The sequence below is a fragment of the Pezoporus occidentalis genome, unplaced genomic scaffold (assembly GCF_034315485.1).
Source record: "Pezoporus occidentalis ecotype Australia unplaced genomic scaffold, CSIRO_AGI_Poc_V1 ctg143, whole genome shotgun sequence".
NCBI classification, from domain to species: Eukaryota; Metazoa; Chordata; class Aves; order Psittaciformes; family Psittacidae; genus Pezoporus; species Pezoporus occidentalis.
In genome coordinates this window covers 1237160-1381338 of record NW_026913241.1, presented here as the reverse complement: position 1 = coordinate 1381338, position 144179 = coordinate 1237160, and the positions used below count along the sequence as shown (strand labels likewise).

The 144179-nt window shown below is 39.4% G+C and overlaps 4 protein-coding genes across 12 annotated transcripts; 2 read left to right on the top strand and 2 right to left on the bottom strand.

Annotated features, from left to right (window-relative positions):
• Window positions 1–1032: 1032 nt before the first annotated feature.
• MSTN (myostatin) lies at window positions 1033–8038 on the bottom strand. The gene is made up of 3 exons (XM_062610042.1): window positions 7534–8038; window positions 5023–5396; window positions 1033–2769 (listed from the first exon to the last, which is right to left on the bottom strand). The coding sequence occupies exons 1-3, from the start codon at window positions 7904–7906 to the stop codon at window positions 2389–2391; spliced, it is 1128 nt and encodes a 375-aa protein (XP_062466026.1). The 5' UTR covers window positions 7907–8038; the 3' UTR covers window positions 1033–2388.
• Window positions 8039–30055: 22017 nt separating this feature from the next.
• CUNH2orf88 (chromosome unknown C2orf88 homolog) lies at window positions 30056–45415 on the top strand. 3 transcript variants are annotated; one of them, XR_009963097.1, is made up of 6 exons: window positions 30056–30208; window positions 34806–34983; window positions 40091–40171; window positions 40784–40853; window positions 43056–43140; window positions 44326–44483. XR_009963097.1 is itself a non-coding variant. In XM_062610048.1 (5 exons), the coding sequence occupies exon 5, from the start codon at window positions 44489–44491 to the stop codon at window positions 44750–44752; it is 264 nt and encodes an 87-aa protein (XP_062466032.1). In that variant the 5' UTR covers window positions 34688–34983; window positions 40091–40171; window positions 40784–40853; window positions 43056–43140; window positions 44326–44488; the 3' UTR covers window positions 44753–45415. The 3 variants fall into 3 exon arrangements, 2 of the variants coding, with proteins under 2 accessions (XP_062466032.1, XP_062466033.1); XM_062610048.1 differs by lacking the exon at window positions 30056–30208 and having other exon boundaries at window positions 34688–34983; window positions 44326–45415; XM_062610049.1 differs by lacking the exons at window positions 30056–30208; window positions 43056–43140 and having other exon boundaries at window positions 34688–34983; window positions 44326–45415.
• Window positions 45416–51337: 5922 nt separating this feature from the next.
• Window positions 51338–94039, bottom strand: HIBCH (3-hydroxyisobutyryl-CoA hydrolase). Of its 2 annotated transcripts, none has more exons than XM_062610041.1 (14): window positions 93915–94039; window positions 92941–92983; window positions 92064–92204; window positions 90535–90619; window positions 89570–89650; window positions 88811–88863; window positions 73257–73335; window positions 68283–68428; window positions 67281–67367; window positions 65247–65305; window positions 64412–64493; window positions 58340–58459; window positions 57148–57181; window positions 51338–52492 (listed from the first exon to the last, which is right to left on the bottom strand). In XM_062610041.1, exons 1-14 carry the CDS (start codon window positions 93944–93946, stop codon window positions 52377–52379), a joined length of 1158 nt encoding a protein of 385 aa, XP_062466025.1. In that variant the 5' UTR covers window positions 93947–94039; the 3' UTR covers window positions 51338–52376. The 2 variants fall into 2 exon arrangements, 1 of the variants encoding a protein (XP_062466025.1); XR_009963096.1 differs by lacking the exon at window positions 51338–52492 and adding an exon at window positions 60182–60302 and having other exon boundaries at window positions 57153–57181.
• Window positions 93870–143796, top strand: MFSD6 (major facilitator superfamily domain containing 6). Of its 6 annotated transcripts, XM_062610024.1 has the most exons (9): window positions 94289–94305; window positions 113841–113890; window positions 113981–114078; window positions 122676–124270; window positions 129574–129671; window positions 135990–136151; window positions 136722–136820; window positions 138963–139243; window positions 141627–143796. In XM_062610024.1, the coding sequence occupies exons 4-9, from the start codon at window positions 122730–122732 to the stop codon at window positions 141807–141809; spliced, it is 2364 nt and encodes a 787-aa protein (XP_062466008.1). In that variant the 5' UTR covers window positions 94289–94305; window positions 113841–113890; window positions 113981–114078; window positions 122676–122729; the 3' UTR covers window positions 141810–143796. The 6 variants fall into 6 exon arrangements, with proteins under 6 accessions (XP_062466012.1, XP_062466010.1, XP_062466008.1 ...); XM_062610028.1 differs by lacking the exons at window positions 94289–94305; window positions 113841–113890; window positions 113981–114078 and adding an exon at window positions 93870–94008; XM_062610026.1 differs by lacking the exons at window positions 113841–113890; window positions 113981–114078 and having other exon boundaries at window positions 94155–94305.
• Window positions 143797–144179: the final 383 nt, after the last annotated feature.

The following is a 144179-nucleotide window of genomic DNA, read 5'->3' as shown; positions in this document are numbered from 1 at the left end:
AGGTGTTGTAACAGGATTTTGGTGCAGGCTGGGGACATACTTTGTTTATGATCATCTCCAAAATCCACAGTGCCGCATCTCTGTGGCTGTTGCTTTACGAACTGACCCCATTCAAGCTCGTGAAGGTATACAATGGAAGTTAATTTTAAATCTCTGAACAGTATAAGAGGGTTTTGGTATGCCCTGTGCAAAGAGATACTATTCATAGCTTATATGAGCAGGATGGGATTATTTGGTGCCTGAATGTCACGAATTAAAAGTCAAAGGTCAAAATGTTGTTCTCCCTTAAAGCCAGCGGAAGCTTTGTCGTTAACTTCAACAAAGCTAGGATTGCTCCCTTGATTTTGTAACTTTTTTTGAGAGGCAGGAATTGTGGTGTTCTTTTACCTCTTGCGGCTTCACCAAGACTCTGTATTCTAAAAGCTTTGAAACTATCTTTTATTTATTCTGATTGTGTTTTGTGAGAAACTAAATTGAAAATGTGTTTAAGGGCCCCAGAGACCTGCTCTGATGAACTGCATCAGGAGAATCTGAACATCTGCTCGAACACAGCTTTAGCAGAACTCCTAATTGTTCAAAAGAAACTGTAGAAAATCTGTTAGCTTTTAAGTTTCAAACCTCATCACTTATATTTTAAATTTTAATGTCCTTACATACAAATAAAATAAAAAAAGTAGAAAACTCAATACAAAATATTTACCACCTAAGCAGAAAATATAGAAAAGAAAGAAAAGGAAAGAAAATTGAGCATTTTTTGCAGTTTTAGGGTGATTTTACACAAAGAATTCAAAACTGAATTCTAGAATATAACAGAAATGTGTATCACACTAACATTTAACAGTGATTGTGCTGTCTTAACAAACACCTGTTTTATCAGTTATATTTCACACGTGAAATAAACTGGACTTTATAGTAAATAGATTTTGTTTTAATTTCAAGTAATAATTTTTTTACCATAAGAAAATGTACAGAATTAGTGTGGAAATCTGTGTAGTATGTTTGCTCAAATAAAGATAATGCTTTGCTGCAAACTTTTAAATATAATAAAATGCATTTAATAGCAATCTTTTGTGGTATCATCGTTTATGGACATAACATTCAAAGTATGGAAATTCAGTTGTGGATCAAAATGACCATAAAAACAGTAACCCAAAGAACCTTATAAACATGTCAACACCCATCATTTATCACAGATGGCTCATACCAATGTAAAAAACATATAAAATGTAGTATAATTCTCAACATATGGTTTACTTTGTTGCATTGTTCCTACATATTATTTGTGTTAAAAGCCAGGAAATTATATTATGAAGAGAATATTGGCTTTTGTTTATTAAACTAAAGTACGGATTAAAGTTATTCTTTTCCTGTGATGAACATATACCAACAGTGATTAAAAAATAAACATTTATTTACAAAATATTGATGCATACATATTACATAAGTCAGTTATATCAAAGTGGTTTTTTTAAACAATATCTGTAGCAACCAACTATTTGCATTGGTTTATCTTAGTGCAAATGGTAATGTTGCAAAGGCAGGTTATAATGTGGGATTGCGATTTGAATGTTAGACTTCTCTGCTGCCTTTTGTTTTACTATGTCTAGAAAACTATTCCTTTTCATTTAAAAAATATCTATTTCTTGCGAATGTTGAATAGTGTACCTGAGGATAGGGCAAATTCATTATTAATCTAAATTCTTTCACTTAGATAACTATCTATTTACTCAACCTGCTTACGTAGCACCATTGCCATCGATTACTAACATACTAGTGAGAAGAAGGAATGGAAACACGCTAAATACACTATGCCATCCCTAATTTCAGGATTTGTCCATGTATGTGGAATTTTGTTTGATACATTTCACAATTCTGCACTATATATTCAAGTGTTTAAGGATGACTCTGGTGGTATTGTGTAGTGGTGTATATGTAACCAGTATATATTTTCCTGTAAATACAATATTAAGTGAAGCTGTGAAGAAATGGACTTAAAAGCCCTCTCCTTCTGCCCTCAGGTGAGAAGGAGCTTGCTTTTGATTACCAAAGTGTACTGAAAGCTGCATATAAATTTGCGTCTGAATGACTGAATACTGATTCCCTCACAATGTAAGAACTTTGTGTGTTAAATCCGGTGATTTCGATTGTAGATTTTCTGTTTCGCTGGTTCAAAGCCAGCCAGGTCAGGTATCTGTATCGTCCTTTAGTTCACATTCTGTAGCTGGTGCTGCACTAAATCTGTACGATTGTCTGTCATACAGTATGTAGGATGTCGGCAATGCCTTGTGTACGTAACTTCACAGTTTCAAAGACTGGTTGGTGAGGGGGGTATAACTTTTTCTTTTGGTAGCTTCCACAATATACGAAGTGGTGGATCTAACGGCAACCTCATGAGCACCCACAGCGATCTACAACCATGGCCGGGATCTTGCCGTATATTATTTGTTCCTTCCCATTGAAGTACAGCATGTTGATAGGGGACATCTTGGTGGGTGTGCAGCAAGGGCCTGCCGAACCCCTGGGGTTGGCTTGGTGAACGAGGTGAGTGTGCGGGTACTTCTGTAAAAACACAAACTCGCATTCTCCGGAGCAGTAATTTGCTTTGTATCTTTTAGGGGCAATAATCCAGTCCCAGCCGAAAGCTTCAAAATCCACCGTCAGTGGGTAGCGACAACATCGGGATTCTGTCGAGTGCTCGTCACAGTCAAGGCCAAAATCTCTGCGGGACCGTTTTGGTGTGTCTGTAACTCTGACCTCTAGAAACGGGTTCTGTGAGGAGAGGAGAATGAATCAGAAGCATTAATCAGGTATGCCTAAGTTCACTAAAAACATGCAAGTAAGCATTTCAGACATAGATGTATCAAATTAACACTTTCAAATAATTTTTTTCTAAACAAAACCGAGTCCTCCTGCAAATCTCTCCTACAGCTGATCTCCGCTCAAGGATTACTCCTATTTTTCATGCTGAGGACCAGCTTTCCCTTCTGTTCCTCTATAAAGAGCTTTAATTCCTGGGTATCTGTTCCTGAAATCATCATTACCTCAGTGCTAGCACCATTTTTGTTACCTGCTACAGGAATGTTTCAGAAATTTTGGAGGATGCTGGATTTTTATTTTGATGTGGGGTTTGTTTTAAACTCCAAAATGAGAACAGAACTCCCAAAACTTTTAAAGGACAGAACTAACTGTTGCTGGTCTCCCTTTTCTGAATCCCTCTGAAATTCCCTCCATTTAAAATGAGTTCAGGCTTTCTGGATATGGGGAAGGCTTCTTGTCCAGACCAAAAAGGAAGAAGTTGCTGTCATGTTTGAATTACTGCACTGGCAGTAGAAATAAGTGTTCCTCCTGCTAGTTCAGGTTACTTGTACTTCACAACTTTCCCCTCTGCCAAAGGGCTGGATTTGCTGTCCTGAATTTGGAGGGGCACCTAATATTTTGACTCTAGAAAGAACCCTGTGGCCAGGAACGTACTTTGGCAGATCTCCGAGCCACGTGTCTCCTGCTGAAGGTGTGTTTCCACTGTCACCAACTGAGAATAGAAAGAAATCACAGCCTTCACAATCACGAGTTTGAAAAAGCTCCCGGAGTTTCCTCCCTTCCACACACTGATTTCAGTCCTGTGGGTCACTGTGGCACTGACTGAACTGCCCCACGAAGGAAGACCATTCCTTATGAGTAAATAGCAGTCCAGCTAACTTTGTTACGTGGGTTTGTCCCTTCCAAGATACCCACCTCTACAGCTACAAGTTGTCCAGCTGCTGGGTACACTCCTCCCGAAGGTAAATGATATGGGGAGGGGCTTGGTGAGAGGAGTGTCCCTGTACCGGGAGCCGCTGGAGAGGAGCCAGAGGGAAGAGAAGAAACTTCCTTTCCCATTATCAGCCATGCATCTAACCCGGCCCTGCTGCTGAATCAGTTTGTTTTTATCAATGATGATAACCATGTGTTATCCACATGGGTTATCATTTGAATGGATGGAGGTAGTGAGGACGTTCCTTATCATGACATCCAGCTTGCCTGTTTCAAGTATGGGAGATCCACACCTATGCTGGATCTACAATTAAGATATCACAGTGTTTTTCCTTCAACTCCTTTTTAACTGCATTATACTGTTATGAAGTTAAACGTTACACAGCTACATAAATCAGTGATCTTAAAGGTCTTTTCCAAACAAAATGATTCTATGATAAACTGATTGACCTACTGCATAGAAGTAAAAGTAAAATATCCTTTTTTATTCAAAAGGAGGGATTTCTTGGTTGTGATAAGCTCAGGAATTTTTACAGGTTGTTATTTGCAGAAACAGATAACAAGGAAAATGCTCTATTTTAACTGGTATGTTTCAGGTTTAATTTGTTAATTTGTACTTACAAAAAAGAAACCAGATAGTTATTTTATGCTCTTTCTTATAATAATAACAACTCACCTATTGTATCAAACAGAATTTCTCTATTCAAACATTTCTAGTAGGTGGAACGATGCACTTTATCACATACAGAAAGGTACAGAATTCAACATTATGAATATCTGTTCTCACCTTCATAAACATAGATAATTATTGCTATTGCTAATAGAAAATATATGCATACACTGTAGGGAGAAACCCCTTCACTTTCGCAGCAATATCTGAGGCATCTTTCCTATCAATGAAAGAATCTAACCACTCTTCTTTTAGCTTTATGTAAAATAACTGCTTATTAAGCAGTTTTTGCTCTCAAGTTTGAAAATAATGTTACTTTGATCATACCATCCATCAGTACCAAAACATTTTCTAGTTAATGCCTCTCAACATTGCTCTGAAGTACTGCAATTTGACTCAAATTTTCAAATAGGGAAACAGAGGCACAGGAATGCTATTGATTTTGACATAATGAGAGAGCAAAGAACAGAAGATTTGGATATGTAGAACTTCTGTTCCCTGAACAATGCTTCCATTTTATACTTCAAACACAATTTAAATAATTGTTTTTATTTTCAATAAAATGCAAGATATTTAAATTGGATTTTTCTCAAGAAACTTACCAATCCATCTTCACCTGGTCTTGGGAAGGTTACAGCAAGGTCTTGTCCATTCTCATCAAAAGCTTTTATTTCGATGCCTAAGTTGGATTCTGGCTGTTTGAGCCAGTTTTGCAACACTGTCTTCACATCAATACTCTGCCAAATACCAGTGCCGGGGTTCATGTCAAGTTTCAAAGATCGAATTCCAGTATATCTTGTACCATCTTTCATGGGTTTAATAAGTCTCAGGATCTGCACAAACACTGTTGTAGGTTTTTGGACTTGCCTCAAGTATATCCACAATTGTGCCTTTACTACTTTGTTATATTGTATTTTAGAGCTAAACTTAAAGAAGCAACATTTTGGTTTTCCCTCCATTTGGACGAGAAAATCAGCTATAAATGAATGGAAAGAACAGATTACTGAACAGGGAACAAAAAGAAATATTCATATATAAACCCCATTTTTATTTTTTTCTTCCATGTAGGACGACTTACAATATGTTACAAACAGTACCAGTAACAAAGTGGATTTAACTTAATTCATTTTCTCTGGTTTATGCTTTGCAGCAAATTTAATGGATGTCAATGAAATCATTGTGCTATCACCTAAAAGTAATACTATGTGACAAGGAACCTATGATTGTTTTGTAAACAGGCTAAAATGAGGTTTGGCTAACCATTTTCTAGCTCTAGTTGGTGCCTTGTGCTCCATAGGTTAAGCAGAGTGGAGGTACGCTCAGGCTGAAACTTGGAAATGATAGACAGTCACAAGAAGGTAAACACTGTAGAGGACCTTTGTGGTCCTCTGCCTGATCAGGGCTCTGACCAGTGCTGTGGGCTGACCTGCACAACAAAAAAGCCTCTTTCCCAAACAAAAACTACTTGGGGAGAGGACACCGCCTATTTGACTTCACAGTGACTGCTACAAACTCACTTCTGCTAGTCACCATCTGAGGACCTTCATAAAGCATGCAGAATAGCAACTTTGCATAATCTGATTCAATATGTGTTAATAGCTATCATATAACTATTCCTAATTTACCGAATAACCTTAGTGTGCTACACGTATTCAGAGGCAGCTGTGGGCAAACTACACAATTGCTTTAATTTCTTTTCTGAATGGGGAAAAAAATAAGAGTGTTAATCTAAAGATCATTTTGTTTTCATTTGATTAATATTATAGGAAAGTCACATGCAGTGCTGCGTTCCTCCTTCCTGTAGCCTATGAAGCAGCTGTCATACTTGGTCATGGCAATGTCTTTCCATGCCAGGATAAAATGGGTAATACTAATCTTAAATGGTGCAGGGCTTTAACATTCATAAATCTCACCACTTAAGATACCTGTCTCTTTAGTGCATTTAAAATAGTTCAAGGGCTTTTTATAAAGAGTAGGAAATGAGCTTGGATCAATGAAGCACAATGACTTTTCTTCAGTCACTGTAATTATGTAACAATTTAGTTAAAAAATGTTATAAAGCCTTGGACATAATAGGCTCAAATAAAATTGCTGGCAGACCTCAACTTTGTGATAAGGCTGCAGGAATATACTGCCATTAAGTACATGCTAATTAATGAGTTGAAAAAGTTTACAGATAAAGTTACTTCTTCATAGATAAGTACAGCTGGCTAGAGCAGCTGATATTATTCTAGTATGCATATTGTAATGATATCTGTAACTGCTAACATGCCATATATGTCCTGTCATCTTTTTAATTTTCGACATCATATTCATGTTATTTAAAAAAACAGCTGCCATAGCCAAATACTTTAGTTGATGAAGAACATAAGATACTACAGTATTAGCCATGCAAAAGATACTTGATAGGAGCCATAGCAGATGTTTAGCACTCAGAAGATAACTCAGAATCTGCTCATTCAGTAAATGCCTTCATTCTTCCTTGGCATGACTACTGGAGCTGATTGCTATAGCATGGACATTTTAACAGTTAAATCTGTTACACACATATTTGCTTTAAATATATAGTTTTAACTCGGAGGTGGGTGGTGCTAGTTTATGGTATCAGCAAAGAAGCAAGAATTTAACTCTATACTTGCACTTGCTATAACATGTTGCAGTTAGGTGGGTCTGGTGCTCTAAGCTGTATTTCTGCTGATTTCTATTGCTTCTAAAAATGCTGGCCAGTGAAACCTCCCTCAGAAATACATAGTTATCTCATTAGCTGCACTTGTTCTTTATATTTGTGATGGGAAATGCCCTGAGTACTGCAGATAACAAAAGTCAACTAAACTGCAGATCTCCCTTTGCTCTCTAAGGCAATGGGCAAATCCTAAGTGCCACAGGGCATACACGTTACAAGGAGCTGAAAACGGAACAGTAAAACAAAGGATCACAACACAGTCATCTGAACCTGGCTCAAATTCTTTAGTAATAATGCTCTCCTCCCTCCCTCTAGCAGACTTCAGCCAGCAGCCTGTTGGGAGAGCCTGAGGAGGAGTTGCGTGGCTCTACAGCAGAGAGAGAACTCTCTCGGAGGAGTGGTGGGAGGCGAAAGCAGCAGGGTTACTTACACTCTGTAGGCATTGTGATAATCGTTTCGGTGGTGGCATGATAGTCATCGTCTTCCAAAGAGCCATCACTACTGTCATCTCTCTGGACGTCATACTGATCAATCAGTTCCTGGAGTGGAGGAGCTTTGGGTAAAAGTTGTTTAATAACATCCCTGCTAATGTTAGGAGCTTGTTCCAGGCGCAGTTTGCTGAGGATTTGAATTTTTATGGCTTCTATTCTGGAGGATTTTGTATTCTGTCTCCACGTACAAGCATTGCACAGTCCGTCTTTTTCAGTGTTCTCTGTGGGCTGACTACTGTCATCAAGAGCCACCGGATCAACTGAAATCAGCATGAACAGGTAAATATAAACATAGATTGCTAGCTTTTGCATGATCTCACATTCAGTGCAGCGCTTTTCCTTTTTTTTTTCCTTTCCCCTCCCCCTTTCCCTTTCAGTACTAAACAGATCCGTGAAAGCAAATGCAATCTGAGAGACAGCTTGCCACACTGGTGTACCTTATATATTCCAAGGGGGCTTTTTATACTGCAACTTTGATTAGGCTCATGTCGTCAAACCCGACGATTGGTTGCTGTCCCAACAATGAATCTGGCTGTCAGAGGGTAAAGCCCTGTCAATCACAAGTCACTAAACAGCATTTAGTTACAGCCAAGGGTGAACTGATTTATCTGGGTGCTTCATAGAGGATATGTCTTTGCATACTGAAAGGATATATTTCCAAGTATTGTAGGCAGCAGTACTGAAAGACAGCACTGTCATTCTTAAATATATACCAACCGTGTACTTGTACTGTAAATCAAGACAGACCTCTCTCTAAACTTGCTTCAGGCTTATACCAGTCTTTTTGACTTGAAAGTTTGTACTATTTAGATGAAAAACTGCTGTTAGCAGGCAGGGAAAAAAATACTTTAGAAATGCACTGCAAACAGTACTAATTTATGTTGTTCAACGACTAAAATATATTCATAAATATATATACATTTAAATCTGTACTATATCTTCTTTTTCCATGTAATCTTCTATTTCTGTTTAAAACGTGTTATTTCTGTTTAAAATGTATTGTGCCAACCTAAGTGACACCTTTCTGTGTTCTTTTGCTTTCTACTCAAACACTTGTACGTTCTCTGTATTCTGCTTATATTTTTTAAATCACAGTTTTAATATGTTTTCTGCATTAGAGGTACATCCAGATGTGATTTTATACTTACAGGTTATGGCTTATAAAATTTTACAGTAATGTAGCTCATATTTGATGTGCTGTTAGCAAGAATTGTGGAACTCACAATTGGGGGGGCTGGGGGTTACTGGTCAGCACAAGCTGTATATTACAGCAAAGAGAAACCCTGGAATTTGTATATATTGTATATATTTGTATATTTGGGATCTGTATGTTACAGCAAAGGGAAATCCTAGAATTTCATACAATATGCTAAAGTTGGCTTACCTAACTTAGGACTCAGTTTCTCACTGAGTTTCTCTTCCCATTCTAAGTGCAACCAAAATATATGGCAAACAGCGTTTTTTTGCACATGTGCATCTAAGAAAAACATTGGTATATGGAAAAATACTTTGAAAGAGTTTCTTTCTGCCTGGTCATTCATATTGTTTTGTATCACCTCTGCAGGGCATGCAAATTCATTGCATAGCACAGAACTGAGCCTAATATTCAGCTCATGACCAGTGACGTAAATCATGAGTACTCAATTAAAATTGATTGTCCTACCCTGGTGTAAAGTGATAGATGTATCACACTCACATATTCCAGGCCTATGGCTTTAGTGTCAGACCCTCGTATTCTGATTTCAGCCAAAATATGCATTTAAAGAAAGCAGTTTTACTCCTGAGCATTTGCTTTTTATACAAGAGTATGCTGCAGCTACTTTTCACATGTGGCAACATAAATTGGCTCATGGTTCAGTGGAACTAGAAGTCAGGATAGATTTGATTTGCAGTGGAGACTGCCTGTCGTGCTTATAACATATTTTAAACAGACTTCTAGTGCATTTCAAGTGCTGGAAATGTATTTTTATGGAAGACGCATAGGATGATTCACAGTATGAATCCTTTTAAAAGTACTGATCTTACTTGTGATTTTGAGGGGCTTTAGGTAGAGGATTTTTTGTTGTTTGTATACTATTATGACAGTGAATGTCATAATAAAACTATTTTTTATCATTTTTTATTTTAAACCAGAGTGAGTTAACAAGTTGAGCATGAAAGGGGATCTACCCCCAGGTAGAAACAGGTACCAGGTTTCACACCAGCAACAGTTTTAAAGAGAACAATGATCTATCCTTAAACAGGTGGAAACGATGATTAATATCAGTGTAACTAAATGCTCTGGCAGACCATGGCTTTAAGGCATTCATGTTGGAGAGGGGACAAGAGAAATTCTCTGCAAAGCAATGCGTCCAGCACCATGACTCCTCATTGAATGTGTTCTGCAGCAGCTTACCCGGTGCTCAGCAGCCATGCTGGTACCTGGCCTGCTCCTTCTCCTTCAAGGTCTTCACCCTCTGACTATGGCTCACCATGGGCATGCAGAACTTCTTGGTTTGTTTTCCTATCTCCTGCAATAGTTCCATTAATCTGCAAAAAAGCCCCCCCCCCCCCCCCATTTGTTTATGGCCGCAAGACCAAAGTCATCTTCTGTAAGGCAAAAACCTCTGTGAGCTCTGAGCAAGAGCAGAGCTTGGTCTTGGCCACCAAGGTGACACATGGTGGTAAACGGAGCCTACTGAGCACCATGGCTCTGCTCGCTAATTAGAAGTAGGAGGCAGCAATAGCAGCTGGAGTGGTGACATAGGGACTATTGATTGACCAGGATGGCAAAAGTGCCCCAGAATTCACCAGCAGCTGCATAACAAAGAGCAGTATTTTATTCCATTTCCCTCATAAAGAGTACTTCATATCCACATGCCATGAATAACTCTAGGCTGTTAGTGGAATACCTTTCTCTTCATCTTCTGTTGTTGCCAGCTTTTTCTTTTCTATGAAACTGCAAGAATTTGGAAGGGAGCTTGAAGAGTTGCACTTGATCAGGAGCTATTGAAGGATCTAATTTCATTGTTAATAATAATACAATATGCAATTTGGTTCTCCATCTGACTTTCATTGTAGTGGGATTGGGAAGCGATGACTACAGAAGTAGGTGACAGAGGTGGGAAAAGTGATAAAATGGCAAGGTTGAAGTTGCTCCAAAAATTTATTTGGGAAAAAAAAAACTAAAAAACCACAAACCCCAGAAAAACCCAGCACATTACCACCAGCAAAACTAAAGAAGAGTTAAAAATGAAATGCAAATCTTACTGAACTTTATGGCATTTTAATATTATCTTTGGGATTTGTGTCATTCTACCCGCCATGCCTGCCAATAGTGAATAGTATTCCCAATCCTAACTATTCAAAGATCATGGCTCAGGCCCCCAAAACCAAGCAATGTAAGAATGTTCCTTTCTGAAAGGAAAAAGACACATATCTGTCTACCTGTAGACTTCTCCGCTCCTTCACCCCTTCCACCAGGAGCTTTTGTAGTCACTGGAAAACCTAAAAAGAAAAAAAGGGAAAAAACCACAAACCCATCCCCAAGAAATCTGAGTAATAGAGAAATTTCAAAGACACTGTGTTACTGTGAGTTTTATGGAAAAACAGTGACTGTGGAGGAAAAGGAGATTACCAATGCCCTCCCTGAGGAGAAGGCAAACAGAGCCCAACCATTACCCATCCTTTTTGGCAGCCTCTAATTAGCCAATCAGCTTGTGCTTCTTCATCATTACTCAGCATGCTGATAGCTCTGGACGATCTACAGTGTGTCACCCCTTGCTGGGCTAGCAACCCAGAAAACATAGGGAGCAGGATGGGATTTGAACTTGTTCTGGGGGTGGACCAAGTAGACATGGAAAGGAACCAGGACATTTCTGAGAAAAGAGAGAGTTACAGGGGTAGGAAGGAGCTGCTCTCGTGGCAAGGAAGCAGAGGGACATGGGTTATAATCCTGCCAGAAATCAGACAGCTTCATCCTGTTGTAGGCTAGATTTCCAAAAACTTCCTTATAGCCTGCAGAACCAGAAATTCACTATTACTTTTTCTGCTGTTGAACTTAAATGAAATAGTCCCCATAACTGACTGACTTCAGAAGGTCGAAGGAACAAAGAAATCAGGTGTTGTGAAATGCACTGTAAATCTGTGATTGCTGTTTACATTGATGTCAAGTCCTACATCTTGAATTGGCTTCTCTCCCTGGTTTGTCTTTTAAGGAAGATGTAACATTCCTTCTGAACAGCTGAGGAAGGTATTCTTTGAGTCACCTTTTCTCTCACTTTCATCAGCATAAAGCCTAATTTCTAGAATAAGCATATTGAAATGGATAGAAAATCCCATTGAAAGCATTTTTGGACCATCCCATTTAAAGCATTTTTGGACCAGATTCATCTCTCGCTTACCTGCAGTAAGCTGGGGATAATGTTTGTGAAGTATTTTTGGTTGGAACAGTTGAATTTTCATAGAAAAACTCAGACACATAATTAAATGCAGTGGAGGTAGGGTGTTTTAAGTGCTTAACTATGAGCCCAGCTGTCTTAACTCACCAGGTGCTTGCTCTTAGCCGCCTGAATCACAACATAAATGCATTACTTTGACCTCAAAGCAGATATAAAGTCATGTCTAGAAACCACACAGAAACAAATCTTGCAATAACAAAAAGCTGATGAAAACATCATCCCAATCACATTGTGTAAACTAAAGCTGCAGCTACTATCAAGCTACTTATATTACTTGTAGTAATAAGTGAATTGAAATATGAAAGCTGTAACTGATATGAATTCTTACTCTGTAACAAATGCCCTGAAACAGTTTGCCTCCTGCTGTTTTTTTTTTCTCCTACAAAAGTAGTCATATATAACCTTCAAAACATTCTGCTGTATCAGCTACTGAAAGTCAGCTTTATTTCTTTATTTTGATAGTATGGGCATTTAGCTCCTTCAACTTACCAAAAAAGAAGTAAGTTCATCTTCTTTTTCACTAATTTTGAGTTCCAGGTATAAGAAAGTGTATTTCACATAGAAGAACATGCATGGCACAGGGTATGAATGCCCTGGTATGCTGGCATCTGGGTGGGGTATGGCACAACTCCTTCTCATCCCCTCCAGTTGGGTTCAGGGATCTGGGACTTTGAGTGGTCTCCCCCAGTGTGTACCTGGGTATGTGACTGCAGTTTGAGTACCAGGACAAATCATCACTGTCTGGCCAATGACTTCCTTGACTTGGGAGCTAGGGGAGATAGTAGTGTATCTTACCTGCTAAGGACTTTCTCACAAGCCATGATATGTAAGCATGCAAAGGATAAAATGGGGAAACAGGAAAAACTGGCATCCATAGCAAAAAAACAAACCCCATAGCAAATGGGTGCTGTGCCCCATGATGCACCTCTTAGCTTACCCAAGAGATGCTGCTGAATGTAGGCTTCTGGCTTATTCTTGCCTTTCTGGCCATCTCCTTCGTGCCTGCAGCTTTTGTGCTGCTGTACCATAAGTGTATGTGTAGAAAGGGCCAACAATGCCCTATCACTTTTATCTCTCCTACATATTCCAGTACATGTTGCTCCAGAACCAACCAGATACACTAATGGAAATGAACTTCAGAAACAGTCAAGGAAATATGTTCCCATTAGACTTACTAAAAAGATTTAAGGAAGAATGCAATTATAGTGAAAGCTGCCAGTTTCTGAGTTCTTTTGTCTTCAGGACTTTATTCTACAGCCTTCATTATGGTGTCTGTGTATCTTATAAAGAGCTCTCTTGAATACCTGTTTAATTCTAAGGCTCTACCCTTTAGAGTTGTAGCTTTTATATTTTTTACCCAAAATTCCTGACATTCATCCTGACATTCATCTTCAATGTCTTTTAAAATAGCTGCATCAGCCGCCACGGCACTGATGGGAAAACTTGAATTCCTCTAAGGATCTGTTACCGTACTTGGAGAGGTTTCACTTCTGCATTTGCACAATCAGAGTGCTTGAAATACCCAAATACCTCGGCTCGGTATTACCAGCTACAAGAATGCTTGTGTTTTCTCTAAGGCACAACTCTTTGAAGGGGATTTTCGGCCCCAGAGGTCAGTGATTTGGTATGAGTGGCCTGTCCTCTGCTGGGTTGTTCGGGAATGGCATCCGCTGGGAAATGAAGGCCACAGCTCAAATGTTTTACTTTTTCCCCCTCTTTTTTATTTTCCTCCTTTTTTTTTTTCATGTATATATATATGTAGAGATGATATTAAAAGCTAACAGAAATTCTTCACAACACCAGAAAAATGCACTTTTACAAAATTCAGTGATTTCACTCTGCGTAAGCTTTCCCAGTGCCATAATGGACTGAATTAATTAAATCTTTTCATCAGAAGATGCTATGTGTGGGACAGATTTGACTCCTCGTCTCAAACTGTCCTTCTGCTGCCCTCCCTGTGTGCCTATGTGCCTCCTTTGCTTTGGCCACACTCTGTGGTTTTGCTCCTACTGAATATTGACACAAGCTGAATGGGAACAACCTGTATCACCTAGTACCCACTTGTCTATAAGTGGCATAGTGATATACAGGCATAAGAATAGCTTTATTTATTTATTTATTTATTGCAAGCAGAGGAGCTGGCTTTGAAGTTCAAGTCTTCTGAAACTCTTAGCATTTGGGATAGTGAATTCATAGAATGATACAATAGTTTGGGTTGGAAGGGGCTTTTAAAGGTTATGTCATCCATTCCTGCAATAAGCAGGGACATCTTCAACTAGACCAGGTTGCCCAAAGCCCCATCCAACCTGACCTTGAATGTTTCCAGGGATGGGACATCTACCACCTCTCTGAGCAACCTGTTCTAGTATTTCACCACCCTCATAGTAAAACATTTCTTCCTTATATCTAGTCTAAATCTGGCCTCTTTTAGTTTAAAACTATTACCCCTTGACCTATTGCAGCAGGCCCTGCTGAAAAGTTTGTCTCCATATTTCTTGTAGGCCCCCATTAAGTCTGAGAGGCTGCAGTAAGGTCTCCCTGGAGCCTTCTCCAGGCCTGAACAATCCCAACTCCTTCATCCTGTCCCCAAAGCAGAGGTGCTTCAGCCCTCAGAGGATCTTTGTGGCTCTACTCTGGACCCCATCAGGTCCATGTCTTTCCTACATGGAGAGCCCCAGAGCTGTACACAGCACCCCAAGTGAGGTCGCACGAGAGCAGAGTAGAGGGGCAGGATCAGCTCCTTCGACCTGCTGGTCACGCTCCTTTTGATGCAGCCCAGGATACAGTTGGCCTCCTGGTCTGTGAGTGCACTTTGCTGGCTCATGTTCGGCTTTTCATTCACCAGTACCCCGAGTCCTTCTTAGCAGGGCTGCTCTCAATCCCCTTGTGCCCCAGCCTGTATACAGCCTGATACAGGGGATTGCCCTGACCCAGGTTCAGGACCCTGCATTTGGCTTGGCCTTTTTCAATCTTTGAGGTTCATGTGTGCCCACTTCTTGAGCTTGTCCAGGTCCCTCTGGATGGTATCCCCTCCCTCAGGTGTGTCAACTGCATCACTCAGCTTGGTGTCATCTGCAAATTTACCAAGGGTGGCACTCAATCCCACTGTCCATGTCATTGATGAAGATACTAAACAATTCCATTTATTTATATTCCAAGAGACTGAAGTCTCTTTTATCGCTCCTGGACTACGCCTTGTGCCTTCATCTACACGGAAGACCAGTAATGGGTAATAGTCCAAGGGCATCAGTAGGCTAGGAAGTTTGTAATGATGTCTTTTCAAAAGAAATTTCAAAAGTCAAAACAGCTCCGGAAGTTGTAAGAGATTTCTTGCAAATACTCTAAATATTGACTACTCCATATAAGTGTATTTTTTAAAGTCATGCTACATTATTTAGATGGCTTTAGGAATCTACTTTAAACCTGAAATAAAAAGGAAGATTATCTTACAGGCTTTGTGGCAGACAGTTTAAAATGCATGCCAGTAGAAGGGGAGGCAATGAGAAACATAACAACATGGTTTTGCCCATGAAACTTCTGTCAGAAATGTTCAGTAATAAAAGCGTAGTAAAGAGCTGCAATATCAACTTTTTCCTTTACAAGGTGCTAGTTTATACCTCATAGTGATTCAGGACTGATAGAAGGGATAATGATTTTTCCTGCTTGCAAAGTTCATTTAGGAATACATGGTTCACAGTTCTTGCCCAAAGGTGTGTGCTTTAGTTACCTCCGGTCATAGCTCCAAGCAAGCAGAAAGAATAAGATTAAATCATAGTACAGCTCCTCCTTTCCTTTCTACCATGTGCTGATCTATGGCCAGTTTTAGATGTGCTAATTTGAGGCAGGAGCCTCTACAAGTGAATGAAAAGCAGTGGTAATGTTGTCAAAGAAATCGAAAAACAATATGCAGTTCTGCAGTCAATCCAAAACAGCCTTTGAATCTGGCGTATTCATCAGCAACGGAGTTGTTTAATTGACAGTCTAGAGCTACTAACCCTGGTATTTAAAATGCTGCTAATGTAAATCTTTTATGATGAAATATAACACACTGAAGCCTTCAAAATCATTTAATAACAAAAGTGTATGATGTCAAAAACCAGGCACACAAGGCTGCAACTTCTGATCAAGCTGCTTCAATTGAAGTGAGACCCCCAAAGAACCAGGTGGTTTCTGTGAAAACCCTGTACAAAATAAGCAGAGACAGGAAATCCTATAAGCTGCTTTAGGGTTTTAGAAGACAAAGAATACATCAGAGACTGAGTAAAGCTTCTTGATGATTTCAATTCTCATTTGGAGGAGAAGAATATAAATGATAACTTCTGTAATGAATGAGGCACCTTCAGAGGATTTCCATGTAACCTGTGCATCCAAGAGAAGCAGCAGCACAGCTTTCACTCACTCTTTTTTTGTATATTTCCTTATTTGTTGTTCACTCCCTGTTGATGTAGTAAATATGTTTTGTATTTATGAGCTCCATTATGAAGCATCATATATGAGCATCAACTAAAGGAAAACTGCCTGTACCAGCTAAAGCATTAGCTTTACTGCCCTTTCCTCTTGGGAACTGTCTATGGTTCCTTTAGCAGACACTTCAAATTCCCCACAGTTTAAAGGCTGGTGCTTTAAAAATTTACAAGTTTGCTTTTGGTTGGTTGTTTTTTGTTTTTTTTTTCTTGGGACCTGGAAGCTTTTCTCTCCCATCAGCCTGCTAATTGGTAGCATCAGCCAACAGGTTGATGAGAAACAAGGAAAAAACACAAATGAATTGACTGAGTTGTTTTACCTTCAGCAATGGACTTTCAAACCCTGTCTATCATTCTGCAGATACACCAAGCCACTTAGTAATTAACTCTTCGTAGTCTTGGGGCAAAGAGCTTGACTCTCACTGTATCAATGGGTACATGTCTTACACTCATGGAAACCATGTGAAGATTTTGTATTTTTTACTTGACTATGCAACTAAGAAAGGATGCTTGCAAAATGTAATTCATAGATCTGAAATATTACAGTGGCTGTTGCTACAGACTTTAGTTTTGAGGGATGCTAACATAATGCTAGCTGGAATGGGCACACTCCTGATAATGAAGGCTAAAGAATGGTTTTCTGTGAGTAGATTTGGAAAAGTTAATAGAAAAAAAAATATTCCTAGGATACCCAGAGCTATATGACTTTGTGATAATGACACAAAGCTTTTTTTTATCATGTGAGCTTTGTACCAGGATATTTTGAGTACACAAACTGAGGAAATTCAAGCAGTAGTTCATGACTGTTTCTGAAGTTTTAACAAGTAAGGAAAAAAAAATGTCTTGCTTGTGCCAAAAGCCAAGCTTGTGATTAATTAAAAATGTGAGAGTTTGACCAAACCTTTAAGGCTTCCTAGCACATATTGATTAAAAGAAATGGATGGTACAAGTAGGAATGCAATGCAAAATGAAAATAAAATTGGCTATATCAAATTACTTTGTTATACTTTCTACAGATCATCAAAGTAGCTCAACATTAAGAAATTGAACCATTTTGTCCAAAGCCTCTATAATAAAGGAAAATTAATTAATAAGTAATGAATTGTGCACTTGGCTGCTTTGCTAATTGTAGAGTTTGATTGATGTATCTAATGATTTGTATCAATAAGTCCCGGTAATAACTTGGTAGAGAGAAACTGCTTTACTAGATCCTAAACTGTGTTAAAAATATTATGTTTCTGTACATGTAGTTTTAGGGGTGGAGGTGTACATATATATATATGTTTTAATTAGACTTTCAACCAAAAGAGCAGCTTCTGTGCTCAAAGGGTTGCTCATTGATGCTTACTGCAAACTGCTTACTGCTTAAAGAGAGTGCGTTTCTGTATAGCCCTTCCCTTATATCAGTCAATCAGGCATTAGCTAGGAGGACCATAATGTCACTAAATGCTTTCCAGAATTTTCCTACACAAAGAATGGTACACATTTCTTACAATAAATAAGGTTTATCAAAACAATAAGAAGGAACTACTTATTTCAGCATGTATTTGCAATTGTGTGAAATGTGTATTTGTTGTTCATATACGAAGAATGTTGTACTTAGAAATGCTAATTACTGAAAGGCACATCTTCTTATACCTTGGGCTAAGGTTTGGTGTCATCTGATATCAATATAAATTAATAATCTGATCTATTAATCATCAGTCCAATTAATGGCTCATCTGAGTATTACTATATAGGGTTAAATTTAGTTTTCTCTTTCAGCCATTCAGCACTACTAAAGTGTTATAAAAAAGAGGAAAGCTGATAGCCAATTTTGTAACCTCTACTGTGAGTAATATTGAACATACATTGAAGCATGTTATAATGGAATGGATGTTATTTTTGCATTATGATGTGCTGTGTTTCAAGAAGCTCCATCTGCGTTATACCAAACTGAAACAGGACAATGTAGAAAGCACAAATTCAACTCTAATACTAGCAACTACCACTGCATAACACAGAATATATTTTTTATTGTCTAGAGAGAATCTAATCAAAAAGTGTTTTCCAGTATAGTAGTGTCATCCATGATTTATACATAGTGAGAACATCACCACTGTCAGTGATTTCTGCATACACCTGCATACAGCTAGGTATGATGTGTGTTCTTTTTTGTTAGATTATATAGAAGAAGGGTCCTAAAATGCTCTGACTCTTTGCAGCATTTACAGGGAGGGTATCGCTTCCTAAAAAATAGCCATTTTTCTAAGTTGATGCGCTAAAGCCAGTTGTTGGGGTAGAGTCGCTCTTTGAGAAGCAGTATTGATGTGCAGTTCCATCAAGCTTTATGAACCTCTTTCTTCTATAAGGAGTGTGTTTGCCATGCACAGAATATAAATCTCAGTAAACCTTTCCAACATACCCTTTCGGTTAGGAAACCTCTCATTTCCAGCAATAAACAGAGCTTCAAGTGTGTTATTTAAACTTTAATTTGGGGAAGGCCAGATTTCTGCTTTGGACAAGGTATGTATCCAAGCTTTGCCTTGGGAGCAACTTTCCTCATCATTTCTTTTCTGGCACAAAGCAGGTGCCAGAGGCAGTGGAAAGGTGAGGACCTGCAGCCAGCTTGCCCCCACTGACACTGCCCCATTTTCAGCTGGTTTTGAAGGTTCGTTTTGAGACATGGCTGAAGAACTGAATTGGCTCTATCTACACTACTGGATAATTTGCCTTCCACAGCAAAGTTGAAATATCTGTCACAGTTTGCGTCCAGATACTCTGTTTGCAAATTTCTATAGCAGCAGCAGCAGCCACTATCAAAATAGTGTGGGTTTGGAGGTTTATTTTGGGGTTTTTCTGGCAAATCTTTTTTGGCATTCTACAAATGATCAGAGGAAGAGCAGGTGTTTAAATAGAAAACCACAATAAAACACAAATCTGGTTAACAAGTAGTAATCAATAAGAAAGCTAATGGGGCTCAGGACAATTCTTGTGTCAGAGGAGTCGCATGCCTCCAGAGCAGGTTTTGAATCTGACAAAATCAGTGAGGACCCAAGAATTCAAGTTATTTTCATTCCAGTTCAAACAAGCCCAGTAAGCTTTTGTAAAGATACAGTGTAAATATCCTATAAATATTATTTTTAAATCTCAGGATTATATTATTGGATCTGATTCAGCCATTCAGCATCTTAAGCATTTCTCTGCTTACTAATAGCTAGTTCCTTAATATTTATGGATATCTTTTTCATCACATTCACACGGCAATATCCAGAGGTGTAAAGGGAAACATGGCTGCAGGGAACGCAAACTGTGCTTCTTGAATCCCTGTTCCTTCTCTTGTGTTTCTGGTCTCTGTTTTTCACCAATTTCTTCTGTTTTCCAGTGAAATTGTCATTAAGCTTTGTATTGTGTTAAATGTGTGCTTTTCTGTTTTCTGCTGTTTAATTAATAGTCCACTAATTTTGGCTAAGGCTGTGAAATCAGAGATAACATGCATGTATTTAACATACAGCTGGGTCCTTTAAGTCCGCTGTAAAATATCTTTACCAAAATCGTGGGCACTAGGAAATTGTATAACCTTCAAGAAATCCCATTAAGCCTGCAAAATAATCTGCCACCTCACAGATCTTCCCTTTCAGCTCTGCCAAGGACTGGCTTTGGTGTCAAAGCATGAGATAAAAACCCTTTCCAAACTTGACAGTGCACATTGCAGTAAATCTAGGCATTCTGAATCTGTTTATAATGGTAGCATCTCCTGTGGGCTGATTATGTATTAAGTAAGGAAATTTCTCTTTTTATCACTATGGAATTTCCTTCCTTTCCGTTATATATGGTCTATCACTTTTTCTATGAGAAACAGAAAAATAGCAATTTCTTATCTGTCTCCTTTGTTCCATGCATAACTTTAGGTAATTTATCATGTTCTTTCTTTTCTATAGTAAACAGCTCCACTTTCTCTGTACCATTTTGGTTTTCCTTCTCTAGTGCTATTCCATGAGGAGCCTGATCTTCTTGAGATGGAGTAATCAACAATATTCTGCAAATGTCTACAGTATTTCAGGCAAGGTGATACATTGATTATACAGCTATAGATGAACTAGAGTTGTCTTACATTTTTACCCATTCTGAACACCAGTATTTGGAAGTTACAAAAACCACCTGCATGTTGAACTGAAGTTTTTGAGCTATTCACAGTGGTGTTCTCTTTTAATAATAACTTAAAAAAGTATAATAAGCATAAAGCCATATAAGCTTTGCAAGTAATTCAGTTCTTCATTCTAGCTGTGTATTCAGTAATCCCAACTGAATTTGCTCTATACACCTGTTTGACTGGAAGGCAGACTGAAAGTGCTTTTCCCGAAGTGCTTCCAGTTTAGCTAGAGTCAAACCGCATGAGAACCGTGGTTCTTAAAAGCAATGCCAAATTGTTCCACTTTTGGGTGGTTCTGGCTACTTCCATGACATGGAAGTTTCTTGCCTCTGAAAAGAAACTTCACAGGTTAAATTTGTCTAAACAAGATACTATTGAGTTTTTAAAAATCATGCAATAACTTTAAAACTTCTCTTGAATTTACTGGGGTGATAAGTACAGTACTAAATACTTTTACCAGTGACATCCCTCAAGCATAATTTAACAGTGAATAAGAACCTAAAATTTATCAACTGTGAGACTGGATCACATCATTGATTTTCACATTCTATTTTCTATATGAAATCTACCTTTCCTTAGAAGGTAAAAGTAAAAGCTAACATTATTTTTACTACTACCCAGTGGTATAGTATGTACCCAGTGTATGCATGATCATCTATGATATTGCTGGCGGCATAGCTCAGCATTGAGGAGCTAAGCTAGAATAAATTTACTTTCCATCTGCTATATGCATGAGTGTAGGAGTAGCACAAGTATATTTAAAGAAAAAGAGGGTGAATAAAAGAAGCTTCAGAGCTTAAATAAACAGACTTTATTCACTTGACTAACACTCAGTGACAACTTTGAGAAGTGGCTGAGAATCTTCCAAAATGTCTTTTTGTTACTGCTGTAGCACTGAGTCTTCGGGGTCTTGATTCTGGGGATGAGAACAGGGAATGGATACTATTGCAGTGCAGTAATCACCAACGTGCCTGCGTAAACATTTCTAACACCATGAGATCCACTGGTGGGGGAGAAGTACAAAATCTTACTTGTAGTTTTCTGCTAGCGAGAACAAATAAGCTGTATCAGTATTCAAAGAGATGCACACTTTATTGACAAAATTCTTTATTCATGCCTGTAGTACTGTCAGAGTCAAATGCAGAGATTTTACAGGATGAAGTGATTTTCTTCTTTCAGAGGATGAAATAATACTACTAAATTGGAAGCATAATAAAGATTCAAAAAGGTCACAGTACTGATGGAAGAGACCAAATCTTCTGTGCAGTTCCATTCTCTAAAAAGCACATAATGTAAAGCCATGAGTAAATACTAATAAAACCTGGCAAAATATCACTAACAACAAATATTCCAAAGGCAGTTTTATTGAAATCCTTTGAAACTGAATTAAAAGATCATATGGACTTCCAAAGGCTGTGTGGATCAAGGCCTAAGAGAAGTCAATTCTTGACTTTAAATCCCAGTGGCCTTTACCCTTTTGCATCAAGCAGGAGCTTGTCCAAAAATAATATCCTGAATGCAAATGACCTGTTATAGCACTTATTACTTAGGGTATAATGTTCAAAGCAGAAGAGTAGTGAACTTAAATTAGTTGAAGAACTCATATGAAACCCAACTTCTAATAATAGTGAAGCAAGTCTTCCATATGTTGTTATAAATTTCAGTCCAAGATGATTAACGTGGCTCACAGGCTACTCTTGTAAGATGATAGAAGTGATATTTTTGCTGCCTCTCTTGAGAGGGTTAGTGTTTCAAAATTAATTCCAAACAAGCATCTTCCAAGCAAGAGATGTTTCTCATTTTTCCCTCACCTTAATAAAAAGGTGTTGAACACTCTCTTCCTAAATGTTGTCATTATGGGAACATTAAACAAATATCATGACGGTATGATGTGATAACAGTATGTACGTGATATCCATGAAATAATACATTACATTCACTAATACAAGTTTAATTTATTGTTGCTGTCACTACGTTTGAAATAGAAAGCTTATATTGTAAGCATGAGGGGAATTTCAGAGGTAAATTCATCAGATCCATTTTCAGTCAATGTTATTTGTACTTCCAGTAGGTTTCTATCTAGCATTTTAAATCAATTCTGTCGAAAGAATTTCCTAAAAAAACCTATCTTACAAACTTCTTTATTAATTAAAATCATGCCAATATTAGATTAGATAGTAAGTTGTTTACAGCCGTAAGTATTACTGGCCTGGAATCTTTCTTATGGCATAAATAAATGTGATTGACAAAGCTCAAAAGATTGGTTTGGTCAATGTAAAAAGGTTATTTGGGTTCAAAATCATAAAACTTGGGTCTTGACTCTACTGAAATCATTGATAATGCTGTCACTCGGGTATGTAAATATTAAGTCATCTCTTCATTATATGAGATCTTGCTCTAAGGAGTGACTATGACAAACTGAAGGGGCAATTCTCTGGTTCTGTTCTCTAAGTTGTTTGGGTGACCTTGGACAAATCAGTTTAGTGTTTCCCATCCAATGCCCATAGCTGTAAGAGGACTAATTGTTACATAGAGCCTTATTCTTTCTATGGATACAAGCAGCTCTCTGCTGGCCTGCTTGCTGGGCATGCCTGCAGCCCACAAAGCAACACTGAGTTGAAATACTGGAGCCAGCTCCAAATGAGTTGATGCGTCTCTGTTGTCAGTGCAACACAGAGCCATACAGCACAATATAATTACATGTGCCCAGTGCTCTACCTCAGCTTGTTCAGAGCCAGCTCAGACCCGTCTGCACAGCCCTTCACTTCATGCACATGTTAAGCCTACCCATTTTCCAAAGTTCCCCACCCATTCCCTGTTGTTATCCCTTATTTCCCCACTGTTAAAAAGTAAATATAAATTTCCACTTGCATCATAGTTGTGAGAACAAAATGTATGATATTCCAAGATACCAAGATACTGCCCTGATAAAACCTCTGTAAGCATACAGGTGGCTAGATGAGGAGACGGCAGGAGGTACAAGTTGCAGACATCAAACAGTTATTTAGTTACTGATAGTATGTGATGCTGTTCATAGATGAGGTAGATAAAAATGACAGATATTCTTGTTTGGCTGAAACTATTCATCCTGATTCCTCCTCTCTGATTCAGAAGAACTGAGGCTTGAAATGTGTGTCTGTGCATACTATTGACGCCTGGTGAAAAGAATCTGTCAGACCGTGTGTGTTTGTGAGCTCTTGGCCAAGCCACTCAATGACTCTTTTAGTTCACTAAATGGAGGCTTGTTTTATAGCTAAGTGACACAAGTTTTCCTGTGAAAATTGCATCTAGTTGTTGGCCTCTCATCACAGAGTCTCTATCTGACTAAATTTTTCCAGCTAGTAAGAAGTCATGCTACATACAAGTAGGGTCTTGAACTTTGAACTATGTGAGATGAATAGTGTTTAATTCAGACATCAAAGGCCAGACTTCTCACTTCAGGGTGAGAGGATGAAAGGAGAGCCAGGAAAAGAGTGAAAAGTTAATAGGAGCAAAGTTCCATTATTAAACTGTAGGGTTGTTGGCAGGCCACCCTAGATAGGATGGTTTTCCTGGATTATTTGTGATCCATTTGTCTATCACAGATTATATTACTTTGCCCATATTAACTACTTTATCAAAACTTAATCATATAACTTTATGCTAAAACTCAGTTCAAGACTTCTCTTAGGTTTAAGAGCTATTGGATCATAGTAGATTATTGGTGTTCAAAACAATACACATATGTCTGTGTGTATGTTTCCTTGTCAAAACTTGGGACAACATCCCAAACTGATATGTTACAGATGTCTGATGCTACTTTACAGATGTCTGACGCTACTTGACAGATGTGTTCTTCAACAGCCAAAGGCTGACCCAGCTAGGCTTAACTCTCATATCCTATTTTACGGCATTTTTCTCATGTACATTTCTGCTTGGAGAACACAGACAGCATCAGTTAATACCAACAAAAGTGTGCTTTTTCATAAGCCAAAGGTTACTGGAAAATGGATGGAGATTGGAACTACCACCATTAAACTTCCAGTGATAAGTTTTGTAGCTCTGGGGGGCTTTGGCAGGCCACTATAAACCTAATTGTGATTTAAATCCTGTTTTTTCTCAACCATGTTTTGTAGGCCAGTGCTTAGATACCACCTGAGTCCATTTTGACAGTGTATTTCTGGATGTTTATTTTTGCTTTAGCATCTGACTCTCCCCAGCTCAAGGTAGCCTAGCACAGCAGCCCCTGCCAGTCCCAAACCAACAAGTGTCTCAAATCTGTCAAAGGTGAACACTAGATCTCAATTAACACTGACCACTAAACCCTAGGTCTTAATCCTGGCTTTATCTTGTCCCAAAGCTTATTCCACAATTAACTCAAATTGGATGCTAGTGGCAAGCCAGCTCAATTTTTATTTGTTTAGCAGTATCATAAGCTTCAATGGGTTGTTTAGAATCATGCACATTATCAGATCAAATATTTTGAGTCTTTTCAGTCATAAATACTTCTCTACCTGCGATCAAAATTACTTTTTCTTCAAATCCCTGCTTTAATGAAATAAATGTGTAGCAAGCTTATGCTGTCTACCTTGGTCTTCCAATTAAAGTATTCTTTCCACTGCTATATTTAAGGTAGGAATGGATGCCATAATATTAATTAGAAATTGGGAAAACTGAGACATGGAAACAGAACACCAATCTGTATCTGTATCCTAAAAGGGTATACTCATGCTCTGTTGAATCTCTGTATAGAGCAACTGTTACACAGACCGTCCGTAACTAACATTTATTTTAACAGAATTGTTCTGTGATGCACATGGTGTCCTCAAGACAGCTTTTTTCCCCCCAGGAAATCACTTGTACCATGTTAAAAGTCAATTTTTCCTCCTAAAATTAAATTGCGAAGTTGGGGATATCAGGGTCTATGTATGCCATGAATGAAATCCATCTTACCTTCTTCTTTGCCATTATGTGGCAATAGATAATATTTCTATTTGTAATCTCTAAAAAAAGTGCATTGCCTTTTGCTGGTTGCTGTATGCACTGTCATAAATTTCACTGTGTTCAAGAGTTCTGATTTGAGATTGTGCAACTGAAAACTTCGCACAATGGAAAGGTTATCTAATAATAATTAGATAATTAGATCATTTGGATATTGGGTAATGTCTGTAGTTATCAAAATATTTATTATGCGAGGTAATCATGATGACAGTTCTTTGTCTGTAACTTAGACTCTAACAAAAATTAATTTTTAATTTACCTTCTCATTTCAGTGACAGTTTAAGTAATTTTGTCTTTATAAAGGAATCTGTTTGACATTTGTGCTGCAAAAGGGGATGTTGGTGTATGAGAGAAGGTACATAGGGTTTGATCTCAGCCAGTGAGGCAATATAGGGAAATGAAAGTCTTCAGGAGCAATAGTTCTGATTCGGTCACCCATAAATCTCCCTGAGGGATGTGCATCTTTCAGTCCTGTCTTTGCCCTATCAGCATCCTCATCCTTCAGTTCCCTGTCTTTGCCCTAATGTAGCCTCTGAGGGAATCTCTACCCCACCTTCTTTTTAAGGCATCTTCTGGCTCATTTCCTATTTGAAAATCCATTTGCTCTGTGCTCAAAAGGAGCCAGTTTTTCTGCCCACTTCATTAGTGCAGTGACCAGTTTAAACTGCACCGCAGGGTGAATGTTTGGTCGGCTCCGCATGGGCTGCCTCTGCTGGGCAGGCAGCTGATCAACAAATGAAATAAAAGATATCCCTTAAAGTACAGGGGAATACATGCCTGCCCTCAAGGAAAATTAAGAGAAGTGGGCCAAGCTCTTAAAATAGCAAGAGACCTTACAGCTGCTCTCATGGCAGCAGGAGCCCACCCTTTGACAAGTTCGTCCACATGGCTTCATTTCGCAGAACTGAGAAACTGATCTTCTAGCAAAGGTGGGTTTGGGAGTTACTACAAGTACTAGTTAAAAACCTCTATTTCATACCTATTCAGCATCTTTATCCTTGTCCATAAAACACATGGAGAGCGTGTTTCAGGGAACATGTTAGTTCTTAGGGGCAGGCTGACTGAACAAAGCTGGGATGAAATAATGTGATGGGTTGACTCCTGGTCAACAGCCAAACACCCCTCCCCTCTCCTGTTGGCTCTGGAGAAAGTAGAAGGAAGGTGAGAAGACTCACAGATGGGAGATGAAAGTGTACTGGGTGATGCCAAAGCTAGGTGTGCAAGCAAAGCTACTCCCTATCATCAGGCAGATGTTTAACAGCTTCCTAGGAAGCAGGCCTTCAGCAGGCACAACCAGAGATTACTTAGGAAGACCAACACCATAAACACTCCTCCTTTTCCCAGGCTTGTATTGCTGAGCACATCATGGGGTATAGGATATCCCTTTGGCCAGCTCAGATCAGCTCTGCTGGTCGTGTCCCTCCAAACCTACCCATTGTGGGGACAGAGTGGGAAAGAGAGAAAGCCTTGATGCTGTGCAAGCACTGCTTGGCAGTAGCCAAAATACTGGTGAGTTATCAACACCATCCTAGCCACAAATCCAAACACCCTACAGGCCAACTGTGGAGAAAGTTCACTACATCCCTGCCAGACCAAAGGCAAATACAAAGCCTTGTTTCATATTTGTTAACCTTCTTCAGTTGTTGCTCGTAATGATGTTGATCTTGGTGTGAAATATGAGGGTACAGATGTTGGTACAACATTCCTTTGAAACACGAGACTTCTCCAAGTAAGTACACAAGATTGGGAAGAGCAAGCTCTCAGCAGGCCACTGCTCTGCTGATCCATGGCTTTGTCTACAGCAATGGGTCTTTTAATTTCTCCTTAGAAGCAATTTCTTCTTTAATATTTTATTTTAGTGTCTTTTTGGATTGGGGACCCTGAGAGTGACGTATTTTGGAAAAGTGACTGGTGCAGGATGATTGGGTCCTTATATTGCTCTTATTTCTCTGTATTATTTCCCTTTGTATGGCAGTTTTGGTACAGCTGCTGCTTTGTTGCTATCCTCAGTGCTCTTAGGTTTTGGTGTGCCAGTGACCATATTCAGTGCTGTTTCCCCCAATAATATTTGACAATCACAAAGCTATAACTTTCAGTGTGGAAAGAAGATGGCGTTGTTTGCAGCCTCATGTCACAGGGAGGCCTGATGTGATGTATTGCAATGAGCATCCCAGAGTTTGAGATAATTGTAGGCGATATCTAAACTTAAAAGATTTACCCACTTTTTGCCTGTCCGGCTTCTCAGCTGACTGTAATTCTGGTGGGTGGCTTTTGAGTCACAAATCTCTTTTGATCCTCTTTGCAATATTCTAATGCTCCATGTTTGGTTAATCCCCTGGCTGTGCTGCTGCCTGGGGTTTTCAGGGCTGTGTTTTGCATGTCCTCCCATGCTTCATGTTTTAGTGCTGTCAGGTATTGATAAAAAAAATTCAGAGGACTTGCATATAAATTAAGAACATTTCTCTGGGTGGTGTTTCCTCTCTGTATTCATCTCTGCTTTATTAGCACAAATGTAAGTAATATTTGGTATTTGCCTGGTTTGTGTTTTCCAGTACTGCTCATAGGATAAGCATGGTCTCTATTCACAAAGAGCTAAGTGCCTGGCTGTACAGGCTGTATGCAGACTGCACCCAAGCTGTTGCTGGGCAGTGGAGTGGCTGAAGCCACATGTCCCTATTGCTTCTCATAGGCAACTCCTGTACAGACTCACTGTTAGCCTTCTGCAAAATATGATCTCCGGTTTCATATATAGACTGAAGCAATAGGTGTAGCTGCCTCGTTCCCGAAAGCTCCTGCGAACTTTTCATTGCTGGTGTTTTTGTTTCCCTTCATGATGGATACACAGTGCTGCTTTGGTGACTTAGTGCTTGGTTCCTGTATACACCATAGAAGAAGCTATCATCTAGGAAGGTTTCTCAAAAGACCGCTAGCCACTGCCGTGGCACCAATATGAGCCATAGACTTGAGGTCAGTGTTTGGGGAACACAGTTTACTCCTCTATTAGCAGGACTCCTCTATTAGGACTCTCTGCCAGTGAATCTTGTTTAGTTGAAATACTCAACCTCCTCCACTGGACAAAATTCCACTACTCTGGAAAACTGTTCTCTTTAATGAGAATTAATGCTCAATTTTATTTTTATTTGTAAGATTTCTTGTCTCCTTCTGAATTCCGCAGGTGTCTTTGCTTTGTGTTTACTCGAAAACATCGACCACAGTGCCCTTGGCGAGTGGGGACAATTTAGAGAGTCCCAGGGAGTCAGCAGTGCTCCCCACTGTAGGACACACAATCTGAAAAGCCCCAAGAGTATTAGGAAAGCATTAGGATTTGGTAATATTATAACCTTCAAGCTTTAGAGAAACCCAAGAGAATTTAGTATGGTGAAACTACTTCATATCAGTCACCACATACTTACAAATTCCTTAAATTATCAGCAGTTTGTTTAGCCTAAACCCATTTTTTCTTCCAATTGCACACGTAGAGTATATGGTGCTTATAAAAGAAGGCTTTACATTACAAAAGCATCTCAATTTTTTGGAAGGAAGGGCACACTTGTATCTGGTGTATCCAAATGCCGAGTAACCCCGTTCTTTCTCTTACAGATATGATGTTCTATACAGTGTCCTCCTTCAGTCCTAAAGTTTATTTCCTCTATATTCTTAGTCCTGTTTTTACCTCACTATTTGTAGGCTATGACAGAAGTGTCTTTTTGCACTGTAACAGTGCTACAAAAGATATAACCTGTGCTAGATAGCTATGGTTTTCAGTGTTTAATATTTACTTTGTCATATTAGTGTTTCTTGATAAACGGGAGCGGTACAGGAATGATGGAGAATGGACAAGAGGACATTTATTACAAACAGGTGTCAGATTTCTGACTCAAAAGCAGAAATAAGGAAAGCATTTCAGGCCCTACCTTGCAGAAAACAGAGGACAAAAGCTTTCATGGACTTGCTCTGACTCAATGCTTTCTTGTAAACTTTGTCTTGTCTGTTCTACAGGCCCCAACCTATTTTCTTCATGGCCTTCTTTTAACAGTATTTCAATGTGATGCAGTATGATGTAAGTTCTTGAAGATATTGTGGGGTTTATCAAACAATCAAGACCCATTATGTGAATAAACTTTTATTTTAAAGATTCCTAAAATTGTCCAAATAGACTTCCACTACAAGCTTTCTATTAAATTTTGGATTAATGGCTAACACACATTGAAATGAAAGCACCTAACAGCTATTACATTCAAGTAGCCAAACATTTGTGCTGTATAGAGATGTGCCATTTATTTTCTAACCCCTTTTCTGATTTCTTCTTTTTTATTACTGGTAAGTGTGTTTGTTCTATGGGAGAAAAGAATAAGACTCACACCTTAGCTCTCATTATATTTGGGCAGAGCACCTTTTTATAGTATCATATTGTCATAATCATCTTTTTAGCACATTTGTAAGCATCTAGACAAGTTCTGATGTTGTTTCTTGACAGAAAAGTTTGCAAATATGGTGGCTAAAGTAGTTCCAAATGTCTTCACAGGGTTGGTGACTGGCGGAAATGAATTACTGGAACTCAGCCCCTGCCCACTGAAATACTGCAGCACAACTCTGAAGTGTAAGTACATGAGTAAAACTGAGCATGTACTTCAAGTTCTGTGCTAAATGGGGTATTTCACCCATTTTGGGGAAAAAGAAGGTCTGTCCCCAGATATGTCAATTGCATTTCATGATGAAGACTGATGATAACAGTCACCTACCTGTTCTTACATAGTATGGGGATTCATTAATATGTATGAAATTCAGTGAATATGCTGATGGTTCACGTTGGTTTTCTCCTTCGAGCTATAGCAATGTAAGCACATCCAAGTAACAAAACAAGGTGAAGTTAATACCAATGGGTTAAACACTGTATTTTAAATACTCAGGATATCTTCATACAAGAAAGTGGAAATAGGGTCTACATTCATATACTAAACTTAAAGTTAAAACTATCAAGCCCTTTTTTGAGAGCAGGAGGATGGGATGTTCCAAAAATAATTGTGATCTAGAAATCAATGTTGTGCCATAAGGTTTGGAGCAAATGTGCAGTCACCACTGTCATGCACTTTTGGTAGTAACAGAGTTGAAAACTAGGGCAGCACAGAGTTTTCGATGGTGTATGCTTGGACATACTCTAATCATACTTGTCCTTACTTTTAATCAACCTGGTTGCAAACGTTAAGGAAGTATGGTAAGAAATTATGAGCTCTGAGGAAAGGTTTGGTAAATCTCAGTTGTGTGCAGCACACAATGAAACAAGAATTAAGGAGAAAAGAGAAAAATCCATAGCTGAGGAAAAGAACATCTTTCCCATCAAGAAGTTTTAGAAAACAGAGCACTTATTTAAAAGGCAGTTACTTAGTCTATAAAGCTGTTTGTTGCAGTGAAGATGACCTCCTTTGCATCGTAGTTTTGATTTTGAACCTCTACCAAAGCACCTTATTGCATGGAGGTCAGAGCATGTTGGGCAAAACTTCCACGGCTTTTGGATTATTAGGAGATTTTAGTCAAGATCATTAGGAGATATTTAGCTCTTCACGCTCTATATTGATCCTTTTCAGACTGCGTAACATTTTCCAACACATACAGTTAGTGGATTTCTGCATGTAGCAATAGATTTTGTAAAGTCACCGCATGACCATGGGCCTGCTGGAGGGAAGCTACTGGGGCAGAGAATACTTGTCCTACTTCCATTCTTTAACTCTTCAACTGCATTAGAAACACGTGTCTCCATAAAACCCTCCTTGATACAGGTGTATGCATGGATGGTAAAATGAATTGAGAAGCAGAGCAAGAATGAAGTGGTTCAGCCTCAACTAATGACTAGGATCTCAGCTGGCTGTTGGATTTGGACAGTTCCAGTTCTTCTCCATGGAGTTTTGAATACCACATCCCATGTCAAGGGGTTCTTAACTTAAGCATTGATTGGAAAAAAGAGTTATTTTTTCTCTGCTTTCTGAAAGAATGGCAGGGAGAATCTGATACAGCATTTGTCTTTGTGCAGGACTTATGGACTGGCCATCTGGCCAGCACCTAGTCAAAACACGTGCTGCTTCTTGCCCACCTGGCCAAGCACATAGTATTGGTCAGAAGATGTGGAAGAAATCTGGGGTTGTTGTAAATTGGCACAGGTGAAACAGGAGGGAGCTGAGAAATTGCCAAGCAGAAGAAGAGATTAATAGTACAGAAATGGGTGTAGGATATTGTGGGCTTATTGGGCATAGAGGAGAGTTGAAGGCTTGAAGGGGGAAGGGTTTGCAGATGAGGAGAAGCCATGAAGGGCAGCAGGTGGAACGATGAGGACAAAAACTGTGAAATTGCATCAGAGGAAGGAAGAAACCAGATTTCATTTATTGTTACCCTTGGACAAACTCTTTAAAAGTCTGGCACCTGGTACAGAGGTTGGTAGGTGACAAATTTTATACCAAAGTAAAATTAAAAAGTGAATTAAACAGTAAATTTACTAAAATTATAAATATACTAACATTAAAAAGTAAAAACAAACAAACAAACAAAAAAAAAAAACCAAAAAAAACCAAACCTACTACTTTTTAGCAGGTTAGCAATTTCTTACCAAAGCTTCTCTGAAACCTCAGCATTGCTGTCATCTAGTTTGGCAGCCAATTACCATTCCAGCAATGCCAGTACTAGCAGTATTCAGCAGCTTCCAGGGTTCAGTCAGCACCATTCTCCTCCCACTGCATGCACCTTATTATCAGAAAGTGCTTGTATTGCCCTAGGGACATCAAAGCAATTGTGCCCCACTGGGATGAACATGAGCACATACAGCAGGGCATGCCAAGCGTTTAGAGAGTTTAGACTGTATTATAGAAAGATCTAGCAAGCTCTAATAAGTAAATAACTACGAAAGATAGCTAAGAAAATAAATATCAAATCTTATGACAACAAAAACATCAGACTTTGTTCAGAATGATTTCTTATGGAGGAGGGAGGGTAGCACAAGCTGGGAAACTGAGTCCCAGAAAGGCTTTGGTGCCCGTGTCCCCCCAGACCAGCACATGCATTGCTCAGGCTCTGTGTCCTGGCTCACTGAGTGACTGTTCACCTCTGAGGCCTCCATGCTGGGGCTGGGATACCTCCGATTTGGCCATTGTGGTTTTCAGCATCACAGCACCTGTGCCTGGCCCCAGCCTTTCACACTGAAATGCTTTACGAGCTAAATATTTCATTGAGCATGTGGTCTGTGCCTGGTGGCAGTCATTTCAGATGGATGGGCTGTATGCAAAGACTGACTGCTTTGCTTGAGCCAAACATAATAAGCTGTCTTGCATACTCCACACCTAATAAAATATTAAACATGTTTTGGCACCCAGAAATAAATACTGGCTCGAAATTCCCATCACACACATCTCCCTCTCCTTACCTCCCAGTTCCTCCCCCCTGCTTTATACTGAAGTGCTGCTGCTCAGACCAAACAGTCTGTTGACAAGTTGTGACACTGGAGGCGAGCAGTGCACAGTGCCATAGGGTTATTATCTGTTGGGATGTAACAAAGTGATCAGATTGGGTGCTAGTGATGTGCTTGCAGCCTGTGCCATGCAGGGGCAGGCAGCTTGTGAAATGGCTGCTCCGTGTCTCAAAGTTGCTCAGTGGGAACTGATGGGGACTCAGTGGGAACAATGGGAGGCCACTTAAAGCTGAAGTTAAAAGTGGAGCCTTGTGTTAAAAACCAGGATAAATAGAATATTATAAATAGAATAGAAACTAAAAAAAAAAAGAGTACAATAACCATAAACTGCTACAATATTCATAATTCAGTTGTCAGATTTTTATTTAAAAACTGTGTATAGCTTAAAAATCGCTGTCATAATAATGCCTCTGTGTTAATGCAAGGCAATGATGCCTTTCCAGTACTCTCTCTTTTAATCCTCGGTGCTATGATTTTATTTGATCTGTTCCTCCAGCCACCTAGAGGCAACCTAAAACAGCAGTAAAAAATATCTGACCAGTATCCACCCACATCAGTGGGTCCCAAGTCAAAGCTCCTTGAAATCAAAGAGTAAAGTGCCACCAGCTTTGCCTGGGCTTTGGGTCAAGCTTCTCAAACCTGGCTCCTAAAACCCAGAGGGACACGGGGAGTGTTTGTGCCTCTCCAGCCCATGGCTCTCCCAGCCTCCCTGTGACCCAGCGCTACATGTACAATAGCGTTTTTCTTGACTAATATTACCAGTGTGGTGTTTTCTTTGGCTTTGATAACGCTGTGATAAATTCCTTGACTGGACAGCACCTGATTGGAATACATTAGAAACCTACTTGGCAATGAAACTGCTGCCTAAGTGCATAGGAAGGCTTAGCCACAGGTCAACATCTGCACTCACAGCAAGTGCTGCCTGCATCGAGGCACTGCTCAGCCCCTTCATTCAGGAGCTGCCTTTTGGGGTGGGGGCATTTTTCAGATAGCTTTGGTATAATGATATTTGTCTGCAGCTGTACATGGCTTGATGCTGCCTGACAGGAGAGAACAGGAGCATCACCCCGGCCTCACCCTTTGCCTTCCCCTCGGTTTGCTTCACTTCAGCATTCACCGGGGCTGCAACACGCACCGCTCCGTGGCGCGTTCGCGTTCACGTTCACCCAGGGCCTGAGTTGAGCATGTGATGAGCTATGTGACACGGTAACTCCGTCCTTTGAAGCTGACGAGCAGCGTTTTTCCTGGGCGCGCGTTTTTCTTTCCGCTTCCCCCCCCGTAACTGTCAGACCCCCGTGTCGGCCCGCGATGCGGTGTGTCCCGCCAGGCGGGGCGGTGCTGCCCGGCGGGCGGGTCGGGGCCGCGGCGGCGCTGCTGAAGGGCACGGCGGGGCGGTGGCACCTCCCTTTCCCGCTCCGCCCCGCCCCGCCGGCAGCACCAGCGCCGTCGGTGCCGCGGGGAGGCCGGGGAGCTCCCGGCGGAGCGGAGTGAGTGGCGCTGCGGGCGGGCAGGGGCCCCTCCCCGGCGCTACCTGTGCGAGCGATGCGGGGCCGAACTGCACTTAATCGGGCCGGCTCCCGCCGCGGGGGAGCGGGGCGGCGGGGGCTCGGTGGCGGAGCCCCGGGGGTGTGGGGTGGAGGCCGTTCGGGGCCCGCCCGGAGCCGGGTGCGCTTACCGGTGGTGTTCCGAAAGTGGTGTGGGAATGACTTCATGGAGGCTTTGCATCTTTGTCGGTTGCGAACAGGAATCGGGAGGACGCAGCGTTGGTGGGACGAGGGCCTGATCCTGCGGGCACCGGCGAGGACGAAGCAGCCCTCTCCTGCCTGGCTGGCCCCAGGAACTGCTGCTCGATGGACAGAGGCGTGCTGGTGGGACCACGTTTACAACATGCTCTTGGCACTTCAGCCATCCCCACTGTGCTGGTATGTAGCCTGGTGCTGGTTTATGGGAGGGATGGGCTGTGTCCCTTCACAACCATCACAGTGTGTGGTGACCCACGGGGCAAGCTGTGGCCATGGGCAGGACTGGCCTTCAGCATGTGGAGGAAAGGAGGAAGAGCTAGGTTAGAGGTGGGGTTTGCAGTGGTAACACCATACTCCTCCTATTGTCACAATGAGGTTGCTAGCAGCAAAGTTCTCCAAACTGGGCAGGGCAGACGTGCAGCCCTTTGGGTTTGCCTGGGAAGAGGTGGTGCTGCGTGTAGCCATGCAGGCATTGCTGAAGGTAAAGGGAAGGTAAATAGCCTGGCTGCTCCTCTGAGTGGTTGGGGTGATGTGAGGGTTTCTTGTCTGCCTCTGCTGTGCCATGAATACCTTTTCCAAGCTTTGGCCCAAACCTGGACGGGGCAGGTTACCTTCATCTAGTACATCATAAAATACAGATTTGGTAGCGTAATGTCAGCCATGGCAAAAACTGTAGAACGTTTAGAAACGTCTTATTCTTTCTCATGGTTCAGGAAGTAGGACTTCAAATCATGTTTCTAAATGCAGTAATTAAAAAGGAAAAAAAACAGGGATTTGTACTGTAGTCTTAACAAAGTGGCATTTTTGACCTTCGAGTGGATACAAATTAGTTTTCTTCATAACATTATGTTCTGCTGAGAATTGTTTCTCTAAAATCCCTTTGGTTTGTACAAGTAGCACAGGGGGCTGTGCGGAGCCTTGCAATGCTCATGTCTCAGGGGACAAGGTAGTTCCATGGGCAGGGTCCTGGGGAGAGAGCCAGCAGTGCTGCTGGGCTCTGCGGGTACCACTGCCTTGTCTGGCTGCTGGCCACCCTGCTGCTTGGGCCCAGAGGTGGCAGCTCCCTTAGAAGTAGAAGCTGGCGCATTGGGAGCGATGAAATTCAAGGAAAATACTTGGGGAGAGCTGTGAGACAGTGATACTTCAGGCTGACATAGTTATTTATTGCAATTGTGGGCAGCTTTTGTACAGCTGGAGCATCTGGCTGTTAACTCCTCACTTTGTCCTCGGCTGATTTCTGCCACTCATTAGTAACATAGTTGTGATTTTAAAGCATGGGGCTGTGTTTTCCTGTGTGTTCTTATGTGAGATGTGGACAAACAGGTCTTCTGTTCCATTCCTGAGTCCCAGTTTTACATTTGGCTTCTGCATAGGGAGATTAAAGAGCAGAATGGGGTTGTGCGCTGCTTTTCTTGTACTACTCTATCCTGGTAGGCAGATCCTGGCCTTCTCCTTCCTCTGACTTTCACTTTTGCTAATCTAATGGGACCTTGCCTTTGTAAGGGCGTCACAAAGCAAAACAACGTGCTTCATTCATACCTTGCGGTCTGCAGCTCCATATGCTCGTAGTTGAATCTTGTGACTACAAGATACTACAATAAAACATGACTCTGTCAGACTGAGATACTGATCCAGTGTTCTACCTGCTGCTGCTCATCAGCTCCCGCTGGCAGGATCCCCAGGCTGGGCAGCAGCCAGGGACAATGGCAGGAGGGACTTTCTTGCTTGTGAAGATCTGTGCATCCCTGCCCACTGTCTGCAGCAGTCTGTCTCCAGCTGGACCTGCGAAGGACAGCAATGCACCTTTACAAACAAGCCTAGATCCTAAGCTTTAGCAGGAGTGTAGGTAGCTTGAAGTTTTAACGTGCTCCTGAAGGTGTGTTGTTAATAGGTAGGCTCTGATGCCACGATTGGCTTGTTGGGATGGAAGTTTTGTGGTGTATCTAGGAAAATACTAGTTTCTGTTCTGGTTTGTCCAAAAGTATCACATTTTAATAAACCACAGGTTGCTTTGTTTGGAGCCAGTGCCATGCTTTAAAGCAGTCTAACTTGGCCGGTGTCTCTGATACCCTTTGGTGATACACGTGTTTTCCCCTGCTGTGGGGAATATGGTTTTGGGGATCTTCAGGCTGTATATTTGCAGCTAATCCCTATGGGGGTGGGCTGATAACTACAACATCTGTAGGCTTTGCTGAACAACATGTTGAACCGGTATCTTCCTTAGGGCAGGGAAACAGCTGTACATCTACGTTAAAAACTTGATATCCATTTCTTATGTTTTGTTTTTGTGCACTCACCAGTTTCAAGCATTATTTTGTATTTGGGTTCTTAGAGAGTTTCACGTCTCCTCTATGACATTAGCTTTTCCTCCCTCTGAGCCAAGGCATTCCTCTGTAATTTCTGTAGCTGGATCACTTAAATCTTAGCTAAACTTCCTGCAGATGGACTTTCTGGGAAGCTCTGCATCTTCCTCATGCTCTTTCTTCTACAGTCTTGCTCAGAGGCCTCACTTGTTAAGGAAACCCATTGGTCCACTTTTACTTATATAGAATACAGGCTTTAATCAACAGAAGGCATCCCACTCTTGTTTGTACAAGGGTAGGTTAAGCTGATTGTCTCCCTTGTCTATGGTCTGGCAGAGAGCCTGTGCTGACAAATGTCTGCTCACTTGTATTCTGAGACACGGGGGGGGTGGAACCACCAGGCGTTGAAAAATGAAGTAGAATTAATATGTGGTCTGTATTTCTGTCTGAATTTGGTGGAAACAGTAGCATGTGCAGGTGCTTGGGCAAGCAGCTAGGTGATGAGCGCAGAACTGGTTAGAAGTTTTCAGCATCCTCTTGCCTTCAGGCTGCTCTCTGCTGCATATGGTTCTGGTAAATAAAGCCCTGTACTGGAAGGAGGAAGGATTTCAGGAAAGGCTGGCTGGGTACAGCTTTACTTTCATGAGATCAGACAGGTACCAAGCACACAATGCTCTTTGCTTTTAACAAGACTGTTTTTTCCTGGGTGAAAACCGCCTTTGTGGCTGCTGAGGACTGTACCAACTGGCACTGCTGTTGTCTGAACTGTTGGTATTTCTGCCTCAAGGCTCCCGCTTGTACTTCAGCCTTGCTTGCTGCTTCCAAAAGCATGGATAAGATTGCTAGAGCAGTCAGGAAAGCACTTGGGTTTGTTCCTTACTTCTGTGGTCACATGTCTGTTGTGTGTGCATATGGGGCTTGGTTGGTTTTTGTTAATACATCGGTGTTTTGTTTGCTTGTTTATTTCTAAGTCAGTACTGGCTTTAGATCCAGAAGCTTTAGATATCCAGAGCATGTCAGCATAAAAACTCACATCAACACAGGTATACTGATTGGCAGCAAAAAAACCTGATTCCCCCACTCCCACTGTGCACGTAAATCGTGAATTGAGGCGAAGAAACATTTTCCTCTCTCCTGTTTTTCCCTCTAATTTTCTTTAAGATTTTCATGTTCCTTAACTGCACTGCTGAAGTGGTTGAGAGTTGAAATTTGACATGGAAATTGCCTCCATTAAGTAACTCAGTGTTCTGACTGAGAAAGAAACTCATAGGAAAGTGGATGCCTGTCTCCTCGTCCAAGTAAAAAGGAAACACCCTCAAGTTGCACCAGGGGATGTTTAGACTGGATATTAGGAACAATTTCTTCACCAAAAGGGATGTCAAGTATTGGAATGGGCTGCCCAGGGTAGTGGTGGAGTCCCCATCCCTGGAAGTACTTAAAAGACGGGTAGATGTGGCACTTAGACATGGTTTAGTGGGGAACTTGGCAGTGCTGGGTTAATGGTTGGATTTGATGATCTTAAAGGTCTTTTCCAACCTAAACAATCTGATGAACAGCTGTTGTCTTACTGAAAACCATTTTAAAGTAAGCTTTTAAAGAGGTCATGCCTGGTTCTGAAAAGTGGTGCCGTTTCGCCATTCAGTTACAATAAACTGGCTTAGAAGCCTGCAAAAGTTTTATCAATTCTGGCCATGGGGGGTGGAGGGACCATTGAAATACCAGCATGTGCCCTGAGTCAGATAGCCAGAAGACTCTCACTGACACGCTAATCCTGCACAGCAGTTGTTTGCTGTTCCTGCATCCAGCCCTTTTCAATCCATAGCTCTTATCTCTTGCTGGCAGTAAGCAACATGAGGGAGAGGATGGCTCTTCAAGGAATGAGGGCTCCATTTATGCTCTTTGTTGCCCAAGTTGTTTCAGGGTATTTAGGTAAATCAGCGATTGCCTGAGGTAGCTGGATCTTGGGAATCATGCTTGTCTTAAAATAACTCCAGCTTTTTAAAACCTCCTTTCCCTATGATGAGAAGGAGCCTTTATAATAAATGTTACTACAGTGTGCTGCCTCTATAGAATTTGCAGAAAACTGGGTGTGAAGGAGAGGCAGACATTAAAAGTGGTGGGTTGGATTGCTCTGAGAGGCCCTGCCTGGGCTGTTCTGCACAGGAGCCTCCAAGACCTGAGCGACAGAGATGATGCTGTGCACTAAGGGAATGATTCATTCCTCTATGTGCTGGTGCTCTGTTTGAAACTGCAGAGCACCCAGAGGCATAATATCATGTATCCTTCTGAACAGCATCCCACCTTGTTAGGGAGAGGAAAGACAGATGTAGGATGTTCCGGGTTTCTGTTTCTCTCCATTTTTGCATGGAGGATGTAAGTATTTAATGCAATTAGATGCAATTCAGAGGTCTGGATGCCTGAATGCTGTTTGGTTTACCTCTGCTGATACCTCAGCTGCATCACTTGCCTCAAGTTTGAGTGTTTTTGTTACAAAGAGTAATGTTTATTGTTTCCACGATAATGACAACACTATGATTATCTGAAAACTCTCCCTATGCACTTGTATGATAAAGGTCCAGGTCTCAGCAGAAGCTCTGAGAGGGAGAAGGGAAAACAGGAACTTCTAAGCTTTGGCAGAAGATGGGGCATTCCACATGCTGGCATATGACCCTTTCTATATCCACACTGAAATTGTCTTTAACTAGACTTGTGGAGGATGGAGGCAAATAGGATGGGAGGCACTTGCCCAAGCAGCAGCCCCCTGTGCGCTGGGATTAGGTGCTGTATATAAGTTGTTGCAGCCTACCATTCAATCTAATTTCTAAAGTGCTGTATCATCACCTTTGTCAAAGTCAAATCCTGTGGGTGAGCAAGCAGGCAGACTTCTGCAAGGCCAGTGCTACGGATTTCATCTAACCTTGTGATAATACATAACTTTGACCCATCCACCAGTGCTAACTTTCATTTATTGGTTCCCTTTGCAGAGTCCCAGTTGTGAAGCTGTCTGTGCTGTGCTGAGGACAAGTGGGACAGCTTGTTAAAAGCAGATGTGGTTTTGGTAAGTAGTACACTGAGCTTCTCTTGTGGATACTGAGATTAACACTACAAGCCTCCCTGGCTGGAGGAGGGTTACAGAGAGTCATATTTGAACCTAAAGCTTTGGAAAATGAGGAGCCTGGCTTTGTCACAGCAGAAACTGCTCACTGTGTTCAACTGGACAAAGCTGGGCTAAGCTATTTTGAAAAGTATAACTTATTTGTTAATCCAATGACAGGTGTAGCAGAAAGTGTTACAGAAAGCAGTTCCTTGCAGTGTAGCATTGAACTTCAAGGAGATTTTTTTTCAAAGGTCTTATGCATGAAGCTATTTAAATGGTAGCAGGAACTTACTTGCCTGTGGTAGCTAGAGATGTTGTATAACAGCAGAACTCTTGCTCTTCATGCCTGTCTTCATCATGTGAAGATGTACTCCAGAGAGGCAGGTGAAACTTATTTTTGGATAGCTCGCATTTATCCTTTTGTAATTATTTCTTACTGATCATTTTAATACTTAAAAAGTCTTATTTGTCTAAATGAAACTGCAGTTATGCTAGTAATGCTTTCTTAATGTAATTTATATTGTATAATAGTGAATTGCAGGCATCCTTTCACCACTGTTTTGTTTCCTTCAATATTTAGGAATGAACTTACCTTGGCAGAAAACACCTAGCCAGGCTGGCAAAGAGACTGCTTAGCCCTGTCATGCAAGGTGAGTTCAGCTATGTGGTATGACTCCCTCAATTTTTCTCTCTCCTTGTATTACTACAAGGCACGTGTGTAGTAAATAACGTCACAGGTGAAGCAACACCTGAACTTCCAATTCCAGGTGTATGGAAGGGAATCAATTATTTTCAGGACTCTTAAAATAATACACAGTGTTTATACTATTGAAGTTAAATGAGGTATTTATTTAAAAGCATATTGACTACATGTCCCCTGAAATTGAGCACAATGAAGAAACTGTATTACTCAGATTAATTAAATCAGCATTTCTGTTACTGTAAAATTGGTCTTGGTTTGTGATGGTGCTGCTTTAACTCCTGGCTGACAGTGTGGCAGAGCAGATTGCAGCTCCCTAACCTCTGCCTCCAGCTGAGCACACAGCTTGTCACATGAGGGACTGTGTCTGCAGAGGTTTTGGCCTGAGCCTCGAACCATCTATGCAGTGATTTCTGAGACAAATCTGGCAATAAATCAGAGCTTGGGCATTAAAACAGACTTGTGTGCAGTTACTGAATGAAACTTCGTGCTGGGAGTAAAATGAGTATCCTCCCTGCTGCTCCCTGAGGGGGTGAACATGTGAGGAAAACCAGAGATACTGAAGTCCCCATCAGAATTTACCACTCTGGAGATGAGTTAGGTGGAGAGTGTTTTAACAGCACTATACCACGTACGTGCAAGCAGTGGCTGTCAGAAAAACAGGCAAGCAGTCAGAAGATTGAGGGCAGCTGCATTTGCGATCATTCATGTGCCAACAATTATTAACCCAAGTAGAATGAGCAAAACTGTAAAACTTACTGCAGTGACTGGGAAAGTACCACACTCCATAAATAATGAAGTGAGCAACAGTCGAGCATTTAAAATAAGGTCAATAACTTTGCTTTTAAGCTCAACTAGTAATCAATTTGGAACAATTTAGTTGTCTTGGACGTCTTGCTATCTAGAAGTGTCATAGCCTGCCCCTTCCAACTTGCAGGGCAGTCACAGACATTTGATTTAGCCCAGATGAAAAGGCAGAGGTAAATCCTGCAGATGAAGATGCTGAAGATGATTTTCTTCCTACCTGCTTTAGGAGATGTTTATCCTATTCCCTCCTTCCTTCTGCTGGACACTAACTCATCTGGTGGCGTCCCCTCACAAAAGAGCAAAGAAAATCTCCACTTTTAGGATGGAAACATCTTAAACCAATGATAAAATACTAACTAAAACTGGCTGCCTTTTAACACACCTCCTTTTAGAAACATGCACACACACACAAAAGAGTAACATCTAAAAGAATATGGGTCCAAACTTAGATTAGAAATCAAATCTGAATTGTCATAAAATATCAGGCATGAAAATCTAATAAAATACTTTATCAACTGTGGCATAGAGCCACAGTTTTATGGTTGGGGAGTATGAGGTTTAAATTTATGGTATTTACAGTTCTGGCTTAGCCTAAGGAGGAAATGATACCACATCGAAAACTTCTAATGCAACCAGTAGTGTAGTGAGAGGGAGGTACATAGATACGCTGTGTACCTCCCACAAAGCTTGTGTACTACCTTGGCTGGGTAAAGACTGCAGTGTTCAGGTATTAGGTATGCTGGGTTATAGATGCTGTTAGTGATTCTTTGCCATGTCAGATACTTTGAGCTATGTATTCGTTCAAAAAGCCAGTAGAAATTATTTTTATTAATATTAATGATAAATATTAAAATTAGACATGCACAAGATACTACTATTAGAAAGGTCTGAATTATTCAGATGTCTGAATTGCTTTCAGACATGTCCTTGGCCTCTGGTCTATAAGCATGTTCTGAAAGCATTTTAAGTTTCATCAGTTAATAGACATGGGTATGAAGCTCATAGGGTTTTTTAATAAACCTCTACAGGGATCAGTATAGTTTCTTGTGTGATGTAGGGAAATCCAGCCTTTTACTCATTTAATAACAAGTTATTACAATAAAAATCTGCCTGATAGCTTAGTTCTCCTCTGTGTTGGGTAAAACTACAAATGCTCCCAGCAGGGTTTATGTTACAGGCTTGTTCACTCTGCTGCCTGCTCTGAAATACACTGGCACATGCTCCAGAAAAAAAAAGACTTACTAAATTTTATTAGAGGGATTTATAAACACTTCTCTAAAATGCTGCAATGTTCTGACATAAAGCTAAAGGTGTGAAAACATCTGTATGTACTTTGTGCTTTCAGAAGCCCTTCAGCTCTTTCTGCCAGAAACACCAACCACCACTTCCAAGTACCGGCACTTGAGTCCTACAAACTGTTTCCTAAACAGGTAATGATGTTTTCAGTGAAGCTTGTCACCATGAACCTGGTCCTCATGGGTCAGCTGCTAGGGTGGGGAAGTCCTTCCTACCTGTGAAGCACTGTTTGCCTGTAAATGGGATTGATTTCCTCTGCAAATATTTGCCTATGATCATGTTACTGGAGTCCCTGTTTCCCCCAGTGTATAAAGCAAATAAATTAAGGCTTAACATCTTTGTCATGATTATGTTTTCAGAGGCTATTTACAAAAAAATCTTTAACTTTGGCTGACCTTAGTACAGCGTCATCGGGTGAAGCTGTAGGGAACAGTTAGTTTCTGTGCACAGTCTTTATTTTGGCTGGCAGTCTGTTAACTCCGATAAGTGGGTAAGCTCATGCCAAGCAAAGTCAGGCATATCATGAGATTCTGCTTTGTCTGTACTTAGAAAGTAGCCTGAGAAACAGCCTTGAAGGCTAATAAAAAAACATACACCAGAATTTGGGGCTGAACAACTGTGATTCTTGAAGAGTTTGACTAAAGGACCTTGTCAGGTGTTACTGCATTCACCACTCTCCCTCCTCTAGATGTGCAGCTGTCCTGCTTTAGCAAGAATGGTGCTCCAGCTCTGTAAAAACTGCCTTGAGCACAGCAGTGTGCTGCTGCTTTCCCTTACCTCTCAAGGGAAAAGAAAGAAAAACAGCTTGTTTCTCATGAATATGTTCAAGCCTCCTTGAGCAACAGCAGAATGACACTGGGAATTAGTGTCACTCCTGCCCAAAGGGCATACAACAGCCATGGCACAAGGCTCTTATGCAGTAGTGGTTGGCTGGTGCCTCTTGGGGTGTTTTGAGGGTTTATTTTCTTTAGCAGCATCAGTCACTGAAGTTAAACAGTATTTGTTGACAGATTCAGGAAAAGAGCACTGCATTGTCAGTTGGAAAGAAATGATTATTCTTACTGTTTTCCCCAAGACCTTTGCATTCCTAGATGGCTTACATCATGTACTGGGAACTGCATGCAAAGGCAGTCTGAATTCAGGTCAAGCTTTGCCTGTTTCTAGTAGATGTATGTTACTGATAAAAACATTTTTCACACACCATGCAAACATTTATTAAAGTTGTTTCTACAAGCATCTGTACTGAATTTATCTTTCCTCCGAGCTCACTGGGAATGCTAGACTATTTTTTGTGCTTATATGAAACACTGTTTTGACAGATTTCTTCAGAAGCAAAGCAGCACAAAAGAAGACATTCTGCTCTTTGAAAACTGGAACCACTGGCAAGAAGCAGCCACACTGTGCACTGAACAAGGGCACCTTTTCCAGGTTATCAAAACATGCTGTTGAACTGAATTTTGGAGCTGCATTTCCAAATGTACCATGGGATGCATCAAATCCAAGGCTGCCTTTCAAGGTTCAAATGCTATCCAGGATGAACAGATCAGGGAAGGTAATGAAGGATGTACTGGAGAGAAATCATCACTGATAGCAGTGAAGGTGAATGAGAAAGGTCCATCGAGCCCTATAGTGCTAGACTATGCACACCGTCTCTCCCGTGAGATCGTTGATCAGGCGGTAAAACAGTGGGCAGTGACTGAAAGCAAATACAGCGACATCCCTTTTATTGAAAGTGATGTGCCCTGAGCCCTGACTGGCAAGAACTGTCTTCACCATGAGTGTCCTGTCTGTGAAGCAGTTTGTATTTGGTACTAGGGCAAATAAAGTAAAATCAGCTGTGATTTGAGCATAATGCCACTATATGAATGTGTTTGCAAGAAGAGGCAAAAAAAAAAAATGGCCTTTTCATCTATATTGCTAAGAAATTAATTGGATTACAGTACAATCTATTAAGCAAGTGTCATTTGTCATCAGACGTATGTTGAGTATGTTCTGTCTTTGTATGTATCAAATGTGATCAGAAATAGTGTTAAAAGGATGAGAGGAATGTGGCTGCCCTGCAACTGTAAAAGCACTGCCTCAGAGGCCCCAAAGATGCTTAACAACAAAGTGTGGATTATTTTTATTTACTGCAAAAAAAAATCAGTGGCCTGGTTGTAGGTGAAAAGAGGGGAACTCTCCATGCTTGGTAAATTTGTCTGCATTTTGCTGAAGTGAAACCAAGGTCTGCATGTAGCAAAGGTAACTGCTGTCATAAATTTTACCTTGATTCTTTGACCTGGCTGAATCTGTAAACCACAAAATAATGAAGGTGATGAGAAGCATTTTATAAACCCCAGCAGTATTCAGGGACCCATATGGATTATGATACTAATCAACTTCTGTTCTTAAGTGAAACAGTGAGGAACAGGACTGTGTTGACAAACAGTGCATTATAATTAACAGATGCTCTGGCTTCTGTAAATGCATGAAGGCTATTCTCTAAAATCCTACAGTAAGGTAGTTTAATGACATCTGATCGCTGTGTTCAGACCAAGCTGTTTGGATTTTTGGTTTGGTTTTTACGTTCGGGTGCTGTTTTTTAGGGGGGATTGGTTTTAGTTTTTTACTGTAACCCACATAGGTGTGCAAAAACTACTGATGCAAACTAGTGAAACAAACCTTCAACAGTGTGACAGTATTTTAGGACTGTATGTTTCATGGGACCTATGGCTGATTTACACTGAAATTTCACACAAAGGTAATGCCCTCGCCACAGGACCTTCCTTCAGCTTCTGTAGGCTCATCTTGACCCAGTGGTAAAACTGCATATGGTGATGCAAATACAAGCTACAGAAACCCAAAGCCTGAGCAGTGCACTGAATCTGCAAATAAGCCTTAGGCCCAAAGCTTAAGGGACTCAATTCTTTACCAGTTTTATGTAGCCTGCCTCCACACACCGCACCCTGCTTCTCCAGGACTTGCAGCCTGACCTACAGTAACTAGCATTTGAGATACGAAGAAAGGGAGGTGTTAATCACTGTCATCTTAAAGCTACAGTTTTGCGGACATTTTATAGAAAGTGAATGCCTTGTAAAAGCTTGGGGTTTAGCACCGGTTTGTTCCTTTTTCTGTTATGGCCAGTTTAAAAGACATAGGTTTGGGTTTTTTCCTAGATCATTTTTCCATTTTATGTTTTTGTTTTACAGAAAAATGCTTTCCATACTGGCAAAAACTGTTACTATTTTTAAAACACACACATAGTTCTAGTAAATTATATAAAGCATGATTATTCAAGCGGAAGGAAGCAAGCAGAACGAGGACCATGTAAGTTGTTATTTGTAGCCTGCCTTAAATCTGAGAATAAGCTATGATTTGAGCTGTTTTGAAAACTCTGCCACACAAACTTAGTTACTTTAAATCCACCTGTATGGGAAAGTGGTTTTATCAAGAGTAAAGGGTGAAAAATGGTTCTCTCTAACACAGCACAAGACTATTAATTCACAGTGACCAGACTAGACTCTGCTATTAAGACTCTTCTCAGGCTTTCGCTGAAAAGAAGGGGGACAAAATCTGCTTATGATGTTGCATTGTTTTCTTCTTTGAAGTAATGAATCTTTGAAGCCATATGTAAAGTGGGACCAAGGCCCACTTAAATTCTACTGCCAACAGTGATGTACCTTGAAGTTCTAAAGCATGTAAAACATTAGACCATACCCTACATTTGCTCAGTCTAAAGAAATGTCCACGCTATATCAGATCAGCACATATATTAATTTGATATTGCTTAACCACAGCATTAAAAAGGATTCCTATTTATATTATAGCTAAGGTTTTATTACAAAAAAAGTGAACCTTTCTGTAATGTTAGTCTTTACTCAAAGATATTAACACTGTCAAAGACAGTAATTAAAGAAAAAAATAGCAAAGATACCCCAAATCAAACAAAAGCCAAACACCCCCCCCCAAAAAAAAAAAAAAAACACCACAAAAACAAGGCAGGGGGAAAAAAAACCCTCCCAAAAGCTCCAGAGACATTATTTGCCAGATAGATATGTGACTAGCAGATAGATAGAAAACTGCACTCACTTTAAGAGCGCATTTAGGTAAGATCTGTCTTGACCCTTGTACAAGTAACCTTGGTGGCTGTCAGGGGGAGTTAGGTGTTGCAATGTCTCAAATCCTTTCTCTGGATGTAACCTTAGCATCTGACACTCTTCTGGGAGTCAGAATATCAGATGTGCTTTTGAAAGCAGCTTCTCCATTGGCAGGCTGCCACTGCATGGTCCAACAGCAGGCAGAATTATAAGATATAATAGTCTAAAGTTATATCATGGCATCCATACAGATAAATACTCAAAATTTCCCCGAAGTCACCTAGGTATAATTAAACATGCTTCACAGTGTGATTCCATTTGGAGTATTTGCTGTGTGGGACACCTTCGCTGCTTCCTCAGAAAGTCATCATAACATGATAGTAAGTAGATCACCCACTGTCCAACTAGTTACCTACCTGCAACCACAAAGCTTGTCTCTTCTCATTAATGCTGGAAGACTACAGCAGCTTCAATATAGCCTGAAGTGCAATTTCAGCTGCTTTGTGATGCTTCCTAGGACACTGGAACTTCAGGGAAAGCATGGAGCAAATGGAAGGCAAACAAGCTTACAAACAACAGGGAGACAACTTCTCACCAGGAAAATAATCTCTTTTACAAGACACTGTCCTTAATAAATAATGCACGTACCCTTAATAAAATAAAAACGTAAATAAAAGCTGTTCAATACTACAGTCTGGTGAGGAATCAAAGGAGACTTCTGTCCAGAATTACGCTGTATTTCTAATAGGCACAATACTAACGTATAATAAAAATCAAGATGGCTTTACCTGAATAAAATTACATCTCTTATTAGATTACTCTAAACTGTGCCACTTGCAGTGGCTTTCCAGCTAAGTTACCACTGATTCTTTGACTTGATTTTGTGTAATAAAGGCACTCCAGTATGGGACTGGCATACTCCACAAACCATTTACTTATATTTAGGAGTTAAAAATACACTTGCTTTATATTTTCTCCAGGAAACATAAATGTAGTCTGAGTGGATACAATGTGACTGACTTGATATTATAATTCAAAACATATTAACTACAGCACAACTTCATAAAATTGACATTTCTGGAGTAAGACACATCAGTAGTCCCAATAAAACACAGTACAATCTATTTTTTACAGTATCTTTTGTGGAAAATACTTTCTTGTGGACCAAATAAAATTGAACTTACCATCTGTTTGTATGACTTTTATTTTATAGAAATGCACAGATTGGACAGGATCTTGCTACCATGAGTTTGGGATAATTTATGTTTGCATAAATTTTGGAAGCAACTGAAAGTTTGATTCAGAAGTACTCTTGCTAAAGCACCTGAAGTCCTTTTTCAGTCAGAGAAGGCATGATCCCTACTCCCTGAAAATCACCATGTTTTTTGTTAAATAGTTGCTGAAGATTGCTCATTTTGTACAAAAATAATGGAATGAACAAATTTAAAATAAAAATAACCACCTCCTTGGATGGATAAGGAGCTGCTGAGGAAAATTCAAAGGAAAAAAGAGGCTTATAAAAAGTGAAAGCAAGGACAGGTGGCCTGGAAAGAATACCAGGGATGTTATGCGGGAAGCTAGGCACCAGGTTAGGAAAGCCAAGGCCCAGTTAGAATTAAACTTGGCTAGGGATGTTATAACAGGAAGGGATTCTATAGGTACATAGCAAATAAAAGACAGACTAGGGACAACGCAGGCCCCCTCCGGAAGCTATTGGGAGAACTGGCTACACAGGATTTGGAGAAGGCTGAGGTTCTGAATGACTTCTTTGCCTCGGTCTTCACTGGCAAAGGCTCTGACCACACCACCCAAGTCTTAGAAGGCAGATGCAGGGACTGTGAGAATGAAGATCTTGCACCCACTGTAGGAGAGGATCTGGTTCAAGACCATCTTAAAAATCTGAACATGCACAAGTCCATGGGTCCTGATGAAATCCATCTGCGGGTCCTGAAGGAGCTGGCAAATGAAGTTGCTAAGCCACAGCCATCATATTTGAAAAATCATGGCAGTCAGGTGAAGTTCCAGATGACTGGAAAAAGGGAAATATAACCCCCATTTTCAAGAAGGGGAAAATGAATGACCTGGGGAATTACAGACCAGTCAGTCTCACCTCTGTGCCTGGCAAAATCTTGGAGCAGATTCTCCTGGAAGGCATGCTAAGGCACATTGAAAATCAACAAGGTGCTTGGTGACAGCCAGCATGGCTTCACTAAGGGGGAATCCTGCCTGACCAATTTGGTGGCCTTCTATGATGGGGCTACAGAACTGATGGACAGGGGTAGAGCAGTTGATGTCATCTACCTGGACTTGTGTAAAGCATTCAACACTGTCCCACACAACATCCTTGTCTCTAAATTGGAAAGACACCAATTTGATGGATGGACCACTTGGTGAATAAAGAACTGGCTGGATAGCTGCACGCAAAGAGTTGTGGTCAATGGCTCAATGTCCAGCTGGAGACGAGTAACGAGTGGTGTCCCTCAGGGATCGGTGTTGGGACCGGTCTCTTTGTTGCTGACATGGGCAGTGGGATTGAGTGCGCCCTCAGCAAGTTTCTGGTGACACCAAGCTGTGTGGTTCGGTTGATATGTTGGAGGGAAGGAATGCCATCCAGAGGGACCTTGACATGCTTGTGAGGTGGGATGATGCCAACCTTCTGAAGCTTAACCATGACGAGTACTAGGTCCATTACACCTGGGTCAGAGTAATCCCAGGCACAGGTACAGGTTGGGCAAAGAAGAGATTCAGAGCAGCCCTGCAGAGGACTTGGGGGTGTTGGTTGATGAGAAAATGAACATGAGCTGGCTTCAGTGTGCACTTGCAGCCCAGAAAGCCAACCGTATCCAGGGCTGCATCCAAAGGAGCATGACCAGCAGGTCGAAGGAGGTGATCCTGCCCCTCTACTCTGCTCTTGTGAGACCTCACTTGGAGCATTGTGCGCAGTTCTGGTGTCCTCAACATAAAAAGGACATGGAACTGTTGGAACAAATCCAGAGGAGGGCCACGAGGATGATCAGGGGACTGGAGCACCTCCTGTATGAAGATAGGCTGAGAAAGTTGGGGCTGTTCAGCCTGGAGAAGAAAAGGCTGCATGGAGATCTCATAGCAGCCTTCCAGTATCTGAAGGGGGCCCTATATGGATGATGGGGAGGGCCTCTTCATTAGCAACTGTAGTGACAGGACAAGGGGTAATGGGTTAAAACTTAAACAGGAGAAGTTTAGATTGGATATAAGAAATTCTTTCTTGTTAGGGTGGTGAGGCACTGGAATGGATTGCCCAGGGAAGTTGTGAATGCTCCATCCCTGGTGGTGTTCAAGGCCAGGTTGGACAGAGCCTTGGGTGACATGGTTTAGTGTGAGGTGTCCCTGCCCACGGCAGGGGGTTGGAACTAGATGAACTTAAAGTCCTTTCCAACCCTAACTATTCTATGATTCTATGACTGTTTAAGAATCTAAAGCATACAAAAATTTCAAAAAATAAGGAGGGAAGATTTCAATTTCTTACAAGTCAGAATGAGATAGAAATTCAAGTCTTATTTTCAGAGTTATCCTAAAATTATTAATGAAATCTCTTAACTACTTTTGAAACTAAGCTCAAGGACTGTCTCATAACCAATACATACATAGTAAGATTAAGTTGCAGGTGAAATTTGGACAGTTTTATCTAGTGACAAATCAAGGTGCCATTTTTTCATGATCTTGCTCTCCATTTTGCTCACCTCTCGTTCTTTGAAAGTCACTTTAGTAGTTCACCCTGATGCCTGAATTTCCTGGGTTTTGTTTCCACGCAACAGCTTCTAGGAAGGAAGGAGCCTTAAGCCATTGTATACCCATACTGTCAATAATAAACTCTGCCCAATGTTGAAAACTCTGTAATAGTAGGGCTGGAGCTCTGACCTCTTGATTCTCCAGTGCTGATTACTGACAGAATTTTTCTGTTACTGTTACGGGGACAGAAGTTTTCTTCCTTTAGTCTCAGTGGTTCACCTTCACAGAAGCCAAAATTTGGTTCTGTGACCTGCCTGTAACTGTAGAAACAAGTAGGAAAAGATACTGATACATGATTTGATTAATGCAGTCTTAATGTTGAAGAAAGACTAATAGTCATGTGTTGCTGCAAACACTACGGAAAAATTAATATTACCCCTGCAAAAGATTATACTTTTATCAAGGAGCTCTGATTATGTCATATAACCAAGTATTATTAGTATCAGAACCAAGCAACCTTTAAGGCACACACAACAATCCTAATCTGTTTTTGACGCGTATTTAAATTTTGATCCCAACAAATACATTCATTAGGATATGTTGTCTTAAAAAATCTATACAATCCATGTACAGCAGATATTTCGTATTTTCCCGTTCGTGATCTTCAGTACATATTGCTGCATTCCCTTTATTTTTCACAGGTTTTCCACCCAGCAGATTGGATGTTCATGGGCACAAGCAAATGGGAACCCAGACTAGTGGTAAAAACTCCAGGCACTTGCAGTGTTAGGGCTGGGCTGATCTCTACCACTAAAATCATTCAACAATCACTAACATCAATGCTTAGTGTTCAGAGGAAGGTCTGAGACAGTTATTTCTTCACCCTTGTAAGACCAGGAAAAACTAGCTATTTTTTAAATCACGAAAAACTAATTGTGCAGGTCAACTCAATATCTTTTTTTAAAGGTCTTTCTTATAACAAACAGAAGTGTGCTCTAGGCTCTGACCTTTGAAACAATGTCTACATCACATAGCAAAACTGAATACTGACCAAATGTGAAATCAATAGAACAATTTCTCTCAGACTAATAATGTGTCAGTCTGACTCTTTATTTAAAAGGCTACTTAATACCATGAACTTCTCATGTCCTGCATTTTCCTTTGTAGCTCTGTTTTAAAGCTTTACATGTATTTTATTTTCATTGTATAAATAATAAGCTGGGGCACAACCCAAACTTAACAGATCCGTGACAGAGCCAAGAACACAAAAGGTCTCCTAACTTCTTGCTTGTTAGGGTCATCCCTTACGTCTGCTCTGTCCCCCAAAGATTCCTCCTAAACTAAGAGTTGATGCAAAAAATTGAATGTTAATCATTACATAAAGCAGTAAAAATAACAATTTGCCTTTTCCCTTTATTAACCAGAGATTATTTGCCATTATGGCAGCAAAACAAAAGAGAATGTTCCTGAATGCAACAAATTACTTACGAATCTCAGGCTAGCTGAGTCTTACCAAACTTTATCACACTACTATTATTTTTTTCTATCATAGACTTAAGCAGATGTTAAGTCAATAGGCTTGATCTTTATAGCTTGAGATCATTGCTTCCCAACGGCTTAAAACAATCATCCACGAACTCATCACTGACTTCTTCTAGAGCAGCTGGCTTCCATCTGGGGGACTGGTCTCTGTCAATCAGCACTGTCAGGTGTACAAAAACACAAAAGTTACTTGTAAGCTTTCTCTAATTAAGATGACTTTAGATTGAATCCAGACAGATAACTACAATGAATACACAGGGAAGAAAAATCAGTATGTTCTCAAGACAGATTTTTTTGTAACATACATATTTCTACTTAAAAAGTCGTGAGTTGTGATCTGCCTGGAGACGTATCTGGGAGTTGCCTGATGATACAAGGAACAGTGGGTAACTTCAGAAGTAGCCCAAGCTTTGATAGACCTCAAATTAGTGCTTTCTGTTAGACCTACTACTCCTGCCTGACTTACGCTTTTTCATGTGAAACTGGAAACAGTATGCATGATTCTCATTTTGGATAAGGGCTTTCACCTCTCTGCAAAATCTGATTGTAGGATATAGGAGATGACTCAAAGGACATGTTTAATGCCTAAAGCTAATTTAAACACATCATATAAACTAATTATGAAATAACTAATGAGGAAAGAGTAAAGCAGAGTATCTTTGTGGGCAAATACAAGAATATTTATTTGTAAGTACTGACAGATACTGCAGACCTATGTAAATTTAACTATGGAGATTTGTATAAGCTTAGTATGTGTACTTTACATATGTACTAGTACATTAGTGAAGAAAAAATCATCAGTGAATGAATTTCATGTATAGCAAGAAAATATAAAAAGCATCCCTTGTACTGCAGGAATGTTGAAGGCATGTCAGCAAGAACAGCTGCATTAGTAAACAGCGCAAGACAAGAGAGAATTTATTTGTGTATAAAAATTATCAGTATGAATGGAATTCCAGAGCGTCCTTCCAAGCACCTTTTTGGCTCCAAGAAAACCCATAGAGGTGCTATTAAAAAATGTGATTTTTTTATAATTTAAAATGAACAGCCATAGTAACTATGGCTTTCTAGGATGCACCCAACATCCCCCCTCAACAAACATTCTCTTCAGATGTGTGGTATCAGCAACTGATTTGGAGATGAGGTTGTGTGTGTCCTGGGAGACCTCCTGACCAACACCACCCACAGCATACAAGGGAGGATGGGCAGGAAACACCTCTCAGTACTTAATGTGCTGAGAACAGGGGGGTCTGGCTGGTTGGTTGATTTTTCTGATGAAGAGTAGGATGCCTTTAAAGGTATGAAGACAGAAGATACTTACAGATCCTAGATATTTTGAAGAATAACAGCCGGTGGTTTTGGTAAATTGTCATGTCTTTCTAAACAGATTTTGTGCTTGGTGACTAAACTAAAAACATCTAGGATGTGAAGTATACAAAGGAGTTGGATTTAATTGAATGGCTACCTAACGATTGTGTCATATCGGAAGACAGGCATTATGGCTGTCTGTGGTAAAAAAACCCAAGTGATTTCAAAATGTCTTTTTAACTTTTCCCTCTATAATCAACACTTGGAAAGTGCCTAGAAAATAAATACCATTCAAATAACAGCTGCATTAATTAATATTTCTAAATATAGCTGAAGACAAACAGGCATCACAAGCCTTTATCATGCACCTCCAAAGTGAAAAGAGAATCAGAGCCCTGCATTCATTTAACTGCAAACAGAGGTCTAAGGACTCCTTCGATACAAATAAAAAATAATTTTTGAAAGAAAACCCCTACATAGATCAAAGCTGTACTTCTACAGGGAGTAGAATCCATGTGGGCAATTCCTTAAAAAAAATGTGCTGTAAAAGAGTGATTTTACTAGGTCACTCACCTGGATAACTTGGTGAAAAGTTACGATCTTACAAATTAAACACTGTGATGTGAAGCCACTGATTGTTTTGGGTCAAAATATGTAACTGTCCTGAATCAAGTATATTTATTCCACTGGAATATGACTTATCTAATGATTTTATTCAACTTCACTTGAAGTTTACAATCTGGCTAAAATAATCTCAGTGGTCATCCACAAAAGTCCACACTGACTAGAGATGCTTTAGAAGGAAAAAAAAAGTCCATGTGTATACTGCTACAGCTTCAACTCTGAAATACAGTAGGAATTGCTGATAATTCTTCATTCTATAGCACTACTGTGTACTCAACCTTTCTGTTTGGATCTGTGGCCAGTTTGGTGGATAAGTGAATGCTTACTATGTTCTCTCCAGTTCTCTCTTACTATGTTCTCTGGAGTCTTTAATATTATATGAGTTAAAATATTTGTTTTCTACTATTATCTTGAAAATACTTCCTTGCTGTATTAACATCTGTATATGCTGTGTTTCTCCAGCTTGAGATCGATCACTATAAGAACAGAACCAAAATTCTGAAGACTTCTAAGGCAGGCTAAAAACAGTCACAATGCTGATATTTCTAAGCACCTAAAATTCTGCTAGTTGCAATGTAATCTCTACCTACTCACTGACTGCAGGGGGTTTGTGTGTCCAGGGTTAGGCTCACATCTGCCAGCTGCTAGCACTGCAGAAGAGAGGGCAGAAGCCATACAGAAATAACATCTTTGCAGGATCAGCAATACGTAGAAGGCCTTTACAATTCCATTTGAACTGTACATTCCTGCACAAATAGGCTAATTTAGCAGATTTTTGTCCCCTCAGGCTGCTGAGATTGTAGTCCACCTGGATGTGTTTGAGCACTGACACTAAAAAATGACTGCTTTGCTTATGCAGCAAGAATAGAAAACCCAACGTTCTTGGAAATTATGCAGAGCTATGCATTTCTTAATTTATGTATTATCCTATAAATCAAAGCGAAACATTGATACCTAAAGTGTCCAAAGACCACATTTAGCATTATATGGAAAAATGTTGCTGAAATATGATCTGTATAGTTCATGCTTTAGAAGGTTTGGCTTTTCTTTAGTAGCCCAAATCACAGGTATCAGAGAGGAATACTGCTTGCCAGCCTATCTTCAGTCTGGCTGAAAGAACAATGAAATTCTGACCTCAGGTCAAAATAGATTTAAAAAGCTTTTCAACAAACTATTTCCCTAGCATGCCTATTAAAATTACAGTTTGAAGCAAATAAAAGCTGTTATTAGAACCTGACCTATGGCTGCTGAAAAACAACCTTTGAAAACTAAAATCTGATTATTATATCTTAACTTTACTTTGTGCTAGATCCTCTGTGGACAGGGTCAAAAGCTGGCTCTTAAATGCTTGATAAATTATGCTTTAATAAATAAAAAGCTAGTATTTATTATTTTCTTTTTTTTTTCTTTTTCACTGGTTGATCCAGTAAAGTCTTAACAATCTTACTTCCTATTAAAAATTATGTTCAGAATGTTGGTGGGTTGGTTTTTTTTTTCCTGATATAGTTGATCCTTTGCTACGTCATCCTGTGTAAAAGAGAATCTTTCCCAACTGCTGTTCTTGCAGTTTCTTTCTTTATGAGCAGTTTGTGTAATTTACTGGACATACTGACAAGTGATTTGCTTTTGTCCTCTACTTCATCACCATATGGTTTAATGACCTTAGGCATTACAAGTGACAATTTGGCTTGGTGTTCATCTGACTCTCAGACTTCGTCACTTCAAAAGCTTATATGGTGATTTAGAATATATCCTAGGAATAATCTTTGTAAAATATCCTTGCCCCCATTATCAACACAATGAAAACCATGTACTTCTCAAAAGTATTTGATAAGAACAGAATTCAACAGAATTTATCATGCAATGGGGTAAATTCTTCAAAGCATTCTCTGCCAGTAAGAACTAAAGATTAAAATCAGAAACCTTTTCCATGCTCTACAAACAAATTTTGCATCTCTCACCACAGGCTTTAATACAGTATTACTAATAGCGAACACTCAAACTAATATCTATTACTCAAGCGTATTTTAAACTACATTATCAAGACACATATTAAAAAATAAGGAGGTAATAATATATACTTGAGTTTGAATTCAAAGTCAGATTCCCTCAACCCCAAAGTGTTACTCATCCAAACATCTTGTACTGTAAGCTCCTAGGAAAAGGAAGTATTTGTGTATTGTTTCACCTCCTGCTGTACAGTACATAAATAATTACGATAGTTTCTAACAGATGTGACATTGAGTTTGACAAACTGCATAGTGAATCAGCAGTAGAATCAAGGACAAAATCTAAGTCTCTCCCCTAGGTGAACTTCCTGAGCTGCTGCTCTACTTGTACCCTTACCTACCTTGACCAATGCTTTAAAATGCTGAAATATTAAAGTTTACGTGTATATACCTTGATAGAAAGACACCTCTATATAGATATACTTTGGACATAGGAGTAGACTCTGTTCTAACAAATTTCCATGTTCTTCAAGTCTTATACCATCTTATAGCAGGCTGAACCAGCTATGTGGCAACACTAAATCTGGACACACAAGTGATACCCATAGCTATGGGTATCACTACTGCTAGCATTAAATATATTTGACATTTCCCAAAGAATTGGTGAAACCTTTTCACGGTGCTGCATTAGAAGGTGAATAAATAACATTAGAAATGTAACTGAGATTACACAAAGGAAACATGGCTGTTACACTCTGGGAAAAATAACAAGTTTTTGCCCATACAGGAGTCCAATTAAGTAAAAACTGGAGCAAGTTTGGAAGTTTTCTCTGGGCTGTTGCAGGATGCACTTTTCTTAACCTCCACAGAAGCAACACAACAGTGAGTTTGCATATTACTAAGTTTGAGGAACATTTCTGGGGTGCATGCTTACCTGCTCGAACTCCTTCATAGAAGTCAGGGCCTCTCTGAAAGATTAAAAGGAAAAAAAGCTGTAACATGACAGATTCTATTTAGCACATCTTTCCCTATCCCACCTCTGCCTGAAATGCAAGTTCTCAAGATTCAGTTAAATCTGACTTGTACTGTTCTCATATCATCCTACCTGCTCCTTACCTATTAGAGCTCTATGACCTCCTGCTTAAATGCAGCCACAACTCTCAAAATCAGTCTGTTGAACTTCGATTATCAGTCAACTGTTATGCAATGCAGCCTTCTCTCTGTTACATGTCAGATTTTTCTAGAGTTCTGCATGATGGGGACTGAGGTATGCAGGATAAGGAATTTATCAGAGAGAGGACAGTCATCAGGGATTGTGAAGTATTCTGCGCAACTGAACACTATGCAGTTAAATAGAACCCTGGAAACATTCAGGGATTTTTTATAAAGGTAAATGTAACATTTAAATCCTTAAGTATGCTTCACTAGCAATGGAACAACAATACTAGTTTCAGGAAAGCTATGGCAAGGATACTGGCAGACATTACAACATACCAGAAACAGATAGATTTTCCAATTTTCCAAGTATTTACATTATCACAAATAGTCAAATACATAAAAATCTTACCTTAAAATGTCATAAAACTAGTAATAAGGGTGCCATGGGGAAGCTTTATGAGGAGTTTGTTCAGATAATTTATTTAGCAACTATGTTCTACTGAAAGGATCATTTCCTTATATGTTACACAAGTACTCAGGCCTTACTACAAATAGTACTAAAATCTGTTTTCTTTAATAAACTTGTCACAGCACTCCTGAAAGGCAGTGATATACAACTATTCCCATCCTGCTAATGGGAACTGAGGACTAAGTAATTTAAATAGGAAATCTGAGAACACCAAGGGTTTAAAATTATAGTCCAAATACAGAACTCCCTATATTACAGCACTACCATAGTTTCCTTAACAAAAGCCCTTTACCATTCCCATTAATGTAGTCCCCTTCAAGCTTCATATAAAGAGATGTAACTGGAAAAAAGCAACAACTTAACAAATACACAAAAGATATAGAGAATTAAAACCTATAAATTGTGAGTCCGTGATGTAATCTGTATATAACTTAGTCTCTGATAAATGTGCTACCCCTCCATTGCTGGGAAGAGACAATGGGCTCAGCTGCTTGCTTACCATGCATGCTTGGCTCAGTCTGTATTCCATCGTGAGCACGTCTTGTAAGCTCATGGAAGCGCCTTCTCTGAGCTGCCTGAGAGTCAGCTTTAAGGATGTAGGTGACATCTTATTAATAGTCTGGGGAAGACAACAACAATTACTTTTATTCTCTTCAACTCAGACACATTTGCAAGTCTGTCATTGTTGCATTTTAAACTGTGAAGTAAATGATGGCACTGAGCTCACTTATGTTATACCTATTCCTCCTGCTCCCTCCCACCATGCTGTCAAACTAAAAGGACTTACTTGCATAAACTTTTATTGGAAAGATCCCTGGGATGTTTGCCACTACTTGTGGAAAGCTTAGAACTCCTAAGATCACATCATTTATGATCAAATTACTACTAGCTCAGGAATCTTATGCAGCTTGAAAGCCATTTCCAAACAGATTCTTTTGAGAAGTGATTCGGAGAAAACTCCAGGAACAAACTTGCCAGCAGAGTTTCAAGTTGACAAGCAGGTATTCTTTATTGCGGCGCCGGGAGACACGGGCGATAGCTCCTCCTAACGTGTGTCCCCGTACTCCTATACAGGCCATCCTTATATGGTCACTGGGCATGTTTCCAAACAGTTTCCGGCATGCATACAAAAATGTGGTGGTCTTTAAGGGTCGTTTACTTTTCCCAACAAGCTTAATTAACATTACAGACATAGCAATCATCCTGGCCTTCTACTTATCAGTTAGTTTAACTGCTCTCATCCTGGACATCTGCTACTCTGGGATACTCCCTCGTAGATGCTTACACCAGCTTAATGGGTTTATTAACACCTCAAGCATAGCAATCATCCTGTCCTTTTACTCATCAGTTAGTTCATCTGTGCCCACCCTGGACATCTGCTAGTCCCAGATACTCCCCATCCCCAGGTCCTGTCCTATTCTGCTTTTCTCACACCTTTTGTACTGAGGTCCTGAGGGCCTGAAACTATGCCAACTACCTTCAAACACCGCAGTTATTTTCCATTACAAAGCCATCAAACTTAACATTACTTAGCACTGATTACATTTTGTACTTTTGTGCCTCTTTGTTTCAGAAGTGAAGGTGTGGGACAAGCAATGTTACTCCATTTTCTAGTATCATATACATATAGTCTTAAGTGCTCTTACAAATTACTGAAGTTGTAGCTGATATTGTACAGAATTTAAGTTTTATTTGGTACAATAGGGTAGTAAGGTAATAATAGTGAGATTAGCAACAAACTTAAGGTGGTTGCTTTAGGATCATCTGCAGAGACTAGACAACATATGAAGAAAACTGTGGAAGAAAAATATTAAAAAGAAATGACACCTAAATGCATATTTATCTAAGCTTTTTGTCTGGGATCAACAGATGCTGCAGTAATTTAGTCCTACATTGCTCTTCTGATAGGAAGTCTGGAGGTCTTGCTTTCCTTCTTTCAACAGTTACAGGCTATAAATATTATGCCACAGACAAGATCTGTTTAAGGCACATAAACAAATGCTGTAATTCTGGCTTTCATGACTATCCTTCAATTAACAGCATGCCAATAAACAGTAGGGGGAAGTGGGGAGAGAGACAAAAACCTGGTTAAGAAAATAGAAATGAGCTTTAAAGCTTTCAGGGTCGTGGGGAAAAATAGCTTTATCTTACTGTTGTCCATCTTTGTTTTCTTACTTCAAACAAGACTCTTTCCCTGTAAATCCAACTACAAGCTCTCTATTATTCACAGTACAATAGACATATCCTATAAATTAGGACATTTTTACCCCTACTGAAAAGTAGCAGATGGTAAAATTTGCCTCTTTACATTAATTTTCATTGCAGACATTAGAGTCCTTACCCAGAGACTGAAATGGCAGATTTCCAGACATCAACATTAACATTTTTTCTGGCTCCCAATTACTCTTCATCCTTTTCCAGACACCAGCTAATACAGCAGTGACCCATTTTGCCTGGTTAAGCTGGAAGACACACAATTGCTATACAAGCAGGAGGCTGTGCAATTGTGTACCTTAAAAGCACTGTCATTCTGTTACCTGCATGTTTGGAAAGAAAGAATGCTGGCTCAAACTGTAAACATTTCCTGAGTTCTGGTAAAGCTCTCTAACAATGAGCTGCCTTTCAGCAAAGAAATTAGCTACACCTCTAATTACATCACCATGCAGGTCTCCTATGGATAGCAACTCTTACCCATACCCCTTATGTCCTGTAATACACTTTCTGGCTTTACCTTTGAACTCGACCTTTTCTGCTTTGAGTTTCACATTCTATCAACTAAATTAGAAAGTTTTTACTCAGACCAGGTGAAATGGTATGCACAGTGCAACCAGACTGTTCCACAGGTGAAATCATAATGGTGAGTTCTTTCTGGTTAGAAAGCATTAAAATGGGGAAGTTACGAAATGCACACCTAGCTAGCCTAGTGCATGCAGCAGCTGCCTTATCTTGGCATATCAATGAGGTTTAAGGTGGAGGAGGCATTGCCATAAATCAAGCTGAAGGAAGAGGAAACAAGGGAAGAAAATGGGTAGGTGTAATTGCAGAAAAATGAGTCACCGGTGTATCTATAAATAAATTCTCTGTACAAAGAGGAGGGCATTGGTGCTAGGGAACAAGCCTGAAAGGAGACAGAATAGGCTGAAGTAGGGAGTACTAAAATGCAAATAAGTCTTCATAGAAGTATTTGACATCTATTCCAGTATTTTGAGACCATACTGATTTCAACATAATGATCCTGAAGTCTACAAGCTGATTTTGCAATACACCTGAATTCCAGTAAGATACTATTAGAAGGTGACTGAGTTAAGTGGCACTGACTCAATGGAGTCCCTTACAAGAATCAACAGCTGGGGTACAGTTGTCACAGTGTACAGTGTACAGTGGGTACATCCTTTGTCTCCAAGGCCCATTGGAGTTTCTGATTTGAGCTGCTGAGGGCTCTTGAGGGAAGCTTTCTTTAACTTAAAGAGCAATTAGCAAAACAAAGCCCTGCCAGAGGTCCAGTGTATCACTTCACTTGCAATAGATGAAGACACCCATCACTTTCTGAGATGTTTGTTTGAACAATGAACAACCATCCTGGATGAGTTTTGACATAAAATGAGAGTCTAGCCAAAGTACCACAGTAAAGCTGCTTAAAGACAGATATATCACACTTACTGTCTTTTAAAGAGTTTTAGAATCCTTTTTTACTTGAGTTCAATGCCACAAGGAGTACAGTGTACTTGAGTACAATGTACTTGAGTACAATGCATCCTGCTTCATACCTGTAATATCTCTCACCCACTGCTGCATCCCCATTTAAAATTTCAGGAGCTAGTGTCTGCATCCCAACCTGACTAGCAGATCCTGACAAGGTACCTTGTAATTTTCAGTACTGCACACTATGCTGGAATTCATTCAGTAACAATTAAGGCTATAAACTCACGAAGTATCAGTGCTCAAAAGGTGTACTGACATGCCAAAAAAGTTCTCAGAAAGCATCATGTAAAAACAAAGTTAAACAACTGATGCTTTTCAGATTTTGACCCCACATGCTTACTTCATCCAACTAGAAGTGATATTTCTGTCAGATCAAAGCTTTTTTGCTCATATAAATCCTAAAAACAAAGTAATGTTATAAAGTAAACAATTTTTAAAGTATGTTAGTAGTAAGAGTTCAGAAAGTATGTTAGTATTCCAGATTTCTACCTATTTGTAACTGGGCTTGAAATGTGATCTAAGTCACAAAGCCACTCTCAAGTAGAATTTTAACACCTTTACAGTCTTCTATTAATGCAAACCATGTATCAGGTATGCAAAGGCCTGCCAAGCAGACATGTTCTGAAAGTAAAAAAGCAGGAGTACTGTAGATCAAACAGAACAGGATACCAGAGACAGAAGAGCCCACAGCATCCTTGGATTATAGCAGAATTTAGCAGTTCCATTTTGTTAACTCTAAAAGGTATCTGTACTTCCAAGGTGTGGCTGTACCAAGGTGTACCTCCAAATTAGACTGCAGTATTAGACTTTCAATTAGGGCTTATTCCATAAGCTTACTAATATATATCATACGAAGTATACATGGAAATAAAGAAAATAAGCATACACATTGCTGTTATCCAATCTTTTGCAGTCTATGTATTTATTATTTGAATGTGCTGTTGTTCCTGTACCCAGACACTAACATGAGATCTTGGTTTCATAAAGTGACATAAGGGAAACTACTATCCATGGAAATACTCTTGGTACTGTTACTCCTAATGAGGAAAATTACTTGCTTCACACAAGTCAGCAAACTGCTACCACAGATAATGTCCGATAATCTGACTGTCATGGTTTTGCTATGTGTTCCCTGCTCTAACCAGTTCTTTGAACTCTGCTCCTCTGAGCAATGTGACAGTGCTCTGTTTGCAGGTGTAAAAGCTCAAGTGCCAGGGTGCAAGCTACTATTCTTTATTCAGCTACAATTAAGTTTAATTACAGTTCTGCCTCCCTAGTAAAACACAATCTCCAGTTTAACTGGCAAACATTTCCTGGAGAAAGCCAGATTTATACTTGAATACCTTTTAAACTTTTTTTCACCCACAAATGCATTTTCCTTCTCTGGTTTTGTGGATCTTTCACAGAAGAAATTAAGTTATCTGATCCTACAATCTTACTTAATCCTACTGCTTAGCACAGAATGTTTGCTGTTAGAAACTTGTCTGAAACTTACGTACTTGTTCACACAAATAAGCCTTGAACCTGATAAAAAATGTGGGGTTTAGGGTCTCCCTCCCCAATTTATGTATAGACAGAACCAATTCTTATTAACAGTCTCATTTCTTGAACAGAACAGGCAACAGACAATTGTTCAGGAACTCCAAGGACAGTCATTCATTTTTTAATCATATGAAAGAAAAAAGCTGCTATGAAGTACTATTAAAGACATGAAATAAACCAAGAAGCAACAAAAGAGCTTTTTTTGTTTGTTTGTTTAAAGTAAAAAAAAAATACACAATCATACCCTTGAAGTAGGTGACATGGTTTTAAGTTCTAGATTAAAAATATGAAACAAATATACACTTCTAAACAACCGGGAACAAAGCCATCTTTTTAACAGGGGAAATCTGAGTAACAGGGCTGCAGATGAAGGGAATGAGTCAAGCCAGTCTGGATAACCAGAGCAAATGTGGCAGAACAAACTAGCTAGTTAACACATTTCAGTAACAAAGTGTTTTCAGACTCCTTGCATGTTTTGTAATAGAAATTGTCTTTTGAACAAAACACCTTTTAAAGGCTATATTCCTCTAGGTCTGATTATGTTTTGAAGTGCCACAAAATTCTATGAAATTAACTTAGGAAAAGCTATCTTCAACTAATCATGGGACAGGATGCTTCATGTCAATGACAATACACTATCAAATTGTATTCCACTGCTCAAATGAAAGTCCAGAGATGATGGGTGTTGTTTTATTACAAGAGTAGGATTTCTTCTGTAAGCTGGAACTAAAGCTAAGACAAAGCGTTTGTTAGAGAAATGCTTGTATTCTATCCAATTGTAAGTAATATTTGATTAGTCCCAAGGAAAACTTTTGCAAGGCACTTGAATATGGATACATCAAGGGAAAACGAGAAAATATGAACATTGCTTATAAATGAATAAAAGCTGCTTCTTGATTTTTGAGGCTTGCTGTTTACCAAAATGAAATATCTGGAATGGAAGAAAAAGAACAACATTGTTCTGGCACTGTTTTATTCCAAACCTTGGCAATAAAACGAGAAGCTATAAAAGGAACCTTAGTCACCAATAGCTCCCTGATCGTGGAAAGGGGAAAAGGAAGGGGGAGTGAGTTTGAGTTTTTTTACTAGATGACAATTTTATGCAACATATGATGGTATTCACATTCTACAGAGGAATATTCTTGTCTGAGTAGAACTACTGACAGGCCCACAGTCATGTGCGAGAACCTGAGGATCTCAGTCCAATGGCCTATATAGATGTTATGTAGTATTAGTTATGTTACTAAGGTGACTAAAGTCAGCCCTGTGGAAAAAAACAGTACAGAACCGCACTTAAAACCTCTAACAAAAATAGTATAGATGTTACCTCTAGCTGCTTAATGGCAAAAGCAGAACCATCCTGCTTTAAATTTTTAACAATTTCTTCCATGCTGTTTCCTGAAAAAAGACTGACACAAAAAGTTAATGAGTGAACTGCTTCAACCTTCCTCTTCCCTGTGAAGTGCTAGTAACACAGAACTTAGGAACAGAGAGTAACAAGCTTACTTGGCTTTTCTTAGCGATGTGCTTCCTGCTGTTCAGTTTTACTTAACTCTTCCTTTACAAACCTCTAGCATTTCAATAAGCCTCACTTACAAACTCTATTTATCCAGAAACATCAGTTACTGCCATCAGTCTTATCTGTATTTTTGTAACACATCAAATGTTTAGCTATCAGCTCCATTCTACTGGTTTGGTATCAACATATTTTGTCTCTATGCTGCCATACTTCAAGAGTTTTAGCTGCTTCTTATGACACATTTCTCCTTCCCTTTCTGAGAACACAGAAGTTCCAAACAATCACAGAAATGACATTATATCAATGAGTATGAATGTACTACATATAATTCCCTGTCCAACTAAACAATTATTCTCTTAAATGCCCATCCAATTTCTATAGAAAAATGTTCCTTTTGAAGTGCATCAGGGCAGTTGCTTAATATAATGGTGTATGAATCAAGCAAATATGCCTGAGTATTTAGTATACTGCTGAGTGAAATATTTTATGAGATTCAGATAAAGTTCTCTAAAGACAAAAAATTTTAAATTACTAACTTGAATGCAATTTCTGTCACCTTATCTGTGGAACACTGATGCTGTTAGTGGGTTTAACTTCATGTTCTCTATCCAAAAGGTGAAAGAGAACAAAGATTGCTGAATACCTGTTAATCTTCTCCATATGCTCATCAAGTACAAAATCCTTTTCTTCATCAGCTTTGCTCTATTGAAAAAGCAAATACATATTTTACTCTGTTATTTTAGACCAAAAGCTAATCAGTACTGAAAAATTTCAATCACTTGTGTTACAAATATATCATGATAAATGAACATTTAATATTCATAACACTGACATTTTTAATGAATTACAATTTCATAGTGTGTAGAAATGAACTTATTACTTATCTTGTAAATGTTAAAGATGTCACCACAATGCAGCGCTTGGTCTGAGCTCCTTTGTATGTGTATTTGGGTGGTTATCTCAAACACAAGTAATCATGTTTATTCTATCAATACATTTCTATCAAATACACTAAGAAAGCTAGTGTAGAAACACCTACTAAAAAAATGAGGGGTTTTAAATATTATTATTAAAAATATACAAGCATGCATGTATGTATTTAAAAAAAACAACCAAACAAAACCACCACAAGCAAAACAACACAACCTGCATTTCTCTTCCTTATCTTTTCTCAGTAGTTCTACAAAATTTTAGTTAGACAAATAGAGTGTAATAGATCTGTTTGCCTCATGTGGGAAGGCTGTCAAATGTTTCATATCTTTTGGCATTAAGGGATTTAGGACATAAGCAGATTTTTTCAGTAACAACAGCTGAAACTGAGAAAGGTTCCCTGTCACTTCAGCTCTGATAACTAAAAATACACTGCTTCCTTTTCCATTCAGTGTCATTTTGTAAAGTAGTATATTGTAACATATAATCACTCTTACTTCACAGGTTTCTATTTTGAATAAGCTAATACCCATAGTAGTACTGATTATCCCATTTATTTTTCTAATTAATCTTAGCATATTAATTTAGTAATGCCAAAACAGAAATAACAAGAGTAGGCATCACTCACTTCAGAGCTAAACAACTAGTGAGTAATACTCAGTTTGACTGAATACATTGAATCCTGATTTGATTCCAGAAGTTTCCTTTCCTTTGAAATAAAATTACATCACACATCTCAACTAAATTAACTAAATAGCCATTGAATAAACTTATTGTAAAGAGAAACCCTTTTCATGCCCATCATTACATGGACCTTATACAAACATTAATTATGTATTATCAATACAGTTACATTCACTTGCAAAATCAGAGAACTATGGGTTTGTCCACTGGGAAAACAGGACCTTTCTCCCATTGGAAATACTGCTTTAAGACTTCAGATGCTTTCCCTACAATATTTCTGCACTCTTTTAATACTTATCCTATTGATAACTCCTGTGCTTATTCAGTCTTTCCATTATCTCAAGTTTACAAACATATAAAATATTTGAGAAACTAAAAGAACAACTTGAGTCTTTAAATTCAGGCTTCAAATCTGGACTGCAGATGGTCTGCATCAAAATAATGCTAAAATTTGTCAACTGCATCAAGCTAGAAAATCATTTCTTCAGGTTTATAAAAAGAAAGTTTCTGGGATGGAAATATAACACCACTTCCAAGTGAGCAGTGTAGCATTTAATGACTGGCATTATAACTTCTGCAGCCTTTGGATTAGGCCAGTAGTTCCACTCCTGTCATTTGTGTTTGCAGAATCTCTGAATTTTAGGCCAGCTCCCCAGACTGCACTTGCTATGGTGAACAACTCCCAGTCTGCCAGTGTCTATCTATTCTGCCTTCTGCACAGCACACTAGAAATCTAAGGATAAAGAAGGGGGGTGGAAATGAAGCAGCAATACATTTTCTGAATCATCATGCTCCTGGCTGGAAAATTCCTCACACTCATAAAAGAGAGTGAAATGATCACAGTAGGTATTTGAGAAGCATCCAAAATGAATAAAAAGTGAAGAACTTCTAAATTTTAATTTTGACTACTGTTGGCATTAGGGCTACAAATTGGTATTTTATAGTGAGAAGAGTTTGTAAACTCATTTTTTAACCATAAAACAAATGATCGCAAATAAAGAAGAATTCCTATTTACATATATTTAACAATTCTACTTGATTTTTGGTAACTGATCAGATTTACCTTCATGTGGTAAGAGTTCAGTAAGTCTTCAATATTTTCTGTTGAAGAAGATTTCAGGGCTATCAGGTCTTTCTCTAAGGCAGGTAGCTATTAAAAAGAAGATTTAATGAAAAATAACTAAAATGTACTACTTAGAGTATTAGTGCTCTGGTAATAGTACTATATAGCATATAGGGACATAAACACACCTTCAACCCCCCCCCAGCTTCGACAGACATCTCAAAGAAGTACCAACTAAACAATACAAGCAGCCAGATTTTACTTTTCACTATTGAACCATATGGATTTAATGATGTCTGCGGTGATCAGCAAAGAACTCTGCTTCTAAAGCAGAGTCCCAATGCAGTGCTGCAGCTGCAGCAGGTAAAGCCAGCCTACAACAGTCTGAGAGGGAAGAGCAAGAGCCTGGCAACCATGCTATGCTCAAAATAGTACCTAGCCAGCTGCACAATGACAGCCCTGAGAGTTTACACAGAGAAGGAAAGCAAATCATTGTTTCTCCTTCACTTACGTCCTTGCAAATTACATTATGACTCTATCAAATATACTAATTTCTATAACTTGTTACAACCACTGTAAGAACAAATAGGATACCTGTTAAGGAGACTAATTATGACCACATAACAGGTGTTACCTAGATTAAACACTTTATGGTTGTATAAATAATCTCTACTTTCAGGCACTGTTGTCTAAATTGTACAATTTCCAAGCACCCTCAGTTATGCTCAGTAAATCATGCCAGTAAATCATGCCCTTCAACAGAAGAATCATGAAGACAGAAACATTTGCTCCCTCTTCCAAGCAAAGCTGTCACTAGCTGGCAAGTGTTATAATGACAGATTGAGAGTATTTTATGATCCCCGTTCACAGTTCATACCCCGCTAATATAATTGTGCCCCTGCATATGCTCACGTTAGTAAAAGTATATTGGTGTGCTACACAATTCATACTTGTCATTATGGTTGTTGGCTGCACTCTTGGTAGCACTGGTTAGCAGCTTACCTTCTCGGATTCAACAAAATGTGTAGCAATGCCAGCTTTCAGTACATCTCTTCCTTTCAGCCGGAATCCTGTTAGTGCAAGGTAGTAGCCAACCTTTCCTGATAGTCTTGGCAAGAAATATCCTCCACCTACATCAGGAAAAAGGCCTGTAATAAACAAAACAAAAATGTGAAGGGAGAAGAACTTGTCCAATCATGCATGTAACTTAGTAGCTATTTCTGCTTGTCTCACTTTCATATCTCTGACTTAGGCACAGCTCTCTTACCCCTTTCCCCTTGACCTGGTTTGACATTTCTCTTGTCACCAAAACCCTTTCTGCAAGCAAACTCTTGAACACGTTCCAAACTGTAACCTCTCCACTGGCACATAATTTACAAACATATACCAAACAATAGTGTTAATTCTATTTGCCAACAATTTTTGAGCCATTTTCAAATGCCTGAACAACCAAGGTTGCCCTCAGCAAAAACCAGAACAATTATGAACTAACTTGTGCAAACTCAAACATGATGCTGCTTTCTCTCTGAAATCTTTTATTACAAGACAAGTATCAAACAATGATAAAGTGCCTCTTGCACAGCTGAGTTTGAACAATTTTGGGGGCTGAGAATTCATTAACAGATCAACAATATTGCCATGGTGCCTTCAGGGTGGAGGCACAAGATGCTGAGCTAAAACCTGGCTCTTTGACAGGACTATGACTAACCTGCAATTTTAAAAAATTATAAAACTTCCCAACTTAGTGATTGAAATTCGTACTTTTTAAATCTATGTAATAGGGTAACCTTAACCATTTAAAGCTGTGAATAAAATTTAAAAGACTTTTAAAAGTTGCAATTGAAAAATATGACTTTTATCAAGTTTAAATATTTCAAATCATCACTCTGTCAATATCTACCTTATTCTATTATTTACAATAATAGCCTATAAAATGAAGTCAACCACTTCTTGTAAATTTTAACAAACTTAAGGAAACTTAAGCTTATCTGTATCAATATCAGAAACTGAAATGGAAAGAAGCAGTGTCCAGTTACTACTTGGAAATAATGACCGAGAGTGCATTCATGAAACTGAAAGTCTTTTGAAGAAATTAAGTGTGGTGGTGTGTTTTTCACTATGGGAGAATAAATGAGACATAAATGAAAAAGAATACAAGCGATCAGTAAGAAACTCAGAAAACACTTGCCAAAGCAGAGACATTTACTAAGAAGATTAAGATGTACATAAGGACTTTAAAAGGGGTTCTGATGGAAGGTGGTAAATTTTCACTCACTAGTAACTGCTTTCTGTCACAAGAGAAAAAAGTCAATGTATGTACTACAGAAAGACCCTACGACAATTATTTTAAGATGTGGGAAATTAGTGGTCCCTGAATATTCCTCCCTCTTGGATGGAAACAAGTGGAGGTTTCTTTCAGACAGCTTCTCTTTAAACTTTATCACTGCCTTAGGTCCTCACCCATCTCTCAGCTCCTCCCCTGGTTCCCTCTTTGTCCTCCCTTAGTTCTGCTGCCTCTAATACATCACAAAGTTGTTTTTAGGCACCACTTCCTATTAGTTGTAGTATTCTGTTCCTGTTCCCGCTGATAAGTGTGCTGCCATTAACTGATTTATTCCTCATACCACAGGCTACTGAGACATACAGCTGTTCTAAAATGCTGAATGTCTTGTCCTTTAAAAACCCTAAAACCCCAATTCATCACCTGTATTCTCCATCTGTACTCACTTTCCAAATAGTCTACTCTGAATTTTACCGTCTCAGTTTGAGGCATCATATCCAGAATATTGATGCCAAGACTGTAATTTGGTTTTATGTTTCTATTCATCTGTCTCCCCTTGGATATCCTACTACTGAAAAAAAAAAATCCTCATTTCAAAACCAAACTTATAAATGCCCTCCAAAATAAAAAGACAATTACATTATTCTCCCCATTCATCAGGACTGCATCAACCTTTTCCTCTTTACTGCAATTAAAATACTGATGCTGAAGTACTATTCTCCCCATGCTTCAGTAAGTTTTTGGAGGAAAAGCCATCTTCCTACTGGGATCTATAGGGCCTTCCTACATGGCTATACACAGGGAAATCAGTTTTAAATAAGCTCTACAGCAGCTTAAGCTGATTACCTTAAGTTGCTTTAGAGGCACTAAACTGAATGAAAGTTTCTTTTAATTATTAAGGAATTTAAAAGCAGAATTAGTGAAGGTGTGACTAATCCACTTCATACTTACTTAGCTGTATAAATATAGTTCCCTATAGCTTCTACTGCATCCTTTTCAAGGTCCCTGTATACCTTTCTTCTTATAATTTTACTTCTCTTGTCCCTGTTCTACATATTCCTCTCAATTCTCTCAATAATGCTTCCCATACTTGTTACTGGGTTTTTCATAACATATGCCATATACTTGATTTTTTTTTTCCTTTTGATAGCATTTACAAATCACTTCTCAGATCCCTACTTAAATAAGAGAAGAACTGAATGTCTGCTGGGCTGACGAGGCTAAAAGCCTATGCTGACTTGCAGTCTGTACTCTGAGACAGATATAACTGCAATCAAATGTGAAACTCTGCAGTTGCCAAGTAGAAGATAAAGGTAGCACTCCTACGTTCCTACCTTATCTTCCAGAGATGGAGATTTATCAGTAAATAACTCATGGAAAGCTAAAACCTTAAGAGGGATCTACAAGAAAGTGTCCACTGTTATTATAACATCACTTTAAAGCCTACCTCCTACAATGTATACTTTCATCTTCTGTTCTCCTCACCAGTGTTTTTTTCCACACCCTCCTACATCTAGGCTGCTTTCCAGTGCTTTATCTTATCTATGTCAAAATCCTGCAACCTAGAGTTGCCTTTTGTTTCTATTTGCAAAGTGGCATATCTATCTATATCCTTTTATTTATGGTGTATAAATGCAGAGGAATTGTGTGAAAATGTAGCAGCTGAATGAATGGTTTGTTTTCCTTTCACAGAAAAGGTGTAATTAATGCCTACTGAAACAAGTGAACATATGAAAAAAATCAATTAATACAATATCTAGGCAGCTAGACACTTCAAACATACACCACAGAGATCAAAACAGCTAAGCCTTTAAACCCAAACAGCTTTCAGTGGTTTTATTTCTAACTGATCCTAAAAGGCTTTTGATTACTTTCTTGCCTAAGCAAGTTTTAAGCTTTTCCTTTAACTTGTCTTCATGGTCTGTTTTAAAGTAAGCCCTTGTCAACACAAGAAATGTATGTAAATATTTTTTTAAAAATAACACTACTCACATCTTTACCTTTGAAAAAGAAAGCAAAGGTGGTATCTTTTATTATTAGAATAATTTCATATGCCAAAGAACCTCTCTGTTTAGTTTAAAAAACAAATAAACCCGCATTGTTTCTTTCAAATGGTTTTATCGTTCAACAGCTGATTATGAACTTCAGGAGTTTAGCAAATCCATGTTGTATTAGTGCTGGAGCTACTTAGTTTACTATGTTGTCCTTCAGCAGAGAAGGATATCCGAAGGGCTTCAAAAGTTCTTATTTTTCTCATCCCAAATTTATCTGATCAGAGAAATTACAGCTAGCAGGAACTGCTCTACTATTTTTTGCACGAGTTAAAATGATAGTGAGCTTGCTTATATTTGGCGGGTTATGTTTTGACAACGCAGCTCAGTATCTTAAGAATTTCAGAATATGTCTTGTGAAATGTTTCATACAGGCTGGATGGCAATAAACATTAGGTAATATGTAAAACTCCCTTTAAAAATATGAAAAATGCTAGACCTTTTAAGCATTACGAACAGGGCACACTACAAAAATCCTATCAGCTAAGCATGCATTTTAACATTAGCTGTAATGACATTACTGTACTTAAAATACTCTCAACAAAAGCAGAATGCTACAACTTAGTCCTGATATAATGATCGCTACTTCTCACAATTGATTCTTTGAGATGAAACTAAGGCTAAACCTAATAGCACCACCATTTAAGCCATATAACCATGTATATAATTCTATACTCTCAAAAATTTTTTTAACAGAGCCACATATTTCAGACTATTCTCATTTTCCTGCTTGAGGACATAAAGATAACAACTATAATCATTCTTCAGCTGCCTTGCTTTGGAAAGACACAGAAACTAAAAATTTTGCAGAGGAATGCAGGATAGGTTACAGGCGTTGAGAACTCTTCATAAACATTGTTGATAAGCAGGGAAAAGGGACTTCAACATTGATGAAAGCATTAATGGAGTATATATGCCAGACTGTAATAGTTCAATGTGGATACCCTGTTGGTGCCAGGATTGTCTTGAAGGAAAATGTGAATGATTTCACAATGATTTCACTGTAATCAGACTGACTTTTCTTGAGCCATGCCACCATCTTCATACAGCTCTCAGACACATTTTATTTTATACATCTCAGCTGACAAGCTGTAGGATCAAACATTAGAAAACACAAAGTACATGTTGCTATTAAAACAGATGACACTGCAATCTCGCCTAGGCACAATCTGTATGCAACTGTAATGGGCTTACATTAATAATCTACAAGGAAAGGTAGAATTTAAAAATCTGTCTCATTAACATTGCAGATCAGCTTGTAGTACAGTGAGTTTGACTCACACTGAATTCCAAATGCAGAGCTGACATGCTTGCACTGGGATCTTCAGACGTCATCTGCCTACATCTGTAGCAAAGACTTAGCTCCTCAGATCTACTTCCATTTTTTACAGACTGTATCCTGACAGTCTTCATGTTGTCTAGACAGTAAACCCTAGGTTTAAGAGCCTCAAGATCAGCTTGCCAGAACATAGATAAGTTGCTACTAATTTAATAGAAGATACTTTCCACACATGGTCACCTCCAATTCCTTTTTAAAATTCTTTCATTACCTCAACTATTTTCAGTCAAAGACATTTCATCTTCATTACACAAACAGTGAAACTTTAAACACATTAGCATGTCATAATCAGTTAAAATACTTACCTATTGCTGTTTCTGGCATTGCAAAAACTGTCTTTTCTGTAGCAACTCGGAAATGTCCGTGGACTGAAAGGCCAACTCCCTATGCATGGAGCACAAGCAAAGGACAGAGTTATAAAATGATTGGTAAAAATAATCATAACTGTAATCCCACGTAGCACACCTCTTGCTTTGCTCTACAATCAAATATTTGATTTACCACACACATCTCAACAAAATATTAAAAGGCCTTTTATGGTTCAAATGCCAATAAAGCATCAGACTACTTTATGCTTTGGCTGAAATGGCATTCTATGCTTTAAAAAATTGTCATCACCCTTTTCAAACATTACCCCATCTGTAATTTTTGGACATGCTTCAAACCACCAACAAAACCCACCCAATACTTTTGGAATATATATGAATTGCATGAAGTTTTAATTATAATACTTTAAAGAGAAATAATAATTAACTATTCTTATAATGCAATAATTACTTTATCAATACAGAAATATTTTAAGCAGCAAAAGCCTTCACCATTAAAATTCAAAGTATGGGGTTAGAAACTCACTTATTTAACCTGTGGCCTTTTGTTCTCCAAAGCAGAAATAGATCTAGTATCCAATAGCTAGTATTTAGCCCTCTTCTCTAGCAGTCCTTCCTGATGAGACATTTCCTTCAAGACCAGAAGAGCTTCTGGTGTTATCTATCACATATTTTCTGATTAGACAGTGAGCAGCAGCAAGGCCCAATAAAAATATATATATTTTCAGTTCACACAAATTTAATTTGAGATAAATGTTCAAGAGGCAAACTGCCAATTTAAAGAAAAATGGTTATCTTACTATTATTTAGGAATAATATTTGAAGTAATCCAAAAGAATTTGGGTTACTAAGCACAATCGCAAAGGAGTCTTATTTTTCAAAAGTTTATCTATATGATACATGTGCACGGAAATGTTCATATATTACTTGGAGATAAAACCCTCTACTGAGTATTTCTCAGAAAAGTTTCTTCATACAAATATTTTCTCTCTCTTCCTTTCCACTATTCCAGCTTACTTTCTTTCCTCACCATTAAATTTCCCTTTGCTTAGTCCTTCTATCCATCCAATTTTAGTATTAAAACTAAAACATGTTAAATACCATTTGCAAAAAGAAGTCAGTGTCTAATGAAGGTGTATTAGATTAATCGTGGTTTAAGCCCAGCCTGTCATTCAGAAACCACGCAGCTGTTTGCTTACTCCCCCCACTTTTTTCTCCCCCTACTCCCAGAGGGATGGGGAGGAGAATCGAAAGAATGTAACTCCCATGGGTTGAGATAAGAACAGTCCAGTAACTAAGGTTTAACACAAACCACTACTGCTACCACCAATAATAATAATGATAAGGGAAATAACAAGGGAAGAGAATACAACTGCTCACCACCCACTGACCGATACCCAGCCCAACCCCAGCAGTGATCTAGCCCTTCTGGGTAACTGCCCCCACTTTTACATCCTGGGAATGACATGTTGTGATATGGAATACCTCTTTGCCTAGTTTGGGTCAGATGTCCTGTCTCTGCTTCCTCCTGGCTTCCTCTCCTCCCTGGCAGAGCATGAGGCTCAGAAGGTCCTTGGTCAGAGTAAATACTACTAAGCAGCAACTAAAAACATCAGTGTTATCTGCGCTGTTCCCAGGCTGAAAGTCAAAAACACAGCACTGCACCAGCGACTAAGAAGGAGAAAAATGACTGCTACTGCTGAACCCAGGGCAGTAGCATTTGTAATTGCTTAGATACTAGAAAAATGTCATTTTATCCAGCTAAGGGTGGTAGTCTTCACAGTGCCATACTTTCCAACAAAGCCAGTGGAATTAATTGGATGATACTTGTTTGGACCAGCATTATATATAGGCTTTTGAGGAGAGAGTAGAACATCTTTCTGCTTATCTACAGAGATCTTTGTGTGGTTTTACATTAAAATTTTGAGAAGTTATCTCAATAAAAATCATATCCATTTCCTCACACCAGTCTCATGCATTCTTCCCTGGCCTCTCTTATGATTCTACCCAGCAAGAAATTGTCACTGCCTCCATGAGGGTGATACATGACTAAATTTGAAAACATCTTCAAGTTTTTTCTGTAAAAATATATCTGCCAGTCAAGGGTTTTAATATAGATATATGAAGTTTTTAAGATTCCAATGTCTAATTTTCTGAGAAACTGTAAGTTAACTGGTTATCATACTTGATTTTATATCCACAGACTAAGCCAAATCTACACACATGAAGTACTGCTGTTTCAAGGAGGCAAATGGGATTTGAGCAAAAAATTGCAATCTTATTTGCAAAGGGTACAACCTGTGGCTCATCACTTATCTGTCCTTCAGCCCTTTCACTTGAGGACTGGTGAGATGCTGTGCATCTCATCTGAACAAAGGCAAGGGCCCTGTCTTCAGTTCTCTTGCAAATATAAAGCTACATTCACTCCTAACACAGCTCTAGAACTCTTACATGAAATGGGAATGTGACTTCACCATTTCCAACTCTTTTTTTTCATAGCATAATAGCGTATTTTCACTGCATTTGGTAAAGCCTGCTGTTATATTTATGCATGTTCAGCAATAATGATGACCTTGTTATAAAGACAACACAATTAAAAACAAATTAAAAAATACCCATTTTGCTCTTTCCAATGCTTTAATTTTTTCTAATCCCTTAACTAAGAATATAAATATTATCTATCGTAAAGCATTTTTCCTGGCTATTTTCTAGATGATTGGACATTCGTATAAAGACTCAAATTTTCAGCTTGAGTATTAAGTAACAAAGAATAAAGTGTGAACTCCATGAAGAAAACTTCTCTTCCAAGATGGTTCATTTTACAGTGATAAAAATAATGGTAGAGTTTTAATAATAAAATGTTGAAAGAGGTAATTTTCTTTTGAGAGAAGTAATTAAATCAGATTTCACTTTTTCAAGTGTGTAAGCCCTAATTGGATTTGTTTTCTAGATAGCTTTCAATTTTATAGTTCAGGTAAGACCATAATTTTAGATGTATATTTAAAAGACTGAAACTTTATTTTTCTTCTTACCGACTGTATAGAAAATGGTACAAATACATCCTTACTTCTTTGAAGATCATTTCTAAATAATCCTACATTAAGATAAAATTAGGTGAGAAAAATGAGTAAATGCTGTGGGGATACAAACCCCAATAATTTATTAAACTGGTGATCATATGTTTTCATATGTTTATTTGCAACTTACCAAATGTTTTTTTTAACCTGTATGTGTTTAGCCTTCACCATCTAATACAAAGGACAGATGCTTATTAGTTTAATAGTATCCCATATAAAGAACAAACTCTTCCAGTCAGAAGTCTAAATGCCTTCTCCACTTCTGGATTATGTAATTTTATGTTCTTCTTTAATTTGTATGGAATTTTACCCATGTAGAGTCCCACCTAGGAAGCCCTTGGTACACTATTCAAATACCTGCCATGTTGACTTCACTAAAAACTCCCCATATTTACACATACAAGTTTTGATGCTGTAATGTCTTTATTAAAATACCCTATATCCTGCACTGTCAGTGTCCTGCCTTTCTTGATCTTAAAATACATCCTAAAACTAATGTCTTCCTTCAGACTTTACCAAGATAATTGATTCCTATGGTGTATCAAGGCTTGTTTTTTAATCCAGACAGTTTATCTTAATACCGGCATGACACTTTATTTTCCACTGGTAGCTGAATGTTCGAATTTTGAAAAGGACACTTAATGTGAGCAGAAGTTAGGGAGTTGAGAAATTAACAAGCAATCAATTTAAATAATCTTTCTGTAGGGTTTATGTAAGAATTAATCAAAACCAGGTAAGAGCAGAAATGGTGGTCTGACAATATATTACCGGAGATAGATTGTCTAGGAAGGCATTTGGTTACAAATTACAGATTTATTACTACATGGATACTAATCTTAAAAGCAGTGTGTTACAATTTGACTTCTAGATATCCTCAAAGAGGAACATAATATTACAGGCAGTTGGGTCTGAATTCCTCACCAAGCTTCCGAAAAAAAACCAGAGTATGTGAATTTTACTTCCTGCACACAATTTCCTACTCAATGCTATTTCAAAAGTCATTATGTGACTGCATATAGAAAATTTATCATTGATTTCCATTTTTTTCTCATGATGAATACAGAACCTTATTAAAAGCATTTTTCTAATGAAAAACAAGGTGCAAATTACTCATAGATGGAAAAATGGAATACAGCTACTATAAATCTTAAAAGTCGTAAGTCTTAAGTCATAGCCAGAAGGCTCCATTATCTTAAATTGAGAATACTAGTAAATCAGAGAACTCATCATGTCTAAGGAACTTAAGAAATTAAGGGCCACCACAACAGAGCAGAATAAATAAGCCCTTCCTGAATTACACATGTAAACTTCTGTTCACATACAGAAAAGCAGATCTGTGTCACAGCAAAACCATAAATAACACTTGTCTATTTACTAATAATTTAACTCAGACTGTAAAGGAAGCACTGCCTAAGAAAGCATAAGTAACAGAATAAAGGAAATACAAACAGAAAAGGCCTTCCAGAATGTTGTTTGTATCATCTTCACTAGGCTGATAAAGAATTTTTAGCCATGAAAGCAAACAACTTTATGACAATACCAATATTAACATTGTGAAAATCCTGCTTGAATTGAAAACACTGAATGTAACAGTTCACATGCAATGCTAACATTCATTTTGAACTGCAGTAAAATACAATTCCTGGTAGGGCCAGTGCCACAAAAGAAATGTGGCAATCAACAAACAAGCTGAGCATAACACAACAAATACATCTGAATACAGATGTGCAGAAATAGCTAAGGTGCAGCAAAAATGTTTTCAAAAGCATTAGTTAGCAAAGTGAGTGGAACTGATTCAGGACGCAGGAGGAGCTTATAGCTATGTTAGGTCAAAAATCACTGATGTAAGAGCATTACCACCTGCATCCAGACACAGCAAGGCTTAAACTGAATCAAAATTAATCTCTGTTCATCATTAATGTTATGGACTACTCCAAAGAGTATAATCCATTTTTATCTGTAGATACTAACAGACAAGATGACTTAGTGAACCAAAGCAATGCAGCACATCAGATCAGCCTGGACCACGAATATCACTTTCTTTGTCTGATGACATATAAATCAACTTTATACAAGTATTTTAAAAATATCATTAAAACCAATTTTTTTTTGGTAAAATTTTCAATCACTTAGTGTAGTATTTTAAAACATAAAATATTAATGCAACATAAATATATTAATTTATACATACCGATCATGTATTAGAGATACTCAGTTGAAATTCCTACAGAAATAGAGGCACAATCATTTGAATGCATATGGATTATCTGTAATCATATCTGATGTGTCAGTTGTGTTACTCTGACCTCTAATTATTTAAACAAATTTGATCCAACTACATTAACAGTAAAAATTTAGGTGGGGTTCTTCTTACAGTGAAATTTGGGGGAAAAAACCCACATAGGCCATTCTGTGCACCAATGCTGCTACAAGTGTCCTTTATCCACAGAATTTAGACTGAATTTTTAAAAGCCCTCGTCTGATTTTTCTGATACCAGCAAAAGCTTACGAATGGTTTCAAACTGTTTTTATTAGGGCGGTTAGCTGCAATAGCCATGTTTTTTCCCCTGTGTAACCTGCAAGGACTGATCCAGTCTTCTGCTGGTGAGCACTCATAGTAGTGTGCAATTCCACATGGCAGCCCATATAGATGCTGTGGTGGCAGTTAAACCCATGGTTCCACAGCAGGATTTGAGTGCCTGCACTTTCATATCCTCCCTGGCAAATTACCTTGGCTCCTCCAAGACAAAAAGCAGCAGGTTGAACTGTGTGGTCTCATGGTCCAGTCTGGCGTACAGATACTGCAGCTCCACAACCATGACACAAACATAGTAACTTCTACAAAGAATTCCTTCTGATTATTCAGAATTTTCAGGAATAACTTATTTCCAGAATAAAAACTGTTTTCCTTGATTCTTTCTCACTATTATGTATTATTTTCTAAGACTTACATTTAGTAAGCCTACAAAACTTCCTGGCATCAAGTCAGCTATGTCTGTTAGAAAACACTCATGTTGGAGGAAGCAGAACTTTTTATGAACGCAAGACTTCTGCTGCAACAGAAAGAGAAGACATAATAAGGCTTAGCTCTGACAGTCTACAATAAAAGGAATTAATTACTAGCAAGTGAAACTTTTTCTAGTGTTAAATTTGACAGCATTCTTTTTCCCCCAATGCTGTTCTCCAGTCTTTCCCTATACTGGCCATGTATGTTCAGAAAAAGATACTACAGGCTTTTTTTATTACTTATAAAATCCTGGAAGACAAGCCCATTCCCTTTGGTCTTCTGTATCACCTAGAAAATCTAGCTACTGCAAGAAATTTGTATGTCCAACTTGCCACATCTTGACGTCTGCAGGGAGGGCAGAGATGTGAGAGGGAACCTGTTTCAGCAACCACCACCAATGCATAACTAGATAACTACGTCTTATCTTTAAATTACAGAAACACTTCTTGTTCTTGAACAGGCCCATGCAACAGAACTTTTTTTAAACAGGGGCACAGTTTTTTTGGGGATGACGAGAGAATTAAGGGGATTTGGTAATGAGGCTCAGTTTCTCAGGAAGAAATGCTTACAAAGTATAAGACATTAAAACTAACTCAAGGAGAAAAGCATTCAAATTCTTCTGGAAATGAGAAAAAAATAGAAATATGAAATGATGGAAAAGCAAGCAAAGATAATTCTCTTCAGAACTTTTTTTCTTGATCTATTGTAAAGGGAAGGAAAGTGAAATAATGAGAAAACTCGCAGTATGAGACTAGGCATCTACACAAACGCCTAGAAATAGAGAAAAATAGTAGAACTTTTAGCAAAAGAGAGTCTGGTGTTAAATGGAACGAACAAATCTGTGCAGAAGCTTGCAAAAACCTCTGCAATGACTGTCAACAGCAGAGGTAGGAAAGCCACAAATGAAATTTCCTTTAAACATAGAGAGGTTTCAGGAAAAAAAAATAGTAATAATTATCTAGAAAAGTACAGCTTAAAGCTTCAGCTTCAGTCTCGGAGTAGACAAGTGGTGTTTGCTCTATGATACAATCTACATGTCATTACGTTGAACAGGAATGCAAACATTCTGTCATTCTAAAATACTAAGTGCAGTATGATTGCGTAATACCAGCATCTGTACAACGTATGTTCAGGAAGTCTGCCTGAAATAATAAAATAGTGGCATGCATTCCTTTTCATAGTGTACATTAAACTCTGTCATTGTAGAGTTGGGAGAGGGAGAAGAAAGGAGTTTTACTTATTTCACCAATACTGACCCGTAATTTAAAATACTTGTTTTTGAGACTGCACTTTATGATAAGCCCTTCGAGGAATAACATCACAGGCCAGTCAAACATTCAGTGGTTATTTTTTGCTGATGTCAAGAGCTGCTGATATTATAGTCCGATTAGCTACAAAATCAAGTGCACCATTTGTCCCTAAGATCGCACACAGGAGCTTAGGAGGCAGACCAAAGTGCCAGATGGTAAATATACTGTTGTGTCAGCAAAGAGCGAACCCTGCCTTAGTACCGCCTCAGCATTGTTTTCAATATTCTATATTACAGAAGCTAAGAGGCACTCAAGTCAATCTCACAAAGATTTGTTTTAAAGAACAACAAATAACGACTTGAAAAATGTATTCTACTTCACAGTAAAAGCTGCCTTCCACTTTGAAGAACTGGCAACAAAACAAGCCACAAGCCTCTATGTGATAAACACACAACAGTTTCCAGAGGGAGGGGGAGAGGAAGACAGAGAATTGGAAAGCAGCTTATCTAGGTTTAGTACGACAATTACTTTTACTTCAGGGCAGATTTTAGAGCATAAATTAAAACAAAACCAAAGACGTTCAAGTTTCAGCACATGGTAACTGACAAGAGGCATGACATAACTGTAAAAAGGAAGAAAAAGAAGAATCAGGAGAAATCCCAAGAAGCACTGACATTCCTAAGTTCCAGTTTCCTAGCTGTAAAAAAAAGGCTTAAAGGGGTAATAATATCCATTACAGTATGGAAGCACTGTGCTATGTAAAATAATTTTTCATGAACTTTAATATGCTGCAATTAATCACCCAAAGCCCACTATATGTATAAACATTTATATATGTATATTAGTAAGTCAGGTGTTATTTACACAGAGATTTTGTTTCACTAGTCTGCAAGAAAAAACAGACAGCAATACCAGGCAACTTGCTCAGAAGGAAAGACTGTCTGCATAGATGTCTGTACCCACAAATGGCACAGAGTGAGGGCAGAGCCTTCTCTCTCACTTTTACTTCACTAGGAACTGGATTTGGTAGTGGGCATATTTAGGCTATAGACCACTGAATCTTTGAAGTCTATAGCTCTCCCTTTCCTCCTCCCACCTTCTGCAGCTGCCTGGTTGTTAATCTGTGTAACTCAGAGGTTAACTTGTGAAGCCTGGGAGTAAGAAATTTCAATTGTGTTTTTTATATACAGCAGTAAGAAAGTTTTGGTTCTTTCTGATGCTGCTCTGGTCCTATATCAAGCAATCAAAAAACAATTCCATTTTACAAATACGTATCTTAAATTCAACACTGATGTTTACTTTCGTAAACATATTTGTGAAGAAACAAGGAAAAATTGTTATTTGCAGATGCATGCCAGAAGTTGTATATATGTATGTTTGGAGTGAAAGGAACATTCCTGAAGAGTTATGGCCACACAACCTGGATAAAAATGGGATAAGGACAGCTACTGCTCTGCTCCAGCTCCTTTGTGTACTGGAATTCTGTTGACTTAAATGCGTAATATATAAATTGCTTATAATGTACATCATTACAGATTTACTTCATAAGAAATATTACTGTAATGAGAATTGTTGACCAAATCCTCCTAAAGTGTAAGTAACTATATTGGTAGAATCCCCATGGTACCTGTAGCAAGTGTCTAACAACACTGTTCAAGAAAACATTAATCCAGCTGTTCACAGTAAATTACATTTCCAGTCTCAGTAAATGCTCTTAAACCTGTAGTGTACATCCAAACCCTTGTTTTCTTTGATGAATGAGGCCCAGATGTGTCAGAGCACTCATATGCAGGCAGGGTTACATATGGTAACATACAGACATGGTAGTAAATAACCAGTATATTAAGTATAACAAGATACTGACTGAATGTCTTCCCCTCCAGATAACATTTCAAGTAGTTTAGAAAAGTGTAAGATGCAGCTGATATCTTGAATATTGAACTGGAAAACTTTTTAGATTTTTTTCTACTAAGCATTAGGGAAAAAAAAAAGTTCCAGCTTAAATTACATGCAAGCATTGCAAAGTACAAAAAAACTTCTAAAAATACTCCTAAAAACTGACTTCACCTTCCCTTATGAGAAATTCCTTTATTAGGAACTGGCCTTCCTTTCACATAAATCTTCTGATTTCTGTGACTGAGAATGATTTCTATTAGAAATACCAAGTCCTGAGAAAAAGACAACTATAGATGATACATTTGGGGCAAATTCCTCCACGGCTTTCAGCTATTTATTCAATGCAAGAACCTCAAACAGCTAAGTAAGCAAATATGTTTTCTCCCATAAAGGGCAACCATGGGAAGTAGGCCACTTGCTATTGTGACACGCCAATATGCATTTTTCTGGCAGCAAACATCTATAAACACACACAAGAGCACAGGGGACTAATTTTTTTTAAGCTATTTTTAAAAACTGCTACTTGATTTCACCAACACTTGCAGTTAGTGCATTATTTTGCATATCAGGCATTTACTTTCACCTACTAAGTAACTTCACTACCATGGAAAATTACCCATCTCTGTCAAGTTTTTCCCCTCAGGTGTCAGAACATTATTATAAAGAGCTAGCATCAGAAATATATAAAACATTACTTAACAAACTTTTATAATTATAAAACCTTTTCAGAATGTCGTGAGGTAAAATTTCACAAATATGCCTGGCTAAAAGGGAGTAAAACACTGGAAATTCCCTCTAAAAATTGTTAATTCAAATTTAGACAAGTCTTTATTGATTAAAGCAGAGTAGAAGCTTGAAACAAAGAAGTGTTCAAATTTTTTCTGAAGAAGGTTAAAATATCACCCTTTCCCACAAGACAATTACTTATTAAACCCTTTCTAAGACAAATGGACCTTACATGATGCAACATCGAATAGTTACAAAGATGCAAACTTCAACTAAATAAATTTCTGCCTTAAAGGTTACAGATCAGGTCGGAAAGTTGGATTCCTCTAACAATGTCAGGCTCTGGAATCTTTTGCTGAAAATGAAGTGGCACTAACACAAAGAAGTAAAGCTGATTATTAGGTACTCAGTCCACTCTTCTGCTGCAACATAAAAATACACAGTAGCTCTGAACCTGTAGTCCAGAAGGGAAGCACATTTAGCTGCACAGTAGTATTTCCAAACCATAGAATAGGTTCAGGGCTTTGGCTGCATCTGTTCTCTGGAACTCCTACATAACCCCTTGATTAAAATGAGACTGTCACTCAGCAAGCAGCAGTCTGAAAATCTTCATATTTTGAACTGCGACATTTCTGATGCTTTCCCATACACAGCATAGTTACCTCTCATAAACAAACTAGGGGAACACAGCCTAGATGGTATCGCTATGAAATGGAGAGCACAAACACCTGAAAGTATATTAAGAGTTACCAGCAGTCTACAATCAAACTGAGAGGGCACCCTAGCTGAGGTCATACAGAAGCCAATCATTAATGAAGTCATATTTGATATTTTCCTTATCTGCTTGGATAATGAAAACAAGGTTTTCTAGAATTTACAGATTGCTTTTTGGGAAGGCAAACACTTTGAATCAGAATTCAAAACCATCTCACTTTGGAGACCAGATAGAAGCTAATGAAATAAAAATAACTACATTTAGCAAAATAAAATGCAAGATTACAAGTATGTTTTCTACGGAACAAATGCCTAGACATTTTTCAGGGGTTTACAGTAACCATGAACTTAATACACATAATGACGCAATGCTGTTGAAAAAAGAACTACTGAAGGTATCAGGCTGGCAGGCACCAAAGGGCTGAAGTATACCCACACAGCCTAGATTCAATGTACTTGGGAAGCCTAGTCAGACCGAAGAGGTGGAGCTGTCAAAGGCAATGCCAGCTGAGATGGCACTCAGGCTTCTTAGGGAGAAAATTAGTACTATTCTTTTATTGCCTTTGAGGAAAAGGGTAGCTCCACAAGACTGACGCTTCGACAAACAAGTTCTGTTCAAGGAGGAAGATTTAAAACTTGGTAAAAGTTTAGTGGTAAAGAAAGGTACTGTCATGGAATGTTACACAAGAAGGAAAGAGGTAAGAGTAATAGCTTTAAGAATAACTAAAAGTGGTGGCCTCCTAGCACCTGATGCTTTGAGAAGTTGCTATTTAACTATTTGTGACAGAACATCTCTGCAATATATAGAGAATAATTATTCTGCTCTACTCGGTGCTGATGAATCCTCCAGCTAAAATATTGTCTGGTCTCTGGTAATGAACTGTAAAGTACAAAAATTGGAAAGATTTCAGAGGATTGTAAGAAGACTTAATCTATAGAAAAGGCTGAGTAGCTACCTTTATCCCTATTAAAAAGAGCTGGCTAGAAGCAAGGAATGCAAGTATCTCAAACTGTTCTTAGAGAGCTGTGACTAAGACAGGAATATATTGATTACACATGCTAAAGACTTAAATTAGACACTGGGGAACCTTAAAAAATAACTAAGCACTTGGGTAGGACATCAGCAAAAAACAGAATTCTTGCTGTTGGAGACTTCTGAACACTTTAGGTGAAAATCTGCTAAGTAATCATCTAGCTATATTTAACACTACTTCAAGTGCAAAAGAAGAATCCCAAGGCTCCTCTCAGATCTATACTTCTGTGTAGTCTAAAACTTAGCATATTCAACATTACTACCTGAATGACTAACACAGACTCAAACAGTTCCTTAAAAAATTCTACTCTCTAACAGAACCTTAAAGATGCTCCACGTAAGTAACTTGGATGTAGACTCTCAGTTTAAATAAAATACCTTGCTTAGAAAAAACTCTACTGCGAGGTGCGTTGACAAAATGAATGGAAAGCTACTCATGAACCCAAACACCCAATTGGTAGGTTGTCTTCTCATGCCCTAATACACCTGAGGTCCTTCCCTACTGAGGAGAGAATAAAAGTCAGCACTGTGTACTATTGCTCTTGAAAACTGGGCCCTAGAATATGAGGGAATTGGAGATGGCAATATCTCTTTAAATTGTGAGCTACATTAAAGTTCCAGCTTCCTACTACTCTCCCTAAACCCAAATCAAGATTAGAAAATAAAATTCTCAGAATAACTCCACAGGGCTTTGCAAAGGATTTAAAAGAACTGGCAACTCTATCCAGCTTCATTTCTATACTGAAAATGTTGCACATTGCCATCTAAGTTAAAATCTATTTGCCCCACAAGGTGTTTTCTTACCCTAAAACTCAAAGCATTAATTGTTAAAGCAAGAAGTGTAACATAAAGGCATAGCCTTTACAGATCTCATAACTTGCTAAAATAAACTTAGCAAATATATCATGCAAGAGGTCAGACTAAAGGATTAAATACTGTATATGATTTACAAAGCAAAAAAATCCTGTGTTTGAGCAACAGTCTTTACTCATCAATAGAAAAACAAATACTGGGGGGCCTATTTTGGCCTTATTAATAACTAAACACGTAAGTATTCAGTAATAACAGATGATAAGCCTGAAACAGCAGCAAATTGCTTTTCACAAAGCACAAAATTGAACTGTGAAGCCTACCTCCACAAGCCTTTCTGAAGGCCAAACCTACTTTACGTCAAAAAGTACCATATGAATAGAGAGGCGTGTGACTACTGATAGTTATTTAGCACCATGGCTCTGAAATACAGTGTAGCTCAGGAAGTTTCTAAATTATGCATGCTCTAAATATGATACTAAGGAGAAGGGTACTTTGTAGACACTACTGCAGACTCCTCCCTGAACTAAAAGCAGTGACCTTTGCTCCTAAATATATGTATTTCTGCTTTGGCAATATGCCAGAGATTTAAGTAGGCTTTATGTAAAGTTAAAACCACCAATCAAATCTGTCTAGTGTACTTTATTTAGCTCTGAAACAGGTATAAAGTACATTGTTATTAAGCCTTTTAGTCTGTTAGAGAGAGCAATGACACAGTAATGTATTTTGCGCCAAAGCCCTATTTAAAACCACAGTTACACTGAACTTACATGGCACACTTTTGTTCACTGAAGTCAGGAAAACATTGGAAGTTTTTTTACAACCAAGAAACCCAAACTTAGGACCTCATTTAGAAACAATAATATTAAAAAAAAACCAAACAACTGTTTAAATACTCTGCATTTTTTTGTCTACTGTTCAGGTATTTCATTTCAAGGAATTAAAAGTGTACAGATAGAAGTCAACTAAAAGAATCTGAATAGATTTTCAGCATTTGATAACTATCATAATCTGAGGGTTTTCAGCATCATGAGAGTACACACCCAGTGTTCCCTTCCACTGTACATGCCCTTTAGCAATAAATGTGGTATCTATAACTTGTTTCACTGTTGCTTAGTAACAATCACCTTAGGTGCAGTCACCTTTGTTTCATCAAACATACTTGTTACTTGAACCTACTGTTCTAAGTACAAAAAATGAAAAGATACATTTATATTGAATATCAATTTTTGATGAACTACAGGAGCATAGACAAGAAGTGCAGAAATCAAGCTCCACAGCCCCATCTGTTGGATTATTAAACTCTCAAGAAAGCCATCTACCAGCCTCTGGCCAACAATGCTGAAGCGGAACTAGTTTACTTTGATACAATTCCAAGTTTTACCCTCACAAATTTATATCTGTGCATCAGTAGCAACTTTTACTACCTAAACACATAGTAACTGAGTTTCTAAAACATTCTGATTTTCAATTTAAACTAGAACAAAAGAGCACTCCATGTACAGTGCTGCTTTTTTGAGCAAGTTTGAGATTGACCTGTTTGTCTTTTTGTTCATTGACTATAGTGAAATTGCAGTTTTTAAGAGGTGTCCCTTAAATTTTAAGGCCAAGCTAAAATGACTTGCTTCTAAAGCCAATGGTTTCAATGTAAATTTGTTTTAAAGGCATTTACTGTAGTTCATAAGTGACAGATGCTTCTAGCTCCCACTCACTTGTAGGGACTAAGACAGCCAAATCTTGGGCATATGAAAGGGATGAAATATGAACTTATTGTGTTAAAAACATAGAACCAAACATCTGAGTGATTTAAAACAGAGCATCTATTTATACCATGAACAGAATAACTCCTTTGTATGGATGCATTTCTGATGAATAATTACAGTAGGACAGAGCATTCCCACACAGGAAGCAGAACAAGATAACGGTACAACCATGCCAAGTTCAAGGGCTGTTCTAGAGGTCTGAGATCTGAGGCTTGGTAGCAGAGCAGCAAAGGGGAAAAGAGGAATCGCATGTTTAGATCACCAGCTGGAAAGACCACGGCCAAAATACACAAAAAGAAATGTGCAAGGGAAGTTGGAAAGGGAGGAGTCACAACCAGTGATGGATCATGTAGTGTTACGCTTATATCATCCTGTCTTTGACAAACTTAAACAGATTATACGCCCATATCATACTGGTGTGCAAGAATATAAATTTAAGCAACAATATGGCAGGCAGACTTTACTTGTCAAACTCACTGTTCAAAATAACTTAAGATTGTTATATTCTACTCCCTGCTACAGCGCAAATGTATCCAGCAGATGTCAAGCTTTAGAGAATAGCATTTCAGCATGAAGAAAAGTACAGTACTGGTCTCTTAACTACCTACTCAGTGTTCAGAGCCACCAATTGCTGAAGCAATTATTAACACTGAGTATAACTAGCAATATGATGGAGTCTTTCCATGTTGCTTTAGTAATAAGGTATGGCCTTGGAAAGGGTAAGGGAGAATCAGGATCTTGTAATACATGTTTTAGGAGTACTACAAAGGTGAGAAAGTAGATGCATTTTCAGGTAATTTGTTGGAAAAATACAGATCTCACAAATGTCCGTTAAAGTACAGCTTAAAATATAATTTTTACTAGTTTTCATGGAGTTGTCCTTTAATTGTATATTTATATAGTTCAATTTCTTAATACATTTTGAGTGAAAAACTCAGTTCTTGTATGATCTACAAACTCACACTTCAGTATTCTGAAAACCTTTGCAAGAGGCATCTCCTACAGTGACAGGATACTGCTCTTAACACAACTGCCAGATCCTCAGAGAAGCAGTTGCACTGGCTATGAAAGAACAGAAGCACTAGAAGAGCAGCAAGCTGCCCTGACAAGCAAGAGACAAAGGTTCACATTACAATCCTTATTCTCGAATTCCAATGTTTGAAATGCCATGTGTGCGCTTCATTTAACTCAAGCACAGTATATTACATTACTTTAAAACAAATGATGTCACATACCACACCAAGGTGCTTAACTTACCCCTCCCATTGTAATGCCATCGATAAGTGCCACATATGGCTTCTTGCAAGTGCCTGTAAGGAATGTAAAGAACCAAAAAAATTGTACATTTTTTTTCAAGACAATGGTCCTGTGACATCAGCTGAACTGATGAATCTGACTGAACTTCTAAGACTGACCTGAAAACACTAATATTAGACAGCAGTTTTAGTCAGAGTGGACTTTTGAATCTTTCCATGCATGGTAATTGAAAACATCTTTACTCAGTGTCTTTGCTGGTAGTTATTTTAAGACCACATACTCCTAGGTTCTTTGCAATAAACTAAGGCGTTTAACTCCTAGCTTAATTTATGCAGTTTATATAAATGGAAAGCTTTAACATAATTTGATCTTCTGCCTTCTGACTGAATACTAATGATTTTCCATGCATCTATTTTTATTGCAAGTCTTTTTTGAAGTAGATCAATGGTACTTAGTGCAGAACTGCACTGTCTGCATCTACAACGTAATTAATCTGTAGCTGAATTGTAACTATCCAGAACAACTGGATGCAATAAGTTATCACAGTAGCTTAAACAAAAGAAACAAATTCTGCATGCATGATGTAAAAATGAGATATGTTACACTAGTGGCATTAAAAAACCCAAAAAAACTAACATAAAACTACTTCTATTATGTTATCTCGTTTTTTTTATAGATCAGCAAAGAGAGAAAACGAATTTACATTCAAAGCCACTACTTTGAAAACTGTACTGCTTCAGAATTTGCTATTAAACATACCAATGGCATTGTTCAGGGTATATTCTTCTTTGAAGAAATCTTGTGCCAGCTTATTTCCAACTCTTCCTGCATCTGTGATGGCTTAAGAGAAATAAAAATTCTAAAGATAACTGTAAGTTTAAAGAAAAGTGCAAATAAGAATTAATATTGCATGAAAACAATTTATTCCAACTGCAATCAAGCAGCAACTTAATCCTGCTTTTAGTTGAGAAAATTTGCTCAAACTTAAATATGAATGCAAAGTTTCAAATATGAGTCAATTTATTATGCTGGAGACTGTCACATGCATGTGAGCATGCAATTCATCTTCTATGCCATGGAACCCCTCCTAATGTATGGTAGTCTTGTTTGTGGTGTTTCATATCAATATATAGAACGGTTACTTAAAACTTATTATACTGAAAACTCTGAATACTAAAACTGAGAAGCCAATGAGAGCAGGACATAATTTGATGATAACCTGTGCTGCTTGTTCACCTAAAATTTAAAACAACTGCTAATTTTCACAGTCTGGAAGTTTCCTACAGTTCTTACTTACAAAATAATCACAGATACACTGATAACCATTGTCAGCTCTTTACATAGCCAACTCAAACATCAGACACAAATTATCTTATAGTAAAAGTTACTTATTAGGACTCTTCAAATTTCTCATAAAGAAGTTGTCAGTAATGAAAATCTGAGAAGAAAAAGGTAGAGACAAGGACCCTCTCTTCCCTCTTCCCACGAATGACTGCTATTACCAGTTATTCATAAAAGTTCAATTTTTACTCTTTTATACAATGTTCTGACAGCTGTCTCCTAACGAGTAACTTAAATAGCATCCCTGCATCAAGGCATCATAAGAATAATCTCTCTTACTTTTGTGTAGCAAGGCTGTGCTTACCCAAGTCACAGGAAATAAACCAATGCAAAATAATAACTGGCAAAGACATGTTAAATGTTCAAATGACTCTACTCCTTACCTCTGATGTCACCCCCAGCACAAAAAGCTTTTCCTCCAGTTCCCTTTATAATTATTAGAAAAGTTTCGGGATCTTTCTCCCAGGTCTAAAAAGAAGTAAATGTTTCCATGTAAGATTAAAGTCTGTGCAAAAAAACTGCTTTCTCTGTATGCTGTAATACTTACTTTACTTTCTCAAAAAACAAATCAAACTATACTTAAAATAGTTTGTCTTTCTTACACTGAGAGCTAAATGTCTTTCTGCCATCCTGGTGACCTATTTAACCTTGACATCAGATTAGCAGAGTTGCCTCATGTATTTCAGCAAATGCCTGTGTAGAGATACCAATTTGAAGAAAGGCAGCACTCCCTAAAACAGGGTCCAGCATAAATCCCAACTGGAACACAATGTTGGGGCATAAAGCTAGGAATATGGAAGATATAATAACAATGTCTCAGGCCAAATCATGAAAGATGTGTAAAGCTAAAATGCATGGCAAGGAAAACAGGGATTAAATTACTGATGGATTTTGGCAAAATTACTGTGATCAATGCCCATCAAGAATTTTTTTTCTGTATTAAATTAATTTGTGCACAGACGTTTTGCTAGGTACAATGACCATGTTGTTGTTTGGTTTTTTTTTTTTCCCTGAATTAAATACAGTGGTACAAGACTTCAGGAGTGGTGCAACCATATTGAGAAAAAGATGCCATCTACAGGTTTTCCCTCCCCCTGCCTTTTAAACTATGCTTATAAATCCCTTGTTCAAAAAAGACAGGACATTTCTGTATACCAGCAAGTGTACTTAAAATTATGCTACCTTTTAAGGCTGTGCTTCAAATAAAACCCAGTACTCAGCACTACAGATTAAGTATGTCTGTAAATGTTCTTCAAAGAATGCATAAACTTGCAATACATCTGTCTACCAAAATACCAAAAGGCAGGCAACTATCCAACAAATACTGGTATCTAGCAAGCCTGACTTTGTGCATATCATAAACAGCCACATTAAATTAAAAAATTTGCAAGCTTAAAATTTCACATTACTTCACTAGCTTGTAAAAAGTGCCTGTAAATCCATAAAGTTCTTCCTAAAGGAATGACACTGACAATACCTTGCTTTCAAATGGCTTGTATGTTTTATTTCAGCGATGCAGCCTCTCCACAAAACATGCACCCAACCAAAAGCCAACAAAACTGTACATCCTGGAACTCATGCATGCTGACTGACCAGCTGGGTGTTGCCAAAAGCAATACATAAACCATGAGCCCTTCTTGCTTTTAATACAGTTCTACTTTTAATATGGGTGTCTCTATCTATCCAGATGCTAAATTTAACTTTGTCTGACAGCTTCTCTCTTTGACATGTCTTCTCCTTCTAACTTATTTAAAACTGTCTGTTCTTTCCCATACTATAAATGGCTCATTGGCCAATGCATTCACACAGACTCTCATTCTTTAAATCAGTACACTAAGAAGTGTCAGACTGAATTTCAAAACTGGTTTTGGATACATATGTATAGTGGATGGGTAGAAGGGGAGCTACTAACCTTTATTTGTGGATAAATTTGTCGGATCATCGGAAGATTTAGTGCATTGAGAGCCTTGGGTCTATTCAAAGTTATTATTCCTGCACCTCCTTTCTTTTCCAACAAGACTTCAGCTGTTGAATCTGTTTGCTTAGAAATCTTCTGTACATGGAAATACAAATAAATAAACCAAATGTCATCAGTTAGATACCTTGAGTAACATCCATACAAGAGTGTTTATGGAAATATTCTCGTAACAGTTAAGATCATAAAGCATGCATTTTGGAAATGTACACTAAGGCCTTCCCACTGTGCTTCAAGTTTTATTTGCAATACCTCAACAGTTTTTTCAAAAACACCTTATGCCTGAGTCCTTGAGAATAATAAACCTCAGACAAGTTTTTGAGCTACACACTGACAATTGAATTCATTCAAAAACACACCGCCAAAACTGCCACATGGTTCCTTATGACTAGCATTCTGAAAATACCAGCAACAATTGTAACAATGATAGTTCTATGTGTCCCTACTGGCAGTTTGACACTGGAAACTCAAATGTACATATTGCTTTGTCTGTAAGTAACCTTTAACAGTAGAGAACAAATCACTGAACTATTTTCACAATTGATTTAAACTCACAGTTGAATTCTATTTAAGGAATATACAGAGGCTAACATAGAAAATAGCTATAAAAGTAGGCAAGGCCAAAATAATTAAGTTTTAATTTACAATGTAACAGAAACTTGTAACAAAGTGCTCAAAGACATGAGCAGCCTTATGCCTAGCAATAAGTGATGGCATTCAGAACCACTGTGAAAAGACACAAGCTGCATGTCTGTCTCACGGAGTTAAAAGTCTTAAAAGTCTCTAGCTCAGCCACACAAGATACTGCTCTTACCAAATGTTGTAGTATTATTTGCAGTCTGTTGAATGGTTTTGGCCTGAAAGAAATATTAAAAAGATAGCTAAAACCATAAACCAGCTACTCAATCCCAAATATATAACTGCTGATTTAAGCAAGGTTTTGTCAGAAAAATATCTGAACGCAAAGTTGTTTTACATTCTCCTTTTTAAAATCAAGTAAATTAGCCAACAATTTTGAAACTAAAAACAGTCGGAAACTTCTTTGCTTACTAGTAAATAGATGGCAGATACCAATGTCAACTACTGTTTCTGATGTGTTCAAGTTAGGGAAACCTGTAAATAGTAAGATCGCTACTTAGCAGTCTGTTTTTTTAAAGATTTACAGCCTTTTCCTGGGTGTTTAAATACTAATTTATTTTTTTTTTTAATAGTCCTGTCAAAGGCTTGTCTATTCCCAAAGCTTCCATTACAAGAAACCTGCCCTCATGTCCTTGTGTGTACATACATTTAGGTAGGGTTTATGAACAGCTTGAACTCATGCTTCTGTTACTGACAGGAAACACCAATGCTGGGACACTTTGTGAACGTTTCTCAATTTAACTGATGAGGCTGTGTTAATTGTCAGTGTATTCTGTTAAGGAGGGCAGTTAACAGCAGCATTCACTGGGCTTCAAACGCCTGGCTTGCATCAGCGTTCACAAACTATCTTTCAGCTACTTAAGAGCGCAAATCACGGACAATTAACATTTTACATTCTAAAGTTCCGGCAACCTAAACTACATATTCATTTTAGAATGGGAAAGTTAATTCGGATCTAAATTATCCTTTATCCTAGTTCAGACGGTTTCAACCTCCGGCATGAGAGGCCTTCCCAGGCCACCGCTTCCCGCGGCAAGCTGCGGGCGCGGCCAGCCCGGCGCCATTTACATCTCTCCTCGGCGGGGAGAAAGGGGGGCGAGGGAGCAGCTTCGTCGCACCTTAGTGCGGCCACAGCCACCTCCCCATTACCTGGGCAGCGGCCTCAGCACCCGGGCCGCCATGGCGACAGCCGGCGCGATCGATCGTCGTCATCGGGTAACCGATACGATCAGCCGGGAGCGAGGTAGGACGCATGCGCGGGGCCGGTCTCCGTTCCCCCCACGTCACTTGGGGTAAGCGGGTGGTCCTGAGGGATAGCCGTCCGCTTCAGGACCCCTTCTTTCCCATCCCGTACGTGAACAGCCGTCTTCCAGTCAATGTAGCGTCTGACAAAGGAGAGCCGGGCGGCAGCATGGAGTTTGCAAGCAGGCCCCTTGCGCGGTAGTTCTGTGAAAGGTTTAGTCCCTTACCTCGATGGGATCTGGGCTGAATGGGTGCTGCTCCGCGTCCTGGATTAACCCAGGAGGTATGAGGACATGAAGTGAGGCTGTTTCTTCAGTCGGTGAAGCAAACGTAACTTAAACCGTGGTGGTAGCTGCCCAAAGTGTTGAAAGCCGGCATTGCTAAATTACCTTCAGAGCCGAGCTTTGTATACTGAACCTTGCATTTTGGTGATGTGTTGTTTCAAACAGCAAACCTGATTTCTTAATGTCTGATCTCCAGCTCTCTCCTTTTATTCCTTACACTTGCAGCCATACCTGTGCTGCCTCTCAGTGACTGACACACAGATTCGTGAGCTGGGGTTAAGGAGCTGCTCCGATGTAACATCCCACCAAAACCTGGTTATCCTGGAAGGTAAAATACAGGGATTAGGCAGCTGGCATGATTACTGCCCGAAAAGTAGCTGCAGACAGCTGTGAGTTCAAACTCAGCATGTGTTCAACCCAAACAGACTCAGAAATTGCAACCAGGAAAATGGCTTTTTTGCCTTTTTCATTTTAATAGAAGGCACCTGAGAATACATGACCATCACGCCAGGAGAACTAAATTCACTTTTATTTCAGTAACTAAGTCAGACCATTCCATGGGTTACTTTTTTAGGCTGACATGTGGCCAGCATGAGACTGATACTGAAAAATGAGATGAACCATGGAGTAAATGACGATACAGTGCATTAGGTCGAACCGTAGCTTCGTCATCACTCAATGTAGCAAGCTTTTAGCACTGGCTGTCTTGATTCACGTTTGTATATTTTAAAAATAAAACCCTTGCAGTAAAATTACTTTTCTGGAACAAAAATCCTCCCAGCTCTGGGAAGCACTTCTAGTGAAGTCCCCAGAGGGCAACCTTGCTCTTCATTTCAAGAACTAATTCAGGGCCTGCTTATAGCAGCGTCATCTGTACTGGCATTTCCGCTGCAGTAACTCTTGGGTTATATTAAATTTGGTTGTAAAAATCTTAAACTAAACAGGCACAGAACATGTCTATATTGTGCAGTCTCGGTCTTCAGCCATGTACACTGACCAAAGAAGAACAGGACATGAGGTGCTTTTGCAGGCATTGGGAAACTGACCACTGCAGATTAATTGAGTGCAGAATTCATTAGACAATCCAGACTATCCAAACTTTTCCCTACATATTATATGATCATCAAAGATGCAGCCTTCTAGTGTCATCTTGAGCATGTATATTCAGCCTTATATGCTGTTTTACAGCAAGTACCACGCAATTAAATCTAAACCATTCTAAATGACACTAAATTGCCATAGTTGCAGAATCTGAACCCTTACTTAGATTTTTATTTTTTAAACTATTTTTGAGGAAAACTGCATCTCTCATCCAGGTGTAGGCAAATTAGGAGGAGTTTGATAAGGAGATAACATTTTTATACTTCTTTGTATCCTGTGTCTGAAAGTCTGTATATTTCACAGACAAATATGAACAGAGCCTTTTTGTCAGATAATCTTTTGTTGGTGGTGCTGTGGAAATGAAGAAATCAGCGTGTGTAAGCTAACCTTGGGTACGAGCAGGTGGAGGCTGCTTGAAATCCTGGAAATCTCTTAATAAATTCCACCTGCACATGGGCAAGGCTGTGATCAGGACATGATTACATACTATGTCTGTTTCTAGAATCCAAAATAGAAGTAAGTGATCTGATTCATCTTTTACTTATGCTGATTTTAATTTATTCCCCCCATGGTTTCAGTATAAAGACCCTTTCTTTATTGTCTTCCAGCTGCATGTCTGATTCAGAGTAAGAGTGGGGCCTACTCATTAGTAAACAATGAAGTATCGGCATGCATTGTGACAGCTTCTGATTTCTTTCTGTGGTTCTGACACTGAGTTTAAGCTTAATGTTTTCTTTTTTTTCTTCTTCTTTTTTTTTAAATTGCTTTCAAGAAGAAGGGGTGGTGCCAGAAGAGCCATCTTCCTTGAGCTTAGTGTCCTGCGTGTTAAAATATGCTGATGATGGCTTGAAGTTATCTATAGTTTTTTTTCAGGTAGAGGGGTGGTAGGTGTTACCAAGTTGCAATTTTCTTACAGGCAGCCATTTAGTGACTGCAAGCCAGTCCAAAAAGGAACTGATATCATCCTGGGGTTTTGGTTGGGTGGTTGGTTGGTTGGGTTTTTTTTGTGTTTTTTTTGTTTGGTTGGTTTTGGTTTTTTTTTTTGTTTTTTTTTCTTCAGAGTGCAATATCATATAATCATAGAATAGTTAGGGTTGGAAAGAACCTTAAGATCATCTAGTTCCAAGCCCCCTGCCATGGGCAGGGACACCTCACACTAAACCATGCCACCCAAGGCTCTGTCCAACCTGGCCTTGAACACTGCCAGGGATGGAGCATTCACAATTTCCCTGGGCAACCTATTCCAGTGCCTCACCACCCTAACAAGAAAGAATTTCCTCCTTATATCCAATCTAAACTTCCCCTGTTTAAGTTTTAACCTGTTACCCTTTGTCCTATCACTACAGTCCCTAATGAACAGCCCATCCCCAGCATCCCTATAGCCCCCATTCAGATACTGGAAAGCTGCTATGAGGTCTCCATGCAGCCTTTTCTTCTCCAGGCTGAACAGCCCCAACTTCCTCAGCCTGTCTTCATACAGGAGGTGCTCCAGTCCCCTGATCATCCTTGTGGCCCTCCTCTGGACTTGTTCCAACAGTTCCATGTCCTTTTTATGTTGAGGACACCAGAACTGCACACAATATTCCAGGTGAGGTCTCATGAGAGCAGAGTAGAGGGGCAGGGTCACTTCCTTCGACCTGCTGGTCACGTTCCTTTTGATGCAGCTCAGGATACGGTTGGCTTTCTGGGCTGCGAGTGCACACTGCTGGCTCATTTCATTGTCTCATCAACCAGAATATCAAAGTGAAAATGTTTTCTGAAAAGTAAATAAAATACTTCTATAAATAGAATTAGTAAAAAGAGTGAAAACAGTGGAGTCACATAAGTGGAACGAGATGACCTTTAACCTGTGAGTTTATAGATGATAGTAATATTAGCAGAAAGGGATGCAGGAGGCTGCATACACTGGGGTGAGCAGCACCCCTAATAATTAAACCAGTAACTCGAGGAGTATAAGTGCAGTAGCCAGAAGGATAGGCAGGTTGTAATTCCTCCCTGTGGAGAAATTTTCTGGCACCGTGTTCAGCAGGTTTGGAAAGTGAAAACAAACTGCAGACTGTAGGAGGACTTCAGAGTTGAGCAGATGTTTTGGGGTTTTGTTTCTGGGAGTTTTTGATTTCTTTTCCAGAAAAACATATAACTTAAGGATGAAGGAGGTCTTGTTCCTAAGAAGGATTCCAAGAGTAGCTCAGCTGTATGCCACCTATATACCCCTAATGAATCATCAATTTGTACTTCTCGCTTACTTGCCTCTGAGAGCTCCCAGTGTAGTTCATCAAGACCAGATAATAAACAGTACAAGTGCTTCCTCATGTCCCATGCTTCTGCATCGAGGCTTGCTGTAAATTTAATCTTTTCCTCTGCTGGCTTAACAGCTGGCATCTAATTTCTCTATGTGTGGGTAGTAAGTCCATCCTTACTGTATATGAAGGTAAGGAAAAATGAGCCTGTGAAGGCGTGAGGAACAGAATAGAATCATAGAATGCTTGGATTGGAAAGGACCTTAAGATTATCTAGTTCCAAACCCCCTGCCATGGGCAGGGATGCCTCACACTAGATCATGTCGACCAAAGCTCTGTCCAACCTTGCCTTGAACATTGCCAGGGTTGGAGCATTTACCACTTCTTTAGGCAACCTGTTCCAGCGCTTCACCACCATCACAGTAAAGAACAGTAAAGAATAGGAAAATTTCCAGTTCATCCCTGCGAACTTGCTATTGCTGTGCTGACAAGCAATCCTCAAATTGCTTTTTCTCAGTCCAGTTTCAGTTGACAACACTCTGAACCTGTGTCATGTGGAGATGTTTCAAATTTCTTTGTGCCAGCATGGACACCTAAGTACTAAAGGCTCAGGTCTGCAGTGGAGTCTTCCCTTGATGTCACTCAGAGTAAATTAGATGTAAGTGAAAAAAAAATCTGTTTCTCCCCCCTCTAAAACCAGCCCAGCCCAGGGAAGGATTGGAACACACACATGTAATATGGAGAAGCAAATATCTGCTTTTGTCTGTTATGTGAGTAATCCCATGGGAACAGCTTTTCCCAGGGCTTTTGGTCAGAGACTTTTTAGCTAATGCATCCATATAACCTCTGAAATCATAGATTTGGGATGAGGGCACAACTAATGGCATGCAGTAGCGAATTCCTCCTGGCACAAAAAAAAAGTGTGTGAGAGCGTAAAAATAATCCAAACAAACATCTCTCCCCCCCCCCCCCCCCCCCCCCCCCCCCCCCGCTTCCCCTCCCTAACCACTTAATTTGCATCTTATCAGTGGGGAACTGGAAGTGTTTGGAAAAGTATGAAAGCAAATCCATCATGAAATTGTGGGTGAAGTAGTTTCCATTTTCTTTTGGCCTCGCAGGGCACCAGCAGACACTGTCGTGTTGATGGAGCCGGTAGAAAGCCCCTAGGCAAGGTCCATCCGCCAGCGGGTGCCTCCCCTCCCAGTTTAGACACAGCACTTGTGCTGCATCCACCCTGCCAGTATCCCCTGGGCTAGACGGGACCCTGGGCAGACACCCTCCTACATCTTTCTTCCCTGCTGCCACGAGCAATCTGTCACTGCTCTCCTCGAACCACCCTCCACCTACGTACAAAGCCAGAACTGTAAGGAACGCCCTCTTCCCTTCCCCCTTCCCTCACCACGGGTGTGTGCTTCTTCGTGGGTGAAAAATGCTGTCTGCCAAGAGATCTTGGTCACCCCTGAGCTTGGCGTTGAGACCCAAGATGTTTGATACCTTTTAGGACCACATCTTGGAAAGCTCTACTTCTAGATCTGTTATGTTTTTCATTTCCATATTATTGCACATGTACGGGTGGGAAGGGGCTGTTTGCTTCCCACTTGCTTTGATATGCCTCCCTTCCTAAGAGGGCTGCTTCCTTCCCTTCCTGCTCCCGGCCTCCCACACATCTAGCAATGAGAAATGCTGCGGAAAACTGACCAGCTACCAACCCGCCCACCTGAGGAGGAGGAGGAGGAGCGGCGGCAGCAGCAGCAGCAGCAGCACATTTCTCTCTCAGCTTTTTAAACACAGTTAAAAAGAGCTGTAGCGTGGGTGGAAATAGCAGTAGGGAGTGTGTGTGTGGAGTGGGAATGGGGCCAAAGGAAAGTGCATTTTCTGTTCATAGGACAGTTAACCTTTAGAGGACTAAAAAAAAAAAAAAAAAAAGAGAAAAAAGATCCCCCAATGATATGTTACTGCTGAAGGTCTCTTTGGGTATGTAAATTAGTTTTTGAGGTTGAGTTTCCCAGGTCTGGAAGGAATGAAACTGAGTTCCTTTTTCCCTGGCAGTGCAAGTGAGCTCTAGCTCCCTGCTACAGTGCAGCCAGCACTCTTTGCTCAGGGATACTTGCCTACAAGACTTCAGGAGTCTGCTTAGCAAATGGTATTTGTATTGCATCTTGTTGTGTCATGATGTATGAGCTTGATTTTGTGAGAGTCAGAGCTGCCTCTATGTAGGAAGAGAAAAAGGCATGTGGTTTTCACACAGTGTGGCTCTCTATTTCAAAATACCATCCCTGTTGGACTTCTTGAAATAGCACTAGCCCAGAATATCAGTTAATTCGAGATTTATTCTAAATTTGTGCTTCTATAAGAAATTAAATTCAAGCTTATTTATGTTAACAGGATGTTATTTGAGGTGCTTTGCTTGTATTACATGAAAATAGCAGTGAAACTAGTATAGGAAAACAGAACTTGTAAGACTAGTGGTACAGAGTGCAAAGTGGTACTCCTATTTCTTAAGAAATCTCTGATAGACTCCGAGAACTAAGGGTAAAGAACAGCTCTACCCATAAATTTCACTATTTTTCACCATCAGACTTTATATACATTACTGATGCAGAATCGTGTATCAGGATGTGAATGATTCAAAGAGATGCAATAATAGCCAATTAATGAAAATTGACTTTTAAAAGTATAGATCTTTTAAAAAGTACTGCATAGGGCATGTAACTTTCTCCTAGTGAGCAGAAACCTCAAACCTAATACTTGAATGATTTTAGCCCTGTGAAGTAACTTTCTTCATGGAAAATGAGTACACACTGGGTGTAAAATCCTGGCACAAGGCAATTTACTTTCCAGTCAGGACATAGCAGTTTGCCAGACCCATTTCACAGACCAGGACTGCACAGGTACAATGCAGTAGGGAACTGGGCTCACTGCCTTCAGTGCTTCCCCTCTGCCAGCCTATCTCCTGGAGCTCTGGAGATTTTACCCTAGAATTGGAATAAAAATGTAGCCATAATTCCTTACGATCGGCTCAGAAACAAAGGGAGTTATGAATAAGCCTAATTAACACATTTGCATGTGACACAATAGAAAGATCAGCTGATGGACTTATGCTAGAAACAGCTAGAGCAGTTTCAATGGAGATGTACCCTTAATGGAACTATCCTGATGTTTTTAAAGTCTTATTTGTGAATGGTGATTAATATTTTACATATAAATGCAGATGACCCTCCACTGAATCTTATGGAACTCGTTATTATAATCTACTAGAATCACATACCCACCCTGGCAAGGAACAATATTCTTAATAGGAAGCTCCTGTCACTTGACTGATTTACTTTGAGATGTTGCAGTAACTCCTTTGTCAGTAGCATTCTGAAGCACTATTGGCCCGCTTGTAATTCTATCTCACATTTAGCATCGGTTCAGTTAACTTTAAAGGTAGTGTTTTTCATATCTTTTGTATCAATGAATGTACATTACATTTTAAATGCAGATTATATGCTTATCTTGCCAACTGCTGTTAACCTGAAATTTTCCTCGTATGATCTATTGTGGTGGAATGATATTATTCAAGAGGCAGTAAAAAACAAAACAAAAACAAACAAACCCCAAACATTTAGAATCATTACAAATCTATTTTAGGAGCTCAGTCCTGTATGTAAGATTCCTGCGGCCTCCCTGTTTTATCTGTTGTTCAGCTGCAATGTCACGTGCTTTGGTGTTGAACCATCTGGTACCAAGCCATTCCTTCTCAGGGACTGCAGTGAGTGCTTAGTTACCTCATCTTGTTTCAGTCAGAATCATAGTGAATTAAACACAAAAGTATTTGATGCTAATTAGTAGATTCTGACAGTTCAGGGATGTGATGACTAGAGAGAACACCTCAGATGTTTATTTTAAGAGTTTGTTGCTCTAAATTCAAACGAGGCTCTGCAGCAGGGCAGTTTGGCTGACAGTGTGACAGTATCTTATTAAATGGATGTGTGTGTGTTCAAGCCTTTCCACATTACTCATCTGACAATTCACACAGGTATTCATTTTCACTTGAAAAGATGTACCTTTGATTTTAAAAGTCGATATTATTTTTCCAAATTTCTATTTTATTTAATTCTACAGTGCAGCTAAAATTGTTCATAAAATAAATCCTTTGAAGAACATTGCCTAGGCAAAGATATCTCATCTAATGCCATGAATGATGCATAGGACAGAACAGCAGATTAGAAAACTTAAAAATGGTTTGCGGGGGGAAAGGTCAGCAGAATAAATAGAGACCTTCAAGCTATTAAAAAATAAGTATATATCATTCATTATTGCAGATATATTCTGTTTGTAAGTATAAATTGCCACTCTCCAATATGGGGCAAATGCTTCAGTGAAACTCAATTTACCAGCTCTGTGTACAATGATTAACCTGGTGGAAAGGATGTATAGCAAGCTAGAAGGGAAAGTGTTTGAGGTTTTTGGGTGGTTGTTGCTTTTTTTAAAAAGAAATATGGTCATCCTGGATCATAAACAAACAATGGAAGTGACAGGGATGGAGTACGTGGTACCTGGAACCCTCATTCAGTGGATATACTGCCCCAGGAATATATATACACCGCTTGGTGAAGAAAAGCAGTGCCAGCCACGGCAAGGCACAATATATATCTAAGTTGTTCACAAGGAAATGCATGGTCTGTAGTATCATTGGTTCCTCTCTGTAAATTCAGTCTTCATCTGCCATGTGGATCTCATGATGCCACTGGTTCTCCTGTCCAGAAGTTGACAGTCCCTCCTTCTCTTTTGCTCTTCCTCTGTCTCTGCCATAGCAGGCTGGAATGGAAGTTCACGCTGCCAAGAGCAGTATATGGGAATATATAATTATTTCAGAAATAACATGCAACTCAGTGTGATTTAGTCATACTTTGACACACCTCTGTCTGCCAAGAAAAATGCAGGCACTACCTTATAAAACTGTTGCTAAGAGCACTTCTTCAGGCTCTGGGAGTGAGAAGGTGCTTTATTATATGGTTAACTGCAGGAGTTAACAGCAGGGTTTTAATCTGGGCCCTGCCAAGATATTAAAGCACACAAATCTGTTGCTTGAATTGAAAGCTATGCTTCTGCCTAGGAGATGTAGCATTGTGAAGAATTAGCCTGGGACATTATTTCATAAATTTAAGATACTATGAAAAGTGATTTTATTGATATTTGTAGCCTAAAAAAAAAAACCAAAATTAAAGAAGAGAAAGCTCTGGTCAGCAACAAGAAGCAACATCTTTTGCTTTATGATAAAATTAAACAATTTTGTGAGAAAGAAGAGACTTTGTTAAAAAAAAAATAGGAAAGAAAGCAAACAAAAAAAGAAAAATCTATTTTCCATCTGAAATGTTAATGGCAATTGTCCCCTCTCATCCCATCCTGGATGAACAGGAGAATCATGCAACACATCTGATCTATGCATTCTCCCTCCTGTGCCACCACTAATATTGCTGTAGCTTTTGTGAGCCTTTTGGAGCATTCACCATTAATCAGTTACTTCCTAGTAAGGGATCAGCTGACTTTTGCTGTCTGTCATCCTAATTACAATAGCAACATACCATTTTTAACATATTTTAACTAGTCAGAAGAAGCAGACATTAAGAAAGAAGTATTTTTTTCACTGTTCTGCTTTAGTTCTCACTTCTGTAAAGAAAGTAACTTTTACCATCTCGTTGTAGTATCAATATTAGCTTCATAGTTGAAAGTATCAGATGCTATACACTAGTGATAACAAATGGCATCTTGTCATCACACTAAAGATGGCTCCTATTATTGAGCTGAAGCATAAATATAGCTTATCTATATGTTTGCAGTGCATATACCAGAAAATGCCACATAGCACAATGACCCAGGATTATGGGATCCCAAGAAAGAAGATTCAGATACCACGTGTTTAAATTTCTGTGTTACTTTACAAATCAATACATGGAATATATTTTTTTTCTTTAAGAAAGAAAAGAAAAGCTGCTCTGTAAACTGTTATAAATAGATTTATAAATAAGGTCTTCTGTGTATGTTAGAAGAGATGCATGCTTCTTCCTAAACAAATAATCCGACCACTGCTTCACATGCAAGCCTGTAATGTTGCCATCTATCAGCTGTTACCCAGCTCTGCAGAAGGCAGTGAGGACATTTTTTGTAGCACAGGACAAACAAACCTGTATTAAAATGCACTCAGTCACTCTCCTCAGGAGAATTTAACTTATCTTTTCTTCTGAGGAAATTCCCACCTATCTGAGAATTTCTCACCTTCTTCACTTTTTAAATTTAAAAAAAAAAAAAAACAAAACAAAACCCAAAACAACTAGTATTTACAGAAGAACAAAGCCCAAAATTCTGTCATGTCCTCCAGTGTGCAATTTCAGGAAGTTGTAGAGTATTTGCACAAGCAGTTGGCACTCTCTTTCAAGTAATTCATTTGCTTTTCTTCATTATCCACAATAAGCAGTTGCAATGATTGTAGGTAACATAATTACTCACTACAAAATGACTGCACCAACGGATTGTGAATTTGTCACTGCATAGTAATGACCAGAAACAGATCTCTCAGGCATATGTGGAGTTATTTCTAGAAGGTGAAGGAAAACATCCTCCCTAGAAGATGTCACTTTGTCTTAAATACCTGGAAACTTTTTTTGCCAAAGGTTTTAGTGACTCATGCTGTATAACCTTTACCTCTCCTATCCAGGAAGGGGAACTGTTTGCAGGTCCCTGTTAATCTTTCACACCTATCTAGCATGTAGAATGAGGGCAGTATTTACCCATCTCATAAAAACGCTATAGCTCAGCCATGTTTTAAAGTGCTTCAGCTCAGTAGATAGCTAAATGAAAGTTCAACTCTGGTGTTATGACTGTAGTGTAGTTCACTTTCTGTCTCCATTTCCCAGATAGGCCCAAGTTAATTAGCAGCCAACCTTCCAATACTCATTTCCTTCTTTTAAGCCTTTTGTGTATAAACCATTTATATTTGTTCAGCCATTGTTGTTGGAAGGAGATCACCCCCACCCAGCTCAGAGTCCAAAGGTTTACCAGTTTTGATTAGCTAATACATCTAACAGTAGGTAAGATAAGACAGGTTTTGTAAACCAATTACGGCATTCTATTTTAGTGATACTGCATTGACTTACTATTTGGTGCAGTTGGATCAACATTTAAAATATATTGCAATTTAAGGTCTTTAAAATTCTTCTCCAGTATTACCATTTGGATTGGTATTTGATGCTTAAATTCTTAACTTAGAATGTAAGGGAGACATACAAGGTAGACAGGCAACCTATGTGTCTTGTACATTTATATCCTTACACATTTTCATCTTTGTCAGTGGAAATTATAAATAACTCAGTTTCCTGGAGAAGGTTCAAGACTACAAGTCTTACTTATGAGAGTGCTGTCTGAAGGGGTTTTAGGCATCAGGAGGGCTGATTCACAATTGTCCTCCAATGTTTAGGGTAACAGTTTAGCTTTTTTTTCCACTACAACCTGGATAACAAAACATCTACAGTTCAGAGCTGATGGCATTTGCTCTCGTTGTACCGATGTTAATTCAGCATGCAAGCTACAGAGAAAAAAGAAACTGAGACCTCAGACTTCCCATAACACTCCCTGCTGCTACTGATACCAGTGGCTAAGGCTATGGAAGACACAAGGAACATCTGCCTACAGCTTTTCTAACTTAGATGTGACTAACGTCAAGAAGGAGCCAGCTGCTATTAGCTGCTCTGGCTTCTCCTTTTGTCACTCATATACTGATGGACCTGCACTGGTAGGAAATGCTACTGTTTTAGAAGGGCTCTACATGAATGGGAAAAATGCCTTCCTAACTCAGAACATCTATAAGCCCATGTTTAAGGCAAAGCATGAGGGTTAACAGTACTTATTACATGGCGGCCTAAGGAACTCGAGAGTTCAGGGAACCACCAGTGGTCCAGAGGTGATCTGCAAAACCAAATATAGCGTTTACTTGAAACAAGTACAAGAATGCACAACATTTTGAAAAACTGAAGGGAAAATAAACTGTGCTACAAGATGTTTGAGAACTATTGATTTATTGTTATTCTAACCTCTTTTAGTTGTTCCCCAGAAGATTACAGCTCTTTGGTAAAAAGACATAAGAATAACCATGCTGAGTCAGACTGAATGACTGTCTAGCCCAGGCCACAGTCTCCCAGAAATGGCCCTGAGGGGCTGTATGGGCAAGAGTAAGACCAGGGTGAATATGGCTTATGTTCTATAATCTGGGGCTTTCTTTTCCATGTATTTGTCCATCCTCCCCAGCAACTTGATGAATTTTTATCATTTACAGTATCTTTGTGAGCTTTGGACATGTTTCCTACTAACCTCATTTGATGTTTCCTAATCCATGTATGAGAATAAAGAGTAAATGAATCCACTTTCTCAAATTCATAACTTTGTAAATCTGCTATATTCCTGCTAAGTTGCCTCTTTTCCTGACTGGTGAATATTAAACTACTCAGCTGTTCCAGGTCATTCCAAACTTTTGAGCATCTTTCTTTGAACCTTTTCCAGCTTTCTTTTCGAAATGAAATGAGGAGACCATACCGATTTGTTCCTGTAATTCAGATGGGATCCATGTCTGAATTTCTCTCTGTGTGAAAAAAAATGCATATATTATGCTAAAATAGAATTCTTTCTTTCTTTGCGATTGGTTTTGCACTTACAGCCTTTCTTCCCCCTACACATAAGTACTTTGACAGTTTTGAACCTTCTGGTAATAAACAGTTAACAGCACACTGCAGCAATGTAAGAAATCCTCAGGGAGCTGGGTTGTACCTCCTAAAAGCAGATAAAATTGTCCAACCCTGCAGGCAACAGACCTTTTCTCAACTATTAATAGAACAGAGGGAAGAGAGGGGAAAGAAGAAAAGGAATTAGTAAATGACTTTAAAAAGCAGAGGTTCTGAGAATTCATAGTTGATGTGCTGATTTAGGAAGTTATGAGGAATGCCATAGAAAAAAGGTAAGAAATGTTCATACTGTTACATAGACGAAGACTAATTTTCCCACTTTTGTCACCTTCCTGTATTTTTCTTTTCCCACCCAACCATTTCAAAGGCATATCCTTATAATGACACATCAATTTTCTGTCTGCTTGAGGTTCAGAAATAGCTGAGCTGTTATAAATAGATCACATTCTGCAAGAGACAAAGAGAATGAAATATTGTAAAAGCTGAAAAATTTAGCTGTGGATTGAGATTTTAGGTGTCTCCAAGAGTGGAAGGACTCAGTTCGAAATGCTTTATTAGCCTCAGCAGAGGAACCCGTGCTCCTTGTGAAGCCAGGTGGAATCAGGTGGCACTTCTGGTCACAGTGCCAAGCAAAGAATGACGTTCAGTCCCATCTCTGGGAACTTAAAAGTTCAATGGCATGAGAAGGCAGCACCTTGCAGTTTCTTCACAGTTCCTTATGTGAAGCTAAAACACCAGAGGAAATTACTCTTTTATACTCTGTAGAGCCACTAAATCAGAATGTATAACTTGTACACTGGATTTTTCTGTTGATACTCATGTACTCTGAATTGGTAGGGTTCAAGTTTGCTCCACTTTTCCACTTTGCCTCAAAATGCCTTAACTTTAGCCACACATCTTAGCATTTGGTTGAAACCTTGTCCTTGTCCAAAGGGGGCAGTGAAAAAATCAAAACTGGGGAACAGTCTAATACCCCTTTGTTTCTGTTTGAGGTCATTTATATCCCACTGACACTTCCAGCAGATTTTGGAAGAAGAAGTAGTTACCCTGCACTGAAACCTGATTCCTAGGAGTATTTCTGCAGCCATATATGTATAGCTGAGGTTGATTTTCTTCCCACTATCTAATTCTGTTAGAGTGACTGTCAGGAAAGATGATTTGGTGTCTGTGGGTAAAGACAGACATTAAATGGAAGGGACAGAGTTTCTCTAGGATGTTTCTGTTTCGAAGAGAAGCTGCTTCCTGAAACGAGGCTGGGTTTCACAGTAGTTATATCATGGCAACTCGCTTGACATAGATATCCTTGCTCAAACTTTGCCAGATACAATGTCATACCACTAGTGCAAAACTTGATCTTTGCTTGAAGCATGTCTCTGTCACTGCATGTCACTGGCTTTAATACAAGTTTAGGCCAATACACACTGCAGAATCAGGTTCTTAAAACCTAAATTAACATTTTGTTGAAAACTAAACATATGTTGTTTTTTTTTTTACTGTCAACAATTTAGTTTCCAGGTTTGGAAAAGAAACACTGTTGGGGAGGAATCCAATGAATTTATTAGTGAGCACGGTAAGTGTGGAACTGTTAATATCTACTCAAAATATGAGATTTTGTTTGTCTTATTTTTATCCTCAACTTCAAACTCTGAAATAAACAGATGTTCTGAAGCTTTCCACTGAGAATTCTACAGTACGCTAAGTCCTAAATTAAATACACTGTGATGACTGGGATATTGTAAGAAACAGGTGAAGAGCTGTGTTCAGTATTTCTGAAACAATTTGTACCATTACATTAAGTCTTTATCTCACATTGCACTGATAGTCCTAAAAAGAAAACATCTAAAACATTTCTTATGTGTTACTAATAATTTTTATTTCCTGCCAGAAATCTGAATGCAAAAATAGAAACATCACTTTATTCACTAATGTTACCAGATAACATTAAGCTGCTGTTACTATTCTGTGGCATGACTGACAACATAGTTTGCCTGTCCTAAACACAGTTTAAACAGATGAGTGCTTCTATTTGTCTAAAAAGGTTCTATTTATTTCACACTCAGTCTTTATCAGAATCTCAGTGCAACTGAAGTATGGCAATCCTCCTACTGACACTTAAGTATTTAGATCCTTTGTTCTTTGCAGGGAGGAATATTATCTTGAGAATTTGAGAAGGGCATAAGTAAATTGCTCATTGTTTTAATCAAAAATCACATTTGCATGTACTAAATAAAAATACTGAGTTTAGTTTTGGTTTAGGTTTGCAAAGCTGCATTGTAAAAGACCTGGATTTAATCAGGAAGACAAGATGATACGGCTATACTTGTATCTGATTCAGAAAAAATCAGTTCAGTTAAAAACTGCTTTGAGCTATCACCATTTTTTTAGACATATAAATAGTGAGAGCTAGTCCTTGGATTGAAGTAGAATAATCTATAATGCTCTGTAAAATCAGCAGTCATTTTCTTGAATAATCTTTCACTACGTAGATTACTGACCCTCAACTGAAATTTGCTTTGGTCAGGGAATATTTTGCTGTACAGTGGTATTGTATTACCTTTAAAATCTACTCTCGTGAAATTTGATTTAGTCAAAAGTTGATAACTCAATTTCCCATTGACCTCAAGTCACTGACTAATAATTAGGAAAACAGAGATATCTGTCCCTATATCCATGTTGGTTTGTTGTTTGGTTTTGGTGTTTTTTTCTGTGGGTGTGAATGACAATAATAGAAAATAATTTCTTGCTTCACTGCCAGTATTTGCTCAACCCCTTGCTCTCAAAAGGGATAGAAGGAACTTCCTAGGGATCAGAAAAAAATGATCAGTTTGCCATCCCTCGGTCATATACCTGCAGTTATTAAAAACGTGTTAGGCTCAATAGTTAGTACACTCAATGCAATGGAGAAGGCATGTACATGTGTTATTGAGGCCAAGTGTGGAAGTAAGGACCCATCCTGCCAAGACATCAGGGGCAGAGGAGGTAGATGTATGTCATGTTTTTAACTATTCTACTTGCCCTAGTAATTTTGGATTTTTTAAACTTAAGTTTTCTAGTGTTTATTTAGAATAAAGTCTCTGTTCATTGTTTAAGTTTGGTCTTTTCTGGGACCTCTCTATAACAGAAGGTCGAAGCAGATCTATTTCAAAGCTGTGGCCAGTTAAGCTTCCCTCCCTCCATGAAGACAGGCCAAAGCAGAATTCATTGTAGGTTCAGTAGCTATGTTGCATAAATTGTCTCTAGTTCCTCCCTGGACTACAGAGTCAGTGGAGCTCTGCACTTTCTGTAGCAGTGGAGCTTATGACAGGATCAAAGTCATCATGATTTTGCATATATTTGATGGCACCAATGTTAGCAGCAGCCCAATGGAACCAATCTGCTGTGTGGACAGCAAAACTATTGAAGCTTGATTTCCTATGGTTATTATACTTCCAGATCTGCTCCCTTGTCTCCACCACTTTAAAAGCTTTGGCCGTCTCTTCTCTTTTCCCTTCAGTTATCTCACCTGACCCCCAGTTCTTCATAAAACCATAGAATAGTTAGGGTTGGAAAGAACCTTAAGACCATCTAGTTCCAACCCCCCTGCCAGGGGCAGGGACACCACAGGGTAACTGAACTGCGGCTCACGCAGTTCAGTGAATCACGGCCAGTGATTAACTGGACAAACGGAAGCCGGCTGCGGAGTTCATGCCATGCGCTTTCTGCCTGTGGAGGGCACTGTCTTGCATTTCTTTTTTGTCAGTCTCTGATGTTCACACAACCGTATAGTAATTTAATATTTGTGAGACTGTCACCACACATCAAATTTTGATACCTGCTAGTAGGTTCAAAGGTTCTTGGGGTGAGGAAAGGTTGACTACCCTATAAGCAGATACTATGCAAACATAAATCTAACTTGGGGGGGGTGGGGAAGAACCTAACCTTTAGGAAAATGTATGCGTACATACACACAATAAACACAAAGTAAATGCAGTTTCTGTAACTAGTATTTGGCTTTGTGCATTGCTTTGCCTTCTCTTTGCTAATGAATGTAATCCTGCTGAAAGTGATAGATTGAAAATCAGAGGAAAAGAATCCTCTGCTTCCCTGCCAAACCAGACAGACCACTGCAATGGTAGCTTGTTGTCTTACTGGTTGTGAATATTTTGTCCTTGGCTACCATTAACATTGCTTGCAGCTGGGTATGATTTGCTGATTCACTGGATGACTATTTCTCAGTTCCTCTGTTGGGACTTTTACTGGTAATATAGTTTAGTGTCTGAAACAGTAGGGAAAAGCCACTTTATTCTTCATAGCTTGAGGAACAAGAAGACTTGACTTCTTCCCAGATTTATGCTGGGATAAGTATGAACTGTGTTATGAAGAACTTCTTAAAGGGGAAGAAACAAATACCATAGTTGCCTTAATGCAGTACCTCTCCTAGCAAAGGACTGACTAAAAAAAAGTAGTTCATGCTATGCAAAATATATTAAAAAATATATTAAAGGTCTGAAGGTAATGGCGGCTTTTCTGATGTTTTCATTGTACTCTAGAGCAAGTCCTGCCAGCACAAATCTCACCTTCAACTTATCTTTCTAATCTGGCTGATGTAAGTGGGTTTTTTTTAGAGCTCAGAGTTAAAAGCTGCCGAAGGACAGCAGAGTATTTTGTGCCAGCCAGAAATTCTCGATTTCAAAGTACAGTTCTAGCTTATGAAAGAAACCAATTAGTTTTTCTGTACACTAAAATTTAAGCCTCTAGAAACCATTTCCATAAGATGGGGCTCAGATACTTCATCTTTATCATTACTGGAAAATACCAGATGCACAAGATGCGTATCTCATGCATATAACATACCAGATGTTTTTCCATGGAAGTTTGTGTGTTATGCTGTATTTATTTTCCACTGAGTCTTTTCAAGCAAAATCTACCATGGTTAGTAATGGGCAGGTTTGTTTATTTTAATTTTATTTAATGTGGAATTTTACATACTTTTCAAAGATAACTGCTTTGCTTTAATTTTTCAGTTTATTTGGGGCTTTCTTTTAGACATTAATTTTGTTTGTTTCTTTTTTAAGTAGTGAAGCATTTGTAACTCCTTTTTACAAGTATTCTCACCATGATAGATGGTGAAGTGATGTAGGACACATAAATTGAAATCTTTACAAAGTGACATATGCATTGAACCAAAAGCCCACAGAAATCCACAAGCATTCTTTCCATTTCATGGGCAAGTTTAACCCAGTGTGGGTTTGTAGTATAGAGTTCATTATATGGCATGTATATGTGTGAATTCTGGTTATTTTATAAAGTATTATTTCTGAATATTCTAATATGCAGTGGTTGGGTACATATTTATTAGTGTCACTGTATTAGCTAAGAGAAAGATTGTTGTTTGGTATACCACATTGATGTATCGCATTAACTGTGATTCAGAGGCCTTTTGAAAAGATCTTTTAATTAAATTTAAATAGATTTTACACCTGACTCAGATTTTTATTTTCTATAATGTTTTACACTAGCAACTGCTTTAACAGAATACTTTGTACTTTAAGTAGGGTACAATTACATTTCCTTTCTCTGAACACTGCTTTGGCTATAAATGTGTAACCCTTTGTGATAAGGATACATTCGGACAGTTTGTGTGCAGTGCTACAGTTTCTCCATTTTTGCTAATCCTCATTTTCATAGCTAAAAGAACAGCAAAAGAAGTCCCTGAGCAAGCCTAACAGGCTGTAATCCATATCTTCACACAGAGCCTCACTGGAAGAGGCTTTTTGCAGGGGTTACCTCACACTGATTGCTGGCCATGGGCCCCAGGCTGAGCCATGTCAGCAAACTTGCTTGGTACTGGATTTGGCTTTTAAACTCACTAAGAAACGATTTATGTGTATAGATAAAGAGATACATATACATATTTATACATGCCATTGTACCCCCATTCCTCTCTGTCTGCCTCAGTTATGCAAACTTGCAGTTTTCTCTCAATTTCTTACCTTGGGCAAAGAAAACATTGTAAATTACTCTGTATTAGTCATATTCTGTATTTTGGTCCTCAGCTGCAACCCTTTTGTTCACATACCAGGTTATGTAACAGCCTGCAAAGAATTTTTTTTTACATATTTTGTCATGATTCCTCTATTCAGAAAGTATTTATTTGTTTGTTTGTTTAGGGGATATCCCTGGCACCAATGAAACCAAGTAGAAGGAAGGGGAATGATCAAGGTGTAGCTTCTCAAAAACATAGCTCCAAGAAAAGGAAATACAAGCAAAGCTTCAGAACATGGTCACATTCTTAGTGTGTGTGTGGTGGGCAATGTTGAGTTACTAGAGTTCAGGGAAAGACTGCTTTTATGGCTGCAGTAAATGTAGTCTGTGACTACAAAGATCAGCTTTCTCTTTTCAGTTCACAAACAGTGACTGGAAATGATTTGAAATAGATGTTCTCTCTAAAAGCATTTGTAGTCATTTGCCAGAAAGTCTCCATCCAGATTAAATCATTTTATGTGGAGCTGACATCTGGTTTATTACAGTGATATTTTGTAATTAACCCCACAGTATATGAGCTGGTAGTTCTCCATCTCTTAATTCAGCAAGATGGCTGGAGGCCTGCACTCCTGGTCTCAGACGTGGTTTTTGTCTGTGGTGAACTACTCATAGGGGATATTCTGAAAGATGAAGACTGTTGAAAATCCTTCCAGAGACAGATGATAAACAAGCCTTCTCCCACCCAGGTTATCTCCCATATCTTTTGTCTCCTACTGCCTCCAGGAGCAGCCTTTACTGTAGGAGATGACAGTGACCTCAATAGCCTTCATATGCACATACACAGATCACACTGCATTAGTACCTTAGCATGGCAGGGGAATGACCTTAAGAGAGCACAGCCTTCCACATGCACTGTTGTCTCTACCACTTCTATGAGGACTCAAAGTAAATGGGTCAAACACCCATGGTGCCCCCATTCTTCTCTGTCCTCAATTATGCAAACTTGTAGTTTATTCTTAATTTCTTCCCTTGGATAAAATAATGCCTTTTTTTTTTTTCTTGAGGAATGAAGGATCCTCCCTCAGAAAAGGGAGGTACATGTCAGAAGATGTAAGCAATGTGTTTGTCCTGTGATACCCAGTTAATGTCAGTGTCCTGGGCAGAAACAGCCCGTGTGTGCTTCGGAGAGGGATAGCCCATGGAGGCTGCTTGTGTTACTGACTCTGCTTGGACTGCAGCCCAGTGTGAGCTCCTGTGTACAGAGCACCCTCACCCCAGCTCTTTAGTGCTCAGACAACTCCACTGCCTCCGGGTCAGTTGAGGGCTGATAAACACCCCACATCCTAAGCCAGCCTTTCACTTTCTGCCTTGATTACTGCCCTCCCTTAGCTTAACACGGCTCAGTTGTCGCTCAGGAAGTTATTCTCCGTTTTTTTGCCTCAATAATTAGTGCGGGGGGCTTGGGGGGGAGGTGGGTACGTTTATGTTGTTAAGCATTTACGCAATTTAATTCGTATATAATTCCAGAAATGATGATGCTGAAGAGATGATGCGAGTGGCTGCGGCAGGCACTACAGGTAATAATTTAATTCCTTGTGCTGCAATACGTGTTTGGAACTTCGCAGGCGCAGGAAGCACTATGACTGTTGAGTTATTTGGTTGTTTAGAGTCCACGAACGCTCCCCAAACGCTATTCTTAAGCCAGACGCCCAGCCCGTGGCCCAGCGGAGGTGCATACCTACCATCCACAGCTTCAGCAGAGCACGTAAGTAAACGGACTGCCGCCCCGTCCTGCTCGAAGCCCCATCCGCCCCTGGGGAGCTGCCCGGGCCCCGTGAGCGCGGCGGCGGCGGCGGCGGCACCGGCACGGGGCGGGCAGGTGCCAGCTCCATTCCTTCCCTCAGCGTCTCTGCTCGGCGGCTGGGCCCGGCGGGGGGGGGGGGGGGGCGGTGGAGGGTGCGCGGAAGCACCGCCCCCAGCAGCCGCGGCGGCAGGAGGCGGCGGCGGGAGGGGGCTGCGATGCTCTCAGCTGCGCGCCCCCCCCGGAGCCGCCCCCGGGCGAGGTGAGTCAGCGGGGCTCCGCGGTGCGCAGGGGGCTGGGCCGGCAGCCAGGCCCGCGGTAGCCCGGTCGCCGCAGCTTCCCTTGACCGCGCTCCGCGGAGCGCTGGCAGCGGGCGGGCCTGGCCGCGGGCTGGCGGGTACCGACCCGGGGGTTGCTGCGGGCCGCGCTGCGCCGCGGGGTTGCCGGTGGCCGAGGCGGCTGGCGGGCCGGCTGTGGCGCATTTCAGCGCTGTCGGTGGGAGCCGGGCCGGTGAGGCCGTTCCTCTCCTAATCTGTGACCCGGCTGCGGCTTCCTCCCGTTGGAGTGACGGGCCTTGTCCAGCAGCCGCCCAGGATGCTGCCGTTGGGCCCTGGTTTCAGCCTTTTCCTTCCCACCGTAACGGCTGCTGCGTTCAGCGCTTCCTTCCCGAGGTGTTGCCTGCGCCGCGCCGAGGCCGATCACCTGCTCCTCAGCTAAGCTGGGGGGTCGGCGTGGGCTGCTTCGCCCTTGTTGAGGTCCCCCGCGTTAGCTGTGGCTAAGCAGTGACCTCATTAGGGTGCCGGCCCTCATCATCGGAGCTCAGCGTTGTGGTGAGGCGTTACCACCGTACCTGCGGTAATCCGAAGCCGAATGTCCCGTGCCCGCCTGTGTGACCTCCATCCCCGCCGGTGGCCGCGGTCTGGGCAGTGTCCCATGGGAACTGGCGTCGCTGTGCTTACTTGTGCTTACTGCTAATATCTAGCTGTAGTGTTACGTGTGGCTGTCACGCTGTTTCTGAACCCTTAAATCCTTAAAGTGCGATGTTTTTTAGTAAGCAGGTTGTCAGCTGCTCCTTTGCTTATTAAAACAAGCATAGGAGCAGATGCTTGTTTAAGGAACTGGTGCTGGAGGTACCATAGGTGTTATGGATGCCTGTTAGATCCTAACTTAGATGGAGTTTAAAGCCCATGTTTGGTCAGCAGCTCTAAAGTTTTAATAACAGGCTCTTTTAAAATGCTGTGTTAATGAGAAGTACAGCGTTGAAGAGTGATGAACTTGTAGTTTAACGGAGAGTGGCTGTACGAACATAATAGTGAAGTATCTCGGTCAGAACTTGCCCAAACATTCATTACATTACTGAGATACACAGGGTCTAGTTGTCCACTGTATTTAGTAATACCCAAGGGAAAAGATTGTAAAATGCTAATTTTCCAGCTTGGTTATTTTTTTTGTATTTGTTTCCCTGGTTATTAATAGCAGACAAAAATGAAATTTATTATTTGTATTCTCTGGAGACCCAGTAGGAAATAGGGGAAGAGGAAGCAATTGTCTTTTTAAGGATGGTGCTCATGATAGCAGTCATAAACATAGTAAAAATCCTAAACAGATTTCAACAAAAGTGTTCAAACAGGTGAAGTGAGACTATGAGAGCAAAAGCTGGTGAAGTGAGGGGCTAATGAAGTGAGGAAGCTGTGGTGGATCACTTATGTAGCTGGTGCTAGGGCACAACTTAAATACAACCTAACATTCATCGTAGTCTCGTTACAGCACCATGGGCCCAAGTGTATACAGCAGTGCGGGAGAGTGTGACGGGTGATGCGTGACGCAGCCCAGCCCCGGCACCATGGCTTTGCCCCCCGGCTGGGTTTGCTCGGTGCTGGTACAGCCCTGCTGCTCCTGCTGCAGCCAGGCTCTGGCCGTGGTGCAGCCGGTGCCTGCCTCCCTCCTCAGCGCTAGCAGCAGCTTTGCTTCTGGAGCCCTGCGGGCCTGACCCTGGGTGTTTTCCTGGCCTGTAGTTGAAAGCACGCTTGTTTGCTGTCACTACTGAAGTGTAATCCTCGGTGGTGTAGGTATGTCTTTGGTAAATTAAAAACTGGCTAAAAGGATGGAGTCTAATGCTGACAAGCTGATTCAGGAATAGAGTCTGCTAGGACACCTTAACTTGAACATATTTGATAGAAAACATAATTGGAAAGCAGGAGTCCTAAGATGTGAGTTTAATGCTTTTTTGCTAGCAGATGAGGATCTGATAGTGTTCTTGTCATCTTTAATGTTAATGTTAAGCACTGTTGTATCAACTTAGCAACTTCAGACCTATCATAAAGTGCATTAAACCTATTATAAACTTGATCTTGACATATTTCAGACATACTGTCGTTTCTCAATCTAGTTGACTAAATGTGTCAAAGTATGTGGGGTTTTACATGCAAATTGAATTAAGTAGAAAAGCCTATCGACCAACACATTAAGTGAGTGCATGTCAGCAACACAAAATAAAGCCATTTTGACTTAAGTGGTTTAGAACGAGGTGGTTTCACTTCATGGAAGCCCTAATTGTGGTGGTTAATGTTACAGCACTAGTATTTCACTTCAGACTTGAAAGAAATGTATTTCCCAGCACTGAGTTAATTCACTGAATGTAATTTATTCCTGATTTTATAAATTCAGAGCAAGGTGTCAGTGCAGGGGCCTCACAGGAGGACTGCACGCCTTTAGAGAGCAGGGGATGGTGATGTGGGGCAGGTGGGTCAGCCTGTGTGAGTTGGTCATAGGGCTTGGCAGGGGACAACTCTTCCAAGGGCTCTGCTTGGAGGTTGAGCTACATGGGAGAGGTTTGGGAACATTATGCAAGAGTAAATTAAGCCTATGTACTCCTCTGTCATGAAGTAAGTTGTTTGCATAAAATCCTCCTCCTTTTTGGCATGGATGCAGGTGACAGTGCTGGGCTGCTCCTTAGGGGTGAAACCTCCTTGGAAAAGGAAAACATGGTCTATTATTCATGTTTGTTACAGCAATGCCTTGCAGGCTTGCTAGATGCAGGGCTTAATTCTGAGAGATGCTGCACAGATCCTGTAGCAGAAAGTCTTTGATCCAAAGGTTTTGTAGTTTAGATTAATGAGACAAGGGGGGCTGAGGAGGAGATACTGTGCATGAGCAATATGATGGATGCGCTTGTGGCAGTTGCACCAGCTGGGGGATGAGTGAGGTGAGCTTTCTTTAGAAGATGGAGAGTTTTTAAGTCTGCTTCTCTAGCACAGACCTATTGTGAATCAAACAATAATTAGTGACTTTAGAAAAAAAAGGTTATTCAAGAAACATGTTTCCTATGAGCAGATTTAAAACTCTTAGCATGAAAATTTCTTGTGCTGGCTACAACATCAACTTTGCTAATCTGTGAAAATCTGAGAGGGAAAAATAAGATGTGATGCCATGTTGGGTGGCATTGCTTTACCCACACAGTGCAAACAGCAAGCTAGTCCGCTCTGTTTTTACAGGTGCATGTTGCTTCAGAGACCAACTAATGATTCCTGGTTTGAAATTCTATTCGTAGAGTATGTTTTCTGAGACTGTATAAATAAAAATCTACAGAGATTTTTCTAGGGATTTGATGTGTTAAGCTACTTTTGATCATTCTCACTGTCTTCTGATTAACTATCCTGGGTTGTTTTGTTGGTTTTGTTTGTTTTGTTTTTGGTTGGTTGGTGGGTTGGTTTGGTTTTTTTTTTTACATTCATTGTATATCCAAAGCCTGATTTTGAGGCTCTGCTTTGTGACTTTTAATTGTACTTCAGTCCTCAAATCCTAATGAATGGAACATTTATGCTGAGTTAAACTTTGTTTAAAAGCAGCAGTGTTCCTTCCCCTCAAATCTAACTTTCTGCTGGAATGCAAGTGAAGTTTTAATGCCATGATGTTTTCCCTGAGAGGTTTAGGGATTTTCTGACCCACTCTGATATGTTCATTAGCTTTATTTTCTCTCCTGAGATGTGGTGCAAAGCAGGTGTTCTGAGATGTTTTGTTTTTTTTTCCCCAGGTTTTGGGAAGAGTGGCTCCAAGGGGAGAGCTGAGTTTTAGTTTTCCGTATTATAATTTTCTTTCATTTTATAGTTAACTTCTCATAACATCAGATTGTCTTGAACAGATTAGCTTTTTATCCTTTCTGAGCTTGAAATCCTCTTAATTCCTAAGAGAGCCAGAGTAAATGAGGATCAGTTTAAGAAATTAAAAAGTCAAGAATGCCAAGAAGATCCTTAACTATATGTAGAATACCCGTACTTGCTCCTTCCACCTACCTGTGTAAGAGCCTTGTTAAAATAACCATTGCATTATCATCACTGAATTCCTTGGGACACATGATTTTTCCTCTGTTCATCAAATAGTTGCTCAAAGGTACAAGTCTGCAGGAAAGTTGCTGTAACTGTTAGCAGAAGATGGTTGGACAAAAGATGTGTTGATGTAAGGGTTTGAAAGTGTATTTTGACTTGCTGGAGATAAGATGTGAACCAAGTGACAGCAGTCGGTATCAGGAAAAATAATGGATTCTAGTATTTGCATATCTGTGCAAAGCCTGAAGGAAGAATAGTCTTGTGGTTGAAAAGTATATTCTTTATATGTGAGAAGTGCCTGCACTTGTGCATGAGCTGCTGAGAGGTTGAGTGATGTTGCAGAATTAATCCTCGGCCTGAGAAAGCCAGATTGGCCCCAAGCTTTCTGGGCAGCTCTGAGCAAAGGGCCTTGTGCTCCTGGGCTGGTAGAGTCATAGGCTGGGGGGAAGTGGGCAGTTCAGGTTGTAATGAAGACTTTTTCCACTGTAGCCATGTCAGGGGTGATGGGATGGTGCAGGAACAAGGACTTGGTTCCCTGTTGTGAGTTCTGTACTGGTTTGGAAATGTAAACCTGTGGGAGTTCAAAAGCTTGCTTGTCTGCTGGAGGACTGAGATGCTTTCCTGTGATGTGTACTGCTGCACTGTCCGCTTGCTACGCCTTTTCTCTTGCCCTTTGAGGGGGCTTTCTCAGTATCTTTGCAGAAGTTCCTTCTTAGGGCTTTGTTGTATGTGTGTACTTGTCTAGTTTAGGGAAGATAGCTTCAAAATTGTTACTCCTGTTTTTCAGAGTGATGTTACCACTCTGCAGCCTCTCTGGTCTCGCTTGTCCTGGCTGAACTGATGACAATCAACAGGCCTCTACCAAAACTTCATGCTTCATTCTGCCTCGATGAGTTAAAATCTGTCTTCACACTGAAATCCGTTCTGTTTACTGTCTAAACCTTTCTTCCTTGCTTATACTCTGTTGTTCGTTTTAAACTTGCTGGTAGTGCTGTCTTCTATCCTCCTGTTGTCTTGTGGATTGGAAAAAAGGTTTTGCAAAGTGAAGATACAGTATTGGAAGGCTATGGTTAAAATAACCAGTAGATAACTAGTCTCATTTAAAAGGACATTGGTTTTCCTTCTGCTTTGATTTGCTGCATGTTCAGTCCCTGAATGATATAGGTGTTTTTGTCAGTATAAGGAAAGCCCTGTAGATTACTTTTCTGTGGATTTTTCAATAACAATACCACTAGTTTGCTTTTCTCATTTTCAGTCATTTATTTTTAGTCTTTAAAAAGTTGCTAAATAAAATCACTTTCAAAAGCCTGACTCCTAAAGAAACTAGTGATCAAAACATTAAAGAATGCCATATGGCTTCTACTAGTCTTGATGCTGTTACATTTATGAAGAGTATATTCTGTGTTATTAATAATATTCAATGAAACACTCTTAGGGTAGGAAAATATTTACTGAAATTCTTGTGAAATAAACTTTTCATAGCATTCTAACCCAAGATGTTCTAGTCAAAAGACTAGGATGGATCTTTTGGATTAATCCTTGCTCACAACAGATTAGAACAAGACGGATGCTGGGGCAGATACACGTTATGGAGGGAGGGAGGAAGATGCAGCAGCTGAAGTGTTTAAAGATGAGCAATATAACAATTTTTAACATACCCCCTATTCATACAGTGTACAAAATTGAAACCCCATTACAATAAAAAAAGGAAATGGAATTTGAAAAGATTGAATACTATTTGCTCTAAAAACCTTCAGTATAATTTATATATGGAATCAGATGGTTTGGAGGTCATATACAGGGATAAAGAACATAGCTGTGTTTTTTAATTCGGGGTAAGTTCAGTTACAAAGAAGTTGGCCTAATACACAGGTGGTTAAAATACAAGTTCTATCTTGTCACGTCATGGGGACAGGGAAGGAAATTTATTCTTCACAATTAAATGCTGTAAAGCTCTGATACAGCTACTAAGCAAGTTCTGCAAACAGATGAGCATATGCTGTTTTTGTTAGGACACAGGAACAGCACTGAAACCACAGTTACATCCCCTTGACATAAGTGGGGCCCTGCACAAGTTCTGGAGTCTTTGTTGTGAAAGCAGGCAAGGGATAAAGAAAATAAAAGCACAGATGATAACTGATTGATTTACTCGTTATAAGGACTTGTTTTATGGATATAGAAGTGGAAAATGAGCAAATATATGAGTAAAAAACCCCACAGTCCTTCCAGCTGTCAGGTGGAAATGGCTGCCTGAATCAAAAATTGCTAGAGCTAACTAGACGGCTGCTGGGTTTTGGTTCATGTGGCTTTTGATGGTAGCAGGTAAGAGCAAGAAAATGTGGTTTCACATTGAACTGTTCTAACAACTTCATTAGGACTTTTTCTAATCTTTTGATACTTGAAATACTTTTTTTAAATTGTATTGTCTCTGAAGGAACTGGAGAAAAAAGCAGTTTCTGTGTGTGCTGGCATTGTTTTAACTTCTGAACTTGAATACATGAATATTTAAGGTTCTGAGATTTTTATGCAACCTTTTCTCTCTAAGTGAAACCAGAGATCCTCATAGGTAATATCCCGTTGAAATTACATTTAGAATTGAAGAACACAAACCTCATGAGTGTTTGGGATTTTAATGGTGGTATTTTTAGACTTGTCTATCACTGAACTTTGTAAGGTTTTGATTATTTTAATGGACTGTTGCTTTCAGAAGTATCCATAGTTGGTTATATCAGCTGGTATGTGTTGGATCAGTAAGAAACAGTTAAATTGACATGCTTGTCAACATTAGGGTCTCTTTTCTGTTAATAGCTTTGCATTGGTTTGCAAATCCATTGTCAGTATTTAAATTAATTCTGAATAATAGCTAATTTAAAGGCACTGACTATATCAGTGCATGACTAATTTTAAGGGGATGATACTATGTTTACGGTTGAGTTTTGAAAGACTGCAATTTCACTGGAGTGTTTCTCAAGCAACTAAAGTGCCGACCTGCAAAAAAAAATACTTGAAGTTCCTGGAGAAGGTATTCCTGAACCTAACTCGAATGCTCTTGGAGAAATCTCAGGTTCTTTTGGAATATAATGCTCTTTTCCTTGATCCTTGGAAAAGTTCCTGTGTGACAGGAACACTAATCCAAACCACAAAGGGATAACAAAACCAAAAAGAAACTAAATGTTCAACTTTCTCATAATGAATATGAGCTAATACTAGGTTAAATTTACAGATACTAATATAGAAGAAATAGTTGCCTAAGAGAATGATTTTGAGCTGGTAGTCTGCTGGCAGAGCTTTTCCTTTGTATTCCTTGAAAGGAAAGCTGCTGTTAGGTAGCTTACCTTATTAGTTTGTTGTTTTTAAATGAGAGAGCTAGTTGGTCAGATCAAAGTCTAAGTAGTGGTGAATGTATTTTTAATTGTTTCTTGTCCAGTCTTACAGTTTTCTGCAAAGGATAAATATGGGAAGCTACAGTGCAGTTACCTCCCAGTCCACCTTTCTTCAATTTCAGATTTGGACTTGAAAAGGTCATTATAGGGTCTGTACTTAGTCCTTTAGTTTCATTGCTCCTGAGTCTTTGATGCCTTTGAGGTTGTTATCCTAATTTTGAGAGTTCCTTGTTTTAACCTTAAAGCCCTATCCCGATTCCCATCTCTCTTCCCATTCAGCCAAGAAGCTTAAGCCTTCTACCAGTTTCTGCTGTAGTTGTGGAGTGTTTAGGAAATTGTGTTTCAAGAGGAGGTTGATGAACCTTTTGAAAGCTGTCATGAGGCTTCGGATAATAATTTGTTTTGATAATTAAAAAACACAGATATATATGTGGCTGCATTACTTAATTACAAAATCTTGGCTATCCTTTGGTATAGTAGGGAATACTGGGAATAAAACAGTCTTGGGGGAGAAAAGACAACTTGAAAGAAAAGACTTGCAAATTCTAGCACATGATTGCCACAGTAACTTTGAATATATAAATTATTCCCTGTCCTAAACATGAAATATGTCTTACTGCACAATATTAAAGCTGCTGTTGGGAGAACTTCACAGAATTGGTCATAAACCACATTTTTATTGATGCTATCACGTACCACTAGTCTAGACAAATGGCCTTCCACACCCCGATGGTGCGTTTATTGCTCAGGGATGTCACTTATAAAATAGAAGCTGTCTTTGTCCTTGATGACTGTCATTGCAGGTCAGTTCCTGTGTGGTACCTTAACCATGTTGTCTTTCATTTGTTCCCAGGGTAGCCTTGCTTCCTTGAGAGAATATACAGATACTGGATGCTTGTGGTAAACCATGGCAGCTGATGATAAGGTTGCCATTTTGACCGATGACGAAGAGGAACAGAAGAGGAAGTATGTGCTTGCTGATCCTTTCAATGGCATTTCCAAGGATCAAGATTTGCCACCCCATAATGAGTCCCCTTCAACGGAGACAACCACTGTCCCGGATGAGGAGCTAGATTGGTTAGAAAAGCACTGTGTCAAAATAAACAATGATCTCCTCATCTCAAAGGTCTTCTATTTTTTCTTCTATTCTGCATATGGCTCCCTCTACCCCTTGCTGCCTGTATATTATAAGCAGCTGGGTATGTCACCCAGTCAGAGTGGACTTCTGGTGGGCATCAGGTACTTTATTGAGTTTTGCAGTGCTCCCTTCTGGGGAGTGGTGGCAGATCGCTTCAAGAAAGGGAAGGTTGTCCTCCTGTTTTCACTTTTATGCTGGGTTTTATTTAACCTAGGGATTGGATTTGTTAGACCAGCCACCTTAAGATGCATACCAAGGGGCCTCCCCCCAGCACACCCCACCAATGCAAGCAGCCTTTTCACAACATCTGTGCAAAACTTCTCATCTTCTCTGCTAACCACAGCCAGTACTGCATCCCCAAAAGCTCGTAGGAAGAGAGACCTGCTCGCTTCCAGCCCAGTCACTTTGGAAACAACAGGAACAGCTAATCCTGAAGTAACATTCCTGTTACCTACACAGAGCAATGATGTGGAGTTTGTCTTGGAAAACAGTACCCATCTGACTTTGCAAAACACCACCACTAGCCCGGTCTCACCAGGGAACACGACTCCGAGTACCCTGCCAGCTGCTGTCACCACAAAGCCAATGCCTTCTGACCAAGCTGTGCTCATTTATGATCAACAAGAAGTAGAAGCCATCTTTCTACTCATTCTGCTGGTTGTCATCATAGGAGAATTTTTCAGTGCTTCCTCCGTTACTATTGTGGACACTGTAACTCTGCAGTACCTCGGCAAACACAGGGACCGGTATGGATTGCAGCGTATGTGGGGTTCTCTGGGCTGGGGGCTAGCCATGCTCTCTGTGGGAATTGGCATTGACTATACTCATACAGAAGTTGGCATTGAAGGTCAAGGATGTAAAGCTCCTGAGTACAAGAACTACAGGATAGTGTTCATCGTTTTTGGTGTTCTGATGACAATGGCGTTGATCGTGGCCACTCAGTTTCGATTCCATTATGCGCACTTCAAGCAAGACGAAAGTAAGAGAAAAGAGGTAGAAATCTCACAGGTGGACAGAAATGCCTCCAACGAGTCCTCTGATAACACTCCTACCAGTATGACCCAGTCACAGTCATTCAGTTTTTGGGACCTAATAAAACTGCTGTGTAGTATCCAGTACGGCTCGGTGCTCTTTGTGGCATGGTTCATGGGGTTTGGATATGGCTTTGTGTTCACCTTTCTGTACTGGCACTTGGAAGACCTGAATGGTACCACCACACTCTTTGGAGTTTGTTCTGTGCTCAGTCATGTGTCTGAGCTGACTGCCTACTTCTTCAGCCACAAATTGATTGAACTGGTTGGTCATATCAGGTAAGATGCTATCAATCATTAAAGAGCTATACAAAAAGATGCTGAATTTCAGGCTTAGCCTTATGATACAAAGTGAAATGTAAGCTGATTTTTATTTTAAAATTTCAAGTCCTGCTCAGTTATGTAGCTTGCCTGATGCAGTTTTTTATTGTTATTTTAGGAGCTGAAAATGCTCTGAAAAGCTTCCTTTGTGTTTGAGTTGCGCATTAGTAGTGCATTGTGGCTGGCACTGTAACCTTTTGCAGACAGTTCGGAAGACATCCTAGTTCAGTGATGCAAAGCTCTGTTAGAGTTCTTTGCGAATCGCCACCCACTCAAAGACTGTCTGTTTTGACATACAAATACTGTTAAATTAACTTTTTTTTAACCTGTGAGTAGCAGCGTTTTGGAAAACTCCTGCTTTAGCTAGCTTTAGCATGCTTCATCCCTGGCGGTGTTCAAGGCCAGGTTGGGCAGAGCCTTGGGTGACATAGTCTAGTGTGAGGTGTCCCTGCCCACGGCAGGGGGGTTGGAACTGGATGATTTTTAAGGTCCTTTCCAACCCCAATCATTCTGTGATTCTTTGATTCTCCTTGTAGGGCAGTTTTTTGCCCCACAGTAGCCTGGAAGGGTGTCGCTTGCATCCTGAGAGGAGGATAATTCTATGAAGAAGTAAGGGGAGCACACCTCCTGTGCACATGTCCTGTGGATCAGTCTCTGGGTGTTGGCAGAATGAGGTTGCAGCCTGGTGGTGTCGCTTACCAGTTCAGTTCCTTGCAGCTGCTTGTGTCAGCTCTTGAAGGGAGATGGCTGTGTGGGGCTTCTCCCATAGTTTTTGCCCTGTGTAAGTGAAACTGACTTCTTCCAACATGTTACTTAATGTATGCTGTTTTCTGCTAAACTCATAATGACTTAATTTTGCATATTCTAAATCCCTTCACTGTTCTTTAAGAAAAGCTCAGGGGGGAATCTGAGTTAATGAAGTCATAAAGGGGTGGTTTTATATTTACTCAGGTACTCTGTTCAACTGAGCACAGAGCTGTGTGCTGTTAGCATCATGTCCTTTCCAAAGGCCCTGTTTATAATCATACAGTCACTGAGATGTGTTTTTAAGCTCTCTGCACTGTTCTTTTTGTGCATTTTCTGTTCTGTAGGTTTGCTTTTTTTGTTTTACTCGGGTGAGTTTTTTGATTCCACTTCTACTAAAAATGTTTGAGATGCTTAGCATGGTAATTTGAGAGATTACTTAAAAGATGCTTTCTTTCTTCCTCTGAACTGAGGAGTATCCCTTGACTTTGAGTCACTCTTTTAATCTCTGAATTTGACAATAATCAGTATATGTGACAACTTGCATGCAAAGGCTGGAGGAAGGATATGGTGATGGAGGACTGGTGAGAGCAGACCACAATCTTGATACCTAAAAATAGCTTGGGTGTGCTTTTTCTGTGTATACTGTTATCTGTATATAGCACAGAATTCAGGCTTAGGCTTCAAGTAGCGAAAGAAGAAAAACCAAAGGAATGGTAGGCTTGTGAATAAGATGAAACAAAAGGGGACATAAGCATCGGCCAGTGAAAAGAAAGATAATGTGCAGGATTAAATCCTGTTCTTTTTGCTTCTTCTTTGCACTGTTAAGCCTATGAAGACAAGACTGGATCAAGATTAAGTTGTTTAAACACTAGCTCCTATTTGGGGTGAAACAAGATTCTTTATACCTGCACCTGGGAAATGCACATTAGTCATACTTTAATGTTACCTAATGCTTGCTTGTATTTAGTCATCACAGTTTATGAGCTGTCTCCTGTTTGCTTGCCTTCCTGTACTCTTTGAGCTGTGTTCAATGTATAGTTTGTTCAAGAGCAGGCAACCTTTTTTTAAAGAGGAAAGTACAGGAATTCATAGCTCATATTCTTTGATAGCTCTGTATGTGTGTCTGCTGCCTTTTAGTACAGATGTTAATTCTTCCATTAATAAGAGCCAACTATATATCCTCTTTGGGACCATCTTAGCCAGAAGTATTCGGGAATAACACTATATATTTTTTCCTATATTTATATATTTTTTTGAGCTATAATAGCTCAAAATTTCCTTGTTCTGGGTTAAGACTCCTAGATATAGACAATCTTTCTGTATTATTTATTTGAACATTATCATTCAATCTTTTCTTCCTGTCCCAATTCTCTGGAGAAAGGCGTGAGCATCAGAATTGCGGGTGCTGTCACAGTAGGAGGAAAAAATGCTATTGGCTGTCCTTTGTAGAACTACAAGAAGAAGGCCTTATACCCTTGTCAGATAGAAGTTCAGTTTTCCTTTTCTTGACTTGTGAAAATTTGTTTCTACCTTTGTATGGGGTGGCATATAGGACCCTTACAGTGTTTTGAAACCTATTCTATTTTCACTCAGTTGTTTGTTTTTTTTTTTTAACTAATACTCAGATTATTGTCCAAGCATTTTAAACATTACCATGCTAAACAGGAGGTGATTAAAATGCCTGATTTCTGGCTTCATTAGCTTTACTGTTCATCCACATGTGCACGGCATGTGTGTATATGTTATACATGCTGCTAGTGTTTTTAACAGTGTATATTAGCAGGCCACTAGATTAATCTGGAGTAATGGTAGTGATGGGTTCGCCTCGAAAGCCGTTCTGTCATAGTACAGGGGGGAGTATTGCAGATGTTAGAAGGGTATTTTTGCCTTCTCTGCTCCAGACACCTTTTGAGAGATGGCAGAGTAGAGTTTTGTTAGAAAATAAAGAGTTAAATACATCCTCAGAAAGTGTGGTGAAAGTCACAAGTTCTTTGAGAGGATATTGTGATGCAAAAGTGTACAAAACCAGCTGTCTAATATTTAGACACCATTGTTGAATGGTATCCTCTGTAGAAGCACCCAAAACTGCTACTGAGTTTAGGAAGATGATGTTACTCTCTGAAAATAACTTCCTGCTTGAGGTTAAGCTTGAACGTGTTTGTCTGACCACAATTCCAGCATGTGAGTTTTTATAGGAAGCAGAGACTAGTAGCAATGCCTGTAAACAGCTTACTCTCCTTAACATAAATATAGATTCAGTGCTTTAAGGGCTTAACCTGTAAATTGAGTATGGTGTCTCTGTGGATATTGAATATGAGGTTCATAAGGAACATCTGTTTGCATTTTCCATTTAGTTCTGATAAAGAGGCCAAGTGATCATTATAAATACATTTTTGAAACAACTCTAACTACACAGAAGCTCTTGTGTGATGTGCCACTCCAAAACTGTAATTGTAGAAATCTTCATAAACTGCAATTTACCTGAAACTCTGTACATATTCTAAGAAATTAAAAGGTAGAACCTGGCTAAGTTGCTCATCTGTAACTCTGAATCCAAATCATTCTGCAAGTTTAACGTAACAGAAAAGCCCATGTAGCCGAGTGTGTTAGTGGTGATGCTATGGAGCAGGAGTCCTCTTTTCATCTCTGGCCTGGCTGTGACAGGGGATAGCTGAGGTGGGAAGAAATTTATTGAGGCACAGGCAAAATTTTTGCTAGGCAAAAGTGAAATTAAGCTGGCAAGAACTGGTCCTAAACAGTTCTGGGCACATCTGTGCTGCTGATGGGGAAAACTGATTATATGGTATGGCAGTTCTTTTGTATTCCCAAGAGTGTGCAACACCCTGGTCTATACTGGTAAGGGAATGAAGAAAGGAGCCTGCAAACCTTGCATGTTTGCTTACCTTCTGTGGCAAATGTGTCTTAATATACTTAAGAAATGTGATTGTAAATAATTACATCAAGTTGTGGCTATGAAAGGAACTAGCAGAAGGCATTAATTAAAGGGGAAGATGAAATTTATGATGTGTGGCTCAAAGAACAAGTTTTTTCTCTTTACTGTATCATAATGATTTTTTTAATGGCTTCCCGTGTTTTCTTCAATGAATGCTTGGGCTTGCATTGCCTAAAAGCAGCTTAAACCAGCTATTCATGTACCTCACATGTATCTGGAAGCAACACAGCTTGGTCTGATGCATGTTTTTGGGTGGGGGGAGCTTCCTGCAAGCTTACCCAACTTGCTGAAAGTAAAACAAATTGTCTACTGTAGATCCATGTTGTTGTGAAATGCATAGCCCTGAATGCTTTTTGGTGTCAATGACATGATGAAAACTATGGTACTGGTTTTGTAGCTGTCAACATACATGTTTTGAGGCCTCAGATGCTGACAGGATGCTGCATCTTTTTGATTGCATCTCACTCTAGATTTTTCAGTGGCTATGTACCACTTAATGAAATCTCACTCTGCTTTTGCAGAATAATTAAAAAGGCAACACAAAGCTTGCCCTTTCACAGTGTCTGTGCTTACACCTTAATTGCATTTATTTCACTTGCGCAAAGCCAGGGGTCAACCAAGAAGCCATGTTTGGATAATAAATTATCCTTGTCCCTGTAAAAAAAAAAAAAAAAAACAAAACAAAACACCAACCTTTAAGAACCTTTAAAGTTAGGAATAGCATCTTTTCTTAAGCCAAAAACATGTTTTGAATTAGTTGCTCTTTCCTAAGATCCATCTAAAAATAAGAGATAGGTAGCTGGATGAGTAAGCATCCTAGAGGTAAGCTAAGCTGAATCTGAGAACAGAAGGGAAAAGTAATCAGGTTAAACATGCAGTGGCAAATGCACTGCACAAATAGTCTTTGTGTTTCATTGTTTGAAAACTGTTACAAGAGCTTCTTTTTCCTCTTCATTTTGAGATGCAGCATCTGCTGCTTTTCAACAGGATCATCCTGAGGCATGTTGTTATAAACCATATTGCTTCTGTGGGATGTGTTTTTAGAGTAGTTCTGAGCAGTTTGCAGATACTGGGACTATAAACTTACATTAATTGGGGTAAAATTAATTCATCTAATACAAACCTGCACCAGGCTTACATTAAAGTGGTAGAATGAATCCCTGACTGATTAAAAGATTGTTTGGAAGGGATGTTGTATGTGCTTAGAAATGGTTTCTCTGAGATACAATCCAGTGTAGAGCATGATAGAGCTACACAGTGTAAAGGGTCAGTGAATTTGCTGTCCCTTTGAATTTTTTTATTTCTAATCTTTTTTTTTTTTTCCCCATTAGGATTTTGAAGAGACTCTTTAGCCTTAGTTTGAATACATTTGGAGTGGGCAAGAGGAGAGTGTGTGTTTGGTTGTAGGACTTAGACTGTATTTTGCATTGATCATATGCTTTAGACTTGCAAACTGTTTTGTACATGTACAAATAGCTTCTGAAGCAGTAAGCTATAGCATACTAAAAAAAAAAAAAAAAGTGCAAGCTATCCTGACTTCTCTTTTCCTTACTTCCTTCAGAGTGCTTTACATTGGTCTTGCCTGTAATACAGCTCGATACATTTACATCTCCTATCTGGAAAATGCTTGGACTGTTCTCCCAATGGAAGTACTTCAAGGTAAGGCAGTGCAATAATGCCCTTCCAACATAAGATCAGGTTCTTACATTTAGCTTGTTTTCAGGTGAACTGTGATAAAGTAAAAATCATGTATTTCTCTATTTTTGTTGACCACAAATGCTCCAGAAGACACAGGTTCATAAAACATCGCTGTTTGTCTTGGGAAATACTTGACGTCAAAAGGGTGGCTTTGCATCTGATTGTGCACAGTTCTCTGTTTATTCAAACAGAACTGCGTGAGACCAGCACACCCTTTAACTAAACAAAGAGACAGAAGCACGACCCAGGTACACGCCTACTGCAAGTCCTGTTTGGTGGAAAATGTGAACTTCATTAAATGCAAAAAGGCTCTTGAAAGGACTCTGGGTCATTCTGTCTTCGTTAAAATACTTTGTAGTTTTTCATAGTTATTGTTCGATCAGTACCTTTAGACTGCAGAATTGTTTGTTATGAATAGCTAGAGAGGAATTTCTTTCAATAGCTTTGTGCTAGTATAGCTTCTTTAAGATACCATTTAATTTAATTAAGAGGACAGAGGTGTGGTCTGTGAAAAGCAGGTTGAGCCCTGTTTTCAAGCCCTGTCCCAGAAGTCTCTAAGACCTTTGTGATGTTAAAATACAAATTGTTCTAACTTAGGTTTTGCAGCATTTTTTTGTTTGTGGTAGGTATCACTTTTCAAAACCAGGAAAAACCTAAACTCTTTTACTTTTTGTTTCTTCGGTATTTGAAGAATACTGAAGTATTTGGTTTTGTAAGCTTGCAAGAGAGTAATTAAAGTGCAGAAAATGTTTTCCTGCCTTTAAAAATAATTGCACTGTCTTTGTTAAAGCCAGGGGTTTGGGTTTCTGCAGCGCCACCTGGACTGTTTTCTGTAGGTTATACGTAGAAGTTTTATTCCTCTATATGCATAATTTGAATTTGCATTAACTTTTTCTACTCTATTTACAGAAATTTTTTTAAGGTAGATTTTAACTTGAGCTATAAAATGCCATTGGAGAACACTGTGTAAATCATTAAGCATAGAAAAATATCTGTTTGTGTCCTAGCTCTTTACCTCCCTGATTAATGAAACCAATTTGTTGTATTAAAACTGCCACAGCAGCAAGCTTCTGAATTTTGTTTAAAAAAAAACAAAACAAGCCAAAGCTGTTGAGTTGATGCTTCATCATTCATACCAAGTGTTAAAATATGAAAATGTTGCAAAGAACCTGAAGGATGTGAATGTGTTACACTCTTGCCTGCTTAAACATCTAGGGGGAACAAATTACTAATCCAGAGCTTTGGATATTGCCTTCTAGGGAATTCTGTTTTAAAGATACCTCAACAGAAATCACAGGAAAAAAACCTGTGTTATGGCAACACAGACTAAGTTTGTGCCTGGAAGCATCTTATAAGTCATGACTGAGAAAGAAGTTTCTTTTGCTTTCAATCTTGTTTTTATTCTCCTGAAATTTTAATATGAATTGCATAATATGTAAGTTCGCCTTTACAGCAAGGCTGTGAGTGATCTGTTTTGGTTGGGTTTCTTGCGTGGTATAATCTTGAGTAATTTAAATAAAAAGCTAAGGACCTTCAAAATAATACTTCATCATGAATTCGTCTGCCAGACTCTATCTAGCCACTGCTGAATCATGTATGCTTCAGTTATTGTTGCTATTTGCAGTTGTTTATAGTCAGCAAATGAGAAAGTTAAAACAAACACATAGAACTCTCCCCCAGCCCCGTGTTGTGTTCTGTGTGCACTTTTCAGCCTGCCTCTATATCATCGTTTGTTACAGTCCATGAAGTCCATAAGTACACTGTAAGTGTGTCTAATAACTGCCACTACGTTTGTTACATTCCAGTAATCTCACTCATTTGTTCCTGAATGGGAGATTGAATTTTATCTTTTTATAAGTACTGCTAACTACCCCCTCCCCGCTTTATTCTTTTCTTCTCCTCACTTTTACTGATTTTAATCTCTCCTTGATTCATTATTTCTTTTGCAGTGGTTACCAAATCCTATTTCTTTGGGCTCTGCTTTTTTCCCCACATATCCATTGAATCTGTCAGTAGGGATAACAGGTATAACTTTAATGAAATTTGGTGAGGTAGAAGCTCTTGTTTTTGTTAAATGAGTTTGTTGACAGAGGGCGGTAGGAGTTGTAGCTCCTTTGCATGTGTAGGGGTTAGAAGTATTTAAAAACAGTGAAAGAATAGATTGTGCAGAACACATGGATACCATGTGGGACACATGACTGCATCAAGTTGATAGGATAATAACTTGATGAAATATAACAAGGGAAAGTGTAGAGTCCTGCATCTGGGCAGGAACCAGGTTCCAGTATAGGTTGGGAAACGACCTGTTAGAGAGCAGTGTAGGGGAGAGGGACCTGGGGGTCCTAGTGGACGACAGGGTGACCATGAGCCAACACTGTGCCCTTGTGGCTAAGAAGGCCAATGGCATCCTGGGGTGTATTAGAAGGGCGGTGGTTAGTAGGTCGAGAGAGGTCCTCCTTCCCCTCTACTCTGCCCTGGTGAGACCCCATCTGGAATATTGTGTCCAGTTCTGGGCCCCTCAGTTCAAGAAGGACAGGGAGCTGCTGGAGAGAGTCCAGCGCAGGGCAACCAAGATGATTAAGGGAGTGGAGCATCTCCCTTATGAGGAAAGACTGAGGGAGCTGGGTCTCTATAGTTTGGAGGAGACTGAGGGGTGACCTTATAAGTGTCTATAAATATATAAAGGGGGAGTGTCACGAGGATGGAGCCAGGCTCTACTCAGTGGCAAACAATGACAGGACAAGGGGTAATGGGTACAAACTGGAACACAAGAGGTTCCACTTAAACTTGAGAAGAAACTTCTTCTCAGTGAGGGTGACGGAACACTGGAACAGGCTGCCCAGGGAGGTTGTGGAGTCTCCTTCCCTGGAGACATTCAAAACCCGCCTGGACACATTCCTGTGTAACATTATCTAGGTGTTCCTGCTCCGGCAGGGGGATTGGACTAGATGATCTTTTGAGGTCCCTTCCAATCTCTAGCATACTGTGATACTGTGACCTTTAAATCCCTTAGTGAAGTCCTTGTTATTCTTTTAGACAACTTTTTCCCAGGAAGCTGTCAAATTCCATGTGAATTTCAGTTCTGTGAGCTGAAGGGGTTTTAAGTTTGAGCTGAATTTTGTACATAATTCAGTTGCAGCTGAATTTTGTAAAGAATTTATTTTCTTTTAATATATTTCTGCAATATGAGGGTTATCCCCATGTGCTGTGCTAAAGGGCATGGAGAGAGTTCTGGAAGATAACTCCCCAGACTGCGTCTGTTGATTGTATTGAGAACAATTGCTGTCTGTAACTGGAATGGGGAGGACTCTTTTAAGTGCATTGCACTGTCAGAAGAGTGAATGAGGAGATTTAACCTTGCTTCTTAGTTTAGAGTTCTGAGTAGGTATGCTGCATCGACTTGCACATGCACTGTATGAAAAGAAGAGCTTAGGCTGAATCTTTAATAGCTGAAAATGTCTAGGCATCCTCATAGGGAAATGGTAAAATGTGTGTATATATATATATCTACCTGCAAACACACAGGCAATCTTGTTCATTTTGCAATTAACAGATTAAGTTTTGATCCACTAGTTAGCTTGCAACTTATTCTTGCAAAGCAATGGTCCAAATTCTCTGGTAACAGCTATGCTAGCTCACCAATTTACATAACAGGGATTTTGTAATTTATTGATAACCTGAAAATTAGCTGTTTTCACTTGGCAGTTATCCAGCAAACTCCAAAACAAGTATTGTTCTACGAAGTGACTCCTACTGATGTTCCAGCAACACAGTTACACCTAGAGAGCAAAATGCTTGGGCCTTTAACTGGCAGTAATGAGGATATATATCTCTCCTGAAATAAATTTAGCTCCCTAAATCTTCAGCTCTTGGTTTGTATGTAAATTATCCTAACATTGCTGAACATTGTTATTCTAAGCATAACACTGGGGTTGTTCTGTTGGAATGATAGTCCAGATGTTGAAATGATAGTGGTTTTGCAAATGATGTCACAATATATACATTGTAAACAACTTCTTCTTAAAAGAATCATGGTTAGCAGTAATCCAGACCAGACTTCTTACAGAAGTTGTTGTAAAAATTGGCATGGATTTGCTTTCAGAGGAACTGGGAACACTATGTTCTGTCTGGGTTGCCTTGTAAAGGTGAAAACATCCAAGAACCTGTTGGTTAAGTTATGGGCTTTTGTTTTCAAACAAATACAGGGGTATTGTGCTTCATGGTTCAAATAATTTCTGGTGTGTTTTTGATTTGTAAGGCTTTAAAACGGGACTTACTCTTTAATAGTTGATAAAGCTGAATGTTTTACATTAATTGATAGCTTTTCTAAAACAAAAACACATTAGACGAGATTAGCTTTGCTTTGTTATTGGGACAGTTCTTGGTTGCTATTTTCAGTGCATACACGGGTCTGCATTTTAAAAAAGTAGATATTCAGTGAGTTTTAAAACTGTGAGCTTTTTGCTTGGAAAGTCTGAGTTTTAAAGCCTTAAACTGTAAATGGTAAGGTAAAATGCTCTGATCCTGATGTAAGTTTTTTATTTTTCACCAAGGTGATGTGCTATTACCAAAACCACCTCTGCAATGTATAAAGGTGAAAGGTGGCCTTTACAAACCCAAAGCTTGAGAAACTCTCATTTAGCTTTGGAATGAAATTGGACATGTAGGGATATGTAACATGGCTATACCTGACCTGTACCCGTTCCAGTCAGTGCTATTTATCATTTTACACCTAAGCAAAATCCAAGCTAGTCTGTATGTTACAAAATCCTGTATTTTCTTGCTCTTAGCAGTCTTCAGCCTCAATGGCTAATTAATTACTAAGTGTCCAACTATTCATTAAGTCAAATGTAGAGGACAGAAACATGTTGACTGAATCATCAGTGGTGTCAATGTTCTTTTAAACTGAGGCAGTAGAGCTGACGCATTGGTAAGCTGTGATGACTATTTTTAATACCACTTAAACAAGAAAAAAGTATTCCCACTCAATCCGAGGGTGGCAAAATAGTTCAGGCTTATTCAGTGTGTGATGAGCTAATAAACTGTTTTGCTTTTCCAACTTCTCCACAACCCTGCCTTTTCCTGTCCTGTCCTCCATACTCCACAAACCCCCACCAAGCCAGTGCTCAAAGATGAGGGCTCCGTCTAAAACCTGCTTCTGTGTGCTGATGATGATCATTCATGGGTCATTTGTGCACAGGTCATTTCCCCCTAGAATCATGGAATCATAGAGTGGTTTGGGTTGGAAAGGACTTAAAAGCTCATCTAGTTCCAATACCCTGCCATGGGCAGGGACACCTTCCACTAGAGCAGGTTGCTCCAAGCCCTGTCCAGCCTGGCCTTGAGTACTGCCAGGGATGGGGCATTAGCCATTCCTTCTGCTGCAGTGGGAGGAAATATTGTAACCCTCAATCTACAAGACGTGCCAGAAGGAGACTTCCAAAACTTCTGCTGTGGCACCGGGGCTATCTTGGAACTGTGGCTGTTGTTTATAGCAGCAAGGCCCTTGGCTGCGCCAGTCCTGAGAGCGGGAGTGGGTGAAGTGGGAGGCGGCAGCAGCGTGCGGCAGCTCCTACGCAGGATGCAGTCATCGCAGGAGGAAGGGCATGCTGACTCTGCCTCTCAACAGCAGGCGTGAAAATCTGTATCTTTGGCCTACCCTGAGGAGCTTGAGTGCTTTTTTTTGTCCAGACCGTTCAGTGCTAAATGCAGAGTGTGTTGGTGTTGAGTTCAGAAAGAGTTTGCTTGGGGGTGGATGGTTGAGGGGGGAGTGAGAAGGGCGGGAGGGGATTAATTCTTGCCTCTGGAATGGCATGGATATCTTTGATACTGTTCAGATTTTATGACCTTGCACTGCCTTCATGGTGGCAGTAAGGAGTCTGTTGAGAGGCATCAGTGCTTAATTGCTTGCAGTTGATGAAATTATAACTGTATTTCAGATGCCCAGGGTCACTCTCAAAGGGACAGAGAATCTGGTAGGGAGACATCTAAGGCACTTTACTTAATCTTCTGAGGGACTGTGTCTCAAGAAGAGAAGTGAGGTCATCTTAGAGGGAGAAAGAGCTATTGACAGACTCTGCAGAAGGAGTCATCATGTCTCCCTGTGGCTTGGTTGCCAGTATCACATTACCAAAAGCTGATCTGTATTTCACAGAGAGCTGTCAGTAAAGGGATTTTTTTTTTTTTGGTTCTCCAACATGTGCTCCCGTTGATGAGTGCAGTTGCTTTGATATTGCATTGGAACACTGTGAACTCTTTGCTCACGTTTCGTCTCTCTAGGTGTCACTCATGCAGCTATATGGGCAGCCTGTATTTCATACCTTAGTGCAGCAGTGCCTCCGGAGCTGAGAACATCAGCCCAAGGAATCCTGCAAGGTCTCCACTTGGGTCTAGGCAGAGGATGCGGGGCTATGGTTGGAGGCGTTTTGGTCAATTACTTCGGTAAGCAAAAATTGCTTTTAAAACTTTCATCTTATTTATTGAAGTTACAGTTTTACTGAACTACCAGCTTTAAACTTATTTATGCTCAAGGTCTTGTTGTGCTTTAAAGAGAAATAATGCACTACATGTAAATTGTGGAATCATAGAACTGCTCAGGCTAGGAGGGACCTCAGATGTCCACTCCAGGCTCCTGATCAAAACAAGGTCACCACTGAATGCGGACCAGATTGCTTGTGGCTTTGTCCTGGGAGCATTACAGATTAATTAAATATGTTATGCCTAGATATTTTTAGTACTGTGTGAGCAAATCTCCAACCTGATCCATGAGTGAGATGAATGAATCCTTTGTGAGAGAATAGGTTGATACTATGCAGCCTTTCCATGAGCAAATGAGAATCTAATTACTTGGTTAAAAATCCTTTGCAAAGCCTGCTCAACAGCTGGAGGGAGGAAAATGCAATGAAACAGGCTAATAAGAGCCTACATGGGACAGTATGTACCCAAGGAGTGCATAATACTGACTCATCTTAGTACATTCTCAATTTAGAAGAAAAATAAATCTCATTACAGGTCCTGCTGCCACATTCAGAGGAATAGGGATGGCTTGTTTAGTGATTCTTCTTCTGTTTGCCCTGATCCAGTGGCTGTTGGTTCCTGATGATGAAGAAGGTAAATATTAATGTCTCTGAGACTCTGCAAAATTAGAACGAGTAAAGAAAGGTATCTCTGAAGCTTCTCCCTGCAGTTTTAATTCTGCATGTTTGGTGTCTTTACTCAGATTTTGACAGAACAGTTTGTTTTCAAGTGGGAAGTCTTTTCCTGAGCAATGACAGTGTGCTGCTGCTGTAAGAAGGGCAGCACTGAGTTTTGGATGTCAGTAGGAGGAAAGTATAACATATTTTACCACCCATAAGTCCTCTTAGTTCTGGGAATCTCTTGGGTTAGTCTGAACATAACAGTGAGTCATGTCAGTTGGATCAGTTCTTTATGGTCACCCTTGCCACTGCATGCTGTCATATTCTACCAGTCCAAACCACCACCTCTGCCAGAAACTGTAGAGATGGCTTCGGAGGGCACAGACTTCTATAGCTTCCTGAGTTCTGTTACGGCACCCGAGAAATCTCCCCTCAGGTGGAACTTGAACTTTTTAATCTGCATCTTTATTGGTATAAAGGCTAACCAGAAAATGAAATAGTTGGTGCAAAGAATTTAGCATAAAGCTAATAATTACAATAAAACTGGAGCAAATTCTGCAAAGTCATGAATTTTTGAGCTTTTTACCCGAATGTTACTTTGCAATATAAGCTTTGAATATGAAATGAAAATGAAAGTTAGTTTTCTTTAGCTGGACTATTAAACGAATTGTCCTTGACTAGTTGTCAAGTTGTCTGTAATAAGGTGTTCAAATTCGTATTTTGCTAGAATTTTCTTCTCCTCTGTTCAAATGATAACACCAAAAAATGGAAAGGTAAAAAAGGTATTTGCTGCTTCAGTTTCCCATCAACTTTTGTTTAATTACACATGAACCTACAAAAGAATAGCTTATTCTTAGTGGCCTTATTGTAGTTTGTTTCGGTCTTTGGTTTTCATTTAATATGCGCTACCCATCTTAACAGTGTGTATCTTCATTTTAAGCATGGCACTAATCTGATCGCTTTCAACCAGACCAGTTGGATGAGTAAGACTAAGCATGTGGTCAAGTGTGTGCAGGATTAGCCTCTTCATTTCTTCAGTATTAGAAAACATCCAGTCATTCCTTAAAATATCCAGTGCTAAAAGTCTGCAAACAAAATACAATTTTATACTTTTGAAAAAAAAGTTCTTTTTAACTGCAAAAATACTTCTACTCAGAAAAAATATTTTCTCAAAATTTACAGTGTTATTTACAGACTCACAGAGAACATAGAGCTCTTACTTAAAATATCTTAACAGTTTCTAAAAATGCTCAATTACTTTTCATATATAAATACTCTGGCTTTTCAAAGTTGTAAGGTACATTGTGTTGGGCCATGACAGTTTTTTGTGAATGACATTTCAAGACAGTTGTGAAAACTATTTCAGATTATCAGAAAACCTTAGATCTAAAGATCTGCTGGGACGATTTCTGCCTTTGCCTGAAACTCTGTTACAGATATTTCATCTTCTCCCATGTGTCACTAACCTTACTTTTTCTCACTAACTGCTTAACTCCATAGTAACTATGGAGGGATGGTTTGTTTCTCAAGTAAAAAAAGAAGTGGTGAAGATGTACAACAACTTCTTTAAGTCAAATGAGTAGGTTTAAAAATCTTAAAATCCAAAAGGACTGTTCTGATGACGCAGGCCATGTGCCTTCACCAAATGGTTCCTGTTTGAAGCCAGTATTTAGTTACCTAGAGGGCGAGTGAGTTGTGAGATGCAGGCTTTACACAGAGAAAGAAGTTTGCAACAAGTTTAAAAGGCTTATTTCCAGTTTGCATGTAACGTGAAAATGACTTCTTCCATGTAACATGAAAACACAGGTTTCTACTACCTGGAAACAAATGGACTGCTTCATACCCATTAGCCCTTCCTCTCTGTGCAGACATCTAAAATACCTTGTTCCAGTTGCAGAACAGCCTTGCTTGTAAGGCACCATACATGGCTTCTTTCCCTAGCTAGACTGTGGTGTGTCTGGCTCCTGGCTGTTAGTGCCAGTGTTCTGCTTTCAGTGCAGTGATAACTGGTCTGTTAAAGCCAGAAATACTTAGTGTTCTTTGTTCACTGTTCTGGGGTGGGCTTTTTTTTAAGCTCATTGGCTTCGCCAGTGATTATTTTGTTTTTAAACTTCAGAAAAGACAATGCTGGCGGAAAGGATCCCAGTGCCTTCCAGTCCTGTTCCTATAGCAACTATTGACCTTGTACAGCAGCAGTCAGAAGATATCATGCCTCGGAGTGAGCCCAGACTTCCTGTAAAGAAAACTAAACACCAAGAAGATCAAGAGGATGTGAACAAGCCTGCCTGGGGCATCAGCTCTTCTCCGTGGGTCACCTTAGCTTATGCTGTCTACCAGATCAAAGAGATGGTTAAACTATCCAAAACCCATCCAACTCCGGAGAATCAGCCTTTGCAGGTAATCTTCTAATCTACAGGAAGTTCTTACCTATTTGTTAGGTGCTTGAAACCTTTACAGCTGTGTAAATCTGTTAGTACCTGGCAGGTGTTCTCTGTCAGCTTGTGATAACTTTGGTGTTCTGACATGGTAGTTGAAATATTGCATGAAATGGAGCTGTTCTCCGTGTATAATACAGCAGGAGTAACTATTTTTGCAAGTATTGTTTTCCCAAAATTGGAAGGACAGGGAGAGACATAGGAAGAGACTCTGGTTTACAAGCTCAGATATACTTGAATTCCCTTTAAGTTCATATTTGGTTTGGTATTAGTTGGAATGTGCAGGTCATACATGTTTCAAAATGTACCAGGTGGTAACTGAATATGAAGATACACAGCTGCTTAACAGTGTAAAATGTGTTTTTATTTCATTTTGCTTCCTTGCATGATCCTGTCAAACGTCTACATGGTTGCAGAAATAGGTGTTACAGACAACTACTGATGGGATACAAACCTTCTGTTCAAATAAAAATAGTCTCTCATCTTATCTAGAGTTACACCAGATAAGAGCCATTCTGTGACTTTACACCATTTCTCCCTCCAAGATGCCTTTTAATAGCTTCATCAGTGGTTAGATGGGCTTGGATCTTGAACTATCTTCTAAGGCTTTGGACATGCCTTTCAGAAGGGAGCCGCTTATGCAGCGGTATCAATGCAGGTTTTAGAACAGCATGGTTAATGTTAAAACCACTGTGTTTACCTGCCTGGAAGGAGTGGGTGAGATTCCTTCGTATGCACCCGGTAGGCGTAAACACAGAAATGCTTTTTCCATGACTGCTGTCTTTAGAAATTGGTAATTTGGGAGATGAGTGTGAATCAGCAGAGCAGAGTGTGTAGGAATGTCATGCGGTCAGAGATCTCCTGCCTTTCTTGTCTTTATTCCTGAAAATATACTGCAGGCATGTCTGCTTTAGGTTGATGGGGGGTTGTTTGTTGTTTTTTTTTTGATCTTCACTGAGTCAAAGAGCATCTCTTTTTATAGTGGCACTGAAGATATCACAGGATCTCTGACATCAAAGTAATTTGTCCAGATAAACCGCTCTGTTTCTCATTGGTAAATACCCTCAAGGTCTTGGTTAGTATAAGCCATCCCCTTTTAAATCAGAGAAGAGCAGTCACACAGACCTTATGCTGTGAACATGGCAAGAAAAGAATGTTTTTGCAGTTGTGTGGTGTCTGAGAGAGACTAGTCCAGCTCTGCTGTTCACCCCCCAGCTGCTTCATTGAGAATTGTGGAGAGGCAAGAAAGGCTTTTGTGCCTGTTCCCTGTGGAACGTAATCTCTTCATTATTCTTTCCTTCCTGTAAAAATACAGTACTGATAAAAAAGTTGTTCTTGTTGATGTGCCAAAATTCCGTGCATGCCACATCCTTCATCATCTCTATTTTCCAACGTCTCTCATCCCTGTTTCAGTGCTCCGAAAGGACAAACTTGCCCCAAAACACTTCAAGTTTTTTTTTTTTGCTCAGTCATTTATTTTAGGCTGGTGGTAAAAGACTGAAACTAAAAAAAAAACGCTGCCTGGCTCTCTGAGAGAATTTTTTAAATAGCCTGCTTAAAACTAAAACAGATCATTTGGAAGGAGGGTCAGTACACAGAAAATGGAATTGGTGACAGAAAGTATTCCTTCTTACTAAGACTTTGGTTTGATTTTGCTACTGCTTGCTTATACTCCTAAAGCAAAGAGGCATACTTTCCATATTCTCTGTTCTTCAGTGAGAAGCAGTCATAGTGTGGTATCTTCTAAGTGGAATGTATTGGTGTTAAGGTTTGCTATTTCAGCCCTGGGAAATGTAACCAGTATTTAAATGTGCTTTCATGTTCATTAGCAAGGCCAGTTGAGTAGCCTGGCTAGAATCATACAGCAGTATTGCAGAAGTTCTGCCATTCAGAAAGTCTGAGGAATATCTTGGGGCAAGGGGAAGGATTAGGGAACAAACTATTGAGTAGTAAGAGCATTTATATATTTAAGGAGCATGAAAAACAATTTATAGAATTGCTTGGTCAAAAGAATGATTTTGTCTGAACACTTTGAAGTCCAGTTAATTGTGTATTTTTTCCCTTGAAACACAACAAGCTTGTTTTTTGCATGCTTCTTGGGAAAGTGCAGTTAGGAAAAGAGATGGAAGGTAAGCTACTGTCTGCTTGCTATTAGTGTCATCTGGATTTAAATGTACTGCTTTTGCTTTGCTGCTTTAAGTTTGATTTGTTCTGTTGCTGGCATTGAAAGTAAGTGCTTTGTAAATTTTCAGAAGAGCCTGAATGCATCTGGGGTGTACCACTGGGGATAATGTTATGAGTGTTTATACTTACTTTTTGCATGCAATCCTTTCCCCTCTCTGTAGAAAATCAATGAGAATTGCAGTGCTTCATCAGCCAGCTCAGCAAGACAACCCCAAAATCCAACAGATTCTGGGCAGTCCAGCAATTGTTCAGCACCAACGCCTACAGCAACATCAGATTCCCAAGTAGATGGCGACCGCATTGTGTCAGATCATGATGCTCAGCCTGCTGCTGCAGGGCCCTGAGATGCGCTCATCTTATCAAATCCAGTGCATGGAATCCTGCTTCTCACCTGGGAAATACTGGAGTAGGATCTCAAAGTAGGACTTCTTTCATCTTAATGATCATAATGTGATGCAGTGCAAGCTTTTAACTATATAAAGGATATTCATATGACTACACAGAGCAACACGGCAGGGAAGCCAAAGTTCGGAATTCTTGAGGGAAGTGATGTGGCCGGATCTAACGGTAGGAAGAATTCTTGGCTGCTTTGCTAAAGCTGAGTCAAGTGCTATGTAAAAAAAAAAGGGAGTTCACTCCTCGCTTGTTGAGGCACAGAGTGTCTGACTTAATTGGATAATTTTCTTCATTGAGTTTGTTCCCAAGATAAAATGAGAGAAGACTTTTTAGGAGAGCAATTTGAGTTTCCTTGCATAGTCTATTAAAAAATACCCAATAAATATAGGAACAGCATGAAACTGTAAAGATTTCTCAGAATCAGAATAGCTTTAGGAAGTGTATCTTCTTGTTACGGTGGTGGATTAAGTAAAACACACACATATTCAAAGAATGTTTTTGAATCTAATGTTATCTTGTTTGAGATAAAGGTTTAGTCCTGCAAAGCAATGATTTTTGAACTTTTAGTGAAACAAAAGAGCTGGAGGAAGGCTTCTGAAGAAGTTAACCTCTGCGCTTGCAGCCCTTCAGTTCGGCATTGGCTGTGTGTGTTTGGGTAATTTTTTGTTTGATGTTGTATCAAGACAAAAATCTTTGGTCAAGATTGCGCAACCTGAGATTGATCAAGGGTTTCAATGGACACGCTTTCCTCTTGGGTTTTTTATTTCATCACCTATACAGTGGTTTATTTAATGCAGTGTAGTTACTGTGATTATTTATTAAGAAAAGACTAAGCTTTAAGTGCCTAGGGAAGGTGGGGGATAAGGAGGAATTACCTGCAAATCTTAACTATTAGGATTATGGGGCAGAGTTGTTGATGCAGAAATCAAGTAGAGTGAGAGATTCTCAGGAGGAAGCAAACGTAATTAAATTGCAGGATGTTTAGGAAATTACCTTGTCCAGTGTGAAGACACTGGGTGACTTTGGATTATGTTTTATTAAGCTTTTCAATATTAACTGCAGCAGGCTCACTTAGTGCATAGTGAAAATTGCTGCTGGAGGGGAATCCTTGGGCTCAGGGAGGAGCCTGGGGGTTTGGTCAGGAGAGTGGTTTGGTCCATTTGCATGTATTTACAGCTTGTTCCTGGGAGATCCTGAGCACTCGGCTTCTAGGGGACCGAGTGAGTATTGGTCAGCCCTCCTTGAGACCAGTTGTCTGTGATGTGTCAGGCCTTCTGTGGGGAAGACGTGTGCTGTAGGACTGTGCAGTGATCCTGAGGCAGACCAACAGGATCACAGGGTTAGGGGAGAGGAAGATAGCAGCAGCTAAGCAGCGAAGGAGGTGTGTAGTTTTACCTGGTTTTACTGAAGGGGCGTCCTGTAGCTGTGCTTCAGCTGTGCTTTTGGAATAACCCATGTTCTAGTGGTGCCTGGGACCAACACCATAGACAATAAAAAGAAACATTGATGACTAACCACTAGTTACTTTTTTTGCACTTGAATTTAAATGTACTGTACTCACGTAAATCCTCATGATTTGTCTAAGTGTCCTTTAAAATCAGAAATGTATTTATTGTATGTTTGTATAACTTGGAGGAGAGCTAAAGACTGAACAGGTGACAGAAGGATGCTGAAAATCATTTTGAGGCAAACCAACCATTTGTTGAGTTCATGCTGTACAGTGTTACCTCAGCTGCTACTGCATAGCACTGGGTTGTGGGGTGAAGAGCTTGTACACTGTGTTTACACTTCAGAATTGTGTGTTTGAAATGCCTGCTCTTTTTGGAATCGTATAGTCATTCTATGTTGCAAAATGGACATGTACACCTGGGTTTTTATATTTGTGAAACTGTAAAAACCATGGTAAGAAATATAAAATATCCATAATGTAGTCAATAGTATTGATCTGAACCTTCTTTACATTTGCTCATGTTATGGTGCCAGCACTGAACATAATCACCAGAATAGGGAAGAATTCACTGGTAATGACCTTTTTTCCTAGGCTCAGTGAACGGCAGTGCCCCGAGTGTGGTGAACCTAGAGCCTGGGACCTGCTCTTCCACAGTGTTAAAATGCATTTCATGATAAAAATCTGACTGTAGGCACAAATTCCCTTCTGTGGGGCGAGGGGAATGTAAGGGATGCACTGTGATGTGCTTCACGAACAGGTTGATATGAAGCATGCAGGACACAGAATCATAGAATCAAAGAAGTTGGAAACGACCTTTAAGATCATCAAGTACAATCTCCACATGGTGAGGGAAAGTCAGAATTGGATT

What these genes read in the sequence shown, in the direction of transcription:
- MFSD6 (XM_062610028.1), top strand. Translation starts at nt 122,730, where the DNA reads ATGGCAGCTGATGATAAGGTTGCCATTTTGACCGATGACGAAGAGGAA. An exon ending in GGTTCCTGATGATGAAGAAG is followed by an intron (nt 136,821 to 138,962) that starts GTAAATATTAAT and finishes TTTAAACTTCAG; the next exon opens with AAAAGACAATGCTGGCGGAA. An exon ending in CGGAGAATCAGCCTTTGCAG is followed by an intron (nt 139,244 to 141,626) that starts GTAATCTTCTAA and finishes CCCTCTCTGTAG; the next exon opens with AAAATCAATGAGAATTGCAG.
- HIBCH (XM_062610041.1), bottom strand. Translation starts at nt 93,946, where the DNA reads ATGGCGGCCCGGGTGCTGAGGCCGCTGCCCAG. An exon ending in AATGCCAGAAACAGCAATAG is followed by an intron (nt 68,429 to 73,256) that starts GTAAGTATTTTA and finishes TGTTTATTACAG; the next exon opens with GCCTTTTTCCTGATGTAGGT. An exon ending in CTATGAAGGAGTTCGAGCAG is followed by an intron (nt 52,493 to 57,147) that starts GTAAGCATGCAC and finishes TACACCTGACAG; the next exon opens with TGCTGATTGACAGAGACCAG.
- MSTN (XM_062610042.1), bottom strand. Translation starts at nt 7,906, where the DNA reads ATGCAAAAGCTAGCAATCTATGTTTATATTTACCTGTTCATGCTGATT. An exon ending in TATCACAATGCCTACAGAGT is followed by an intron (nt 5,397 to 7,533) that starts GTAAGTAACCCT and finishes ATTCATTTATAG; the next exon opens with CTGATTTTCTCGTCCAAATG. An exon ending in GACCAGGTGAAGATGGATTG is followed by an intron (nt 2,770 to 5,022) that starts GTAAGTTTCTTG and finishes CTCTCCTCACAG; the next exon opens with AACCCGTTTCTAGAGGTCAG.
- CUNH2orf88 (XM_062610049.1), top strand. Translation starts at nt 44,489, where the DNA reads ATGGGATGCATCAAATCCAAGGCTGCCTTTCAAGGTTCAAATGCTATC.